This window comes from Schistocerca cancellata, unplaced genomic scaffold (assembly GCF_023864275.1).
Source record: "Schistocerca cancellata isolate TAMUIC-IGC-003103 unplaced genomic scaffold, iqSchCanc2.1 HiC_scaffold_1104, whole genome shotgun sequence".
NCBI classification, from domain to species: Eukaryota; Metazoa; Arthropoda; class Insecta; order Orthoptera; family Acrididae; genus Schistocerca; species Schistocerca cancellata.
Genome location: NW_026047103.1, coordinates 3,624,108 through 3,768,286, shown reverse-complemented (window position 1 = coordinate 3,768,286; position 144,179 = coordinate 3,624,108). Strand labels below are relative to the sequence as shown.

Sequence of the window (144,179 nt, the reverse complement as noted above, 5' to 3'; positions counted from 1 at the left end):
TTGGGCGCAAAACAATTGTAAAAAGAGTATTGAATGTGCAGCGGCGCGAACTTGGAACAGATGAGGCAAAATAATTAACAGAAAACTTTATGGGTCTTTAAAGGATAAAATATAAAGTATTAACAAACTCAAAATGGATACAAAGGCGACAGTAGGTCAGAATGGGAGAGACGAAAAAGTACCTTGTGTACTAGGTGGCAGGAGTTCAGTAGACGAGAGCGCAGATGACGCCATAGGATGGAAACAGGCTTACGTGGAGTACCATACGCACATCACTGATCAAAATCGGACGGTGAACTCGTCGCAAATAAAACAAGGTAGGAAAGACGACACGACTAAAGGCAGTGGTTATGTGAAAGACTCGATGGATGTGGTCAATTCATCGAAAGTCAAAAGTGAACCGAGCGATACACGAGAAGTAGATTCTGAATATAAGGACACCTTAGAACATGAAAGCGAAAAACCACTGAATATGACCGATTTGTTAAAAATATTGTCTGTACAGATTGCCTCACAAGGTAGTAATATAAACAAACAAAGTAAAGCGCGATCTCATCAAATTGTAATGCAAGGTGTGAAAATCAGTAAACAGATCGAAGAAGTAGAGTCAAAAGTAAGGGTTGTGAGTAATGCAATCAAAGACTTAACAACTAAGATAGATACTATCAATAACAATGTCGACAGTCTGTAGGGACAGATTAATGACGTCAACGATAGGTTCAATAGCGAAATAATGAAAATTCAATACACTATAAAACCTTTGCTTGTATTAAAAGTGGATGAAAAAGTTTTCGGTCTCAAAACTGGATTAGTAAACAGATGTAAAACCGAAATTTCTCAGTTGAGACAAACGGTGAATGATTCCGAAAAGGAACTGAACAAACAAGTATCAATATGAGAAAAGAAGTGTGAACGAAACACTTCCCAAATTCAAGGTAAAGTGAGCGACCTTGAACGGAAAATAAGAGAAAAAACGAATTATCTCACTGACAGAATAATTTGTAGCAAATTGCTGCACTGCAAAGAACGATTCGAACTGGCAAAAAGGCATAATGGATGGCACCCACTAAATATTTTGAAAAACTGTGAAAGGCATTTTCCTAATAATGTAATGGACCAGGAAAAGAGAAATGTGCTTATTAGCGCTTTAGCTGGCTTTGCGAAAAGATGTGGCCTAAATTTGGATACAGAACAAATGTCATTTGGCGAATTTAAACAAAAATATAAAGAGGAATACTAATCGGAGCAAAAACAGAACTGCCTATTGTGGAAATTTATTATGGATAGGTTATATGACAACAGAGGCAGAAACTCAATGACAGAGTTTTTGCGAAATGTAGTGTCGAATATCGACTCAATTGAGAAACAAGCAAACGGAATTCAAAATAGTATGGGAACTATAGAAAGAGCTTCCGGAGGATTCAAAACGTTATGTGGCAAGTAATCACAAAAATTCTCGTCGTTTTTGGAAAGGGTCGAAGACGAGGACCACTGGAGAGAGTACTGTGGTTATTATCAAAAGAATAACAACAGGAGTAGGGAGAATAGTGAACAAAATGAAAACGAATGTAACCACGTAAATACACTCCTGGAAATGGAAAGAAGAACACATTGACACCGGTGTGTCAGACCCACCATACTTGCTCCGGACACTGCGAGAGGGCTGTACAAGCAATGATCACACGCACGGCACAGCGGACACACCAGGAACCGCGGTGTTGGCCCTCGAATGGCGCTAGCTGCGCAGCATTTGTGCACCGCCGCCGTCAGTGTCAGCCAGTTTGCCGTGGCATACGGAGCTCCATCGCAGTCTTTAACACTGGTAGCATGCCGCGACAGCGTGGACGTGAACCGTATGTGCAGTTGACGGACTTTGAGCGAGGGCGTATAGTGGGCATGCGGGAGGCCGGGTGGACGTACCGCCGAATTGCTCAACACGTGGGGCGTGAGGTCTCCACAGTACATCGATGTTGTCGCCAGTGGTCGGCGGAAGGTGCACGTGCCCGTCGACCTGGGACCGGACCGCAGCGACGCACGGATGCACGCCGAGACCGTAGGATCCTACGCAGTGCCGTAGGGGACCGCACCGCCACTTCCCAGCAAATTAGGGACACAGTTGCTCCTGGGGTATCGGCGAGGACCATTCGCAACCGTCTCCATGAAGCTGGGCTACGGTCCCGCACACCGTTAGGCCGTCTTCCGCTCACGCCCCAACATCGTGCAGCCCGCCTCCAGTGGTGTCGCGACAGGCGTGAATGGAGGGACGAACGGAGACGTGTCGTCTTCAGCGATGAGAGTCGCTTCTGCCTTGGTGCCAATGATGGTCGTACGCGTGTTTGGCGCCGTGCAGGTGAGCGCCACAATCAGGACTGCATACGACCGAGGCACACAGGGCCAACACCCGGCATCATGGTGTGGGGAGCGATCTCCTACACTGGCCGTACACCACTGGTGATCGTCGAGGGGACACTGAATAGTGCACGGTACATCCAAACCGTCATCGAACCCATCGTTCTACCATTCCTAGACCGGCAAGGGAACTTGCTGTTCCAACAGGACAATGCACGTCCGCATGTATCCCGTGCCACCCAACGTGCTCTAGAAGGTGTAAGTCAACTACCCTGGCCAGCAAGATCTCCGGATCTGTCCCCCATTGAGCATGTTTGGGACTAGATGAAGCGTCGTCTCACGCGGTCTGCACGTCCAGCACGAACGCTGGTCCAACTGAGGCGCCAGGTGGAAATGGCATGGCAAGCCGTTCCACAGGACTACATCCAGCATCTCTACGATCGTCTCCATGGGAGAATAGCAGCCTGCATTGCTGCGAAAGGTGGATACACACTGTACTAGTGCCGACATTGTGCATGCTCTGTTGCCTGTGTCTATGTGCCTGTGGTTCTGTCAGTGTGATCATGTGATGTATCTGACCCCAGGAATGTGTCAATAAAGTTTCCCCTTCCTGGGACAATGAATTCACGGTGTTCTTATTTCAATTTCCAGGAGTGTATGTTGTAAAGATGTAGAGGCAGTGGTCATGGTAACATGTGATTTCGTGGTAGAGGATTTGTACCACGAAACTATCAAAACTGGAATGACGCGGAAAACTAAGGCCCGTGTCTTTTCCGGTCCAGATTTTCGTGGACGAATATTACCGGCCCAAACTAAAGAAATCACAGTGACTAAGGCAAAGTGAATTTACGAGACAAGCAATCGGCAGAACTGCCCCACCAGATGGGGCACGCAGAACAACAGGTGCGGGCATGAATGAGTCACGAGCAACAGATAATGCTGCAGGCGATAGCATGCGAACTAAGCAACTGTGTAAATCGAACTTGGTGAAGCGTTTAGCTGTTGGTAGCGTGGCTGCAGTAACGGCAGTAGGAAGATATGACGTCATAAGGGAATTCAGTGGACCTGTTTCGGTGGCAAATATTACCGAAATGAAAAAGAAGTCGGACACGTTATTATGCAATAGCGAAAAGACAGACAATTTGTGCGAAAAGGAATCTTCAGGATCACAGAATGGCGTCACGATTTGTCTTATGGTTCAAAGCAATATCAATGGGACAACTTTGAAAAGGATTATACGGGCAGAGATTTTATAAAGTGGAGAAACGAAGTGGAAAAGTCGGAAAGAAGGTGTTATCCGAAAACGAAAAGGAGATGAAAGTACTTAGTTCGCACATGGTACATGAGCAGCGATTTCGGGGGAAGTGGTTGGTAAGGGAAACGAAGGCGCCACGAAAAGCACGTGAGCTGCCGGTTTTGAAGAAACTGGTGCTACAAACAGAAAAAGGGTCGGTGTAAATAGGTATCTGGAGAAGGATGAAATCCTCGATAGTGTGGATGAACCAATCCTGAATGACGAAGGACTCGTACAACTATATGTAGTTGATATGTAGTTGATGGTTATGAGAATACAGATTCAGAGGAGTATATGCAAACCACTGAAATCGGACACGATTATACTAAATATGAAGTTAAAGTTAACGTCATCAAAAGTGACGTTTAAGAAACACCTGTGACTGAAAATGAAACAGAAATTTTAGGAAAGAATCGAAATGTTGAAAATAAGAAACGAAACAAAGATTAAAAGAAGAGCTGAATCGTTGTCTAAGAGTAGATTTATGCTAGAATCAGACAGCGAATATGAAATAAGTGAGTGCAGATGAAGAAAATATAGAAATAGGGGAAAGAGAACAAAGTGTAATGGAAGATGCATATGAAAAGCAAAATTAAGTCTCATCCAAACAAAATCCGGCAGTAAATTCCGAACAAAAACAGAAAGAGCCACCGGACAATGCAATACTGGGGCATGATTTGGTTTGAGTCGTGAAAGACTTCGAAATCAGACAACTGAAGAACCCCCCACATATGGGTGTTTGCCCTGTAGATAACAAATCCGGTGGAGCGTTACATGCGTGCACTAGGTAGATTGTGTTGTACTTACTGCCACCACAATCATAAGGCATGGGGCAGGTACATTACAGACTTTGAAACTGTAATGAATACCCTCCACCACGAAACTACGAAATTTAACCCAAGGAAATTCAACTTAACCGTAAGAGCAAAAGTACTGTTGAAGAAACCATACAATTTCTACCCTATGCAAAATTAGATCTGAGGGAGAAAAAAGACGTAGTAAGAAAAATAATGAAAGAAAAAGCGGAAGCCAGATCTAAAAGGCACGATAAGGGGCTTGAAGTGACCAATTTGATTGGTGATTTTCTTCTCGTGAAAACTCATGAAAAATCTAGTGATATAAACCAAAAAATTTCTAAGTTCAAATATATTTATAATGGTCCCTGTGAAGTGCAAGGAACTCCGCACACTGACGCCTATTATATTGTTTATCCTAAGTCAATTCATAATATTGTACATTGAAAATCTTATGTCTACAGAAATTAGCAATAAGAGGCAAAATGAAAAAGTGTACATGGAATTTATCAAATATTATGCTATTCTCTGTGTCCTATTGTTAAAAGGTGTCATTACAATGACTCCAACAATGGCTTCCTTGAAAGCTACCTGGTTTTTTGTCACTTATGTCTATGTAAATATAGAGAACTGTATCTTGGCGCACAACTTTGAAATTAATTTCTGGATTCATGAGAATTGTATTCTCATGCTATTGAATGGATGTAATATAACCGGACCACAGTTCCAATTTATACTGCTTGGCACTTATTCTGGCAACTGCATCAAGGGAGTTCTGCTCCACTAATTGCAGCTTGAGCGACTTCAAACATGTTCACATGAAACGCTAAAAAAGTGGAGGTAATGATAGTCTCCTAAGGCTAAGTCCCCCCCAAAAACTTGATATGAATTTGTATTTTGGCTCCATCCGATTTCTTCTCTGAAGTCAACTCCACAACTGCATTTGAATCTGGAGATGATGTGCTTGATGTGAACATCACTGTGCCATCAAATACGAAACCTTCAAGTCTATTCTTGTGGACTCTTAACAACGATTTCCTCACAAATGTGTTGTCTTATTCAGGTTCAAAATCAACTCTATAATGGAAAAATCTTCATAATCTGTCCGAATAGTTGCTCTAAAACCGGATGTACCTTTCTTTGTTGGCAGATGCTTTGCTCTTAGTTTAAGAGCTCGTATGTTCCTGTTCATGATGTGTTGTCAAGTGTTGTTATGTTGGAAAAAAACTTTTCTGTTATAAGACTACTTGTACATGTCCATAAGTTTTAGATTCGATGTAACCTAATGTAATATACATTACATGTAATGTCCAGGCTGTGCCGTACATAAGGACTGCATCGACTGAATATTGCAGCATGATCAGGAGAACTTTCAAATTGAAACGTCCCCTTTGAAAAATTTATACACGACTGTGCTTAAACTGACACACAATATTATTTAGCGCAACGCAATCTGACTATCAAAGATCCCTGCAAAAGAATGGCCCTGAGTAACATTAAACTATACTTATTACAAATAACTTACCTCACAACAATCTTCGTTACTCGAACTACTGCAATACAGCGAGCGCCACTACTGCCAGCTAAATAAAAGATTCAAACTACTGAAGGCACTAACTACTGATAGGGATAGTTATCAAATGAAAGATTTTAATAGAGAACAAACACTGTATTTACCTTAATATCATCAAAAGTCATAATATATATAGCAGTTCATGACAAATTACAAAACTCCGCCATCTCTCTCCCCACATCCACCACTGCTGGCAGCTCACCTCCTACTGCGCAACGCTACGCGCTGTTCACATCCAGCTGCCGCTGCCCAACACTACAATGGCAGACAACAATGCAAACTAGCACACAGAGCGCTACGTAACTTTGCCAATAAGAAAACATAAACAGCCTACTTACATAGCCCCCATGCTCCCCGCAAAAAAATTTACAAATTTTTTTGGCCAGTGGCCAATAATGATTTGATAAAATTTTTCATAATTACAGTAACAAAGATATCCAATGCACACACTTATTGATACAAAATTTTCTCACAGTCCATAAAGACAGTCCTGATCATTCATCAAATAGTAATTACAGTTTTTTTCCACAAAGTCTCATCAGTAAAAAAAATTGCACACAGAAGTAGTGGATTTCCATGCAGTCTTGAAGAAGTAGTGGTGTCCTTCCAACGGAAAGACAGTGCTGACTCTTGACATGCTGACAGGTAATGAGCCACAATGGAGCATACCCACAGCAGAGTCAGTCGAAGTTGATGAATATTGGTAGGTCATCACAGAGCAGACCCACTGTAGTCCTGGTAGAGAGTATGGTATTGGTGGGCCACCAGAGGTGCAGACCCACTGTAGTCCTTGTAGAGATGGCTAGCAGCCATCCGTTGTGACTGTGCAGGTGCACAATCACCATCGAAGAGTCTTGCAGAGAAGATAGCAAGTTCATATACCACCACTTGTGCACTCACAAAGTTTGTGGAATTGTCCTTAGAACCAGCAATACTGTTATCCAGTCCCTTGCTGAATTATTAACACACATGCAAACACTAACAGTCCCTACTTCTCACATATTGTCCATATACTATGACCAACAGAAATGTGTGCAGTGAAATGGAACTTACAAGTTACTTAATTTGATGAACTGGTGTCAATTACAATATTATAACATGAGAATACAATTACAAAGGTACAAAATACATCATTAAAGAACATAACAATACAGATAACATTTGTAGTACAAGCATTACAAAAGAATCGAAATAACATATACATCAGTGTTACAGGAATTATAACATGACTAAATATATAAAAGATCAGAATAACTTTCGAAACATCACCTTCACATGTGAGCAACAAAACAGAATTAATAATGTCTAAACATATTTACAAGGTAAATAACATATTATTAATGCAAATTATATTTGAGGATTACAGTATTCCTCATCATAGTGAATGTAGCTTAGTGTTAGAGGAAGAAAAAATTCTATGAAACTACACAGAGACAGGAAGAAAACAAATACACAAGGGTACACTAACACATAGTGGGATAACACAAAAGGAAAGGGTGGGGTTTGTTTTACTGCAGTATTTTGCGTGGAGATCTCCCTTCGTTCATCATTATTCCAAAAAGTCCTATCTAAGCCTGCTTTCTGTATTCTGTTCACATCCTCTGTCAAAAAATAGTTTTTCTCCACTGTACAGTATCCTTTTTTTTTTTTTTGCCCAAACCATTTTCATGTAGCTTCTCAATACATTTCTTCCAAGTCATCATAGTTCATTTCTTATATAGTCTACCCCTCTTAAGCTAACTTAAATCTACTGAGCTCAGATATATATTCCAAGGGGCGAGGCAATGCAGCATCACATAAAACAATTAATATAAACAGCAATGACAAAAAAAACGCAGATTTGCGAAGCAAGCAGCATTAAGAAATTAGCAAAGCAATTGTAATATTACAACTAATATAAGGCAATGTGCAGCAAACAATAAAAATAAATCATCAGTAAAACTGGCTTAACAGCGTAATACAAAGTCAAATTATGTAACATTATGAATGGCAAACAGCAGCTGCAAATATAAAAAATATAAAAAATATAAAACTTATATCTATACATGACAAACCTCAAGCAGAAAAAATATTACAGTAAAAACAACAATGCAGAAAAGGGAAATGTCTGTTCACATCTTAATGTCTATGTAATTAACGTGGTGCACCACAACAACTTATTGTAAAAAAATATTACCATGTACTTGAAAAGAAAATTATGTGTCCAGTTACTGTTACTAGTCCCTTCTTATTGTTCTTTCCTTTCCAAGTGCTCCTTTTTTATAGAATGTGGATTACAAAATTATTATTTAATAGATCTGTTGACAGAAAGTGTTCACATTAGCAAATGCATCTAAGTTTATTTTATAAAACTAATGCTGCAACACAGCTGAAAACCAGATATTAAATGAAATAAGCAATTACGGAAACCAAAGCATAAAAATATCATTCAATAGTCATGTGACATTTCATAAGTTAGTAGAAATACTCTCAACACTCGTAGAAAGACGCTTGTCATAATCAGGTGTGCAGATGTACGAATATTTCCCATCAATTCATAAGCATTTCAGTAATTAGCACAAAGTACGAGTAATCATATGTTTTCAAGTAACGAGTGTGTCGCATTAGCGATGCCCTCTACAAAGGAATGTCAACAGCGAGGTTAATGGCCTCCCTTTTTTTTTCTACCTGTGCCTCTGGAAAGGCACACGCTAATGGCTTGTTCTCCAGGTGTCTGACACAGCTGTGTGCCCACGACGCATGTGCAGGTGGTCACTTAACTTTCTTACGGAAATATTTACGACAGCAGTTTCTGCTACAGTGACAGTCTCATATAAAAATTTCACAGGTCGAGAATTTACATTGCAAATGTGTAGAAACAAAATCCTATGAATATAACAGTGCTCAAGAAATTTTCGCCAGCATTGTGATACAGACACGCATTTACACACATTTCATAACTCTTAAAGTACAATTCCTGGTTTCCAACATCCTTTTTCACAAGTCAAGAGTCCCTAACTTCTATTCATTATTCATATACATATAAACACGTAATCACATTTCTCATATATGGTAGCATCATCTTATTGACATAAACATACCTCAACAGCATAATACACATCGTTGTCGTAAAAATAACATCATAACACCTTAGTCAAATCTCAAAAAAGTCGTAGCTTTCTGCAATAATTTCAAACCATAAAAAATATTCTTTGCTCATTTCAATAGTGTCATCTGCCTCAAACGTACTTTAAAAATCATGATCTCATACCAAATACATCATTCAAAGCTCTCATAGTATCACAATGGTTCCAAAAAAACATGAACAGTTCACAAAGTACAGACAAAATACAATTTCGTAAGTGTGAAGTAATCCAACTCTGTAATTGCATAAACATGTGTCACTGACATAATAAAAAAGTTTGTCTCTCTCAGTTAAATGATCAGATAGCTGTGTAATTATGTGTTAGAGGAATATGGTACCGATGTGTAAAGTTGTATAAGCAAATACCATATTGGCTAGAGCTCCTTGTGCTTGCCAGACACATGGTACACGAAGTATGCGTGTACCCCCCTGAGGATTAATGTAATTATACCCTCAGGTGTTACAGATTACAGCAATGGAATGAAATGTATCACAGAAAACCTTTGTATCATTGTACCTCAAATATCTTTAAAAATAAATGTTTTAAGTACAAAATTAATCACTCAAATACATGTCCTGTAGCGCTAAATGTGCATCTTGCTGTAAGATAATCTCTGTGGGAGTGTTGTAGTTATCGTCCTCCGAAAGCTAAGTTCAGCAGAAGCCAATGTACTTACCTCATGATAAACAAAAGTGAAATGCTTGGCGTATAGATATCTTAGTTATTATGCTTATTGCCGTGATGAGGAAAGTCCTGTGCTGTAACGTATTGTTGTCCTACGGAAATGGCTGTCTCCTTGTAGCCATACCACAAAAGTCACCACTAAAACATGTCTCACTTTATAGAAGAATTCAGAAAAAACTGTGCAGATATAAAACAGATACACCGCAAAAGCAACAATGTAAATTGTGTCACACATTAGTAGTGTCGTAATATAACCGTGTAGCAGTCAAAGAAACCAAATACTAAGTCATCTTTAATCTCACAGAAAGTACTTTAAATCCAGAACGTATTTTCAAGTAAACCAAAATATTGCATTAGAATCTCATTAGCATTACCAGATATAATGTTATTTTTCTCGGAGCCAGCCGGTGCACATGTATGCCTGCGGTGCGAGTCATTGTCTGTCTCTTTGTTGCCGCGCGTCGTTACTGGGATTAGGAGGCCTAACTTCCACAAATTCGCCCTGCCGAGAGGGCCCAGCTCTGTTTAAAGCTCGCCAGTTCTGATGGAATTCAGGTCTGTCGTTTTGTCGATAGTTTACACAGTTTCTTTTGTGTCGGTCACGTGGTGGAGAATTTCTCCCTGAATCGTAACTGCGTGCTGAACTGTTGCGTCTGAAATTATTCTGTCTCCCTTGATAATAATAGTTCTGATTACCATATTGTCTGTTTCTATGGTTATCTCTGTCATATTCATTTCTACAGAAATGCGAACTTTCTCTGTAACTATTACACTGCCAGTGGTTGTCATACGGGTGGTGTCTGTTTTGCTCACGATTTACGTTATAAGAATAGAATTGTCGTGTTCAGTTATTGTTTCTGTCATCACGGAATTGTGACGGATGTGATCTGTAGTGATTGTTTTCCTGTTTTCGCATCCCGCGACTGTCTGTGTCAATTTCTAATTCTTGTAAGAGTCCCTGAAAAGCTTCAATGTCGTCTTTGCAACGTCCTGCCAAAATAATATGCCGTAAATGTTCAGGTAATTTGATTAAACAAATGCGGATTAGTTCTGAGGGGCTGCATGGATTTGACAGGTACTGATTCTTGTGCAACATGTCTTCAAAATATTTGACAAGACTGGAAAATTCAGATTGTTCAAAGTGTTTCATCATCATGATGCTATGTTTTACTCGGTCTTGTGTAGCTTGTGACCAATATGCTGAGAGGAACGCATGGTAAAATTCTCCTTCACTATGACAATCGTGAATGACCGATCGCATTCTTACAGCTGGTTCATTCTCCAAGTAGCCACACATAAATTCTAACCTGTGCTCCAATGACCAGTTGGGAGGAAAACTATGAGAGAACTGATGGAGCCACGCTTGTGGATGAATGTCGTTGGCAGAATTCTTAAACGTTTTGAATTTACGTGTAGTAATGAACAGCTTATAGTCAAAATCATCGTGTCGGCGAGCAGCATGTCGGTCATTGTTACGTCGTGTCGGCGGTTCGATCTCAAAATTCGGTGCACATTGCCAATTTCTTTCATAACTTCCGAAATGCCCTGTGTTATTATTTTGTGGCTGTTCTGTATTTCTATGTCCCTCTCCCCGTGTTGGAGCGCGAGTGTCCTCTGAAATACATAATTCTTGTATTACCTGTGTCACCTGATCTTGTACTTCCCGGATTTCTCTTTGGTGTTGCGTATTAATTTGATTCAGATTTTGTTTCAGTTTCCTAATTTGTTCGCACTCTTCTGTGTCATTAAAGACTACCGGTTTTGTGTCATTCAGATTATCATCTACCTTTGTAGATAAGTTAGTGACCTGATCCGAAAGTTCGGCTACTTTCTCTGATAATGAACTTATTTCCTCCATGTGTCTTTCTGAACCAATTTTCAGAGTATCTACTGTGTCCTTTAAGTTTTCCTGTGTTTTTGCAAGTTGCGTAACCGAATCGGTAGATGCAACTGAGTCCATTTTAGCTTGCAAGGTCTCATGATTTTCATGAACAATAGTTTGCAGTTCTTTTATGGCTGCTTCGTGATTCTGTAATGCATTTTCATGACGCGAAAAAATAGGTTGTAAATGCTCACAAATTTGTGTTTTTACGTCATTACACACTTTCTGACATTTCGATTCAATGTTATGTAACTCAGCAGTTAAATCTTCACGTGTTTGTTCGAGAGTTTGTTCCAATGAGTCTAACTTTTGAAGCTGTTGCTGTGTTTGTCTCTGGTGTTGTTCCATTGTGTCTAACTTTTGAAGCTTTTGCTGTGTTTGTCTCTGATTTTGTTCCATTGTGTCTAACTTTAGAAGATTCTGTCCGATTTGTCTCTGATTTTGTTCCATTTGTTGCATTAATTGCAGTAATAATGTATTAGTGTCTGGAATCTGTTTCTCTATGCTTTTTGGCAGTGCATTTTCACCGGCAACATTCTCATTTCGACAAGCAGAAAATGTGTCTTGACTCATTTGAGAAAACGGTGAGGACGCAAAACCTGAATCTACAGTATTTGCAAAATTGTGTCCTATCATTTCGGATTCCTGAGGCGAGCTGTTGCCGACCGATCGATCGATAATGCTTCCCTGTTAACTACCGGTTTAACTGTCTACACCATTATTTGCCGCCCGCTCCATCTCCCTATGCACAATTACCAAATTACTACTTAGAATGTCTGTTAATTCACTACACAGTGGTGCTGATAAGCTATGCTCGTCTTCACTATTATTTCTCAGTTTACTTTGGAGCTTAGTGTTACGTTTTTCACACGCCATTATTGTGACAATATTTCACACGATAACACAGAAAAACACAATTTGAAGAGCAAAAATAAGAGAACACATTAACATAGTACTGAAAATAATATCTAGTTAATTGCAAGCGCAGCTGCGAAATACTTGGTGCAAATCTACATGCGTGCCACAACTGTTTTACTGTACAACAATGAAAGGCTGCAACTACAAAGGAGATTCTCAATACAATTACGCACTAGCAATAATCAAAATCTACACTAATTACACAAACTACAAGAAAAAATCAGAAGATTCCAGTGAGATATCCTAGGCTAAGGGTCGACATATGAAACGTCCCCTTAGAAAATTTTTACAAGACAGTGCTTAAACTGACACACAATATTATTTAGCGCAACGCAATCTGACTTTCAAAAATCCCTACAAAAGAATGGCCCTGACTAACATTAACCTATACGTTTCACAATTCACTTACCTCACCAAAAATCTTCCTTACTCGAACTACTGCAATACAGCGAGCGCCACTACTGCCAGCTAAATAAAAGATTCAAACTACGGAAGGCACTAACTACTGATAGGGATAGTTAGCAAATGAAAGATTTTAATAGAGAACAAACAATGTATTTACCTTAATATCATCAAGAGTCATAATATATGTAATTTCAAAACTCCGCCATTTCCTTCCACACATCCACCACTGCTGGCGGCTCACCTCTAACTGCGCAACGCTACGCGCTGATCACATGCAGCTGCCGCTGCCCAACACTACAATGGCAGACAACAATGCAAACTAGCACACAGAGCGCTACGTAACGTTGCCAATAAGAAAACATAAACAGCCTACTTACAAAGTGTGTTAATTTTCCAGAGAAATGTCTGAATAACGAGGTAGAAATGGCTGTATGGGGCAATATTTTGTTCCGTGTTACTCTGTTCGGAAATGTCTGAATACGAAATGGATGGAAGAGGGCTATAATCCAATTATAATTTCTTGCAAGTTAGCTTGAAAGGCTGTTAAAAGAGGTTGCATTTTATTATTTAATAACAGTTACGAATTAGGTTGTGGCGGGGTACAACATAAAGTGCGGAAGAAGTTTAATTTTCCCGCTAGTGAAAGGTTCCTGGAGATGAAGCCATTTGTATCTGCTATCGATAGAAAACATCCAGAAAAGGAAAATATAGCTGAGTTAGTCAAAATTGAGAAAGACGGAAATAAAAAATATTTATTTTTTCCCCATGAAATGTCTCGTCTTGAATGTTGTTGCTCTGCTCCTACATCTTCATTCATACTCCGCAAGCCACACCACTGTGCGTAACGGAGATACCCTGTACCATATCCTTCCCTGTTCCACTCGCAAACATAACGAGGGGAAAACGGCTATAGGGTGAGTCAAACGTCGAAGTACACTCTGTTATTTCAACTACCTTGTTGGAATGAGAAATCTGAATATTCCAGTAAGGTATAGGTGAGGGGTCTATCTTTAACAGTACGTACCCAGCATGGGAGCCATCTTGAAATCGACCATCTTGAAACTAATTCAATTATTTTTTAAATGGAAATGGAGTCGTGTGATATATTAAATAACACCACCATTTTCCTGTAAACAGATTCGAAGCAGCAGTTATGGTTCAACATTTGAAGTCATTTTGATGTCTGGAGAACGGAGTTTCCGTCTTAGCGGCATATTTTAACAAACGGCATCCACAAAGACCTCCAGTTTCACGTAACACCGTCAGGTGTTGAATTTCCAAATGCCGAGAAACTGAAACTGTGTCTGACAAGGTACGGTGTGGTCGACCAAAAGGTACTACACACGAGACTGCTCTAGCAATTGTTTTGGCACCCTTAGTGAAAAGTACACACCTCAGCACAGGAAGTTTGTCAGCCAAATGTGGAATCAGGCAGTCAACGATAGCACGGGTCCTCCGTGCTTGTCAATGGCATCCATTCAGGATTCAGCTACTACAGCATGTATCACAGGATGATCCAGACAGGCCTATGCAATCTCGCACGTGGGCCCCAGAGTAAGTAAAACAAGATCCCTCTTTTGGACAAGATACATTGTTAAGTGATGAGGCAAACTTTTTGTCAATGGTGAAGTCAACTTTCACAGTCACATATACTGGAGAGACCACAATCCACACTGGATGCAGCCTTCCAAGGTAGTTGGTGAGGTAGAGGTTATGGTGTGGTGTGCAGTATGGGTTACCCATGTAACTGGACTCATTTTCATTCACCATGTTCAACACTACATGGAAACACTGCAAGAAGTGGTGTTTACCTCAGTTCTGAATGAATATGGCAGCTTTCCCTCTTACTTTCACCACACTCCAGAGCAGTTGTTCATCAGTGGTTAGATGGTCAGCTCCTTGTTATTGGGTGCTCCGCGTGGTCTTTGCAGTGGCCACCCAGATCACCTGATCTCACATCACCTGGCTTTTACCTCTGGGGTCATTTAATGCAACTCGTGTGTGCAGAGAAATTAAGAAACAAACACCATCTTGAGCAAGGCAATGAAGAAGCTTGTGCCAGAATTTCTGCTGAAATCCTTCTGCAAGTGCATGACGACTGGATTCAGTATATTCAAATGTGCATTAACAGAAAGAGATACAGCGCTGAACGGATTAAATGACTGTCCCACATGGAGATCAGTCCAGCCTGTAATTCCAATCAAAATGTTTTGTAATTATTGAACCATAACTGCTACTTCAAATCTGTTTACAGGAGTGGATTTGTCAGAAAACGCTGCTGTTATTTAATAGGTCACAGCCCCCAGTTCCATTAAAACAAATTGACTTAGATTCAAGATGTTCGGTACATAACGTAAAAGATAGACCACCTCATCAATACCTTACTGGAATATTCAGGTTTCCCCATTCTTGCAGAGTGTTTGACAAAACATGAAGTACTGCGACTTTTGCCTCGCTCTGTATCTATAAGCCTCCACATGAGCACTAATTTCTCGTGTTTTATCTTTGTTGTTCTTACGCTAAATGTATGTTGGCTGTAGTACAATGGTTGTGTATTCGGTTTCAAATGCCGGTTCTCTAAGTTTTCTCGATAGTGTTCCTCGAAAAGAAAATCGTATTCTTTCCAGGATTCCCATTTGAGTTCCCGAAGCATCTCCGTAACGCTAAAGTGTTGTTCGAACCTAAAGTTAGCAAGACTAGCAGCCCGTCTCTGAATTGATTCGATGTCTTCTTAAAACCATCCAGTACGGATCCCAAACATTCAAGCAGTATTCTAGAATAGATCGCGCTAGCTTCCGGTATGCGGTGTCCTTTACAGATGAACCACACTTTCCCCAAATTTTCCAAATAAACCGAAGTCGACCAAATGGCTTTTCTGCCACAGTCCTCAAATGCTCGTTCCATTTCGTATCGCTTGGCAGTGTTAAGCCCATCTATTTAAACAACATGACTACGCTAAGCAGGACACTACTAATGGTGTATTCGAACAGTAAGCGTTTGATTTTCCTACTCATCCGCATGAATTTACATTCATCTACATTTGGCAGTTGCTGTCGTTCATTACGCCAACTATCAATTTTGTTTGTCATCCTGTAGCCTCCTGCAGTCACTCAACTTCCACACATTACCGTACACAACAGCGTCATCAGCAAGCAACCACAGACGGCTGCCCATACTGTCCGCCAGATCATTTATGTATACAGATAACAATAGCGGTCCTATTACACTTTCATGGGCACTTCTGACGATACCTTTGTCTTCAGGGAAAACATACTGGGTTCTGTTATTTAATGTGTCAATGAACAACTTCATAATAAGTCTTCCAGCCACTCACATATCTCGGAACATGTTCCGAATGCTCGTACCATCGTTAACAATCTGCAATAGGGCATTGTGTTTAATGCTTTCCGCAATTCTAGAAATATGGAACCAGCCTATTGCCCTTCATCCAAAGTTTGTGTATCATGTGACAAAACTGCACGTTGAGATTCGCATGTGCGATGCTTTCTAAAACCGTGCTGATTCATGGACATTAGGTTCTCGGTGTCAAGCAAATTTTTTACATTCGAACTGAGAATATGTTCAAGGATTCTACAGCAAACCTATCTTAGGGATATTGGTCTGTAATTTTGAGGTTTTGTTCATTGACCCTTATATACGCTTGAGTCACCTGCTCTTTATTTCAGCCGTTTTGAACTTTGCGCATGGCGATAGATCCGCGGAAAATGCAAGCTAAATAAGGGGCCAATACTGTACTCTACATAAAACCGAACTGGTGCTGCGATTGGACCTATTGAATTATTGGTTTTCAACTCTTTCAGTTCTTTTTCTCAACCAGGGCTGCTTATCGCTATGTCACCCACACAAAAGTCTGTTCTAAGCTAAAACGACTGAATTCTTGTACGACTCTCATGAGTGAACGATATCTTAAACACGAGATTTAAAACTTTATCTTATAAAATTTCTGCTTCCGCTATGCCGTCTCCAGCTGCCACATTAGACTTGTCAACGAGTGACTAGATGGAAGCCTTTGACCGTTAAGCCGTTTTACATAGGGCTAGAATTTTCTCTTGTTCTCGGACAGACCTTTTCCTAAGGTACTGAAACGTAACAACTTATTCTTCACATGATTCCAAGAATTAGTTTATCTTTCGCACAACATTGAAGCTAATTCAGATTGTTTAATTAACTGTTGTATCATTAGGTAGGTCCCATGTAACTAATTTCACGTTTTGAACACCGAAGCCGGCCGTTGTGACCGAGCGGTTCTAGGCGCTTCAGTCTGGAACCGCGCGACCGCTACGGTCGCAGGTTCGAATCCTGCCTCGGGCATGGATGTGTGTGATGTCCTTAGATTAGGTTTAAGTAGTTCTAAGTTCTAGGGGACTGTTGACCTCAGATGTTAAGTCTCATAGTTCTCAGAGCCATTTGAACCATTTTGATCACCGAAATGTAATTTTCAATAACATCATGTCAAAGTACTCGTCAATATTACATCCATGTATCGCTAGGAACAAGTATAAACAATTCGTTTGGTTACAATTAGAATCTTTCAATTACGAACAAATAAATAATGAAAGTGACACCCAAAATACTGCTTTTATAATGTCTGAATCTGTAACAACTCTGATTAACATGCTGTTAGCTTACTATGCAATTGATAATCATAACAACACCTAAATATATACTAGTTACTGGAACTCATAGAAAGAAATCTTATTGACGACGTAAGCAAAAGGAATATTGCGAAATTCTTTTCACACCAATAAATAACGCACACATATTTGAAACCAGAAACTTGTTAGGAAGATTTTGGAAGCGGTAGTTTCTGTGTAATTAACAAAAATGTAATCAGTATTGTTTAGTCAAAACATTTCAGTGATATTTCCTTAAAAACAGAAGACTTTCGGATGAGTTTGTATCACAATTCTTGCATTTCATTTGAAACTACATGATGATGTTATTTTTTGTAGTTGCCAATAAATTTTGTAATTGACGAGTTTGCTGTATGCAGTATGGAACTGTCGTAAAAGAGGAAGAACAGTGGCGGACCGTACTGCGTAAGATTTCGATGAAGACTCTGCGACGTAATAACAGTACACGTGAAACAACAATTGCCTTTACACGACAACTGAGAGCCATGCAATTCTCCAGCCTGTTTTAACTAACTTCCAGGAAACAGCAGCTGCAGCGAAGCTTCAAGAGCACCAAGAGCAAGAATAGTTCACGACATTCATTATTATTCTGAAGATACTGAGCTGTATCCACCAAATTACAAGAACTTTATTTATAGCTACCATTAACGTGGAGAAAAGACAAATAACTTCTAGTTCATTTTCTTTTTGCGACAACATTCTTTCGTCTACACCGTTGTAGGTACACTGCAACATGGTGATTGAGCTGGGACAGTGATATAATTCGAGTCAAAGTGATAAAGTTAATTTGTGAGTTTTAGGTGCGTAATTTTGACATAAAAACTGGAAAACGACTTTATTTGGAAAGTAAGATATTGGACTGGACGCTGGAATCTTTGGAACCCAAAATTATGTGTACGACGAATCTAGACTGTGGAATTGTGAGTACCACCAGCTACAGTCAGCTTCGTCATCGCAACAGCTACAGTTATACCAACTTTTCTTCAAAATTGTGAAGTCGATAGGTCATGTGAAAAACTTTTTATGTAGGTGGTGTTTCTTTCTTTTTGTTTGTTTTGTATGTCTTGTGAGAAAAATATTTTCATGATCTGTGAGGAAAATGGGGCTAACATGAAAGAGGTCGAGGATGTAGAAAATTCGAGGCAAGATAATGAAGAGCAAGTGCAGACAGTCAGAAGGGGAATGAACAAGCGGAGTTTCTGCAATATTAGTTCATCTCATCGTTTTTAATCAAGAGGAGGTAGCTGGCGATTGTAGCAAACTTTTTAATATGCTTACGAGACTCATTGGGGAGAAATTAGACAATGAAAGTCAGAAGCTATACAGCCAGATTGGAAAAAAAACTTGAAAACAGAGTGAGAAAATAAACTTGGAATGCTTGGATAAAAACGTGTGTAAACAAGAGCATAGTAAATCTGAAACTCGTATTACCTCTGTAGAAAACAAAACTGTGAATATTGAAGACAAACTGGTTAAAGAAGAAGAGAACACTGACAGTAACCTAAACATCTTACATTCCATGATTAAAAATGAAAGCGACCGCTTTAATTTAAAACTGAGTGAAACTAGCAGACAGTTAACAAAGAATTATTAGACGTAAAATGTGATGTTGGTTTATGCGTTGGCGATATTTCAAATGTTATGGCAAAAGTGGATGAAATTGAGGAAAATGTTGGAACTAGAAATTTTTTTGTATCAAGGGAAGTACTTGGAACAGCATAAACATAAAGAATTTTCCAGGGGAAAACAATCCATTCGATGGATGTAAGGATAATTTAACGAATAATATGTCCGACAATTTGAAAATTAAGTTTGTAAAGAACTGTTGCAGGCAAATCAGAACATACATACAGATATGACTTTTATAGAGTTTGTAAAATGTTTTCGGAACAAATTTTGGTCAGAAACCAAATAAGCTAGGATCAAATCAGAATGTTTGAATGGACGGCGTTTCAGAGAAGTAACATCCAAATGAAAGACTTTTGTGAGTAACGACATAAACTAATTACTTTTGAATAAATTGTGGGAGTATACAGTGATCAACGTTATTACAATATATATACTATCAAAAACAGTCTTGATCGCAAATTATTTATTCCTGTGACTGGTTTCGACCACTCTCTGTGGTCATCTTCAAACCAATGAGTAAGAACCTCCTTCTGGTGGTAGACCACTACTAGTGATGAGTGAGTGAATAATAAGGAAGTACATGATGATCTACTTACAATAGTGAATGTCAGTGACGTAGTGTCCACTTGTTCTGATGTCAGTAAGCAAAGTCAATCGAGTAGGGATGAGATTTTCAAAGTTTCCTACCATTATTTTGATAACGTCGGTAACGGTAGTGGGGGTAATTGCCTGGTCGACACTGGAAGTCCTATTTGTGAAATATCGAAAAAGCTTAGGGACAGAATAAAAGATGGGAAGAATTTTGCTAAGTTTTCGGTAACGGGAGTTATGATTAAAGGTGCCACTGGAAAAAGTAGTATGGTGATTACAAGACGAGTTTTATTGTTCTTTAAAATAAACGATGTTTCTCTTCTAGAGGGATGTTTAATTAATGAAGATATAAATGAAAGTTTAATATTGACAATGAACTGGATTGTCAAGGCTAAAGCTAGTTTTAACTGGAATGAGATGAAATTAACATTTACTGATCCTAAGAGGTGAGTATCTGTGGAGACAGATATTGTGATGATAAATAACAGTAAAAGCGATCAGGTAAATGGGGTTGAAGAATCTGATGACAAAGGATACTACGAGAAGGATGAAGAATTTTGTGATCGGGAAATAAGTAATGAGATTTACAGTGAACGTGTAGCGAAAAAGATAGGGAACGCTGAAGTTCTGAATACAGAGGATAAAGGGGAAGTAGAAGCTTTTTTATGGGAATATAATGATATTTTTGATGAGAGGCAAAGTAAGTGATGAATTATAAATATAAACTAAAGTTGAAACTTCATGATCCGTTTTTCAGTACCTCACTGTGCACCATTTTGTAAACGAAAAGCAGTTGAAAGGGAGTTTGAGAAAATGAAAAAGTGGAGGGTAACGGAATGGAGTTGTAGCCAGTAAAAACATTATGGTGTTCCCATTTGTAAAAGAAGCGTGGTTGAAAGTAAACTACAATTGACGAAGAAGTGGAAAATTAGTAGTGTTCCTCAGGCGAATGTACAATTACTGGGTCATGTACATGAGAAATGTAATGGCTCCAGCCACATGACGTTTGCTTCTACAGTAATATACTTCTGATGTTACATATTTTCTTGGACTATTCTTTACCTCTAACCTAGGTACATGTGTATATATTCGTTTATGATTGATTTGTACACTTTAATGTTTGGATATGCCTAAAAGTGGGAGAGAATGAAGTTCTGATTATGAAGATGTACTTGGGTTTTCACGACAAGTATTTACTGCTTTTATAATATTTGTAAATGGGAATAATTCTGCAAGCTATGATGACATTATTTTGCCTATACTATGTAATACACACTTACATATTTATATCTTTTGTGTACTGAAAGTTCTTGATTGGTGGAACAACTGTACACTGCTATGTGTCTGATAAACTACTTGGTTCGTCTTTTACCCAGCATTGGTCCAATGACCACAAATAGAGTCTTTTGTATTTACTTAAAGTTCAAAATCTGTGGAGTGGTTTCTACATACAGTTATTTACGAATGAAAAATAAATTTAGCTATGTCGAGTACAATGATACGCTAATGACTATGCATATTGCTTATTACAGTACACCATGACTCACTGATTATGTGAAAAGATGCCATGTCTGTGTCTTCAGATTACTATTGCATTCAGCATTTGCATGGTCATGGATAATGAGAACTGAAAATAATTTTTGACAAGGTTTCGTTCTGATATGACCATCTGCTATCATATGATATGCTGTAATTATTGTATTTACTATCACAAATATAAATTCTAGTTACTGTGCTTTGTTTGCTGTTTCGTGGATTACCTGCAAAAGTTTTGTCTAGCCTGTGATTGTAAAGTAATTTTGGAAGTGGGGTATTGAAACGTAACAGCTCATTCTTCATATGATGCCAAGAATTAATTTAGCATATCTTTCGCACAACAGTAAAGCTAATTCAGGTCGTTTAATTGACTGTTGTATCGTCAGGCATGGCCCATGTAAGTAATTTCACGTTTTGACCACCGAACTGTAATTTTCAGTAACATCTTGTCGAAGTACTCGTCAGTATTACAGCCATCTACTGCTAGGAACATGTATAATCAATTAGCTTAGTTACAAGTAACAACAGTTGCAGGGAAGCCTCCAGAGCACCAAGAGCAAGATAAGTTAATGACATTCATTATTATTCTGAAGATACTTAGTTACACCTACCAGATTACAAGAACTTTATTTACTGCTACCATTAACGTTACGAAATTAATTTCACTTTATTATCTTTCTCAGGACAACATTCTTTTATCCCCAAAGTTCCAGTTACCACACAGTATAGTAGTTGTAGCTGTTGTATTCTTCGCAAATAGATCTCTTCGCAGATGTACGAATCTCTGCTAGCCTTTTCCTGTCGTCATTTGCGTTTTCTCTTTTGAACTGAGAGTGCAACAGCCTCTGCTTCCGCTGCATTTACCGAATTTCGTTTCCCGTCCTTAACCCACTTACTAGGCGTGTACTTCTACTGACTACGACTTACATTATGTTCAAACTTTGTCCAAAATTCCTCTGTGACCATCTTACTAGAACTAAGAGATGTCGTTTCAGTGTCTATCAACTGCTTATCTTCTCTTCTTTTCTTTCTAGCGAAAACACTCTCCTAGCCTTCTTGACGGATTTATTAACTTCCATAACAGTAGTTGTTATAATGACATGATCACTAACCCTCATCTTAATACTGATGCTGTCGATAAGGCCCAGCCTGTTTGTAGCATGGATGTCCGCCGTTACGAAATACATTAAATGTGCTCGCAGTTGCAGATATGGACAACCATCATCTGTATAAGAGAATGATGGCAATGAGGATTTGTGTCGGATCACAATAAGAGGGGAACCAGGCTTCGAGTCTCTGTACGGCATAAATTTTCATTGTCGTCATTCCATGATGGTTGTCCACATTCGCAACTGTGAATACATTTCAAGTTTTCAGAAAATACGTTCAAAAATACTTCGCAAGGCTGTGTGTACCTCCCCTGCCCCTCCCCCTCCCCAATGAATGTGTAGACATCTGAGTCTGTATTCAGTTGGTTGAAGTCGCCTCCAACTAGTGTTGCATGATCCGGGTGTTTCGACGTTGCCCACCGTAGACTTTCTTTGAATGACCATTGAACTGTCACAGCAGAATCGGGTGGCCGGTAAAAACATCAAACAATAAACTTGGTTCCACCTACACCCGTTACACGTGACCACATGACTTCACTGTCACACTCAGCGTCGACCTCAATAGAGACAATTTTTTTGTCAACTGCAACGAACACTACTCCTTCTATGGCGTCTAATCTATCTTTCCGATTTACATTCCATGACTCGCTAAATACCTCAGAACTTTCTACTTCGGGTTTCAGCCAATTGGTGGTCCGAAAAATAATTTGAGCTGGAGAACTTTCCTGGAGGGCAGTTAATTAGGGAACTTTGTTACGAATACTTTGACAATTTAGTGATAAAATTTTGGCTGTCGAAGTGTCTTTACGCTGAACGTGGTCTTACTTCACCTTAGCTGCTGTGTGTTCATCAGAGGACCACAGACTACCGCCTTGCCTAAAGAACCTCATGTGCACTCCACAAGTACTCTGCTACCCAAGTAGCTGCTTCCTTTGTGTAGTACACCCCTGACCCATCAAAGGGAGTCCTACAGATCCATACCAATCTAGAAATCCGCATCCAAGACTGTCACAGAGCTGACGAAACTTTTGGTTGAGACCCTCTACTCTGCTCAAAACAAAGGACCCAGATCAAGTCTGGGACCACTGCTGCAAACTGCGAGCTTTCTTGCAACCCATCCATGAGGTCAGCAGCCTTCACCACCTCTGCCACCCAAATGTATGAACTGGCGATGGCCTCAGAACACATGTGACGGGCGTCGATGACGCCGACGTTAGCTATAACTTGCAGTCGACTGCGCCATGCGTGCACGACAGCCACTGGCAGCGCCACCTCTACATCTCGGATAAGGCCACCCCCAGCAGAGATGCTGAGTGCACCTTGGCTTTCTTTGCAGCCGTCATTATGGGATCTTTGTAAGGGACTCTATAACTTATCTAGCGGTGGACCTCCTGAGAACTAGCAAACCTTCGGCCATGTATGCCGTCTCGGAAGTTGCTGAAGGAACAACCACCTGCTCACTCACAGGATGAATGGGCGAGGTGAGACAGCCAGTCTCCACAATGGCCATTCGCCTCGAGTGGTGCGACGCGTCACCGCTCGCCAGTCATTCTGCTGTGAATGTAGATCCACCGCGTCAGGTACACTAGGAGGTCCCTCGACAGAAGAGCCCGTTGGCGAAACGAACAACACCTGAGGTGCTCCACGTGACACGCCAGATTTTCCGTCACTGCTACGCCCTTGTCAGTTAGAGGTGTAATGTTTCAGATTTCGAGGCAGAATGGGATAGGAATGATGATGGAAATAGGATCACATTTGAGGAAGTGGAAAAAATGGTCAATAGATTGCAGTGCAATAAAGCGGCTGGGGTGGATGAAATTAAGTCAGAACTCATCAAATACAGTGGAATGTCAGGTCTTAAATGGCTACACAGGATAATTGAAATGGCTTAGGAGTCGGGACAGGTTCCATCAGACTGCACAAAAGCAGTAATCACACCAATCTTTAAACATGGAAACAGAAAAGATTGTAACAACTACAGAGGTATCTCTTTAATCAGCGTTGTGGGTAAAATCGTCTCAGGTATTGTTGAAAGGAAAGTGCGAGTATTAGTTGAAGACCAATTGGATGAAAATCAGTGTGGGTTTAGGCCTCTTAGAGGTTGTCAGGACCAGATCTTTAGCTTACGGCAAATAATGGAAAAGTGTTATGAGTGGAACAGGGAATTGTATCTATGCTTTATAGACCTAGAAAAGGCATATGACCGGGTTCTTAGGAGGAAGTTATTGTCTGTTCTACAAGATTATGGAATAGGAGGCAAACTTTTGCAAGCAATTGAAGGTCTTTACATGGATAGTCAGGCAGCAGTTAGAGTTGACGGTAAATTGAGTTCATGGTTCAGAGTAGTTTCAGGGGTAAGACAAGGCTGCAACCTGTCTCCACTGTTGTTCATATTATTTATGGATCATATGTTGAAAACAATAGAGTGGCTGGGTGAGATTAAGATATGTGAACACAAAATAAGCAGTCTTGCATATGCGGATGACTTAGTTGTGATGGCAGATTCGATTGAAAGTCTGCAAAGTAATATTTCAGAGCTAGATCAGAAATGTAAGGACTATGATATGAAGATTAGCATCTCCAAAACGAAAGTAATGTCAGTGGGAAAGAAATGTAAACGGATTGAATGCCAAATAGGAGGAACAAAGTTAGAACAGGTGGACGGTTTCAAGTACTTAGGATGCATATTTTCACAGGATGGCAACATATGAAAGAACTGGAAGCGAGGTGTAGCAAAGCTAATGCAGTGAGCGCTCAGCTACGATCTACTCTCTTCTGCAAGAAGGAAGTCAGTACAAAGACTAAGTTATCTGTGCACCGTTCAATCTTTCGACCAACCTTGTTGTATGGGAGCGAAAGCTGGGTGGATTCAGGTTACCTTATCAACAAGGTTGAGGTTACGGATATGTAAGTAGCTAGGATGATTGCAGGTACTAGTAGATGGGAACAATGGCAGGAGGGTGTCCACAATGAGGAAATCAAAGAAAAACTGGGAATGAACTCTATAGATGTAGCAGTCAGGGCGAACAGGCTTAGATGGTGGGGTCATGTTACACGCATGGGAGAAGCAAGGTTACCCAAGAGACTCATGGATTCAGCAGTAGAGGGTAGGAGGAGTCGGGGCAGACTGAGGAGAAGGTACCTGGATTCGGTTAAGAATGATTTTGAAGTAATAGGTTTAACATCAGAAGAGGCACCAATGTTAGCACTGAATAGGGGATCATGGAGGAACTGTATAAGGGGGGCTATGCTCCAGACTGAACGCTGAAAGGCATAATCATTCTTAAATGATGATGATGTTGATGATGATGATGCTACACCCTTAGGCAGCAGAGCATCCTAAACGTAGCTGACCATAGGGAAAGGGGTGTCAGCTGTTTGCGAACTGCGGCCTTCTCCTCCTGCTTCCACATAAAGCTTGCACACTTCCTACTTGCGCTAACAAGACTAACTGTATAAGTAAACTATAAAGGTAGAGAGAAACCTAGACCTGCAACTTTCTACCCTCCTGACTTGTTAGCAATGGACGCTGATACTTTAACGAGCTGTGTAGCTGATTGTTCACAAAAAATGAAAACTGCGCTGCAGACTGCCTGTATTTACATATATAATTAAAAACGCGAGATTAAACCTCTTAAAAAGAAAACACACGAGAAATTTAAGCAGTATGCTGTTACTAAAATATAGCAAAAGCTAAATACGAAACTTGCCACGCTGGAGATGTGAACAGACGACAGCAAAGTGCCTGACTTAGAGACAAAGTGTATGCAGAAGAGAAAAAATGATGGAGAGTTATGCCAGTCACTGCCTGCTGCAGGTTTATTCTATACCACTCAAAAACTGAACGGATAAATGTGCTAAGACCATGCCAAAAGCATTGTGGAAGTTTGTTGTAAAAAAACAAAAAATGGGACAATGTACATTTGCTTCAATATTAAAGGTGATGAATATTAAAATTTTGCAGCACAAATATTACTCGACTAGGATTCCGGCATATACTTAATGTAAATTCTTCAGCATAGTTATAAAACTTTTGTGGACTTCTCTTTATAATTCCCTCAGCTTCCAAATACACAACCTTAGTCTGCCCAGTCACCCTGCTAGCGCTGATGTTAAATGATATTGAATAGTCTCCGACTGAGATTGGCAGACACATAATTCAAATAAGGAATTGAGATTGCCAAGTTTGTGTCGTCCATCTGACTACCCCAACTACTCAACTCCAATCCATGAATCATAAAATCGTCTTAGCTGTTGGTGAACTCACAGAATAAAGCTGGTGGCAACCATGCTTGAACTTCCCACAACGAACTGGCACAGAGATGAACAGATATTTCTGCAAACTTACAGCTGTTTGTAGGCAGTAGTAGTCAGTCGGGGATCAGAAACGAAGCGAGTATGAGTCTACTTCAAATGGTTCAAATGGCTCTGAGCACTGTGGGACAACATCTGAGGTCATCAGTCCCCTAGAACTTAGAACTATTTAAACCTAACTAACCTAAGGACTTCACACACATCCATGCTCGAGGCAGGATTCGAACCTGCGACCGTAGCGGTCGCGCGGTTCCACACTGAAGCGCCTAGAACCGCTCGGCCACACAGGCCGGCTATGAGTCTACCGCTACGGGTTGCATACATGAGAAGTGCAACTGCCGCCGTCACTTCAGTGCTGCAACAGCTTCCCGCCTTCACACCGTAGCTCTGTGAGCTTGACGACGCTGAGGACAGTCGCCTTCTGCTCCTCCACTCGTTCCGTCTTCATGAAGTGTGCTTGAATGTAAGGATAGTCTTAACGTAGTATGATCAGATGGCATCTATCTAACAAAGTTGAAATGTTAAGGTAAATTTACAGCGGTCTTTAAAAAAGTTCTACACAGATGAATACACAAAAGCATGTACATACACACATGCATAATACACACATAAATATATATACAGAGAATTGACAAAAGTCGTGCGATATCCCCTAATATCGTGTCAGGCCTATTACTGCCTCTTTTGCACATTACCTGTGGTCGAGGGGAAGCGTATTTGGTTAGTAATCAAAACAGTTCCTCTCCAACACTTAAATACGAGGTGCATTCAAGTTCTAAGGCCTCCGATTTTTTTTCTAATTAACTACTCATCCGAAATAGATGAAACTGGCGTTACTTCTCGACGTAATCGCCCTGCAGACGTACACATTTTTCACAACGCTGACGCCATGATTCCATGGCAGCGGCGAAGGCTTCTTTAGGAGTCTGTTTTGACCACTAGAAAATCGCTGAGGCAATAGCAGCACGGCTGGTGAATGTGCGGCCACGGAGAGTGTCTTTCATTGTTGGAAAAAGCCAAAAGTCACTAGGAGCCAGGTGAGGTGAGTAGGGAGCATGAGGAATCACTTCAATCACGAAGAAACTGTTGCGAAACGTTAGCTCGATGTGTGGGTGCGTTGTTTCGGTGAAACAGCACACGCGCAGCCCTTCCCGGACGTTTTTGTTGCAGTGCAGGAAGGAATATGTTCTGCAAAACATTTTCGTAGGATGCACCTGTTACCGTAGTGCCCTTTGGAACGCAATGGGGTAAGGATTACGCCCTCGCTGTCCCAGAACATGGACACCATCATTTTTTCAGCAATGGCGGTTACCCGAGATTTTTTTGGTGCCGGCGAATCTGTGTGCTTCCATTGAGCTGACTGGCGCTTTGTTTCTGGATTGGAAAATGGCATCCACGTCTCATCCATTGTCACAACCGACGAAAAGAAAGTCCCATTCATGCTGTCGTTGCGCCGTCAACATTGCTTGGCAACATGCCACACGGGCAGCCCTGTTGTCATCCGTCAGCATTCGTGGCACGCACCTGGATGACACTTTTCGCATTTTCAGGTCGTCATGCAGGATTGTGTGCACAGAACCCACAGAAATGCCAACTCTGGAGGCGATCTGTTCAACAGTCATTCGGCGATCCCCCAAAACAATTCTCTCCACTTTCTCGATCATGTCGCCAGACCGGCTTGTGCGAGCCCGAGGTTGTTTAGGTTTGTTGTCACACGATGTTCTGCCTTCATTAAACTGTCGCACCCACGAACGCACTTTCGACACATCCATAACTCCATCACCACATGTCTCCTTCAACTGTCGATGAATTTCAATTGGTTTCACACCACGCAAATTCAGAAAACGAATGATTGCACACTGTTCAAGTAAGGAAAACGTCGTCATTTTAAGTATTTAAAACAGTTCTCATTCTCGCCGCTGGCGGTAAAATTCCATCTACCATACGGTGCTGCCATCTCTGGGACGTATTGACAATGAACGCGGCCTCATTTTAAAACAATGCGCATGTTTCTATCTCTTTCCAGTCCGGAGAAAAAAAATCGGAGGCCTTAGAACTTGAATGCACCTCGTATTGAATAACAATAATCAGCAATGGTAGCCGAAGACTTCCAGCATAAGAAGTCACCCTCATTCAGCCAATGGCCTTGTCAAGGAGTACGAAGGCGCGACAGAGGTTTGGAGCACTCTCTTGTCCTTGATGTGGGTAACTGTCCCTAAAAGCGGAAGAATCAGCGATGATCTGAGAATCTATTTTAAACCCCTTTCGACTGTTGAACGCCAGTCAGACACATCTCCTACGTCTTCATTGAAGCCGAGAGCTAAATTGCCATGGTACACGCTATATGGTTGGAATAGCATGTACATCGTTGCCATCAAATCGCTGTCAATGACTTTGTAGTCTAACTCCTTACCAGATAAGACCATACTGATGAACAAGTGTTCAAATAATGACTTTCGTAATCGTCTCAGCGCGGCGCTAATCGCCTTGCTCAAACACTCGACGATGTTCTGCAAGAGAAGAAGCGAATTTCTCTGTTTGTAATTTGCCTGTACCGACGCTGGTGGCCACTCGTTTTCTTTCTGCCCAATCAGAGAGTTAATACTTGTTGTAACCCCACCCACTAGAGTTTTTGTAGCCGATCACAGGCGTCGTTTCTTTCGCATCGCAGAGTTTAAATTCTGCTACGTAATACTGAGATAAACAGCTTTTTCTTTTCAAATGGTTCAAATGGCTCTGAGCACTATGGGACTTAACGTCTATGGTCATCAGTCCCCTAGAACTTAGAACTACTTAAACCTAACTAACCTAAGGACATCACGCAACACCCAGTCATCACGAGGCAGAGAAAATCCCTGACCCCGCCGGGAATCGAACCCGGGCGCGGGAAGCGAGAACGCTACCGCACGACCACGAGCTGCGAACGCTTTTTCTTTCATGTGAGTTTTAATACAGGTGGCTACAGTGAGTTATCAATGTTTTCATATCGTTTCTCTTTACGTTTATCTGCGATCTCTGCCCGTGTTCCTGTAGAAAACCTTTCCAAAGGGTTGTCGTTAAAAGCAGGGACAAGGCCTGCTTTTGCCGGCTGCCCTCGCAGTGGCTCCGGCGTCTCATTGTGTCTGCCGTATGCCTCGCTGTCCAGGTTCTAGCCGAACGCTGGATGGACGTCATAAAATTCTCTTTCACTCAGAACTGCGTCTCGTAGCTCAGGTCGGGGAAATTACTTGCGTGCAGTTACTACTGTGGGTGTTAGTGGTTTATATTCATGAAACGCTAGCTTATTAACTACATCTACAACTTCAAGGATAGTCTGCAAATCACATTTAAGTGCCTGGCAGAGGGTTCATCGAACCACCTTCACAATTCTCTATTATTCCAATCGCGTATAACGCGCGGTAAGAACGAACATCTATATCTTTCAGTACGAGCTGGGATTTCCCTTATTTTATTGTGGTGATCGTTCGTCCCTATGTAGGTCGGTGTCAACAAAATATTTTCGCATTCGGAGAAGGAAGTTGGTGATTGGAATTTCGTGAGAAGATTCCGTCACAACGACAAAACGCCTTTCTTTTAATGATGTCAAGCCCAAATTCTGTATCATTTCTGTGACACTCTCTCCCATATTTCGCGATAATACAAAACGTGCTGCCCTTCTTTGAACTTTTCGATGTACTCCGTCAGGCCCATCTGGTAAGAATCCCACACCGCGCAGAAGTATTCCAAAAGAGAACGGACAAGTGTAGTCTATGCAGTCTCCTTAGTAGATCTCTTACATTTTCTAACTGTCCTGCCAATAAAACGTAGTCTTTGGTTAGCCTTCCCTATAATATTTTCTATGTGTTGCTTCCAATGTAAGTTATTCGTAATTGTAATTCCTATGTATTTACTTGAACTTACGGCCTTCAGATTTGACTGATTAATCGTGTAACCGAAGTTTAGCACTCATGTGGATGACCTCACACTTTTCGTTATTTAGGGTCAACTGCCAGTTTTCCCACCATTCAGATATATTTCCTAAATCATTTTTCATTTTGTTTTGATCTTCTGATGATTTTATTAGTCTATGAACAACAACGTCATATGCAAACAACATAAGACAGCTGCTCAGATTGTCTTCCAAATCGTTTAGCCTATATACACTCCTGGAAATGGAAAAAAGAACGCATTGACACCGGTGTGTCAGACCCACCATACTTGCTCCGGACACTGCGAGAGGGCTGTACAAGCAATGATCACACGCACGGCACAGCGGACACACCAGGAACAGCGGTGTTGGCCGTCGAATGGCGCTAGCTGCGCAGCATTTGTGCACCGCCGCCGTCAGTGTCAGCCAGTTTGCCGTGGCATACGGAGTTCCATCGCAGTCTTTAACACTGGTAGCATGCCGCGACAGCGAGGACGTGAACCGTATGTGCAGTTGACGGACTTTGAGCGAGGGCGTATAGTGGGCATGCGGGAGGCCGGGTGGACGTACCGCCGAATTGCTCAACATGTGGGGCGTGAGGTCTCCACAGTACATCGATGTTGCCGCCAGTGGTCGGCGGAAGGTGCACGTGCCCGTCGACCTGGGACTGGAACGCAGCGACGCACGGATGCACGCCAAGATCGTAGGATCCTACGCAGTGCCGTAGGGGACCGCACCGCCACTTCCCAGCAAATTAGGGACACTGTTGCTCCTGGGGTATCGGCGAGGACCATTCGCAACCGTCTCCATGAAGCTGGGCTACGGTCCCGCACACCGTTAGGCCGTCTTCCGCTCACGCCCCAACATCGTGCAGCCCGCCTCCAGTGGTGTCGCGACAGGCGTGAATGGAGGGACGAATGGAGACGTGTCGTCTTCAGCGATGAGAGTTGCTTCTGCCTTGGTGCCAATGATGGTCGTATGCGTGTTTGGCGCCGTGCAGGTGAGCGCCACAATCAGGACTGCATACGACTGAGGCACACAGGGCCAACACCCGGCATCATGGTGTGTGGAGCGATCTCCTACACTGGCCGTACACCACTGGTGATCGTCGAGGGGACACTGAATAGTGCACGGTACATCCAAACCGTCATCGAACCCATCGTTCTACCATTCCTAGACCGGCAAGGGAACTTGCTGTTCCAACAGGACAATGCACGTCCGCATGTATCCCGTGCCACCCAACGTGCTCTAGAAGGTGTAAGTCAACTACCCTGGCCAGCAAGATCTCCGGATCTGTCCCCCATTGAGCATGTTTGGGACTGGATGAAGCGTCGTCTCACGCGGTCTGCACGTCCAGCACGAACGCTAGTCCAACTGAGGCGCCAGGTGGAAATGGCATGGCAAGCCGTTCCACAGGACTACATCCAGCATCTCTACGTTCGTCTCCATGGGAGAATAGCAGCCTGCATTGCTGCGAAAGGTGGATATACACTGTACTAGTGGCGACATTGTGCATGCTCTGTTGCCTGTGTCTATGTGCCTGTGGTTCTGTCAGTGTGATCATGTGATGTATCTGACCCCAGGAATGTGTCAATAAAGTTGCCCCTTCCTGGGACAATGAATTCACGGTGTTCTTATTTCAATTTCAGGAGTGTAGATAAGGAAAGACCTGTAACACTACCTTGTAGAACTCCAGAAATCAATTCTGTTTTACTCGATGACTTTCCGGCAACTACTACGAACTGTGACCTCTCTGACAGGAAGTCACAAATCCTGTCGCATAACTGAGACGATATTCCATAAGCACGCAATTTTACTGCGAGCCTCTTGTGTGATAAAGTGCCAAAAGCCTTCCGGTAACACAGTGGTCGTCGTACTTTGCGCCCTCGTCGGTGGCCAACAGTTCCACACGGAACAGTGCCCTGTCCTCCCAGCAAGAGACTGCGAACGCACTGGTAGCTGCTTACAGGTGCAGCCAGGTGGCAGCACTAATGCTCCCCGCACAGAATTCTGAGGTCGGAACTTGCGGGTCGGGTCACCCTTGACTGACCCACAATGGGTCGCCTTTCGAAGGCGCTCAGGTCCTCACATCGGTGGCAGCAAAGATGAGACCAACGGCAGTGGAGTTGATCAGGATGAGTGACTGCTGTCTTGTTGCTGAAATAATCAGGCGCACATTATGGAACAGCTTTAACGCTGATTCACTGTCACTTAGAAGACTGTCATACCGACTGATCCTGTGCCTCACAAGCCCAAGTAAAAAGAGAGAGAGAGCGAGGGGGGCGGGGGGGGGGGGTAGAGATCACACACTTAGAAGGAATTACCCAAATCGGACGTACAAACAAACGACTACAGTTTCAGAAAAACAGAATGACTTATTCAAGACAAAGAGCTTCAGAATTTGAGGACCTTTCGCCCTTACACAAACAGTTGCCCGGTTTGTCACTGACTGACGGAGTTGTTGGATGTCCTCATGAGGGATATCGTGATAGATTCTCCCCGACTAGCGCGTAAGAGATTTGAAGTCGCAAGCTACTTCGAGGGATCCAAACGTTCTCTGTTGCGGAGACATCTGGCGACCTTCCTGGCCACGGTAGGGTTTGGCAAGGGCGAAGACAAGCAGCAGAAACTCTTGCTGTTGCGGGCGGTCATTTATGGCTGAAAAGTAAGCCTAGGATGACTTGCCGTGATGGGCAACGAAACGGCGTGTAGAATACCTTCGACCTACCGTCTGTCGCGAATGACAACCAAAGAGGTCCTGCTACGAAATGAAACCCTACCAGAGACCGTCACTCCATGCTGTCGGGCCATATTGCTGACGATAGTCTGACTGTGCCCAACAGCTGTCTCAGGTATCTCCAGACCAGTCTTTCTTGTTCATTGGGGCTCACTTCGAAGCGAGACTCATCTCTGAACACAATTCTACTCCACAAACTTCCAGCATGCTGCAGTAACTTGCGTCAGACACTTCTGTTAATCAATAGAACGAAAAACCAGTTCATTTCAGATCAACATAAAGTCGAAAATGGTGTTTCTAAAGACGTCAAAGAAAAGTCTAATATACAGGGTGGCGCACGAACTGTGTTACCAATTGTTTCTTTCACAATTTACGACGCACATTACATATCCCGCTCGGATCTATAGAGTAGTACCAGCAGAGCTTGGAAAAACAAATGAGTTACGAAATGACGTGTAATTCACGATACTGCCGCTAGGAGACTAGTAAGCAGCAGTGGCTGACAATGGAAGACTGACGACACAGCAACGATCGGCAATTGTGTTACTTTTTCATCAAACGAAAAGCCTTGTTGTGACTCAGAGGCGTTTTCGACAACAGTTTAACACACGATGGGTCCCTTGCAAGAAGACCATCCACAGGTTGTACGATAAATTTGTATAGGAAGGAACAGTATTGGAAGCGAAGCGACCTCGGCCTAAGCCTGTTTATTCGCCGGACAATATTAAAGCGGTACGAGTTGCTGTACAGGGAAGTTCCGGGAAATCGTGTAGAAAGGCAGCAGTGCAACTGGGAATATCCAGATGCCCCGTTCAACGCATTCTTAAAAGTGACCTCCATATTTACCCATACAAGATGACCTGTACACAAAAGCTCACTGAAGAACACAAGTAGCAGAGACTACTGTTTGCTCAGTGGGCGGAGGATAGGGAAGAAACTCTCAACAACATTTGATTTTCAGACGAGGCGCATTTTCATTTAGACGGTGTGGTTAACAAACAAAATTTACGCTTTTGGGCCACTGAAAACCCACAAGTGCTTCATGAACGACAACATTATGCTCCGAGGATTACAGCGTGGGCAGCAATTTCCGGTCACGGACTTATTGGACTCTTTTTCTTTGAAGAAACTGTGAACAGCGAGCGTTATTTGAGCATGCTTCGCAGTAGCTTCATTCCACTGCTTCTTGCTACTGCCTTGCCCTTCAACACGCAGTGGTTCATGCAAGATGGAGCAAGGCCACATACTGCAAACACTGTTTTGGAGTTTTCACACCAGCATTGCGACATGCGGATCATTTCACTCAGGTTTCCAGGTCGCTTCAATGACGGACAAAATTGGCCCCCCTAATAATCCAGAACTCAACCCATATGACTTTTTTTCTTTGGGAGGGTACCTAAAGGAAAAAATTTTCCCGAAACGTCCACGCGATTTAATGGAGCTCAGAAGACTTATTCTTCAAGCTTGCAGTGAAATTACGGAAGACATGTGCCGTAGGGTAATCACTAACTTCAGTGTTCGTTTGAAGGAAGCTAGGAAACGAAATGGAGGACATATTGAGCAAGTGCTGAGTTAGAACAAATCTCCGTGGACGGCTCTTCATTGTAGTATATGTTCCTTTCACATTGTATTGACAATAAAGTTTACATTCAAGAACAAAATGATAACACATTTCGTGCGTCACCCTGTACATTCACAGAGCATACAGGTAAGTTACTGTACACTTTCTTTTGTCGTCTTCGGAAATGCTATTTTTAGACTTTATGTTAAATTGAAAATGGGTCTCGGCCTGAAACTAGTCGTAGAATGAAAAATAAAATATTTGCAACTTGAACTGGTTTTTCGTTCTCTTATTTCTGCTCCAGTCATTGCAATTCCAGGCGGAAGACGTGTCTGGAGGCGCCCTGGACTTCAGTGGGATTCCAGGCTGACTGTGGTCTGCCACGCGGCCTGACAGTCAGCAGTGATGGTCATGGTCAGAGAAGGACACCTTTAGTTGTCATCCACCGCTTCATTACTGCACAGCGTTACATCGAAAATGTTCTACGCCACGTTTTGTTGCCTTAGTGTCATGCCATCCTGGGTTTAAATTTTACCAAGATAATGCCCTTCCGGCCCCATGAACGTCTACGGAAGTAATTCCACTGGAATAGAAGGAATGGTGGAGGGAAAAAGAGGAAGAGCAGAAAGAAGATGTCAGATGCTAGACAATATGAAAGGAGGCAAATATTCAGAAATGAAAAGACTGGCTATGGATAGACTAAAGTGGAAGGGGCTTAACCCATGACAAGACCTGCCGTAACGCAGAATACCATACATGCACACGATGCCCTTCCGCTCATGGCGAGAGTTTACATTGCTTGCCTTCGTGCTCTCCAAACCATGTCTTTTCCAGCGAGGCCGTCGAATCTCTCCCGAGCCGAGAACGTGTGGACCTTTATGGGCAGCGCCCTCCTACCAGTTCGGGATTTTGACAGTCTGATGCCCTAACTGGACAGAATTTGGCACGATATTCCTCCTGTGGACGAACAACAACTCTTCAATTATCGCCAAATCGAATAACTAGATGCATAGGGGTCCCAGATGGACTTGCTGAATTCGATATGCTCTTTTCCTTGAATAAATCATCCAATTTTTCTGAGACTGCAATCGTTTGTTTGTGTATGTACGTCACAACTAAGGATTTCCTTTCCATTTGGATAATTCCTGGCAATGAGTCGTGTTCTTTGTCTTAGAGTGTATTTATATTCGTTCTCTCGTGTCTAAGATGTTACTGAGCCACAATGATGAGAGAATTTGAGCTTGTTTCGTAGGTTTGTTACAATGTATAACGCACCGAGTTGTCACAGTTTTTACTGTCAAATCTTCAGCGTAGCACTTTCTGCAACGTGTGGATGTTGAACAGGCGCTTTTACGTGTATGTTACCTGTCTCATCCCACCTTGCGGTGATCTCAGAATGACGTTATAGAGTGGTTATTCTGGTGTGATCACATTCTGTGTTAATAAACCTCTCAGTGCCAGGATTTGTTGGGAGTAGTGTAAGTAGGCTGTTTATGTTTTCTTATTGGCAACGTTACGTAGCGCTCTGTATGAAAATCACTGGCTGTGCTGGGTGCAGTCTCTGGCTAGATTGCATTGTTGTCTGCCATTGTAGTGTTGGGCAGCTGGACGTGAACAGCGCGTAGCGTTGCGCAGTTGGAGGTGAGCCGCCAGCAGTGGTGGATGTGGGGAGAGAGATGGCGGAGTTTTGTAATTTGTCATGAACTGCTATATATATTATGACCTTTAAGGTAAATACATTGTTTGTTCTCTATTAAAATTTTTCATTTGCTAACTATCCCTATCAGTAGTTAGTGACTTCCGTAGTTTGAATCTTTTATTTAGCTGGCAGTAGTGGCGCTTGCTGTATTGCTGTAGCTTGAGTAACGAAGATTTTTGTGAGGTAAGTGATTTGTGAAAGGTATAGGTTAATGTTAGTGAGGGCCATTCTTTTGTAGGTATTTTTGAAAGTCAGATTGCGTTGCGCTAAAAAATATTGTGTGTCAGTTTAAGCTCAGTCCTGTACAATTCTTCTAAGGGGACGTTTCAGTAGTTCTGCCAGCATCAGATTTCCACAATTCACGTCTTTCTGAGTGCTTCATTTCTCCGTAGGTCTAGCATCCCACATCTTACCTAACTTTTTTCTTCGTTCAGTTTCTTTGCATTAACGTGTCCCTGTGTTATTGTGTTGACGAATACCTGATGCTTGACTAAACTACCAACAAATGCCACTCTTTTTTCATTACCTTCATCATGGCAGCGACAACAACAACGGTTACGAAATAGTCTCGAAAGAAAAACAGCCCACAGTTGCACTAAATTATGTTTATTTTAAACCACAAACCATGGTCAGGATTTAAAATAAACATTATTTAGTGCAACTGTGGGCTGTTTTTCATTCGAGGCACTCTTTTTTGACGACTGGTTTCCACAGACTTTTCTTCTACTCTTCTAAGAACCCCTTCTTTTGTAACTGTGCATTCACATTATTTTGAGCATGCATCTACAAACCCAACGAACATATAAATTTTGAATTCTGAGAAACTGAATGTAGTGAACGATTTTGAAAACGTGAAGTGTTGTCAAGTGGACCATGCGGCTTAACAAATTAATATATAATAATTTATAGCTTCAAGACCTCCTAATTGCTACAAGTATTAACGTTACTTGTTTCGGCAATCTTCTGTTGGGATAGTTAATCCACAAGGAATTTCGTCCTTATTTGCATATTCAAGTTTTATGCGTTCTAAACCTCACGAAATGATGTAAAGCAAGCCAACGGAATATGTTTTGCATCGTCACATGTTAAAATCCTCTTGCCTGGGTGGATTAATTACAACATCTGACGATGGCAAAAAACTGCCGAAGCCGGTAATGTGAATATTTGTAGTCATAATGCGATGGTCACGTCGTAAATTGTTATATAAATACTGGGCGATGTGAAAATTCTCACTGCAGTAGCTTACCTCACACAACAGATCAATACTCAACGTGAATATTACGTAATGTTTGACCTTGGTTTGTAAACGAAGACTGTGAAATGAGTGGTTAATGGCTCAAAATTCTTTTGATGTCATACTGTACTTGGAAGTGTCCACGCAACTAATGTTAGCTACTTGTCAAAAGAAGTTAGCTATTTGGCAGAAGAACATGGTTCGGCGGACACAGTAATCACGTTGTCATATTGCATTAGATTTACCCTAACAAGCTGTGAAGTTCTACTCAAATAATGTTTTATTAATTATTGTTGATTCTTTAGTCAGAATACTTGATGCAGCTCCCCATGGTAATCTATCTTGTGCAAGCCTCCTACCTCTGCATAACTAATACAACTTACTGCCATTTGAAACTGGTTACTGTACACATTAAATTGTGTCTCTTTACAATTTTTACCCCATACACTCGTTTCTGCATGCTTCAGATGTGTCCTATCAAAATAGCCCTTCTTCTAGTTACAGTGTTCAATAGATATCTTATTCCTCGAATCGACACACTAGCTGTTCTACCTAGCCATCTAATCTTCAGTACTGTTCTTTAGTAGCTTAGGTTCAATTCTTTTCCTCCATGAACTGCTGTTCGCCACGTTTCGTTTCCAAGCATGCTACGCTCTAGACCATTGGCATTGGACTTCCAAAGAATAGGATACACATGTCGTCCCACGCTAAGAGCATTGCGCAACAAGAATGGTCCGCGGACAGATGACAGTACGTGTTCATTGTTTGCTGCAGACAAAGTTCTGCGCGGTCCAGTTACCAGGTGTGTCACAATGTGCGAATAAATTGGCGCGTCGACTAGAAGCATACTCCAAATTTCAAACACACTGGATTGTGCTATTCTTGTGGACAAAGCGGACAAATTGACCACAGATGGTAATGTCTAGGAAAAGAGTAACTTAGAAGCAGATGTCCTCGGATTAGTAAAGCAACTTAAATCACTTAATTATAGCAAGTCTTCCCATCCATACTGTATGTCATTTAGATTCCTTTCGAAGAATACACGTGCAATAGCTTCATACTTAAAAATCATATACAACCACTCGCTCGACGTAAGATCCGTTCCCAGAGACTGGAAAGTTGCACGGGTCTTGCTCAGCTAAGCCAATAGCAATAATCCACCAGGTTATACGCCCTTATCATTAACGGAGATATGCAGCAGGAATTACGTTCGAACTTTATGAATGACCTCCAAGAGAACAGTGTATTGATACACAGTCAACGCGGCTTTAGAAAACATCGTTCTTGTCAAGCACACGATGTGTTGAATGCTATCGACAAGGGATTTCAAACTAATTTGGTATTTATAGGTTTCCAAAAGGTTTTTGACACTGTACCTCACAAACAGCTTGTAGTGAAACTGCGTGCTTATGGAATATCGTCTCAGTTATGTTACTGGATTCGTGATTTCCTGTAAATTTAGTAGTAATCGACGAAAATTCGTCGAGGAGAATACAAGTGATTTCTGGCGTTCCCCAAGGTAGTTTTATAGGCCCTCTGCTGTCCATCATCTATAGAAACGATTTAGGAGGCAATCTGAGCAGACGTTTTAGGTTGTCTGCAGATTATACTGTCGTTTATTATCAGAAGATCAAAACAAATTGCAAAACGATTTATAAAAGATGTCTCTATGGTACGAATATTGGCTATTGACTCTAAATAATGAAAATTGTGAGATGATTCAAATGAGTGCTAAAAGGAATCCGTTAAACTTCGTTTACACGATAAATCAGTAAAATATAAAAGCCGTAAATTCAACTAAATACCTGGGAATTACAGTTACGATCAACCGAAATTGGAAAGAATACATAGAAAATCTTGTGGAGAAGGCTCCCCAAGGACTGCAATTTACTGTCAGAACACTTAGGAGATGCTACAGATCTACTAATGAGACTCCTTAAGCCGCGAGAGATTAGCCGAGCGGTCTAACGCGCTGCAGTCTGGGACTGTGCGGCTGGTCCCGGAGGAGGTTCGAGTCCTCCCTCGGGCATGGGTGTGTGTGTGTGTGTGTGTTTGTCCGCAGGATAATTCAGTTTAAGTAGTGTGTAAGCTTAGGTGAAAGGATATCAATGATAAGATTCGCTGATGACATTTCTATCCTGAGTGAAAGTGAAGAAGAATTAAATGATCTGCTGAACGGAATGAACAGTCTAATGAGTACACAGTATGGTTTGAGAGTAAATCGGAGAAAGACGAAGGTAATGAGAAGTAGTAGAAATGAGAACAGCGAGAAACTTAACATCAGGATTGAAGTTAAGGAATTCTGCTACCTAGGCAGTAAAATAACCAATGACGGACGGAGCAAGGAGGACATCAAAAGCAGACTCGCTATGGCAAAAAAGGAATTTCTAGCCAAGAGAAGTCTACTAATATCAAATACCGACCTTAATTTGAGGAAGAAATTTCTGAGGATGTACGTCTGGAGTACAGCATTGTATGGTAGTGAAACATGGACTGTGAGAAAACCGGAACAGAAGAGAATCAAAGCATTTGAGATGTGGTGCTATAGACGAATGTTGAAAATTAGGTGGACTGATAAGGTAAGGAGTGAGGAGGTTCTACGTAGAATCGGAGAGGAAAGGAATATGTGGAAAACACTGATAAGGAGAAGGGACAGGATGATAGGACATCTGCTAAGACATGAGGAAATGACTTCCATGGTACTAGAGGGAGCTGTAGAGGGCAAAAACTGTAGAGGAAGACACAGATTGGAATACGTCAAGCAAATAATTGAGGACGTAGGTTGCAAGTGCTACTCTGAGATGAAGAGGTTAGCACAGGAAAGGAATTCGTGGCGGGCCGCATCAAACCAGTCAGTAAATAAATAAATAAATAAATAAAAAAGCTTAGGGACTGATGACCTTAGCAGTTAGGTGCCATAAGATTTCACCCACATTTTAACATTTTTGAGACTCCTTACACTCGGCTTCCTTTGAAGTGCTGGTGCGTGGTTTTCGATCCATATCAGATAAGATTAACGGAGTACATCGAGAAAGTTCAAAGAAGGGCAGCATGTTTTGCACTATCGAGAAATAGGGAAGAGGGTGTCACGGACATGATACAGGTTTTGCGATAGACATCATTAAAACAAAGGCGTTTCTCGCTGCGGGGTATATTCTCACGAAATTTCAATCATCTACTCCCTCCTCTGGACGCGAAAATATTTTGTTGACACCGACCTACAAAAGGAGAAACGCCCATCGCAATAACATAAGGGGAAACAGAGCTCGCCCGGAAAGATATTGGTGTTCGTTTTTTCTGCACGCTTTTCGAGATTGGAATACATGTAATAGAGAACTGTGTGAAGGTGAAACTTCCTGGCAGATTAAAACTGTGTGCCCGACCGAGACTCGAACTTGAGACCCTTGCCTTTCGCGGGCAAGTGCTCTACCATCTTTTTTTTTTTTTTTTTTTTTTTTTTTTTTTTTTTTTTTTTTTTTTTTTTTTTGGGTCTCCTTCCTCCCCTTCAACCCATCCTTTACGCTCGCCAAGTGTTGCCTTCTCGGCCCGGCTTCTCCGCCTTTAAGAATGAATGTAACTTGATGATGTGGAAACGCGCTTCTTCTGAACGACGAACGAAGTATGCCCCTTCTGTTGCCATTGTTTGCAACATGGCCTGAATAAAAATAAATGTAAATTCCATTGAGAAGGCAGTCTCATAATTGTTGTGGAAATTTAACTGCATCTGTAAATTTCGTTCACCGTGCGTGGAAAAACGGAAAGAAGCAAACTCATTATTGCTGATAAGTATAATTTCCTTTTTCAGAAAGGTAATGAAGTAAAATAGGCTTCTTCTGCTTGATTTTACACTTAGTTAACATAAATGTGTCTTCTTGGGAAAATAAAAGGAAAGAAAAACAGAAACTAAATAAATGGCGTATACCAGTTTCATCACTGTGTTTCACCGAAACCAAAGTAATAGATACACATAGGCTTAATTGTTCTATACTGATGATCTTCTCTGACTACTTTCTGTTGGAAATCCTCCTCCTGCTACGTGAAGAACAAACTTTAACCAAAAATCAGTCGTCTAATATACGAAATGCTTGGATGTGCATGTAAATTACGCATTTCTAATGGTTACAGAATTGTTTTAGTTAAAAAGTTTGCGTAATTTTCTTTGTATTTTTTAGTACACATCAACTTGTGGTGCTCAGTTGTAAGGTATACCCAGAAGTCCTCCCTATTGCTGGATTCTTTTGTTAGGACGTAATGCATCGTTTGGCCTTTCAACCAGTTAATTGCATTTCGTTTTGTTTTAGGGTAAGGTATACCGTCAGGGTTTAAAAATTCAGCAGTCGTAACGGCATTGGGCGTAGTTCTGCTGACGCTCGCTATCTTTTGTCTGATGTAGAGCCATATTTCTTTTACCCTGTCACACAGCAATCTATGCTCTTCGGTATCTGGTATTTTGCATAATGGACACAGCGGTGACTCGGCCAATCGAATCGAGTGAAGTTTAGAGTTCGTCGTAATTTTTCTGTTTACAGCAAAGTACCAGGTCGATTTAACATACGTTGGCAAGTTCCGGCAGTGAATATTTTCCCATATTGTTTCCCAGTTATAACACGGAAACTTTTGTTCTACGTCGTTTCTGGGTTTGTCTTTCATCAAGTTATTATAAAGTTCTTTTACTTTCATGATGTCTTTTCCAGGAATCCTTGCCTGTATGTAGCTGTATTCTACGAAAAAGTATTTCAAGTGGTATAGTCCGGTGGGTATGTGTTGGACATTTACAGGTGCACTGACGTCAGAAGGAGCTATTTCGTTTAACAAATGTGCAGCAAGGGTACCACTTGGCTCTTTCCATTGTTTGTATGTGGTAGCAAGGTATAAGGCTTGCGCTTTTTTGCTGACATCGGTAAGATTTAACCCACCACATTTCGTAGGGAGCATCAGAATGTCATATTTGACTTTGAAAATACGTCCGCGGCTCACAAAGTGTCCTAGTGCAGATGCGATGCTTTTCAACAAAGTCGCAGGTGGTGGCAGAACTTGTGCTACATAATTAACTTTGGATGTGATGTAGACATTTGCCACTGTTACTTTTTGAAGTTCATCGAGTTTCCTAATACTATGTGCTTGTACAGAGGCGCGTATGCTGTTAAGTAATTTTCGATAATTCGCAGCAATAGTGTGCTTGATATTTCTTTTAAAATCTATGCCGAGACATTTCATGGTTACAAGCTCGCGTAACAGATCCTGCGTTTGCGTCCCAATTCCACGGCCGATGTTGAAAATCCCCGACTTTGTTCTATTAAGTTTTGCACCAGATGCCTGTTCATATTTTGTTACTATTCGTAGTGCGCTCTGTACTTCAGCGCCATTCACGACTAGGAAGCCAACATCATCAGCGTATGCCTTGCACACGATCTTTTCTCCATGTATTTGTAGCCCTTGTAGATGTTTCATAAGGGAGGCAAGCAGGGGCTCGATGGCGATGGCGAAGAGTGCCATTGACATTGGACACCCTTGCCTAATGGAGCTGGTGACGTCAATCGGGCGGCTAATGTGTCCATTGATGACAAATCTGGCTGAGTTGTTTGTTAATGTATTTCTTACTACCGCAATGAATAGAGGTGGGAAGCCCATTGCGCCCATGGTGCGAAGGAGAAAACTATGATTAACTCTGTCGAAGGCTTTGTCAAAGTCGAGTGAGATGAGTGCACATTTTATTTTGCAGACGTCGGCCGTTGAGATTAGGTCCCTGTAATCACAGAGGGTCTGGAGAATTCTTCTGTCTTTGCCCACACTTGTTTGATAAGGGCCAGTGACGCTGGTCATTGTGGTTTTCAGCCTGCGAGCGAGGATGCGGCCAAAGATTTTGTAATCGCTGTTTAAAAGCGTAATTGGCCTCAGAGCGCTTACAGATTTCGTATTGGTAGTTTTGGGCACTAGCACTACGAGTCCCTCACGAAATTCCTTCGGGATGTCATTCTCAGGGTTTAGCAGTTCGTTGCAGATGAGAGTAAACTTGCCTTTTACGAGGCCACTGAATCTGCGATAAAATTCTGCCGGAATTCCATCTGCCCCCGGAGCCTTATTTTTCGTGCTTCCATATATAGCTTCTTCGACGTCTTCTTCAGTCACTTCTGAGATGAGAGTTTGTGCTTCCGCGTGGCATACTTTGCCCTGGAGGTTAATCATTAACTCGTCTTGAAGCTGTTCGTCAACCGGCTGACGAGACATTAAGGATTCAAAATGCTGTACGATTGCCTCTTTAATCTCTCTTTGCTTCGTCAGCTTCCTTCCATCATCAGTTGTTATTTCAGATAATATCTTGCGAGCCGCCCTTTTGCTTTCACGAATGACATGATAAACGGAAGTGACCTCGTGCTGGGCTATGTTCTGGGCACGCGACCTTATTTGGTAGCCTTCCAGTTGTTTACGCCGTAGTGCTAAGATTTTTGCTTTAATTTTGTTAATTCTTTCGTAGTTGTCCACAACTGTTGCATCGCACTTGTACAAATCCCTTAGACACTGAAAGTAAAATTCTATAGTTGATTTGTACCAAAAGTTTTTGTCTTTGGAGTAGTTTATGAAAAACCTCCGTATTTTAGGTTTGGCATGTTTCAGCCACCAGTCAGTGCCAGAGTTGTATGAGCTAAATTTGCTTTCACACTCTCTCCATACCTTGTGAAATGCCTCCTGACAAGCATGGTCTTCCAGATGTGACACATTGAGCTTCCATGTGCCTCGACCTCTGAATGTCCCTTGTTTTATCAGATTGATTGTGCATATGTATGCAGCATGATCTGAAAAAACGGTAGGCCATACTTCGGACTGCAAAATGAGGTGTTTCAAATTGTGCGTTACATATATCCTGTCGAGACGGCTCGCCGAGTGACTTGTGGCGTGGGTGAAGCCAGGGGCTGCACCGTGCATATGTTCCCATGAGTCTATTAGTCTTAAGTCATTAACTATACGTTCCAGTTCAGTACACTTGTTAAAATTGGGAGTTTGGTCTTTGGCATGCAAAACACAATTAAAATCTCCTCCTAGGATAAGGTGACCATATCGAGTTCCAAATAGTGGGACAATTTCTTCTTTAAAGAACTCCGTTCTGCGGTGCCTGTTACTGGATCCTGAAGGGGCATACACGTTAATGAGCCGTATGTTGTTGATTGTGGCCGCTATGCCTTTACTGTTTGGTAGTTTTACTACATCTTGGACTACGATGCCCTCCTTTGTGAGCAGAGCCGTGCCCATTTCCGCTCCATGCCCTGGGTTTGTAATGGCGTTGAAGCCAGGTACGTTACCAAGCTCAATGTCTGTCACTTCTTGTAAAAGTATAATGTCACTGTCAGAAGCATATATAAAATCTTTTAAGGTCTGTAGTTTAAAGGAACTGTGAATCTTATTAAGGTTTACTGTCGCGATTTTGTATGCTTGTATGTCAGACATTCTTCGTTCTACTTGATCTAACTGTAAAAAACATTCTTCTGTTTTGCCTCGCAAACGTCAGCTTTAAAACGCATCTTAATAATATTCACCGGTAGCAAATGTTTCAGCGGTGTGTCCTCGTTCTTTAGAATGTGCGTTCGCGGAGACGTCGTCGTTGAAGAAATCAGCCACCTGTGGGGCTAGCTTACAGTCTGTCTGAGTTTCTGAAACTTCTGTCATTTCAGCGTCGGCATTGTTATGGTCGCTTTCGTCTGCCCAGCTGGTTGAGGTTGTCGTCGTGGGTGGGACGAGTGAAGCTTCATGAGAGTGACTCGTTTCCTGAGGGTCGTTGGATGCTTTCTTTGTTGGCTTGCCTTGGACGTCTCGTTTTTCCAGCGCAGAAGGGGAACGCTCCACAGAAACTGGTGTCACTTTCGTGTTGCTACAGATCTGTTGGCTTAAGCTACTACCTATTTCCTTCGCTTTTTGTCGGAGTGCGGGAGCTGTCTCCTCCGCACCTTTGCGCGCCAGCCGGCGTTTCTTATTTTTCTTCGGAGAATTGCCTCTCGACGGACTTTCTTCAGTATCCACGTTAGTGTCGCTTTCCTGCAAGGTGTGTCGGTCGGCAGCTTCCGGCGGATCTGCTGCCTTTACAATTGCAGGTGCCTGTGTCGGTGGAACGTCAACTGTTTCCGTAGATTGGCGGGGCTCTTGTAGGTCGTCAGCTATGACGGCCCTGACGTCCATCGGAATTTCAGTGTTTGGAGAATTTGTATTTGCACACGATTCAGGGGCTGAGGAGACAGTCGGTCGGTCGCGTGCCACGGCGGCGTAGGTTCCTGGCAGTGTTGTCATCGCTGGTGGCCTGGCGGCCTCGCCGGCCGGCAGCTGTGCAACGCGCCGCTGTATACATTCTGCGCGAACGTGCCCAGGCTTGTTACAGGCGGCACAGGTTCGCGGTTGGTCGTCATAAATTACAATCCCTCTATATCCGCAGACATTGATGTACGACGGGATGTGCTTTTGTAACTCTACACGAAGCTGACGTACGCCATTTAGTACTGGGAATTTATGCGCGCTTGACCATTTCTCGGCAAAGTTGCTGAGCACTTTCCCGAAGGGTGAAATTACAGCATTAATTTGGTCTGTTGTAATCTCAAAAGGTAACTCGAAGATTCGAATTGTGCGAATGCCAAAACCAGCATGTGCAACGGTGACTTCACCAACGTTTCCATCTGAGTGCTTAAATTTCATGACACCTCCGGAAGACTCAACTATTTTCTCGCACAACTCGGAACTGCGCATTTTAACAAACACGACACAAGTTACAATCGACAGGTGGATCCCAATTACATCATTAAAGGAGAGCTTCACATCTTCTTCTAACCAATTTTCTACTTCAAACGACTTGGGTCTGGCATATCGAGGATCAAAGGTAAGTTTCAACGTATCTTTTCGACTTGGTTGAGCCATCACTGCATGCTACTCATTACTTCTCGAAGCGTTCTATAAAAAGAGTTTTAAGCCGCAGCAAGCGCAAGACTTACCACGCGGAAGCACAGACGGCGCAGCGCACACCACACTACGTCCTACCTCCACGCCGTCCGCCGGCGAACTGACCATCTGAGCTACCGAAGCTCGACTCACGCCCCCTCCTCACAGCTTTACTTCTGCCAGTACCTCGTCTCCTACCTTCCAAACTTTACAGAAGCTCTCCTGCGAGCTCTGTGTCAGGCTCTTAAGTGTGACTTGCAGAGTATCCACGTAGATGTAGACAGATATGGAAGTGGATCTGACTCGGAGCAATCGCAGAGTGGCTAGTGGACAGCGCCCAGTGGGTATTCATCACAGGGAGTCCTCATTCCATCGTCCAAGACCGTCTGTGCCATCGGATATTGTGTTCGGTCAGGGTTCTGCCATCGCTGTCGGCCGCTCACAGAGGCGCTACGTTTGTGGTGTATCTGGACTTCGTTGAGAATCACTCCGTGGAAAGCCATCTATATTACTACACCGTTATACCAGAGCCCCATATCAGTTTCTGGTACACCATCTAGCGGCTTCCAGGGGCAACAAAAATTTGATTTTCAATATTTCGCGTAAATATTGTCAGAATAAAACAATTCATCTTACTGTCATAGTCTAATGATCTTGTGTTAACAGCCTAACTTAGCAAGGCGTGTCTTACAGTTTAGGGTCTGTGTGTGTCTCGTAGCAGTGTAGTTGACAGCACGCAAATACCCGCACTATATTCGTCCAGTATTTGAAAATGTGATCACTTGAGATATGATTTCAAACTTTCACGAAACAGTTTTTTGTTTGACAAACTTCACAAAATGACGAAAGAAAAATTGTTGACTTCCCACTGCTCTTTTCACTGTTCATACAGCCAAACGTCAGCACCACACATGACGTTTAAATTCATTCCTTCTTTACTACCGCCTGTATTCGAAATGCACTTTGCAGGCAGTTACCACATATAACAATGAATGTACCTGAGAAATTATATCATCGTAAGAGATATAGTTCAGCAGATATGACGTCACAAACATTTAGAAGAGTGAAAAACTAGTTTTCGCTTGAACTGGACCTCAAATTACACGAAGAATGTTAGTCCAGAGTTTCATAATGAGAGCACTTAGCGACTTCGAAAATACATCAAGAATTATTTCAAACCTTTCCTAAATTTTTCCTCGGTACAAGCATTAAGTCAAACATCTGACCCATTACCTGATTTGTAGATTAATGAGTCGTTTGATCCTCTTTTATTGAGAAAAGTACGCTTCCTTAGAGAACCGGGGGTTTAGTGTCGATTTCCTGAGTTGCATCATAAGGAACATAAGTGGGTCCGTTATTTGACGTGTGCAGCAAAGGGAGCGTGTATCGAATGGATACGCATCACCTTGCCTCCACGCACGAAATCCTAAATTGCGCCGTCGGTAGGGAATGTCATGGTCGCCGTTTTCTCCGACTGTAAAGGTGTGATGCAGTTGTGCGCACAGTACTCATGGCAGAGGGCGCCACCATTAGATTAGTACTAACAAGGGAACCTCCCCATCGCACCCCCCTCAGATTTAGTTATAAGTTGGCACAGTGGATAGGCCTTGAAAAACTGAACACAGATCGATCGAGAAAACAGGAAGAAGTTGTGTGGAACTATGAAAAAATAAGCAAAATGTACAAACTGAGTAGGCCATGCGTAAGATAGGCAATATTAAGGACAAATTAGTTCGGGAGCGCCGTGGTCTCGTGGTTAGCGTGAGCAGCCGCAGAACGAGAGGTCCTCGGTTCAAGTCTTCCCTTGAGTGAAACGTTTAACTTTTTATTTTCAGTTTATGTGACATCACTTTCTTGGGAGTGATTACCACATCCACAAGAAAAGCTAAATCGGGCAAGGTAGAAGAATCTTTTTACCCATTCGCCAAGTGTACTAGGTAGGTGGGTCGACACCATATTCAACGCATATGCTGTCACGAGTGTCGTACAGAATATATCAGACTTGTTTTCCTGTGGAGGAATCGGTTGACCTATGACCTTGCGGTCAAATGTTTTCGGTTCCCATTGGAGAGGCACGTCCTTTCGTCAACTAATCGCACGGTTTTGCGGTGCGGTCGCAAAACACAGACACTAAACTTATTACAGTGAATAGAGACGTCAATGAACGAACGGACAGATCATAACTTTGCGAAAGTAAAGAAAGTAAAATTTTCAGTCGAGGGCAGATTTGAACTGAAGACCTCTCGTTTCGCAGCTGCCCACGCTAACCACGGGACCACGGCGTTCCTGAGCTCATAATGTCCTTAATATTGCATATCTTACACATGGACTACTCAGTTTGTATATTTTGTTTATTTTTTTCATAGTTCCACACAACTTCTTCCTGTTTTCTCGATCGATCTGTGTTCAGTTTTTCAAGGCCTATCCACTGTGCCAACTTATAACTAAATCTGAAGGGGGTGCGATGGGGATGTTCCCTTGTATCAACACTGACATAGCTGCGCAACGCCGTAAACAACAAGACGCGGGGAAAATGAAGTACAGGCGTTAACCTCCTGCAAGACAATACGACGCTTGAAACATCGCACACTACACAAGCCTTGTCTCAACTTTGTCGACAGGAAGTTTGGAAGCATCCGCCATACAGTGTAATTCTTTCCTGTGCGATTTCCATCTTTTCAGCAAACTGAAAGAATATTTGGCTGAAGGAGGTTTCCCAACGATTCTTTTTCTCGAAAGACTCAGTCAGCAAGGAGCGCATTTCTACTGTCAACGAACAGGACTGGTAGAGCGTTTCGACCGTTGTTGATACAGATTTTATTCTGACTATTGGAAAATATTGCCATATATCTGTGTCACTATGACGTATAGTGAACCTTTCAGTAAAAGTAGCTTGGTCTGCTATTCAAATGTGTAACTTAATTTTTAATGTCCCTTCGTAACCCAAGCAAATTTCTCTTCTTTGTCATTATGTCGATAATAACGAGGAACGTTCAGTAGACATAAGTGTATCAATAAGGGATGTCGCTCTGGCAAAACAAAAACATCAAAGTCACATCGAATGATTGTCAATTTTATTTCGTAATAAACTAGAAAATTATTATTACACAATATAGAAACATATGTTTGCCATTTAGAAGTTGTACAAATACAGGGTACGAAGAGGCACAGACGTTTGCCACACTGGGTCGTACAAGGCCGAAGAACGAGGACATGTTCACTGATTCTGTGTGTGAGTGTAACAGTGCACATCAACATTCGATCTCAGTGATACAGTGCTTTACATCTAACAGATATGTAAAAATCTTTCCATCTGAACATACAGTTAATAAGATACAATTTAAAATGACAAAAAAACGTGATTGTTTCCGAACTTCCTTCACGTTGCTGCCCACTCGTGGGACGAGAGGGCATAATGCGACGACAATATCGACTTCAACCTTCGCTTTACTGCGAAAAGTCCCTCTCGGTCGGCACTGGTCCAAACTGTTCCAAGTAATGTGTCGGAGATGTTTCAGAAGTTGGTTTCACACCACTGAAGCGTTCAGCGGTGGTTAAATGTGCGGCAAGTTGTCGCAGACTATGAAGTCGGTCACGGCGTACTTGGTGAAACTGTCCCTCTCGCTCTGGCCCACGTTCACGATGTCCGTGGCTGCGTAGTAGTTCCCCCTCTTGCCGGGAGAGGCAGCACCGTTCTTGTGGTGGTGCGGAGTCACGGGACGCGAAACGCTGCCCACGAAGTGCAGGTCGTCGTGGAAGCTGCTCACGCTCACGATCGAGAAGTCTGAAACCAGAGAGGGCGCAAATTAGCGTTCAGTTTTCGGTGCAACAGTGCTTTGAGTGCTGCTGAAGTGTGAAATTAACAGAGGTAACTCAGAGGGCAACGTCTTTCACCATGCGCCATTCTACGCTGTTCAAGAAACTCAAATATCGTTACGTTAAAATCAACAGTCGAGATCGACTGCTCATGGTGAAGGCATCCTCAGAATTTTTGTAATCCGCATGACTGGTGCAGGTGGCTGCTAAGTTTCTCACGTGATACTGCGATCGTGTACGATCGTGATATCACCTAAAAACAGGAGGAGCCAGGTCCCAAACATTCTAAGGTTAGCTTTGCCATTAGCCGAAACCGGTCAATAAACAAATGTTATTCCTATCTCGATTGTTGATTTTAACCTAAGGATAGCACCAGATTGCTCTACTCTATAGACCAGGCTGTTCCAGCTCGTCGGCTCCGGTGTGAGCCGCGGAGCGCTCCCTGCTCCAGGGAGCCGCGTCGCTCGCTGCGACCATTCAAGTGGGCCGGTACGCCGGCTCGTGGCACGGCTGGCTGAGGCAGGCGGCAAGGCAAGCGTTTTGATGTGCCAGCTGCGTCTTACAAGATCGACAACCTCATACTCTTAGCTGCTAAGACGTGGTGACATGCTACACCAGGAAATACGATGTTCAGGAAATAAATAGGAAACAACTGTTTTACAAGAAATTGCATACTAAATTTATTGGGCCTCTGTAGCTTGACATTTTATTTTCATTACAAGATCGCAAATATCAGGCATCAAAGTGTCCGCAGCGTTAATGCGGAGGATGGCCTTCATTGCTCATTCCTGAAGAAACGATCGTTCCTTACTTTTTACTTTTTTCGTTGCTGAGAAAAGCTGCTCACAGCAATACGTAAATCAAAACATGCACATGATCTGAGCGGCATTGTTGTGAAGCTTGGGAAATGTTTTTTGCTGTAATGAACGATATCATCGTGACAAATCCAACGTGTTGTAGTATCTCTCTTCCAACGAAGTTGAATTTTGCAAATCAATAATCTCCAATTGAAGTGACGATGACAAGTCATCGGAGGAAAAGGAGTGCTGAACACCTTAAGTTCCATTTCCAAACTAGTGAGGCCGCGGAATCGTGTTTCAAACGACGTGATGAGCTGCTTTAACTTTGCTTGGTAATCGCCGAAAGCAGTACCTTCAGGTAGTTTTAAAGAAGCAAGACGATTGAAGAACGTTAAATGTCCATTACTCATCTGTCTCTCAAAAAAACCTAACTTTTCCATGAACGCTTTGATATGGCCGTGCATGTCAACGATTAGCTGCCCTTTGCCCTGCAATGACAGATTTAAATTATTCAGATGCATAGGTATGTCAGCTAGGAGCGCCAGGTCTGATATCCATTTTATATCTTTCAGACAACGCATTTCTTCCCGTTTCCTCACGAATGGAAAAAAAAAAAACATTAAGAACTTTTCCCCGACTCATCCAACGAACTATACTGTGGTAAGGTATATCCCCATACTCCGCATCCATATCTTTCAGGAATCCTTTTAATTAACGATGATTCATACCGTGACGCCGCACAAAATTCACACACTTCACGACATCTTTCATTACGCCACGTAGCTCTACTGTTTCAGCACACAGTGCCTCTTGGTGAATAAAACAATGAAGAGTCAAAATGTCTTTCCCGAATTCGTCCCTTAGTTTATTTTTCAAACGAGAACCAAAACGTTTGTGACTCCCGATCATTTGTGATGCACCGTCTGTCGCTACAGAATGGAGCTTATCCCACTGCAAATTCATATTGTCCACTGATTCACAAACAGCTTTAAAAATGTCACGTACCGTTGCTGTGTAATCGAGTGGTACCACATCCGAGAGTTCTTCAGTTACTTGCAGCTCCAAGTCGACACCACGCACAAAGACTGCAAGCTGAGCACAGCCCGATATGTCGGTGCTTTCGTCAGGCGCTAGTGACAATGCAATAAAGCTCTCCACCTTTTTCCTGAGCTGTGTCTCTAAATCCGCTGGCATGTCCAGGATTCGACGAGACATTGTTTGCTTCGACAGGCAAACCCCTTCAATTCCCTGCACCTCCCTTGGAAACAAACATTCTGCAACTGCTACCATGCACGATTTTACGAGTGGTCCCACCGAAAACGGCTTGCCACTCGTTGCAATTATGTGAGCGACCCTGCAGCTTGCTCGAATTGCAGATTCAGTAGTGTTTTCTCCGCTCCCATGCACCTGAAAATTATAAACGCATTACAGAACACGAACTATGTTGCATGTTTTGATACCCTCCATATTACGAAACCACTTTTAAAATTACTTCTTCTGGTATGTCGTTCTCAAGCCTGGCTGCCAGTTCTCTGCGTGCAACACCTTCTACCTGATCGTAGTGCGCTGCGTGAAGACGTGTATAATGTCGTTGTATATTGTACCTCTTCGCAGAATTAAATACTTTGTGACATACAAGATGACATGGAGGACGACCATCCCTTTCGATGAATAGAAAGGTATCCTCCAATAGAGGTACAGGGCTCCCGCGGCTAGTCGCAACTGTCATTGAACACGGATTATTGCGACAGTTGCGGCTGCATGCGGCCAGGGGGCAGTGAGTTCGCTTTCCCCCTCCACGCGGGCTCCGAGCTGCCACAGTGAGCGCTCCGGAGCGCTCCGGCTCCCTGGAGCTCGGTTGGAACAGCCTGCTATAGACAATGTTGTCTAAATCTTTTAAGTCAAATATCAATTTTCGTCCGGATTTTCAGCTGCAATCTCACAACTGTCCCAGAAGCTGGTTCTTCGATTGCCGACTCAAAAGAATGATATCAGCGAAAGAGCTGTTCTTGACTCAAGTTCCACTCACACCTGACTCCACTAGCTACAGGGGATAGGCAAAATAATGTCAACATTGGTAGTAATGAGATGGTTGTGTTTGACGGTCAACAACGCAGGTAAGGCACATATCGTTCTGTACTGTGACTGTTCAGTACGGACTAGGCATCAGTGCAGGTTGTTTATGAGAAGTTCACACTTCGTATTTGCATTCAGATGCTGAGGTCGACGTGCAATGAAAGACCTTACAGCGTTCAAAGAGGGCAGATTGTGGGGGCCGATTAGCTGGAGCATCAGTAACGAAGACAGCCAACTTATTGAAAGTTTCAAGAGCAGCTGTTTCAACAGTTATGACAGCCTACACAAAACAAGGAAAGACATAATTTTGGAAACGTAGTAGTCGGCGCAAATAAAAACTAAATGGCTGAGATCGTGTGACGCATAAACGAGTTGTGTCAAAACAACGCAAAATTACGGCAGGTGAAGTAACTGCAGAGCTCAGTAGCCATCTTCGTGACCTCTTATCTATCGACACTGTCCGCCGAAAACTCCGTAAAGCGAATATTCGTGAACGAACTGCTGTACCGAAACCATTGATGACGACAACCAACACAAAGAAGCGTAAAAAATGGTGTCAGGAGAATAAATCGTCGACTGCTGAGCAGTGGAAACACGTCATATGGTCCGATTAAACATAGTGCAGACGAGAGGAGGAAATTGAAATGGATTAGTACCTCTAATAATGTGGCGGTATTGTGTTTTCAGATAATATATACATTGTCTTCCATCTCGATTGGTTCTTCCCCTCTTTGGTATTCGGTATACTGACTGCCATAGCTTTAGAGAAAAGACATTCCAACAGCAGACTGATTACTGAACAGAGAGATCCTTTTGAAAGATTTTTTTTTCCAAATAATATACACTCCTGGAAATGGAAAAAAGAACACATTGACACCGGTGTGTCAGACCCACCATACTTGCTCCGGACACTGCGAGAGGGCTGTACAAGCAATGATCACACGCACGGCACAGCGGACACACCAGGAACCGCGGTGTTGGCCGTCGAATGGCGCTAGCTGCGCAGCATTTGTGCACCGCCGCCGTCAGTGTCAGCCAGTTTGCCGTGGCATACGGAGCTCCATCGGAGTCTTTAACACTGGTAGCATGCCGCGACAGCGTGGACGTGAACCGTATGTGCAGTTGACGGACTTTGAGCGAGGGCGTATAGTGGGCATGCGGGAGGCCGGGTGGACGTACCGCCGAATTGCTCAACACGTGGGGCGTGAGGTCTCCACAGTACATCGATGTTGTCGCCAGTGGTCGGCGGAAAGTGCACGTGCCCGTCGACCTGGGACCGGACCGCATCGACGCACGGATGCACGCCAAGACCGTAGGATCCTACGCAGTGCCGTAGGGGACCACACCGCCACTTCCCAGCAAATTAGGGACACTGTTGCTCCTGGGGTATCGGCGAGGACCATTCGCAACCGTCTCCATGAAGCTGGGCTACGGTCCCGCACACCGTTAGGCCGTCTTCCGCTCACGCCCCAACATCGTGCAGCCCGCCTCCAGTGGTGTCGCGACAGGCGTGAATGGAGGGACCAATGGAGACGTGTCGTCTTCAGCGATGAGTCGCTTCTGCCTTGGTGCCAATGATGGTCGTATGCGTGTTTGGCGCCGTGCAGGTGAGCGCCACAATCAGGACTGCATACGACCGAGGCACACAGGGCCAACACCCGGCATCATGGTGTGGGGAGCGATCTCCTACACTGGCCGTACACCACTGGTGATCGTCGAGGGGACACTGAATAGTGCACGGTACATCCAAACCGTCATCGAACCCATCGTTCTACCATTCCTAGACCGGCAAGGGAACTTGCTGTTCCAACAGGACAATGCACGTCCGCATGTATCCAGTGCCACCCAACGTGCTCTAGAAGGTGTAAGTCAACTACCCTGGCCAGCAAGATCTCCGGATCTGTCCCCCATTGAGCATGTTTGGGACTGGATGAAGCGTCGTCTCACGCGGTCTGCACGTCCAGCACGAACGCTGGTCCAACTGAGGCGCCAGGTGGAAATGGCATGGCAAGCCGTTCCACAGGACTACATCCAGCATCTCTACGATCGTCTCCATGCGAGAATAGCAGCCTGCATTGCTGCGAAAGGTGGATATACACTGTACTAGTGCCGACATTGTGCATGCTCTGTTGCCTGTGTCGATGTGCCTGTGGTTCTGTCAGTGTGATCATGTGATGTATCTGACCCCAGGAATGTGTCAATAAAGTTTCCCCTTCCTGGGACAATGAATTCACGGTGTTCTTATTTCAATTTCCAGGAGTGTATTTTCCATTTACACGTCAAAATAATGAATGGACATATTCATTATTTAGAATGAATTCGTGATCCAGAACGAGGGCAACATAAATGACCTAGCAGCAAAGCTACTGCCAAAGTGAAGAAGAATGCATAAAAAACGAAAGCTGAGTCTCTTGAGCAAGGCTACAGTAGAGACACGGTGTTAGTTACGTATTGTGGAGATTCTCACGGAGGACCGATATTTTAGAGACACCACTCAACGTAGGCAACATTATGAATGAATCCATCAACAAAAGATGAAAGTGTAACACAATATTAGAGTGTAGTCTATACACACACCCACACACGCACCCACCCACCCACCCACACACACACACACACACACACACACACACACACACACACACACACACACACTGATGGGCCAAAGCATTATGACCACTGCCCACAGCAACACTGGATGAAACCTGGCGGCGTTAAGGGCAAGTGGTGAGGTAAAAAAACTGTGTAAGCGGAGCAGACACGGATGGGGCATCACACCAGCAAAGATGTGCGTTGCAAATGAGGAAATCCATTGAGATAAACGAGTTTATCAATGAGCAGATCGTTAGTACGCAAGGTCTGTGAACGAGTATTTCGAAAACAACGAAACTGGTCGAATGTTCACGTTCTACTGTAGTGACCACTACGGAAAGAGGCAGAAGTAAATTGAAACTACCAGTAGGCGGGACGTCCATGCCTCTTCACAGAACGTGGGGACTGGAGGCTAGCCTGCTCTGTAAAATAGGAGAGATGGTGATCTCTGGCACCTCTGCCGAAAGAGCACGATGCCTGTGCTCGCAGAGCGCACTGCTCATTGTTGAACTAGGTTGATGGTCGTCTACACAAACGCCTTCATCGAGGTCAACGGTGGCTCGAAACGTGCAGCGCACCACAGACACCGGCTGGAGGGAGCAGTATTGCGCTGTCTGGATATATTCTGCTACGCTTAGATGGGACCTTTGGTAGTAATCGAAGACACGATGACAGCTAGGAACCACCTGTATCCCTTCATGCTTGGTATCTTCCGCGACGACAATGTCATCTTCTAGGAGTATAACTGTCCGTGTTCCGGAGCCAGAACCGTGCTACAGTGGTTTCAGGAGCACTACAGCGAACTCACTCTGGTATCTCGGCGACCCATATGGGTCTCTATCGGGTGCCATCTCTATGTGTGCAAATCAGCGGCCCGTTATTTACGGGAATTAGATGACCTGTGCCTAGACATCTAATGCCATATAGTACCTGAAACCTACCTGTGGCAACAAAGTTTCGGATCTAACAAGCAGAATCGTTGATGTTGTTGTTGTTGTTGTGGTCTTCAGTCCTGAGACTGGTTTGATGCAGATCTCCATGCTAGCCTATCCTGTGCAAGCTTCTTCATCTTCCAGTACCTACTGCAAATTACATCCTTCTGAATCTGCTTAGTGCATTCATCTCTTGGTCTCCCCCTACGATTTTTACCCTCCACGCTGCCCTCCAATACTAAATTGCTGATCCCTTGATGCCTCAGAACATGTCCTACCAACCGATCCCTTCTTCTGGTCAAGTTGTGCCACAAACTTCTCTTCTCCCCAATCCTATTCAATTCTTCCTCATTAGTTATGTGATCTGCTGAGCGGTTAAAGGCGCTACAGTCTGGAACCGCACGACCGCTACGGTCGCAGGTTCGAATCCTGCCTCGAGCATGGATGTGTGTGATGTCCTTAGGTTAGTTAGGTTTAAGTAGTTTTAAGTTCTAGGGGACTTATGACCACAGCAATTGAGTCCCATAGTGCTCAGAGGCATTTGAACCATTTAGTTATGTGATCTACCCATCTAATCTTCAGCATTCTTCTGTAGCATCACATTTCTAAAGCTTCTATTCTCTTCTTGTCCAAACTACTTACCGTCCATTTTTCACTTCCATACATGGCTACACTCCATACAAATACTTTCAGAAATGACTTCCTGACACTTAAATCTATACTCGATGTTAACAAATTTCTCTTCTTCAGAAACGCTTTCCTTGCCATTGCCAGTCTACATTTTATATCCTCTCTACTTCGACCATCATCAGTTATTTTGCTCCCCAAATAGCAAAACTCGTTTACTACTTTAAGTGTCTCATTTCCTAATCTAATTCCCTCCGCATCACCCGACCTAATTCGACTACATTCCATTATCCTCGTTTTGCTTTTGTTGATGTTCATCTTATATCTTCCCTTCAAGACACCATCCATTCCGTTCAACTGCTCTTTCAAGTCCTTTGTCGTCTCTGACAGAATTACAATGTCATCGGCGAACCTCAAAGTTTTTATTTCTTCTCAATGGATTTTAATACCTACGCCGAATTTTTCTTTTGTTTCCTTTACTGCTTGCTCAATATACAGATTGAATAACATCGGGGAGAGGCTACAATCCTGTCTTACTCCCTTCCCAACCGCTGCTTCGCTTTGATGTCCCTCGACTCTTATAACGGCCATCTGGTTTCAGTACAAATTGTAAATAGCCTTTCGCTCCCTGTATTTTATCCCTGCCACCTTTAGGATTTGAAAGAGAGTATTCCAGTCAACATTGTCAAAAGCTTTCACCAAGTCTACAAATGCTAGAAACGTAGGTTTGCCTTTCCTTAATCTTTCTTCTAAGATAAGTCGTAAGGTCAGTATTGCCTCACGTGTTCCAGTATTTCTACGGAATCCAAACTAATCTTCCCCGAGGTCGGCTTCTACTAGTTTTTCCATTTCTCTGTAAAGAATTTGTGTTAGTATTTTGCAGCTGTGGCTTATTAAACTGATTGTTCAGTAATTTTCACATCTGTCAACACCTGCTTTCTTTGGGATTGGAATTATTATATTCTTCTTGAAGTCTGAGCGTATTTCACCTGTTTCATACATCTTGCTCACCAGATGGTAGAGTTTTTTCAGGTCTGGCTCTCCCAAGGTCGTCAGTAGTTCCAATGGAATGTTGTCTGCTCCCGGGGCCTTGTTTCGACTCAGGTCTTTCAGTGCTCTGTCAAACTCTTCACGCATTATCGTATCTCCCATTTCATCTATATCCTCTTCCATTTCCATAATATTGTCCTCAAGTACATCGCCCTTGTATAGACCCTCTATATACTCCTTCCACCTTTCTGCTTTCCCTTCTTTGCATAGAACTGGGTTTCCATCTGAGCTCTTGATGTTCATACAAGTGGTTCTCTTATCTCCAAAGGTCTCTTTAATTTTCCTGTAGGCAGTATATATCTTACCCCTAGTGAGATAAGTCTCTACATCCTTACATTTGTCCTCTAGCCATCCCTGCTTAGCCATTTTGCACTTCCTGTCGATCTCATTTTTGAGACGTTTGTGTTCCTCTTTGCCTGCTTCATTTACTGCACTTTTATAATTTCTCCTTTCATCAATTAAGTTCAATCTTTCTTCTCTTACCCAAGGATTTCTACTAGCCCTCGTCTTTTTACCTACTTGATCCTCTGCTGCCTTCAATATTTCGTCCCTCAAAGCTACCCATTCCTCTTCTACTACATTTCTTTCCCCCATTCCTGTTGTAAGTAGGTTGTTTATGTTTTCTTATTAGCAACGTTACGTAGCGCTCTGTACGAAAATCACTGGCTGTGCTGTGTGCAGTCTGTGGCTAGTTTGCATTGTTGTCTGCCATTGTAGTGTTTGGCAGCGGCAGCCGGATGTGAACAGCGCGTAGCGTTGCGCAGTCGGAGGTAAGCCGCCAGCAGTGGTGGATGTGGGGAGAAAAATGGCGGAGGTTTGATATTTGTAAAAATGTATCTCATGAACTGCTGGTAGGCTGTTTATGTTTTCTTATTGGCAACGTTACGTAGCCCTCTGTACGAAAATCACTGGCTGTGCTGTGTGCAGTCTGTGGCTAGTTTGCATTGTTGTCTGCCATTGTAGTGTTTGGCAGCGGCAGCCGGATATGAACAGCGCGTAGCGTTGCGCAGTTGGAGGTGAGCCACCAGCAGTGGTGGATGTGGGGAGAAAAATGGCGGAGGTTTGATATTTGTAAAAATGGATCTCATGAACTGCTGTATACATTATGACTATTAAGGTAAATACATTATTTGTTCTCTATTAAAAACTTTTATTTGCTAACTATCCCTATCAGTAGTTAGTGCCTTCAGTAGTTTGAATCTTTTATTTAGCTGGCAGTAGTGGCGCTCGCTGTATTGCAGTAGTTCCAGTAACGAAGATTTTTGTGAGGTAAGTGATTTCTGAAAGGTATAGATTAAAGTTAGTCAGGGTCATTCTTTTGCAGGGATCTTTGATAGTCAGATTGCGTTGCGCTAAAAACATTGTGTGTCAGTTTAAGCACAGTCTTGTATAAGTTGCTCAAAGGGGACGTTTCACTGTCAATTGTTCCCTTATGCTCTCCCTGAAACTCTGTACAACCTCTGGTTCTTTCAGTTTATCCAGGTCCCATCTCCTTAAATTCCCACCTTTTTGCAGTTTCTTCAGTTTTAATTTACAGGTCATAACCAATAGATTGTGGTCAGAGTCCACATCTGCCCCTGGAAATGTCTTACAATTTAAAACCTGGTTCCTAAATCTCTGTCTTACCATTATATAATCTATCTGATACCTTTTAGTATCTCCAGGGTTCTTCCATGTATACAACCTTCTATCATGACTCTTAAACCAAGTGTTAGCTATGATTAAGTTGTGCTCTGTGCAAAACCCTACCAGGCGGCTTCCTCTTTCATTTCTTACCCCCAATTCATATTCACCTACTACGTTTCCTTCTCTCCCTTTTCCTACACTCGAATTCCAATCACCCATGACTATTAAATTTTCGTCTTCCTTCACTATCTGAATAATTTCTTTTATTTCATCATACATTTCTTCAATTTCTTCGTCATCTGCAGAGCTAGTTGGCATATAAACTTGTACTTCTGTAGTAGGTGTGGGCTTCGTATCTATCTTGACCACAATAAAGCGTTCACTATGCTGTTTGTACTAGCTTACCCGCATTTCTATTTTCCTATTCATTATTAAACCCACTCCTGCATTACCCCTATTTGACTTTGTGTTTATAACCCTGTAGTCACCTGACCAAAAGTCTTGTTCCTCCTGCCACCGAACTTCACTAATTGCCACTATATCTAACTTTAACCTATCCATTTCCCTTTTTAAATTTTCTAACCTAACTGCCCGATTAAGTGATCTGACATTCCACGCTCCGATTCGTACAACGCCAGTTTTGTTTCTCCTGATAACGACATCCTCTTCAGTAGTCCCCGCCCGGAGATCCGAATGGGGGACTATTTTACCTCCGGAATATTTTACCCAAGAGGACGCCATCATCATTTAATCATACAGTAAAGCTGCATGCCCTCGGGAAAAATTACGGCCGTAGTTTCCCCTTGCTTTCAGCCATTCGCAGTACCAGCATAGCAAGGCCGTTTTGGTTATTGTTACAAGGCCAGATCAGTCAATCATCCAGACTGTTGCCCTTGCAACTACTGAAAAGGCTGCTGCCCCTCTTCAGGAACCACACGTTTGTCTGGCCTCTCAAACAGATACCCCTCTGTTGTGGTTGTACCTACGGTACGGCTATCTGTATCGCTGAGGCACGCAAGCCTCGCCACCAACGGCAAGGTCCATGGTTCATGGGGGGGGGGGGGGGAGGGGGATCGTTGATGTATTTCTTTCCAAAGACGGACAAACAAGCTATTAAGCAAACGGGTTCCCAGCTAGAGAGTGTGTTTCTTGACTTCCGCAACGCCTTTTATACATTTCCTCACAGTCGTTTAATGAACAAAGTAAGAGCACATGGGCTATCAGACCAATTGTGTGATTGGATTGAAAAGTTCCTAGGTAACAGAACGCAGCATGTCATTCTCAATGGAGAGAAGTCTTCCGAAGTAAGAGTGATTTCAGGTGTGCCGCAGGGGAGTGTCGTAGGACCGTTGCTATTCACAGTATGTATAAATGACCTTGTGGATAACGTCGGAAGTTCGCTGAGACTTCTTGCGGATGATGCTGTAGTATATCGAGAGGTAACAATGGAAAATTGTACGGAAATGCAGGAGGATCTGCAACGAACTGACGCATGGTGCAGGGAATGGTAACTGAATCTCCATGTGGACAAGTGTAATGTGCTGCTAATACATAGAAAGAAAGATCCTTTATCATTTAGCTACAATATGGAAGGTCAGTAACTGGAAGCAGTTAATTCCATAAATTATCAGAGATTAGGCATTAGTGGTGATTTAAAATGGAATGACCATATAAAATTAATCGTCAGTAAAGCATATACCAGACTGAGATTCATTGGAAGAATCCTAAGTAAATGCAATCCGAAAACAAAGGAAGTAGCTTGTTCGCTCACTGCTTGAATACTGCTCAATGGTGTGGGATCCGTACCAGATAGGGTTGACAGAAGAGGTAGAGAAGAACCAACGGAGAGCGGAGCGCTTCGTTACAGGATCATTTAGTAATCGCGAAAGTGTTACGGAAATGATAGGTAGACTCCAGTGCAAGACTCTGCAAGAGAGACGCTCAGTAGCTCGGTATGGGCTTTTGTGGAAGTTTCGGGAACATACCTTCACCGAGGAGTCAAACAGTGTATTGCTCCCTCCTACGTATATCTCGCGAAGAGACCATGAGGATAAATTAGACAGACTAGAGCCCACACAGAGGCATACTGGCAATCTTTCTTTCCACAAACAATACGAGACTGGAAGAGAAGGGAGAACCGATCGAGGTGCTCAAGGTACCCTGCGCCACACACCGTCAGGTGGCTTGCGGAGTATGGATGTAGATGTAGAAGTCCTATCAACCGATCCCTTCTTTTAGTCAACAAGTGGCACAAATTTTTCTCTCCCCAGTTGCTAATTAGTTTCATGGCCTACCCATCTAATCTTCAGCATTTTCTGTAGCAAGACATTTCAAAAGCTTCTACTCATTTCACTTCTAAACTGTTTATCATCCATGTTACAATTTCATACATGGCTGCGCTCCAGATAAATACGTTCATAAAAGACTTTCTAACACCTAAGTCTGTATTCGACATTACATGCCATTGCCAGTCTACACTCATTTTTCCTCTCTGTTTCGCTCAACACTACATATTTTGCTGCCTAAATAGCAAAACTCATCTATCACTTCTATTGTTTCGTTTTCTACTCTAATTCCCCCAGCAGCGCGTGATATAATTCGACTTTATTTCATTATCCTTATTTTGCTTTTGTTGACGTTGATTTTACATCCTTCTTTCAAGACACTGTCCACTCTTTTCAACTGTTGTTCCAAGTCCTTTGCTATCTATGCCAGAATGAAATAATTAGAGTAAACGTTGTGGGACTGACCGGCGAAGTCGTGGCTCTTGGAGGGCGCGAGCAGGCAGCCGTACTCGTGCTGTGCGGAGAGCAGCTTGTAGGGCTCGTGGTAGACGCTCGAGTTCTCGCTGTCGTCGCCGTTGCTTCCGCTGGCACTGGCGCTGTCGTCGCCGCGGCCGCCGTACAGGCTGCAGACGGCGGCGTGCGGCGCGGGGGAGGCGCGCCTGGGGGCGGCGGGGGCGGTGGGGGCGGCGGCCACCCTGGCGTGACCGGCCACCCCCAGCACGCGCGCCAGCACCGGCGGCGTCGACAGCTGCAGGCCGCGCATCGAGACGCCGCCCCCGGCCGCCGCGCGCGGCAGTCCGCCGCCGGACGCCGCCCCCGCCGCCGCCGTGAAGCCGCCGCACGGCTTGCCCGCCAGGAGCGCCACCTTCTGGCGGCCGCGGCGCACCACCACCACGGCGGCCCCCGCCAGCGCCAGCAGCATCAGCGACGCCAGCCCGCCCGCCACCAGGCCCACGTACGCCTGCTGCGAGCCCGTCGCGTTTGTCGCTGCCAACCATGGGTACAGTCAGAAAATAGAATATACTACAAGAAACTTCCTGGCAGATTAAAACTGTGTGCCCGACCGAGACTCGAACTCGGGACCTTTGCCTTTCGAGTCTCGGTCGGGCACACAGTTTTAATCTGCCAGGAAGTTTCATGTCAGCGCACACTCCGCTGCAGAGTGAAAATCTCATTCTAGAATATAGTACAGTTGTCAAAAAATGTCTAAGAGAGCAAAGAAGAATCGGTTGGAAGGACATATTGTGAGCCACAAAGGACTTGTAGGTTTGATAATGTTACAAGTTCGAGGGGAGAGGGGTAAAATTGAGGAGGGACAAAAAGGATGGTTACAATAAGCAGGTGAAGTGGATGGAGAGTTGAGGAGGTATGCAATGTATAGACTAGCTTGGAGAGGGGCGTCAAAGCAAGCTTCTTTCAAAATGGTTCAAATGGCTCTGAGCACTATGGGACTTAACTTCTGAGGTCATCAGTCCCCTAGAACGTAGAACTACTTAAACCTATCTAACCTAAGGACATCACACACATCCATGCCTGAGGCAGGATTCGAACCTGCGACCGCAGCGGTCGCGCGGTTACCAAGCTTCTTTACTCCAGTACGAAATTCGAATGATTAGGTCGACTCTCTCGGCACAACCTACTATTGTGTCACTACGAACAACAAATTATGAAGAACTGTGCAACTCTTATTACTGTTCTCACACACTGTTGCGCGAAGATGGAGAATGAGTGACACAAACAGTCATGCACTTGCTGTAGGTAAGCTAACTATTAATTTAACCTCAACGGTATCTCAGAGTTTGCAGCCTTATCGGTTATCTGTTACTGATCTCATGGTATTCAGTCCGAAGATTGCTTTGATGCCCCTTTCCACGCTAGTCTATCCGTTGCAAGCCTCCACAACTCTCCATCCACTTCACCTGCATACTGTAACCATCCTTTGTTCTCCCTCCTCAATTTATCCAGTAAAAGAAAGTCCTGTAGAAAATGATACAAATAAGGCCTTTGGAACAGTTACTAATTGGTTTTCTATGAATGTCTTGCTCTGAACTTTGAAAAAACACAGTACATCCAATTTTATGCTGCAAAAAGTATAATTCCTTCAGTAAACATAACACATCAAAAGAAGTCAGTAGCCAGGGTAGAGCATACTAAGTTTTTGGGTGTACGGATAGATGAGAATCTTAATTGGAAAATTCATATTTTGGATCTCCTAAAGCGACTAGGTTCAGCAACTTTTGCAATCAGAATAATTGACAATTTTGAGGATGTAGAAATTAGTAAGCTAACATACTTTGCATACTTCGACTCCCTGATGTCATACGGAATCATATTCTGGAGCAACTCAACACTTAGGCAAAAGAAAGTAGTTACAATAACGTGTGGGGTTCATAGTCGCACATCTTGTAGGCATCTCTTTAAAAGGTTAGGAATTCTTACAACTGCTTCACAGTACATTTACTCAGTAATGAAATTTTTTCTTAACAACATGGACCTGTTTAAAATCAACAGCGACATTCACGATTACAATACCAGAAAAAAGAATGACCTACTATCCTTTACTTATCTTTGGCACAGAAAGGGGTAAAATATGCTGCTATGAAACTTTTTCATAAATTACCAGATGAAATAAAATATCTGACTGACAGCAGTAATAGTTCGAAAAACAAATTGAAATCATAGCTTCTTGACAACTCCTATACCATATATGAATTTTTGAATATGAGTAAATAAATGTGGAGATATAATATATCCATTTTGTGCCATTTAAGGGAATGGGATGGACAATAGAAGTATCTGGGTATAACACTACAATGAAAAAAAACTTGTTTCGTGTGCGCAGTTCTTCTGCATTTCACACGTTCCACATGATAACGGTTTCTCCATGCTATTGATCAATGGAACACGTCACTAACTAACTAACTAACTAACTTTACCCCCCTCCTCTCACACTTACCTACATTATCAAATTTACGACTCATTTGTGGCTCACAATATCTCCTGCCAACCGATTCCTCTTTACTCAACTTCTGACATAAATTTGAATTCTCAACCATTCTTTTCAGTATCTATTCTCTTCTTAGTCCTTCGGCCTATTTTTTCCACAGTCGGAGCGATTCAATGCACATAGTGTAAGTAAATTCGTACTACATATAACATATACTGTGTTTTGCGACTGTAACAGTGTCTAATTAAAACCAAACGTGTTTCGTTTCATTTTAAAGCGTCTTCAGTGGTCAGGTTTTTTTGTATCTTACGCCGTCCTTTCCCTTCTTCTACAGTTATGAGTTAAAGTTTAGCACACAGATTTTTCATTAACACAAAAGCGTGTATATATTTTGTGTCAGTGAAGCACTCCGTGCTAAAATCTACCATGTATGTACGGAACGAATGGCAGAAGAAACAAAAAACAAAACAAAAAAAAACCTTGAACGCAGAGGATGCTGTAAAATAAAGCGTTACGCTTTTACTCTTAATTACAAAAGAAGGCATTTAATCAAAATATCTGCTCAGTACTACTGCATCTCTTACTAGATTTACCTATCTAACCTTCAGCATTGTTCCGTAGAACCACATTCATTCTCTCAATGTCTGAACTGTTTACCGCCCACGTATCACCTTCGCCCAAGGTAACACTGTAAAAAAAAAAATTTGAGACGAGGATCCGTAACACTCAAATTTACAAGAGATGTTAAAAAATCTCTTTTTTTTCGAAACGCATTCCTTGCTACAGTCAATCTGCATTTTATATCCGCTATTTTTCTACCTTTGCTCTACTGCCCAAATAGCATAAACAGTCTACTATGATCAGCGTCTCGTTTCCTAATCTAATGTCTTCACCACCGCCTAATTTAATTTGACCACATTCCATACCCCATTTTACTTTGGTTCTTTTTCATCTCTTATCCTGTTTTGGAAACATTATACTTCATCCAACTCCTGTACTACGTTCTTTGCTGTCTCTCATAGAATTACATTAAAGTTTTTATTTTCGCTCATTCAACTTTAATGCCCTTTCTACGTTTCTGCTTGCTTTCTTTTATTGTAATCTGACTTCTGTACAAGGTGTAAACAACTTTTTCCTCCCTATATTTTATCCCTGATACCTTCATAATTGCAAAGAGTGTGATCCAAAATCATTGTCAGAACCTTCGTCAAAATCTAGACATGTAACAAATTAAGATTTCCCTCTCTTTAACCTATCTTCTAAGATAAGCCCCAGGGTGAGTATTGGCTCGCAGGGTCCTACATTTCCCCGAAATCCAAGCTGATCTTCCGGAGGTCGGCTTCTGCCTGATTTTCCATTCTAGTTACAGATTAGTCTGGTCTCTGAAGCCATACGCGTCATTATGATTGTGCCTTCGGTACGACTACCTGAATCGCTGAGGCTCTCAAATCACCCTATCTCTGCAATGTTCGTGCTTCATGGGGGCAACGATATCTGCAGCGCGAATAATGTAAGTCTGTGGTTGCCAGAGTGTATCTGCAGGAGGCAGTGTTAGCAGCTTCCTACCAGACACCCTTCACAGTGTTCTGCGTGTACCTGTACAACAGGCACCACTGCCAGTTTGTGCAGATCGTGGTGAAACTGCTATGACAGGTAGTTGGCCTCTACCACTAGAGTCGTTGAAACATCGATCACAAAGTCATTTTCTCCGACGTGTGGTGAATCCGGGGGCCAACAAAGTCTGCCGGAAATCATCATAGTCATAATACACACAAAAATTTGATACACTGTGGCTAATGTACGATATAGAACTTTCTACGCTGAACTACAACATAGATAGATAGATAGATATTATTGACTGCATTATGTGAATCAAAATCTTTCGGTCCACCATCAGCACACCTTTCTTATATCTCCCAATTGTCATTTACACCGTAGGAGATCGTAGTAATGTACACCATGCACAATTTATGCTACACTAGACCACAAAAGGTACGTTTCGTATCTTTGGCGATCTTTGATCACATTTTAAGTACCGTACTATGGTATCCAGATATCTAACGCTCTTAAATAAAAGTTTTGTTTGCCTACTCAAAGCCGACTACTTTAATTAAATTCCTAGTCGCTATACCGTCATTTCAGCAGTATCCAGATAATATTTAACGGATCTCACACGTCTGTACATGCATACTACTGTGAAACTGCAGGCATTCACTTCTTACCTAGAATCAGTGCGGCCTCTTGACTTAAATTATATGAATGGGGTTTTTATAACTTAATTCATATGGTATTACACATTTAAGTGATCATTAGAAACAGATACTTCGTTCCAAATTATTCTCTTATAAATTACAGTATTAATTAACTGTGATATTGTGGGAATTTAAACTGTTATGGGATTTCAGTTACTAGAGATTTTACAACAAATGGTACATACGTAGCGTGCAGAAACTGCAATACTGAAAATAAATACTTACTCGCTGTGATGAACACACAGCTATTCTCAAAGCTATCTTTATGAGAAAGGGATGGTACAGAAATATTTTTCAAACTGGCTTCGTAACGGGTCGCATTGAAGTTGTTGAGTTACTCACCAGGTGCTATCTCCTTGCGCTTCTGAGCTGGCTTCTCCGTCGGTATTTCAGAATCTAGGCTGTTTATCTCTTCTAGAGCGCTGTCCTGTTGATAAAACATCTGTTCCAGGTAGAGCTGCGAAACGTTGCGAGGTACAGGCACTGAAAGAGAAAAGACGAAGAAAAAGTACTTTTTAGTGACACTTGTCCAAGAAGTTAGCACCTTGTGATTCGCCTCTCATCTTAGAAGTGGGATCATAATTTTGAACTCTAATCTCCACAAAGTACGGCTGCCTATGGGGTGCTAGATCCTCAGATAACCGAAACTGCGTGTAATTAAAACACTTAGGCCGGTTCTTTTACGTAAAGAGATGGCCTACCTCCCTCTCTCTGGTTTGTTTAGTCGATTCCAACCTCCCGTGATCCCATGAACTAAAGCACCTGGCTTACTTCTGTCCTGCACTCTCTCCCGCAGACTTCTTGAGTTGGAATCCATTACTTCTGTGACGCAATCGATCCATATCATTCTTTACCGCCTTCTTCTCCTTGTCCTTTTGTTCTTACCCAGCATTAACATCTTTACCAGAGAATCATTTCTTATCATAATACATCCAAGTAGATCAGTTTCTCTTTCAGTATCAGACCTTGTAAGGAGCAATGTGGTTCTATTTGTTGTAATTCTGACCAATTAGCTCTCTTTGTAGTCCATAGAACAAAGGAGTTTCGTCCAACACAGAAAGTTGAATGGAGCCTATATTTAAGGCCTAGGTCTCATATCTGTACCCCACAAATGGAAATACAAGGAATAGCCGTTATTATAAGGGTCTTGCTGTTAAAGTTGTATTTCTACCCTTTAAAATACCGTAAAGTTGTAAATGAAAAGTATTAAAAATAATCGAGTAATTCTTTGTTCCACAAGAGCCCGCCTACTCTTCAACAACGAGTGAAAGATGAGGATGAAGTAAGTCGACTCAGACGGAGGGCAGGAGCGAGGCAAGCTGTCTGGAAGTGTCGTTTTTATCGTCCAGCTGCGACGAGCGTGTGCGGTGAAGCTCTCCAAACCGGTATTAATCTCTGGCCTTTCCTAAGACTCATACGTAGTCTAAACCAAAATTTCGCTTGAAATGCGACATGGTAGGATATTTGCACTATTACCTGTTGTGTAAATAGGAACTGAATCTTAGCTACTACATGGACTGTTATTTTAAGTTGCCATATTTACACTGTATACGACCTCTGCAATATAGAAACGAAATGGGCAAATTCAGCCAGTAGATTTCATTGTTCCTTACAGGATGATGTCGAATTCGATAGCTGGCATAACAAAAAATTGGCATCTCCAGCTCGAATTCGAATACTGTAGGATAAACTTAATTTCGAGGAGGCAAGAGGCTCTCTTTCGGTGACAGGCTTTCACTGTCGTCTAATTCTACGTCTGTAATATTTACAAAATAGGAGGTAAAGAAAAGGATTCGGTTTTCTTTACGCATTGCTTAAAATATTTAGGACAGCTCTATCCTTCACTTGCTCTGTTTTAACCCTGAACAAATTCACATTCACACAGATGAAGCTCCATATTTTATTTGTGGAAAATATTATCCCAGATTTTAAATAAAAATACTTCTCATCCTCCGATCCTGACCAACGTTATCGGGCGGTTTTCTTGGCTGTGACGCATATGCCACAAGTGGAAATCGCTTCACAAAAATTTCCCATTGGAGGCCCACCCATGAGGACTACTAAGCCTCCTGGTACTTCAGGTACTTGGTGATTCTTTGGTGCGTCACTATGCCAAGAGTCAACCTCTACTTTCTGAAGGTTGCGAATGAAAAGTATTAAAAATAATCGTGTAATTCTTTGTTCCACAAGACCCCAACCACTCTTCAGCAGGGAATGAAAGAGGAGGAAAAATTAAATGTTAAGAATGACATTCTGTTGTGAAATTTTCATGAAACTAGTTAAAATTTTTCAGCTGTATTCGTGCGTAAATATTTTGATAGTAAATTTCATAGAAGGTGGAACTTACTGGGGGATTAAAACTAGTGGAGCTGGACTCGAACCTGGGTCCTCTGCCTTTAGAGGAAAAATGCTCTGCCGACCGATCCATCCAAGCACCACCCCCGATCCGCCGTCACAGACCTTAATCTCCTGCCTTCCACACTTCACAGAAGTCCTCTTGCATACCTTGCAGGACTAGCACTCATGCACGAAACGAGATTGCTGGTACAAGCCTTAGCCACTGGCAAGGGAACTGTTTCCCAGAATGAGTTTTCGCTCTTCAGCGGAGTATGCGTTGATCTGAAATTTCCTGGCAGATTAAAAGTGTGTGCCGGAAGGGGACTGGAATCTTCGATCTTCGTATTTTGCGGCAAGTCTTGTAATGACTGAGCTATCCAAACACGACTAAAAGGTCCCAGGTTGAATTTCCAGTCCAGGACACAGTTTTAAGGTATTTGTAATAACTACATAACTATCTCCTTCATTTATTGGTGGCGGCTTAGGGTGCCGCATAGAAATTACATGAAACACATTAGGTTAAAAGCAGTAACAGAAGTCCTTTGCAAAGTGCAGTAGTGGAAATCGGCATACAGGCATGGGTATCTGCACGAAAACTAATGATATCGGTCGGAATAGTTGCGTATAATGTCTGTGCAATAGTACTGAATCCAATACACCGACAAATGAGGTCAAATGGTATCGAATTTGTTGTCAGTATGCAAGAAGCCTGTTAATGTGTTTATACACTCCTGGAAATGGAAAAAAGAACACATTGACACCGGTGTGTCATACCCACCATACTTGCTCCGGACACTGCGAGAGGGCTGTACAAGCAATGATCACACGCACGGCACAGCGGACACACCAGGAACCGCGGAGTTGGCCGTCGAATGGCGCTAGCTGCGCAGCATTTGTGCACCGCCGCTGTCAGTGTCAGACAGTTTGCCGTGGCATACGGAGCTCCATCGCAGTCTATAACACTGGTACCATGACGCGACAGCGTGGACGTGAACCGTATGTGCAGTTGACGGACTTCGAGCGAGGGCGTATAGTGGGCATGCGGGAGGCCGGGTGGACGTACCGCCGAATTGCTCAACACGTGGGGCGTGAGGTCTCCACAGTACATCGATGTTGTCGCCAGTGGTCGGCGGAAGGTGCACGTGCCCGTCGACCTGGGACCGGACCGCAGCGACGCACGGATGAACGCCAAGACCGTAGGATCCTACGCAGTGCCGTAGGAGACCGCACCGCCACTTCCCAGCAAATTAGGGACACTGTTGCTCCTGGGGTATCGGCGAGGACCATTCGCAACCGTCTCCATGAAGCTGCGCTACGGTCCCGCACACCGTTAGGCCGTCTTCCGCTCACGCACCAACATCGTGCAGCCCGCCTCCAGTGGTGTCGCGACAGGCGTGAATGGAGGGACGAATGGAGACGTGTCGTCTTCAGCGATGAGACTCGCTTCTGCCTTGGTGCCAATGATGGTCGTATGCGTGTTTGGCGCCGTGCAGGTGAGCGCTACAATCAGGACTGCATACGACCGAGGCACACAGGGCCAACACCCGGCATCATGGTGTGGGGAGCGATCTCCTACACTGGCCGTACACCACTGGTGATCGTCGAGGGGACACTGAATAGTGCACGGTACATCAAAACCGATCGTTCTACAATTCCTAGACCGGCAAGGGAACTTGCTGTTCCAACAGGACAATGCACGTCCGCATGTATCCCGTGCCACCCAACGTGCTCTAGAAGGTGTAAGTCAACTACCCTGGCCAGCAAGATCTCCGGATCTGTCCCCCATTGAGCATGTTTGGGACTGGATGAAGCGTCGTCTCACGTGGTCTGCACGTCCAGCACGAACGCTGGTCCAACTGAGGCGCCAGGTGGAAATGGCATGGCAAGCCGTTCCACAGGACTACATCCAGCATCTCTACGATCGTCTCCAGGGGAGAATAGCAGCCTGCATTGCTGCGAAAGGTGGATATACACTGTACTAGTGCCGACATTGTGCATGCTCTGTTGCCTGTGTCTATGTGCCTGTGGTTCTGTCAGTGTGATCATGTGATGTATCTGACCCCAGGAATGTGTCAATAAAGTTTCCCCTTCCTGGGATAATGAATTCACGGTGTTCTTATTTCAATGTCGAGGAGTGTATGTTGGCAGCGCTACGCAGTGCTCTGTATTGATGCCACTGACAGCGCTGTGCGCCCTCTGTAGGGGAGACTGTGTGGCTGGTCGGAGTCGCAGTTAGAGGTTAATAGCCAGCTGTGATGGAGGTTGGATGTTAATAGTTAGCAGTGATGGAGGCTAGAGGTCTGAAGTGTTACCGCAAGCCGGCCGAAGTGGCCGTGCGGTTAAAGGCGCTGCAGTCTGGAACCGCAAGACCGCTACGGTCGCAGGTTCGAATCCTGCCTCGGGCATGGATGTTTGTGATGTTCTTAGGTTAGTTAGGTTTAACTAGTTCTAAGTTCTAGGGTACTAATGACCTCAGCAGTTGAGGCCCATAGTGCTCAGAGCCATTTTGTTACCGCAAGCAGATGATCTGGATGTGTGTCCGTCATGGAGATGCAATCTTGTAGACGATTATATAATGTTTGAAACTGGATGTCACGGAAGATTATATATTTTTTTGAACTGGATGTAACATTATTAAAGTATTTTGCTAAATAGATTGTTTGCTGTGCAAAAAAGTCTTTCTATTGCTAACCACATGCCTGTTAGTAGTTAGAGCCAACAGTAGTTAGAATCTTTTATTTAGCTGTCTGTATTGGTGCTTGCTATATCTCTGTTTTTCGTGTAATGATTTTCTCTGAGGTAAATGACTTACAAATTGTAAGGGTTATTGTTAGGATTTCTTCTTATTCAGGGCAATTCTTTTGTGTTAGGTAATAGTGAGATCGCGTTTCCTTGTATATTATGGATAATAAATGAATATGTTTGAGTTTTATTTGTCAGAAATAATTCTGTAGGTCAGAAATGAAACGAAAAAATCAAGTGAAGGGACAGTACATCAATTTCAGTCAGCAATTTCAGAATTAAATTTCACATGCTTCGTTATTCCAGTCCAAGTAAATACATATTAAAAAGTTTCACCTGGCGACCCTGCCAGGATACGCACCTGGAATGTCGCAGGTGCAACTGTGTGAATGATTGATTCGGCCCTGCTGTGCGGGTACTGGGAATGCTTTAATTTTGGACACCAGTGTATGTTTGTGGAACCCTACCTTTACACCAGTATCCTCTACCATACAATCTTCCGTACAACAGTTACCGTTATCTACAAGATTAACCTATGGGAAGAGCGCCGGTGTGGCGCCGCTGTACAACTCACTCGAGTCCAGAGCGAGCTCGCTGACGAGCAGCCAGGCGTCGGCGAAGTGCAGCTGGAGGCGGACGAAGCGCGCGACGCGCTGCTGGAGCGGCACGCTCACGTTGACGGTGGCCTCGGCGGGCGCCGGCGTGGGCCGCCGCAGCGCCGGCTGGAAGTGGCGCCCGTCCAGGCTCAGCTGCACCGACACCTCGCAGAACACCTGCGCAGCCGAGCGGCGGGCCGAGCGTCACGACTCGCGGGCACAGAGTACCGCGGCTTCCAGCCTGACCAACGACTCACCTGGCTGGTCGCCGCTTACATGGGATGCGAGACCGACAACCAAATGGTCAAATCAAGGAGGGAGTACGCTTACTGCAAGGAATGCAAGACCAACAACCAAGTGCTCATATCAAGGAGGGTGTACGCTTACAGCGAGGAATACAAGACCAACAACGATGTGCCCAAATCGAGGAGGGTGTTTGCTTACAGCAAGGAATACAAAACCAACAACCAAGTGCTCAAATGAAGGAGGGTGTACACTTACTATGAGGAATACAAGACCAACAACCAAGTGCTCATATCAAGGAGGGTGTACGCTTACAGCAAGGAATATAAGACCAACAACGATGTGTCCAAATCAAGGAGGGTGTATGTTTACTACAAGGAATACAAAACCAGCAACCAAGTGCTCAAATGAAGGAGGGTGTACACTTACTATGAGGAATACAAGACCAACAACCAAATCCTTGGATCAAGGAGGATGTACGCTTACAGCAAGGAATACAAGACCAACAACCAAGTGCACATATCAAAGCAGGTGTACACTTACCATAAGGAATAAAACACCAAAATCCAAATTCCTAAATCAGGGAGGGTGTACACTTACTATGAGGAATACAAGACCAACAACCAAGTGCTCAAATCAAGGACGGTGCAGCACAGGTACGTAGTCTTTCGCTTCTGTTGTTCAATCTATACCTTGAAAAGGCAATCAGGAAACTAACAGAAAGGTTGACGATTGGGATTAAAAGATGTTCATGATAAGATTCGCTGATGACATAGCTGTCCTCACTGAAAGTGGAGAGTAATTACAGGATCATTTGAATGGAATGAACAGACTAATATGAGCAGAGGTTGGATTGATAGTAAACAGAAGCAATATCAAAGTGATGAAAAGTTGTAGAAATTAGAAGAGGAACATCAAATTGGGTACCACAAAGTAAGGTTTTCTGCCAGCTTGGAAGCAAAATAACACATGACGGTCGAAGCAAGGAGGACTGCTAAAGAAAACCCTTGCATACAGAATGGGTTCCCAGATACGTCGGTGGCTAGATGGGTTCTTTATATTTTACTCCAAGTGTTCATTAGCGAGACAGACATCGTCAGGAGCTCTCTAGGGAGGTCTGTATGACCGCACCTTTTCTGTACGTACCTAAATGATCTGACACACTGGGCGAGCAGGAATCTGCAGCTATTTGTTCATGACACAGTAGTATACTAATTGTAGAAGAATACGGCGACTCAGATACGCTTACTGTTTGGTGAGATGAGTTGGAGTTTGCTGTAAATGTGTAGAGATGTAAGTTAATGCAGTTGAGTAGGAAAAACAATCCTGTAAATTTTGACTACAGTTATTAGTGATGTAAAATCTGGCACAGCTACGTCTATTATATACACTCCTGGAAATTGAAATAAGAACACCGTGAATTCATTGTCCCAGGAAGGGGAAACTTTACTGACACATTCCTGGGGTCAGATACATCACATGATCACACTGACAGAACCACAGGCACATAGACACAGGCAACAGAGCATGCACAATGTCGGCACTAGTACAGTGTATATCCACCTTTCGCAGCAATGCAGGCTGCTATTCTCCCCTGGAGACGATCGTAGAGATGCTGGATGTAGTCCTGTGGAACGGCTTGCCATGCCATTTCCACCTGGCGCCTCAGTTGGACCAGCGTTCGTGCTGGACGTGCAGACCGCGTGAGACGACGCTTCATCCAGTCCCAAACATGCTCAATGGGGGACAGATCCGGAGATCTTGCTGGCCAGGGTAGTTGACTTACACCTTCTAGAGCACGTTGGGTGGCACGGGATACATGCGGACGTGCATTGTCCTGTTGGAACAGCAAGTTCCCTTGCCGGTCTAGGAATGGTAGAACGATGGGTTCGATGACGGTTTTGATGTACGGTGCACTATTCAGTGTCCCCTCGACGATCACCAGTGGTGTACGGCCAGTGTAGGAGATCGCTCCCCACACCATGATGCCGGGTGTTGGCACTGTGTGCCTCGGTCGTATGCAGTCCTGATTGTGGCGCTCACCTGCACGGCGCCAAACACGCATACGACCATCATTGGCACCAAGGCAGAAGCGACTCTCATCGCTGAAGACGACATGTCTCCATTCGTCCCTCCATTCACGCCTGTCGCGATACCACTGGAGGCGGGCTGCACGATGTTGGGGCGTGAGCGGAAGACGGCCTAACGGTGTGCGGGACCGTAGCCCAGCTTCATGGAGACGGTTGCGAATGGTCCTCGCCGATACCCCAGGAGCAACAGTGTCCCTAATTTGCTGGGAAGTGGCGGTGCGGTCCCCTACGGCACTGCGTAGGATCCTACGGTCTTGGCGTGCATCCGTGCGTCGCTGCGGTCCGGTCCCAGGTCGACGGGCACGTGCACCTTCCGCCGACCACTGGCGACAACATCGATGTACTGTGGAGACCTCACGCCCCACGTGTTGAGCAATTCGGCGGTACGTCCACCCGGCCTGCCGCATGCCCACTATACGCCCTCGCTCAAAGTCCGTCAACTGCACATACGGTTCACGTCTACGCTGTCGCGGCATGCTACGAGTGTTAAAGACTGCGATGGAGCTCAGTATGCCACGGCAAACTGGCTGACACTGACGGCGGCGGTGCACAAATGCTGCGCAGCTAGCGCCATTCGACGGCCAACACCGCGGTTCCTGGTGTGTCCGCTGTGCCGTGCGTGTGATCATTGCTTGTACAGCCCTCTCGCAGTGTCCGGAGCAAGTATGGTGGGTCTGACACACCGTTGTCAATGTGTTCTTTTTTCCATTTCCAGGAGTGTATTTAGGCGAACGTAGGAAGTCGATAGCAAGTGGAAAAAGCATATAATGATTGTATGGGGCAAGGCGAATGGTCCACTTTGGTTTATTGAGAGAGTTTTAGGAAACTGTAGCTCATCTATAAAGAAGACCATGTATAGAGCACCAGTGCGGCCATTCTGGAATACTGCTCGGATCAATAGGAGACATAGAATCACTTCAGGTGTGTGCTCCTACGTTGTTATTAGCAGGTTCCATCAACGCGAGATTATTACCGAGATGCTTCGTGGACACAAATGCGAGTATCTGCACGGAAGACGAAGTTCTTGTCTGGAAATACAATTGAGAAAATTTAGAGAACTGCCATTTTCAGCTTACTAAAGAACGATTCGACAGCTGCCAACGTAAATTTTGCGTAAATACCATGGAGACAAGATAAGAGCAATTGGAGCTGGTACAGAGGCATATAAATAGTCGTACGTTCCTCGGTGCAGTGGTGGATGGAATAGAAAAGGAAATGACAAGCTGTGCTACAAGATATCCTCTGCCATGCACCACACGGTGGATTGCGGATTATGTATGTAGGTGAAGACCGTTCAATTTGACTTTTTAAATCTGTTTCGAAGATGCTTAGAACATGTAATCTTGCTACGTATTTGCCTTTCTCTTTATTCAACTTCCTTATCTTCAGTTTTATTTAATAGTATAGTTCAAATTTAAGTAATTAAATACGTTCATAGCAGTTTTATAGTACGAATAGTATTTCTCTTACACAAGGAAACTGCTTACAATGTTGCTTGCATGTAGCGTTTCAGAGCTGAACGTCCTTACCTGGATGCCGTGCTCGGGCTTGTGCAGGGCGTGTATCTGGATGGCGGTCAGTTCCCGCGGCCCGTCCAGCTCCAGGTCCACATCAACGGGCTGGCCCTGGTGTGTCGCGTTGTGCCAGCCGACCCACCGCCAGTCTGAGCAGACAGAGAAGGGGGTTTGGTTTTTAATGAGCTTCCCACTCAGTGTCACAACCGCTGTGAAATCTGCACGTGTACGTCAGGAGACACTTCCCAAAAAAGAAAAATAATGAACAGTCGATCATATGTTATAGACGACAGGAACTCCACAATAATAATTAATGAATAAATTGATAAAGCTCATCCCATTCATCCCTCCTCCCCACACTCTCCGCCTGTCTCTACCTCCCACATGTCTCTGTCTATCGTCCCCTACTTCCTTTCTTTGCCCTCTGCTCCTTCCCCCACTGTCTGACCATTTCCCCATCCCCTTCTGTCCGTACACCTCTTCCCCCATCCCCCCCCCCCCGCCTACTCCCTGCCCATCTCCCTCTTCCTCCTCTCTTTCCATCTCCTCCTCCCAACATTTCTCGCTACATTATCAGCCCCATACAAACAGGAACTCGCGGTTCTTAATCCCACGGCATTTCTTTCCAGATCGTAATTAATATTGTGTATTAATTTGGGCTAAAATCGTTCCAAGAGTTTAGGATGAGCTTTTTACCCGTGGGTTTGTGCACATACGTAAATCAAATATATTTTACTATACACTAATCAGCCAGGACATTATGACCGTCTGCCTGCTTTCGATATACGAGGGCAGTTCAATAAGTAATGCAACACATTTTTTTTCTGAAACAGGGGTTGTTTTATTCAGCATTGAAATACACCAGGTTATTCCCCAATCGTTTAGCTACACAACACTATTTTTCAACGTAATCTCCATTCAATGCTACGGCCTTACGCCACCTTGAAATGAGGGCCTGTATGCCTGCACGGTACCATTCCACTGGTCGATGTCGGAGCCAACGTAGTACTGCATCGATAACTTCTTCATCATCCGCGTAGTGCGTCCCACGGATTGCGTCCTTCATTGAGCCAAACGTATGGAAATCCGACGGTGCGAGATCGGGGCTGTAGGGTGCATGACGAAGAACAGTCCACTGAAGTTTTGTGAGCTCCTCTCGGGTGCGAAGACTTGTGTGAGGTCTTCCGTTGTCATGAAGCAGGAGAAGTTCGTTCAGGTTTTTGTGCCTACGAACACGCTGAAGTCGTTTCTTCAATTTCTGAAGAGTAGCACAATACACTTCAGAGTTGATCGTTTGACCATGGGGAAGGACATCGAACAGAATAACCCCTTCAGCGTCCCAGAAGACTGTAACCATGACTTTACCGGCTGAGGGTATGGCTTTAAACTTTTTCTTGGTAGGGGAGTGGGTGTGGCCCCACTCCATTGATTGCCGTTTTGTTTCAGGTTCGAAGTGATGAACCCATGTTTCATCGCCTGTAACAATCTTTGACAAGAAATTGTCACCCTCAGCCACATGACGAGCAAGCAATTCCGCACAGATGGTTCTCCTTTGCTCCTTATGGTGTTCGGTTAGACAACGAGGGACCCAGCGGGAACAAACCTTTGAATATCCCAACTGGTGAACAATTGTGACAGCACTACCAACAGAGATGTCAAGTTGAGCACTGAGTTGTTTGACGGTAAACCGTCGATCATCTCGAACGAGTGTGTTCGCACGCTCTGCCATTGCAGAATCACAGCTGTGCACGGCCGGCCCGCACGCGGGAGATCAGACAGTCTCGCTTGACCTTGCGGCGATGATGACACACGCTTTGCCCAACGACTCACCGTGCTTTTGTCCACTGCCAGATCACCGTAGACATTCTGCAAGCACCTATGAATATCTGAGATGCCCTGGTTTTCCGCCAAAAGAAACTCGATCACTGCCCGTTGTTTGCAACGCACATCCGTTACAGACGCCATTTTAACAGCTCCGTACAGCGCTGCCACCTGTCGGAAGTCAATGAAACTATACGAGACGAAGCGGGAATGTTTGAAAATATTCCACGAGAAATTTCCCGTTTTTTCAACCAAAATCGGCCGAGAAAAAAAATGTGTTGCATTACTTATTGAACTGCCCTCGTAAATCCGTCCAGGCGACAGCAGCGTCACCTGGCGAGGAATGACTGCTAGTCAGACACACGCACGCTGCGTGTAGTATCGGTGAGCATGCTGTCAGTGTGTAGAATGGGGAAGGCGCACGATCCATCTGAGTTTTACCGAGGGCATATTGTGATGGCCCAGAGGCTCGGCACGAGCATTTAGGAAAGTTCACAACTTGTCGGGTGTTCGAGGAGACCCTCGGTATCATCAAGACATGGTGAAACCAAGGTGAAGCCAGTTCCAGATGTGGGGTTGGGAAGTCACCCCTCATTACAGAGGGGCATAGTAGGCTGGACAGACTAATAAAACAGGACAGGCGGTAAACTAAGGTGGAACTAACGTCAGACATTTATGCTGGGCAGAGTAGAAGTGCATCTGAACACACAGAGCACTGACCATCTCCGAACCATGGTCCTCCGCAGCCGACGATCCATGCAGGTGAGCATGTTAATAGCACGATATCAGGAACTACTACTGAAATGGGCGCGTGACCATCGGCACTGGACGTTGGCGCAGTGACAGAGAGCTGCGTGGTCTGATGAATCGCGATACCTTGTTCATCACGCCGATGGGAGGGCGTGAATCGGTCGTCTTCCAAGGGAACTGCTGCTGGACACGCCTGTTCTGTGGGACGGAGACAAGTCGGTGGCGGCTGCTTCACCCTCTGGGGAACATCCACGTGGGAATCCACGGGTCCAGTGGAGCTCGTGGAAGGCGCCTGACGACCAAGAAATATCGTACACTGGTTGCAGATCACGTACCCCCGTTCATGACGAACATGTTTCCCGACGGCAGTGGCATTTTTCATCAAGATAATGTGCCATCTCACAAGGCCAGGAGTGTGATGGAGAGATTCGAGGAACACAGTGGGGAGTTGGAATTGATGTGGTGGCCCCCCAACTCGCCAGATCTGAACCCGACTGAACACATCCGGGATGTGGCTGGACGTGGCGTCAGAGCTCATCGCTGCTTACCCGGATTTCGCCGCAATTAGGTGACTTGTGGGTGGAGATGTGGTGCCAACTCCCTCCAGCGACGTACAGAGACATCGCCGCTTCCATGCGAAGACGTGTCGCCGTTGTTATCCGCGCTGAGGGTGGGTTAGGTTGGCGATCGTGACATTCTCGCTCATCAGTGTATATTTTAATATCTTTGACACGTATTTGTGTAGATACTTCACCTGTACACCTAGTGAATTTGACCCTGCATATCATTTTCACGCCCCTCAGTGTGTCGGCAATGATGTTGCTGGTAGATCTAGTGGTAAGTGTGGCTACTGTCTGCGAAATGTGTTGTTCTTAGAGTTATTATTAAAGAAGAGATAAGTTAAAAAGTCATGCGTGATGTGACAGTTTATCACTCATCTCTTTACCTGTCGTTGTATCTCCTGAACCATGAGTTGTACAGTGATATATTTCTGCAGGTACACTCAGCGACATACAGAGTGATTCAAAATTCATGTTACGCACCTCTGGACTTCGCAGACGGGAGTCAGTAGTCCACGTTTTACACAGGAACCCACGTCAGGAAACGTCATCCAACAACGCTACAGTGCGACAAAGTTATTGGCGCTGGCACTTGTAAATTATGTATATATAGGGTGATTCCGTGATGATGTTACAAACTTTCTAGGATGGTGGAGAAGAATAAATCTATCAATCTGAGATAAAAGTCGCTTTACCGGAAATGAACGAGCCGAAAGTTAGAGGCTAATACCGTTCTGATGATACCTCGACAGCGAAATACATATACTGGTACTGTTGTAGCTAAGATCGTAGGGTAGGCAACTTTCAGTGACGGCTATGAAAATGTCCAGTAAACATGCTCCTTAAAATGCATTCCTGGACCGCTGTGAGGGCTTTTTCATCTTCGCTACTATGAATCACATGCCCTCTATTGACCAATGCTCCTAGCCCTAAAGGTATGATTTTTAGAACCCATGTTTACATTTTTCTTGCTTTGTTACATACTACCACCTCTGAAAGTTGTCTGCCCTACAATCTCAGCAACAAGAATAACAGTACGTGTGTTCCACTATCAGAGGTTTCAGATCAGTATTCACGTGTTACTTTCGACTCTTTTGTTTCCAGTAGAGGGACTCTTATCTCAAATTATTACCTTTATCCGTGTCCATCATCTCCCAAAGTTTGTAATGTCATCCAGAATTACAATGTGTATAAATACATTTACAGGCGCAGGCGCCTACAAATTTGACGCTCTGTAGTGTCGTTGGATGACGTTTCCGGACATGGGTTCCTGTGTAAAACTTGATCTACTAACTCCCCTTTACAAACTCTATAATCTCAAGTGTGAATTATGAAACACCCTGTATGTGCATAATGTCTGTGAAATGTGTTGCTAGTAGAGTTAGCAGTAAAGAAGAAATAAATTAAAACGTCATGCTTTATGTGACAGTTTTACTGCATGAGTAACGAAAATGTAGCAAGCGATAAACTTTTTTCCCGTTCATCACTTTCTGGGGGTCGTAAGCGAGGATAAGTTTGGTAAAAGTTTGAAATTATGTTCAAGTCCTCTCATTTTGAAATAGTGGATGCATCAAATATGGGCATTAGCGCGTTGTAGGCAATAATGCCCTCACCCCTTTGACAGACAGGTAGTCCATACACCAAGAGCAATTCTTTCCAGATGGCAAGTCATGTATGTGACAAGTTTGATGGTTCAAATGGCTTTGAGCACTTTGAGACTTAACATCTGAGGTCATCAGTCACCGAGAACTTACAACTAAGTAAACCTAAGTAACCTAAGGACATCACGCACATCAATGCCCGAGGCAGGATTCGAACCTGCGACCGTAGCAGTCGCGCGGTTCCAGACTGGCCAAGTCTGACTGAAATCGGTCCAGTAGCTTAGGAGAAGATATGGAAGATACACACATACTTAGGTACATACTCGTACATAGAGATACGTACATACAGGTTTATTTTTTGTTGAGAGGTTGTTATTGTTGTTGTTGGGGAAGGCTCTGAGCACTATGGGACTTAACATCCGTGGTCATCAGTCCCCTAGAACTTAGAACTACTTAAACCTAACTAACCTAAGGACAGCACACAACACCCAGCCATCACGAGGCAGAGAAAATCCCTGAACCCGCCGGGAATCGAACCCGGGAACCCGGGCGTGGGAAGCGAGAACGCTACCGCACGACCACGAGATGCGGGCTTTTGGGGAAGGAGACCAGACAGCGAGGTCATCGGTCTCATCGGATTAGGGAAGGATGGGGAAGGAAGACGGCCGTGCCCTTTCAGAGGAACCATACCGGCATTTGCCTGGAGTGATTTATGGAAATCACGGTAAACCTAAATCAGGATGGCCGGACGCGGGATTGAACCGTCGTCCTCCCGAATGCGAGTCCAGTGTCTAACCACTGCGCCACCACGCTCGGTTTTTGTTGAGAGTCGGAAGTCTTCTGGCTCGAGCATGGCATTTCTGATCTTATTAAATCTATTGATTTTGGACATGAATTTCTAACACTATATCACGACCGCTTCCATTCATTTTTTCTGGGTTTCATTACAGACAGTAATTCACTTATGTACAATGGTGCACTCCATGCGTACATTTTCAAAAACTTATTTTCTGTACTGAGTCATTAGTAGACTTCTGTTAACTAGGAATGTTCTGTTACCCTGTGCTACTCTGCTATATGTGTCCTCCTTGCTTCGTCGACCAAGTGTAATTTTGCTTGCAAGGTGGGAGAATTTCCTCGCTGTTGTATTGCTTGACTCCGAATTTTTATGCTATTTCGTTAATCTCATTAATGTTGTTCATTAGTGGTTTCGCTTTCTTTTGACTTATTTTCAACACATATTCTATACTCAGTAGATAGTGTTATTTTTGTTTTCTGTTTGCTTTTTATTTTTTTTACAAGTCCATTGGTATTTCGTGAGTTCCTGTGAGGATAGTAAAGTCATCAGCGAATCTTATCATAGATTTTTTTTCAGCCGGAATTTTAATCATATCTTTGAAACATTCTTTTATTTCCGTCATTGTTTCTTTGATTTGCAGACTGGGAAATAAAAAGGACATATTGCATGCTTGCGTTAGGCTCCTTTTATAGAAGCACTATGCAACTTATTTGCAGTTCTTATTGATCTGTGTTGATTCTTGTACGTACTATATATTACACCTCTGTCATTACAGCTTAAACCTGTTCCACGGCTCTTGCGCCATTTTCCGTGGCCTTTATCTAGGTCGACAAGTCCTACGACAGGGTCTTCATTTGTCTTAAGTCTTGCTTCCATTATCAAATATTGTTTTTACTTTTCGTGAAGCCAAAGGATCGTCTCTTACAGATCCTCAGCTTTCCTTTCCAGTATTCTGCATACTATTCCAGTCAGCAACTCGGATGTATGAGCTGTTAAACTGACTGTGCGATTGCTCTCGTATTTATCTGTGTTTGATATCTTCAGTACTGGACGATATTGTTCAGGAAGTCCAATTGTACGTGCCCATTCTCGTAGATTCTGTACCGTAACTAGATAATTGTTTGGTTGCCAATATCCGTAGTGGTTTTAGAAATTCCGAAGCAGTGTTGTTCAAAAAATGGTTCAAATGGCTCTGAGTACTATGGGACTTAACATCTGTGGTCATCAGTCCCCTAGAACTTAGAACTACTTAAACCTAACTAACCTAAGGACATGACACAGATCCATGCCCGAGGCAGGATTCGAATCTGCGACCGTAGCGGTCACGCGGTTCCAGACTGTAGCGCCCAGAACCGCACGGCCACACCGGCCGGCAGTGTTGTCCATGCCTCTTGCCTCTATGCAAAATTGCAGGTTTTCCAAAGTCTTTCTTTTAGACAGTGACTGTATCATCTATCTCCCCCAAATCGACACCCATTCCTTCTCCATTAAGCCGCGCGGGATTAACCGAGCGGTGTAGGGCGCTGCAGTCATGGACTGTGCGTGTGGTCCCGGCGGAGGTTCGAGTCCTCCATCGGGCATGGGTGTGTGTGTTTGTCCTTAGGATAATTCACGTTAAGTAGTGTGTAAGCTTAGCGACAGATGACCTTAGCAGTTAAGTCCCACATTTGAACATTTTTTCCTCCATTAATGATTATCCTAAATTTAACACTTCCACCTATCCGTTCTCTTCACCGAACGAGGTTGTGCACTGGTCAGCACGCTGGACTCGCATTCAGGTGGAAGACGGTTGAAATCCTCGTCCGGCTATCCTGATTTAGGTTTTCCGTTATTTCACTAAAATCGCTCTTGGCTAATCTCGGGATAGTTCCTTTGAAGAGAGCGCGGCCGATTTCCTTCCCCACCCTCCCGTAATCCGAGCTACTGGTCAATATCTCTAATGGCCTCGCTGTCTACGGGATATTAAATACAAATCTCCCTCGTTACCCCCCCCCGCCCCCCCCCCCCCCGCCTCCCGTCCTGCTTTCTTCTCTGCGTTTAACACCTGATTTTCTTTTGCCTTTTCCATTTTGAGGCCCTTGCTTTTAATATTTTGACGGAAGTTATTTGAGTGTGATAGACGCCAACTTGCCCTTCCTTAGACTATTTCGTTGTCAATTTCTTCCCATTTTTCGTGCCACCACTTCTCTTCCGTTTACTAGCCAGTCAGTGAAGAGGACCGGGCTACTCACCGGGCCTCCAGGCGAGTCCTCTGCCGGCCCCGTCGTCCTCGGGGTTGGCGGGAGCGATGCGGCCGTCGACGAGCTGTCCCAGGCCGGCGGCGACGAAGCGGCCGTCCCTGACGCCGTCGTAGCTGAGGTCCTCCAGCTGCTGCCCGTCCGACCAGCGGTCGCCCTTCGGGGTCACGTAGCTGAAGATGCCCTCTGCGAAATCACAGGCCCCTCATGCTGGCGATGTACAGGGTGGCAATTATTGAAGTGCACGAAGACAAAGCGTAAATTACAAACTACGGAGTGCACACAGTTACTCAAATTTAAAAATCACTACAGGTATCCGTATTTACGTTATGACACCTACGGTATGCCTGTCATCATTGGCGACGATGTCGCGCAGACGAATAGCGAAATTCTACGTGACCCGCTGAAGTGTCGGAACATCGATGCTGTCGACGACCTCGTAAATGGCTGTCTTTGGCTCAGTAATTATTTCGGGATTATTGCTGTACACCTTGTCTTTAATACAGCCGCACAAAAAGAAGTCGCATGTGTTCAGATCTGGAGAATATGGCGGCCAATCGAGGCCCATGGCAGTGGCCTCTGGGCACCCCAGAGCCAGAATGCGGTCGCCAAAGTGTTCCTCCAAAATGTCAAATACTCCCCTGCTTCGATGGGATCCAGCTCCATCTTGTATACACAACATCTTGTCGAAACCGGGGTCACTTTGGCTAATGGGGGATGAAATCATCTTCCAAAGTCTTCACGTACCGTTCGGTAGTCACCATGCCATTAAGGGGCTCCGGAACGCCCTATACTTGCAATGTTAAAATAACGCTTATAAATTACATCTTTCCTCACAAAATATTTGAGGTAGGAAGTTGAACTTTTTACAGATTATTTATTGGAATATGGGCTACAACTTAACACAGGGATTTTACAAAATTTTATTTCAGTTATTAAAGATGATGTTTTTTCAATTGTAATGAAAATTCACAACATTTTTTGCAATTTTTTATTTATATATTCAAAAATATACAGTTTTTTGGAAAAAGGCTGTGTTAAGTTATGCAGGAGGTACTGTGTAACATTTACTGAAAGTTTGAAACAAATATGTTTGGAAGATCCTTAGAAAACATGTAATTAGTATGAGAAAATAAAAGTTTTGGGAATCGAGCGACAAAGATTGGATTAACTTTTTAGTGCATTCCAGGTCCATAGGATGAATTATCTTCATCCTCTGCAAACTCCTCCTCCAGTTTCCTCTCGTTCCTCCTCCTGTTTACTCTTGCTCGTATTTCTAGACTCTTTACAGCCCTGTCTGCAGCCCGAAGGCGTTCCTTGTCTAAAGCAAGCATCGCTCGTACCATGTTAGAACCTATCTTCATTCCCATATTTCTAAATACCTTGCACCTTACAATGTTGCCATCAATGAAAGTCGCAACAGCATCATACACACCAAAGTGAAGTGTTTCTATTCCAACAAATACAGTCTTGGGGATTCTCGACCATATAACACTATTTACACTTTCATTGGGATTTTGAGTTCTTCCGTGAATACACTTTTTCAACAGTTCAGGTGCTGCTAAGTCTCTGAAAATAGGTTTAGCCACAACACATACTTTATCTCACATCACTAAAATGTACCTCATGAACACGGACGTTAACAATAACACCATTTGACCGCAGTTTAACAGCGCCACAGTGGTTCACGCCCATGTAGAACACATTTCAAAAAAAAATTTAAAAATAGTTGTCGTCTTCGGAATTGAATAAATTATATATCTACTAAAAGTTAATAGTCTGCAGATTCAGAAAACGCAAAAAAGTAAAAATTGAACATTTCATGATTTTGAGCCTTTCCGGAGCCCCTTAAGGAATTTCGCACCGATCATTCCGTGACTGGAAATTGCAATTGCACACCACACAGTCACCCGTTGAGGATGAAGGGAGTTCTCGATCGCGGAATGCGTATTCTGAGTCCCTGAAATACGACGGTTTTGCTTATTGACGAATCCATCCCAATGAACAACTCCGGACATTGGATGGAGGTAAATTTATCGTCGAAATGAAAGTCGGTGTCCTCGCTAAACCAAACCATACTACGCATACTAATGTACACCATACCCCGCGGCCAATTGTGCAGTTTGAACGTCCTAACGCTAACCGTTCAGAAGTTATACGATTTTCTTTTATACAGTTCACAACTGCCATCCTGTATCTGGATGAAAATTGTACACGACTTTACCAGCTTTGGTCCAATTTCTTGCGGAATTTTCACTCAAAGATTTTTCTACATGTGTATCACTATTTGCACTAGATTTAATTTGCCCATATCCTTACGAAGAAACAAATAGGGATTTTCATACGTGAAATTTGCATTTGAAAGACCGTACTAGTTTAGGATATAGGATGTCTATAGCTTAATTCGAGTCAAGTTAACCAAAAAACGCCATCATCAGAATGAACGAGCAGGTATTTTGACGCTAAGTTTAAAGCAATTCGCTCCTAAGCTGCTGACTAGAAGATTGTATGAAGCTATAACTCCTACCACTCATCTTAGAATACAAATTAAAGAAAGGAAAATTCTTTGTTTATAGCATTCGTAGGGTTAGATGCAGCTTTTGACACTTTTGTCTGGAATGCACTCTTCGAAATTTTGAAGGTAGCGGCGATGCAATGCCCAGAGCGAAATATTAATTGCGACTTGTACAAACCCATTTAGATTTGTAAAAGTTAGACCATATGAAAGGAAAGCAGTGGCTGAGAAACGAGTGAGACAGTGTTGTACCTTAGCACCGATGTTGCTTAATCTGTGCGTTGAACAAGCGGTGAGGGAAACGAAGGAGAAACTTGGAAACGGAATTGAAGTTCAGGGGGAGGAAAGAAAAGATTTGAAGTTTACCAATGCCATGGTAATTCAGAGGCAGCAAAAGGCTTGGAACGGCAGCTGAACGGAATGAATAGTGTTTTGATAAGAGTGAGATGATACTGTCAGAAGAGATAATGAATGAAGACGCCGGATGTCCGTCACGTACCGTTGTGCAGTCAACAATTCTTTCAATTGCTACCACCTGTGTCCTGAAGTCAAACCCGATGGTTCCCCAAACACTGACGGCAGGAATAACAACGTTTTGCCGTCCAGAACATTGAAAGGCAGGGACCCCTCCCAAGGCCTCCGATTTTTTTTCTAATTAACTACTCACCCGAAATCGATGAAACTGGCGTTACTTCTCGACGTAATCATCCTGCAGACGTACACATTTTTCACAACGCTGACGCCATGATTCCATGGCAGCGGCGAAGGCTTCTTTAGGAGTCAGTTTTGACCACTGGAAAATCGCCGAGGCAATAGCAGCACGGCTGGTGAATGTGCGGCCACAGAGAGTGCCTTTCATTGTTGGAATAAGCCAAAAGTCACTAGGAGCCAGGTCAGGTGAGTAGGGAGCATGAGGAGTCACTTCAAAGTTCTTATCACGAAGAAACTGTTGCGTAACGTTAGCTCCATGTGCGGGTGCGTTGTCTTGGTGAAACAGCACACGCTCAGCCCTTCCCGGACGTTTTTGTAGCAGTGCGGGAAGGAATTTGTTCTTCAAAACATTTTCGTAGGATGCACCTGTTACCGTAGTGCCCTTTGGAACGCAATGGGTAAGGATTACGCCCTCGCTGTCCCAGAACATGGACACCATCATTTTTTCAGCACTGGCGGTTACCCGAAATTTTTTGGTGGCGGTGAATCTGTGTGCTTCCATTGAGCTGACTGGCGCTTTGTTTCTGGATTGAAAAATGGCATCCACGTCTCATCCATTGTCACAACCGACTAAAAGAAAGTCCCATTCATGCTGTCGTTGCGCGTCAACATTGCTCGGCAACATGCCACACGGGCAGCCATGTGGTCGTCCGTCAGCATTCGTGGCACCAACCTGGATGGCACTTTTCGCATTTTCAGGTCGTCATGCAGGACTGTGTGCACAGAACCCACAGAAATACCAACTCTTGAGGCGATCTGTTCAACAGTCATTCGGCGATCCCCCAAAACAATTCTCTCTCGATCATCTCTTCAGACCGGCTTGTGCGAGCCCGAGGTTGTTTCGGTTTGTTGTCACACGATGTTCTGCCTTCATTAACCTGTGGCACCCACGAACGCACTTTCGACACATCCATAACTCCATCACCACATGTCTCCTTCAACTGTCGATGAATTTCAATTGGTTTCACACCACGCAAATTCAGAAACCGAATGATGGCACGCTGTTCAAGTAAGGAAAACGTGGCCATTTTAAGTATTTAAAACAGTTGTCATTCTCGCCGCTGGCGGTAAAATTCCATCTACCGTACGGTGCTGCCATCTCTGGGACGTATTGATAATGAACGCGGCCTTATTTTAAAACAATGCGCATGTTTCTATCTCTTTCCAGTCCGGAGAAAAAAATCGGAGGCCTTAGAACTTGAATGCACCTCGTACTCACCGACCACGGTCATCTAGTGTAGGTCAGAACAGCAATTCAACACCCAAAACAATTCGGCGACATTCATCAGAAGTCTGTGCTTCCTCTTTGATCCACCACCGCAAACGCTGCCGTGGTGTGGTGTTAAAGGCAAGCTACGAGTGGGACGATACTTTTCTAATCTGGCTGGTACTAATCTCACACTAACGGTGCGGTGTGAGCGAGTGTGTTGCTGGGAGTACATTACTTGCTCTCGGATGGTTGGCGCCGATGTGAGGGGGTGCCGGAGCCCTTCGTGCATAATGTGGTGATTTCCCTTGCAGTGGCAGGACGTCGTGGACCTGAACCTTGGCGACCAGAATGCTGGTCAAATAGTTTCCATACAGTCCGGCATCAGTCCACTGCCACATCCGAATATCGCAAAAGTCTGAATATGGGACGATTCGACTAGCCGGCCAATCGGAGATCTACAATGGTCCCTTTCAAACTACCTCATCTCGTGGTAAGTTCATCACACTCTATAGGCTTCATCTCCGTCGCATTCACAGCGATCTTTCAAGATCTGACACTGTTCACCCCCCTTATATACCCCACCAGGCCTGGTGACAACACTGAAAAAAAGAACTCTGTGACAATTGCACCTCTCACAGAGAGGTGCGTACGTGTACAAAGTTATCCTGACATTTGACCATCAATTAAGGGTGCTTCACTTTTTTCGTCAGGCTGAGCAAGATGATGCAATATCAAGAGTAGAACTTCTGAAAGATAGGGCCTTGGCAACATCTATGTGTTACTCAGTCATTTCTGAAGGTATTTGTTGTGGAGTCATTTCACGGAAGTGAACTTAGACCGATACATACAACAAACAGAAAAATGAAAGGAGCTCTGTATGATGATCGGTTTGAGTTCCCAAAATGGAAATTTATATAACTTCACCTTTTCTTAATGCAAATAGGAACGTTATCCTTGAGAATCCTTTAATCCAATTCTTACTTTCCATTTATACTGTTCACAGACAAAGTCGTTTCTCGAGTATATTGAGGTTCAGGAAACTATTGTTTGCTTTTCAGAGTAATGTCGACGTAACAGCACAGAGACAGTGGTAGGGTGTACTCACGCGTCCAGGGACAGCCGTAGAGCTCGACCCGCATGCAGACGGTCCTGGTGTGCTGGGAGTAGGGCATGAAGCGCACGCGGCTCGCCACGAACGGCAGCTCCAGCTGCTGCCGCACCGCCAGGTAGGTGTTGCGGTTGCCCGACATCAACTGTAACGGGAAGAGGCGCGACACTGAACTAGACAGAAAGGTTAGTGCGCAGTACATGTTTAACCATCCTCCACAATTCATGCCTTACGGGTATGTATCAAGAGGAGAAATGTTTACCGTCTTGTGGAAGAAGGGCAAAATAGAATTGTCGCCGAAAATGCTTCACGTACGTTAAGATAGGCAACCCGGCTTACATAATGGTGGATGAAGTATTTTCCGCCCCACTTCTATTTTGTCCATCCAGTATTTGCGTAGCTAGGTCTGTAGCGAGAACTGTGAGCTTCACTGGACCCTTGCGACAGTCTGCCTTTTACTCACATTCCTGTTGTGACTAATACCGAAATCCGAAATGCTGACTAACTAATTATATGTGAACCAACAGCAACAAATAAAACTTTTTTTTTATTTCCTAAACTAAGACTGACAATCTACACACATCAAAAAAAGTTTTGCATCACCTCGGTTCCGAGAATTCCGGAACCTGTACAGAAAACTGGAATAGAGATAAAAATAAACATCATTTCCGCCCTTGTTATTGCTCATGAAAATCACACATTGCATGTGGTACCACCATAGAGCGATACCTTCAGAGGCGATGGTCTAGACTGCTGTACACACCAGTAGCAAATCGCCTTGCATTGATACATGCCTGTATTCGCCGTGGCAGACAACCCATCACTGGCACTGTTGGTCCAGATTGTTCTACTTCTAGACGGCAATTTGGCGTAGATCCCTCAGAGTAGTTGGTGAGTGACGTCGTCCATAGCCGGCCGGTGTGGCCGTGCGGTTCTAGGCGCGTCAGTCTGGAGCCGCGTGACCGCTACGGTCGCAGGTTCGAATCCTGCCTCGGGCATGGATGGGTGCGAGGTCCTTAGGTTAGTTAGGTTTAAGTAGTTCTAAGTTCTAGGGGACTGATGACCACAGATGTTGAGTCCCATAGTGCTCAGAGCCATTGGAACCATTTGAACGTCGTCCATAAACAGTCCTTTTCAATCTATCCCAGGCATGTTCGATAGGGTTCATGTCTGGAGAACATGCTGGCCAATGTAGTCGAGTGATGTAGTCATCCTGAAGGAAGTCATTCAAAAGATGTGCACGATGGGGGCGCGAATTTTCGTCCATGAAGGCGAATGCCTAGATAATATGCTGCCGGTATGGTTGTATTGTCGTTCGGAGGATGGCATTCATGTTTCATACAGCCGTTATGGCGCCTTCCATGACCGCCAGCGGTGTACAGTCTTAGACATAAAAACTAACAGCCGGCCAGCCGCCACAGTGACTAGGCCCGAGTCGTTCACTTAAGGTGGTCAATAAAACCGACCGCCCCTGACAACGCTAAGTCCGGCCATCTGCACAATCTGGCAAAACTCTGTGATATCCTACTAATTTGTGTTAAAATAGGCACAATCGTCTTACGGACACTTAATGCTTTATTAAGGTAGACTGTCTTCGTGATGTTTCTGTAATAAGTTGAGTTTAATTTGTATTAGTACAGTGAATACTTTAACTGCGTTTTCCATTAGTTTATTGAACACAAAAGTAATCATCAAAGATAAATTATTCATAAACAGTATATTCATTCGCAATATGTAAAACACTCTGACAATGTTTAGTAGGTTACAAATTCTACGCCTGTAGAAACCTACTGGTTCTAACGATGTTATTAAAACAGCGTAGTTTGTGGGCTGTTTTCGTCTAGGAATGAATTCCCTTGACAGTTGATCGATCAAGAGCGGGAAAGGTAAAATTTTACGAGTATACGATCAGAGGGACAAGTACCTGAGACATGAATTCCCTATCAACCTCCTGGATAGTGTTGTTTCTCAAATCAACAGAGTGCGTTATCATGTAGTAGCACATGTGATGTAGTTTTGTCGGTCGATTTTCTTATATTGGGACCGAAAGGTGTCTCAAGTGTTAGCAACAAATTCCAGCTGTGATGGACGCACCCTTGCGGAAGAATTCACAGTGCCGAACACACTTTTGGAGCTATCAGGTAGAAAATAATATGTTCACTTTACTCTTTGCTCGAGTTTACGTCTTTCGGTAGGGCTCATCCTTTCATTTCTTTTTAGGAAGTTAATGATAAAGGCATCATAGCTCATCACCATTAACAGTATTGCATAGGAATGCTCAATGAGCGACCTAATGACGTTCAAGCAAAACTAAAATAATAGTCACTCTGTTGATTTTAGTTGTTTAGAATTAGAGCATGCAGTACTCCTACGCCAGACTTCTGAACCTTGCCTGTTGATTGAAAATGTTGCATGATGGTTAAATGGTAATCCATCACTTATAACGGTAATCGAGACTTCCTTAACGTGGAAAATCATTCAAGCCAGAACGACCTTTATTCTGGCATATTTTCCCCAAAAGCACTCACTCCACACATAGTTCAAATCTTTCGAGCTGCCTCCTCTGCATTCGCCCCTCTATTATACCAAAATCAAATATTGTGTTGCAGATCTTCCACCTTTCTCCACTTCCGACCCAATTTTACAACAAAAAGAGAGAGAGAGAGATGCAGTTGGACACAAACACGCGACTACAAGTTCAGAATGCACGATGATCACCACTAGACCACGGGCTCACACAACAGAACAACATCTCAGAAATAGACAACACTTTCTGCTGACACTTCCGCATCTTACAGTGTTGCCAGATTGTGCAGATGGCCGGACAGGGTTGTCAGGAGCGGTCGGTTTTATTGGCCACCTTAAGTGAACGACTCGGACTTAGTCTCTGTGGCGGCCGACCGGCGGTCAGTTTTTATGTCTAAGACTGTACGTCAGCCCCACATAATGCCACCCCAAAACAGCAGGGAACGTCCACCTTACTGCACTCGCTAGACTCTAAGGCGTTCAGCCTGGCTGGGGTGCCTCCAGACACGTCTCCGACGATTGTCTGCTTGAAGGCATGTACGACACTTACCGGTGAAGAGAACCTGATGCCAATCTTGAGCTATCCATTCGGCATGTTGTTGGGCCAATCTGTACCGCGCTGCATAGTGTCGTGCTTGCAAACGTGGATCTCGTAATGGATGTAGGAAGTGAAGTTGCGCATCATGCAACCCACTGCACACACCTGGAGTAGTAACACGACGTCCTGTGGCTGCACGTAAAGCATTATTCAACAAGGTGACGTCGCTGTTAGGGTTCCTAAGAGCCCTAATCCGTAGGCAGCTGTCATCTACTGCAGCAATAACCCTTGGACGGCCTTAGCGAGGCAGTTCCTGTCTTTCTGTATCTCCTCCATGTCCGAACAGCATCGCTTTGGTTCACTCTGACACACCTGGACACTTCCCTTGTAGAGAGCCCTTCCTGGCACAAAGTAACAATGCGGACGCGATCGAACCGCGGTATTGACAGTCTAGGCGTGGTTGAACTACAGACAACGCCGTCTACCTCGTCTCTAGTGGAATGACTGGAACTGATCGGCTGTCGGACCCCTTCCGCCCAATAGGCGCTGCTAATGCGTGGTGGTTTGCATTTTTGTGCGGGTTTAGTGACATCTCTGAACAGTCAAAGAGACTGTGTCTGTGATACAATATCCACAGTCAACGTCTATGCTCAGGACTTCTGGGAACCGTGGTGATGAAAATTTTTTTTGTATGTGTATTTTACGTCGCATTCAGAGAGGATCAACAGCCTATAGCAGTTGTCTTCCTAACTGAATTAGGTCTTAGAAATATCTCGGCACGAGTTTCTGTCGAACAAATAATAAATTTTCATTATAATTTATAAACAATTACAGAATAGCGTGATATTCCTTGCTGTGGCAGCCAGCATTTTATTTGAAGCTCGGATTGATGCAGCTTGATACACGTTGAGCAGCATATGGTACAAAAATGGACTGTGGTACAAGCGACAGATGGTACAGAATGCACCAGTCCAGTGAGAGAGTCCGCCACTTGTACTGAACTTGCTTCTGATTGGTCGGCACGATCCGGTGCTAGGCACCAAAACGCCTAACTTTCCTTATTTTATTATTTACATAATTTTCATTGTATTTAATTCAGTTTTTAGTATGGCAATCTCTCATTGTTACCCTACGAGTCTATCGTTATCGTTTATTAGATTTCACTAGTTTTGAGAAACATAAGCGTAACGATATTGCAACAGAAGTGCCTCGGACACCTTCGGGTCACTCTGGCGCGCCTGGGAGACGACGTACTTCGGCTCTGCTGGTCACTCTGTTTCGGGCGTTCTGGAGGATCGGACAGGTATCTCAGTATCTCGTGATACTTACAAGCGAATACGTAACAGTCATTCCGTTTTGGGTGTTCTCCATAATCAAACATGTACTCCTTATCGGTCGTAACTTATTTGTGAACATGTAATACTCAGCCTGTCAAGTGCGCACAGGAGAGCCGGACACGTGTATCATATTCCGGAAGTTGGATGGAAAATTTACAATACAGCTAATAAAGCTGTGTCGTGTGTTGTGAAAGACAGTGTAAATGTGTGAATATTTGAATAATAACCGAACAGGATACATTAATGACAATCGTCACCTACCATCATTGCCAGTACTACAGATGCTGCCCTCTGCAGATACAGAGACTAACCTGAGCAAGTGGCATCCCGCAAAAGCACAGACACAGGTTCGAACTGACAGCGTAGGAGCCTCCGCCGAAGAAGATCCCACGACAGAAGAGTTGTCTTCCGCGCTGGAGACACAACTTTAGAAGATGGCAGGTTGGTGGAAAGAACTGTCAGAGACTCTTATTCAATCTCTCCAGATCTGATTTTCTGAGGGACACATAATTTATAATACGATTAGAATACAACCATGCACAGAATATGCTCTGCATGCTACGTATTTGGTTCCGTACTAGTTTTGCTCTTCGGTCGACATTATCTACTGATGTTCGTTATTGTGTAGCATTACGTTAAAGTAATACTGCAAGTATTCCGCCGCCTGCGGTGGTTTATCTGTACAACCTATCCATTGCTGTGTCTCCTCAGGACACAGACAGCTTCAAAATCTGTATGCCACAGGCGGAATTTCGATATACGCTGCCAGGAAAGGATTTAGTGCACCTGTAAGTAGGCTGTTTAGGTTTTTATGTTGGTTACACCATGTAGCGCTCTATATGAAAATCACTGAGTGTACTGTGTGCAGTCTGTGGCCGGTTTGCATTGTTGGAATTTGCTATTGTAGTGTTGGGCAGTTGGCTGTTAACAGCGCGTAGCGTTGCGCAGTTGGAGGTGAGCCACCAGCAGTGGTGGATGTGGGGGAGTAGTGAGATGGCGGAGTTTTGAGAGCGGATGATCTGGACGTGTGTCCATCAGAGAGAGTAAATTTGTAGGACTGGATGTCATGAACTGATATATATATATATATATATATATATATATATATATATATATATATATCTTTCATTTGCTAACTACGCCTATCAGTAGTTAGTGCCTTCAGTAGTTTGAATCTTTTATTTAGCTGGCAGTAGTGGCACTCGCTGTACTGCAGTATTTCGAGTAACGAAGATTTTTGTGAGGTAAGTGATTTGTGAAACGTATAGGTTAATGTTAGTCAGGGCCATTCTTTTGTAGGGATTTTTGAAAGTCAGATTGCGTTGCGCTAAAAAAAATTGTGTGTCAGTTAATTGACGATGTTACTTAAAATCCGTCTTAATTGCAAATTTTTTATTCATATGACCGGTTTCGGTTCATTCAGAACCATCTTCAGATCTGATATTTCAGTTACAGGAGTAACCCGGATTTGGACGGGTTACTCCTGTAACTGAAATATCAGATCTGATTATGGTTCTGAATGAATCGAAACCGGTCATACGAATAAAAAATTTGCAATCAAGACGGATTTTAAGTAACATTATAAAATCAATGATTGCTGTTATCCCATAAGACATTATGTCTGTTTTTGCAAAGTTTATTGATGATCTGAATAAGTAAAGAGAGAAATGTCTGTGCACGTTCAGTTTTGCTCAGCTGTTTGAAAATCAAATAACGTAAGAGCTTTATCAGCACAATCGTTCATAAATTTTTCTAAGGAGACGTTTCACACCCTTTTCGAAATTTACAGTTCTGTTAAGATGTATTGTTGCAACACTGCATAGGAAGTACGTGAAATGATTACATTTAAAGAGCAATAGCACAAGCTGTTCTCAGATACCAGGTACCGAACCATGCTGTAACACCCATATCAGTACGTGACGTTGCCTCCACGGGAAGCAATGCAGGCACCTACTCTCGCGTCCAGTCAATCGCACAGACGGCGGGACACATTACACCACGCGTGCTCGGCCTGCTCGTAACAGTTGTTGGCTGACGAGTCGTTCGAGTCACTTCTCGCTCCATCGTCTGAAACTCGTATTCGATTGGAGACCAGCCCGGAGATCGTGCTGGCCAGTGAAGTTGCCGTACGTCTTGCAGAGCGTGTTGACGTTTGAGGGAAGTTTGTGGACGAGCGTTATCCTGTTGAAACAAAACATCATCTTACCGTTGCAAGAGCGGCAAAAGAACGGGTCTAACAATATTCTGAACCTACCGAGCGCCGTTTAGCGTCCGTTCCACAGACCATTGTAGCTCACCACACCTCGGACCGTAAGGCCTGGGGTGAGGCTGGTATCTCAAATGGCCATCAGTTGAGTCCAGGCAGAATCTGCGTTCATCTTCCAAGTGATTTGTCTGTGCACGTCGATGTAGTTGTGTGAGTGAAAGACGGGCTAGAGGTTTCTGTGTCCGTAGTCCCAATGCTAATAACCGATTCGCGACAGTTCCAGTTGACACGTTTGGGCTCACAAGACCTCTGTGATGTGCTACCTGTACAAGGTGCATTCAAGTTCTAAGGCCTCCGATTTTTTTTCTCTGGACTGGAAATAGATAGAAACATGCGCATTGTTTTAAAATGAGGCCGCGTTCCTTGTCAATACGTCCCAGAGATGGCAGCACCATACGGCAGATGGAATTTTACCGCCAGCGGCGAGAATGAGAACTGTTTTAAATACTTAAAATGGCGACGTTTTCCTTACTTTAACAGCGTGCAATCATTCGTTTTCTGAATTTGCGTCGTGTGAAACCAATTGAAATTCATCGACAGTTGAAGGAGACATGTGGTGATGGACTTATGGATGTGTCGAAAGTGCGTTCGTGGGTGCGACAGTTTAATGAAGGCAGAACATCATGTGACAACAAACCGAAACAACCTCGGGCTTGCACAAGCCAGTCTGACGACATGATCGAGAAAGTGGAGAGAATTGTTTCGGGGGATCGCCGAATGACTGTTGAACAGATCGCCTCCAGAGTTGGCATTTCTCTAGGTTCTGTGCACACAATCCTGCATGACGACCTGAAAATGCGAAAAGTGTCATCCAGGTGGGTGCCACGAATGCTGACGGACGAACACATGGCTGCCCGTGTGGCATGTTGCCAAGCAATGTTGATGCGCAACGACAGCACGAATGGGACTTCCTTTTCGTCGGTTGTGACAATGGATGAGACGTGGATGCCATTTTTCAATCCAGAAACAAAGCGCCAGTCAGCTCAATGGAAGCACACAGATTCGCCGCCACCAAAAAAAATTCGGGTAACCGCCAGTGCAGAAAAAATGATGGTGTCCATGTTCTGGGACAGCGAGGGCGTAATCCTTACCCATTGCGTTCCAGAGGGCACTACGGTAACAGGTGCATCCTACGAAAATGTTTTGAAGAACAAATTCCTTCCTGGACTGCAACAAAAACGTCCGGGAAGTGCAGCGCGTGTGCTGTTTCACCAAGACAACGCACCCGCACGTCGAGCTAACGTTACGCAACAGTTTCTTCGTGATAACAACTTTGAAGTGATTCCTCATGCTCCCTACTCACCTGACCTGGCTCCTAGTGATTTTTGGCTTTTTCCAACAATGAAAGACACTCTCCGTGGCTGCAAATTCACTAGCCGTGCTGTTATTGCCTCAGCGATTTTCCAGTGGTCAAAACAGACTCCTAAAGAAGCCTTCGCCGCTGCCATGGAATCATGGCGTCAGCGTTGTGAAAAATGTGTATGTCTGCAGGGCGATTACGTCGAGAAGTAACGCCAGTTTCATCGATTTCGGGTGAGTAGTTAATTAGAAAAAAAATCGGAGGCCTTAGAACTTGAATGCACCTCGTACGATCTGCCACAGCCGCCCTTACAGTACGACGATCTCGGCGGGCGTTTACGCTGCGTGGATTTCTGGAACCTCGTCAACTGATGCAACACGTTCACCTTGAGCGGCAATTGTCCCTCCACTCGGAAGGCCGCAATGTGACCCCTTCGAAAATCCGTCAGATGGCTGTAGGAAGCACGTGTGCGTCTCTGTGGAGTGGTTGCCTGGTTACTTCACACGTTTGCACCACAATGAACTTTCTTGCTGTGGACATTCCTTATTGAAGGGAAGACACACGTGGTGCTTTGTTAGCTTTGTTAGCTATGCAACTTCGCTACCTGTTGGCTGACAACTTTGAAACCATTATCAATTGATCTGTTATTTCCCATGTGACACGTGCCACCATTGGATGAAAATCAACGTCGTCTTTCCAGGTACTAATTTTTTTATCTGGCAATGTAGTTAACGTATTTAAAATACGGCCTGAGCTGTTTACGGATGTAATCATGGCGCCCGAAAAAAATAATTATCACGCCAATCATGCATCTCCACACACAAAAATTTGTGCTCTTCTAATATTGGAAAACTACAGCACGATAACGAGAGGAGGAATGATGTCAAGATAAACGTAAATATGGAACCATGACGAAGTTGTACTGTTTTCACACTTTTAGAGCCTTCATTTGTGATATCATCTCACACACAAAGCGATCGTAAAAATAATCTTAGATTCTGTAAACGAAATGTGATTTTTGGGTGAGATACCTTAAAAAGTATAGATCCTTCCCTTCGTGAACAAATGTCTTCAGTGTATTTAACGGAAGGCTAGACTGTTATTGGTTCCTGATATACCTACTACTACTTTTCTCGATATGTATAAAATGTTCATTTATAGTTGGAAAATTTAGTAAAAACATCTCGAATGTATTTAGTTGGGCTAGAATAAGCTGCGTACAAGTGAACAATCTGTGGTTAAGAGTTGTTACCGTGTGCGTGTTACAAGCCCATGTTTCAACCCTTCTTATGTCGGACAGCATGTTTACGAGTAAAATTAATACCTAACATAATACCTTCGATGATATACTACACAGCAACTTCAATGTAGGAAAGTTCATTTCGTACTCACATTTGTAATCGTCTTAAACATTAATTTATTTCATGCTGACGTCAATCTCGTATATTTGCAACGAAATTTGGTGTGTATGTAATCTAATATCGTATCGAGCAAGTTCCATTTTTCATAATTCGTGAGCGATGTTCAATGTTGAGCATCTTTTCCTCAAACTTTCCGAAGCATTTCGTTCATAACTTCTCATTACATTAATTTCCCATAAATTCTTTAATATAGTTCAATGCAGTATTGAAACTTTTTAAATCAAACTGCTGTGACTGTACCAGAAAATAATTTATTTTGAAAGCAAGTAATAGGTTTAGTTTTGCCTCATTTCGCTTCTTACTTTCAGTCGACGCTTATATCACTTTACGAATCACCATATTCAATATAATTCGATACATTTCATGTTCTTATTACTTCGCATCGTGTCACGCTTCAGTGATCGACTTCAGCAGAAATTAGTCTAGTGATCGGTCGGAGGCGGAGAAAGACACTGTAAATATCATTTTTATACAGATGAGTTGGTCAGTTTCTGGAATTCATAGTACTGTCTCACTGGGCTCGTAATGCTGGAATTGGTTAAACGACAGATTCAGCGGTATCACGGCAAATGAATTCTAGAAGTGTGTGAGAATTCTGTAACAAGTAAAATCTCTGCATTCCAGATTCCTGGGGGATTCCTTGAGGACGTCGATGCTTAGCTCCTATCTTCTTACTCGTGCTGGAAACATTCGCAAGCCCATCTGGAAGAACTTGCATTGTCGAGATGACAATTCCACAATAACTTGGCACTCCAGCCATTACGGTGCCACTACAGCATGCAACGACGTAAGCTTGCAGGTTTTAAGGAATGACAATAGGAAGTGCCGCTGTTTCGAGTGGGCTGCAGACGGTACCTTGCGCCCACTGGAGTCCCTGTAGATGACCCAGCGCTGCAGCGCGTCCCTCCAGTAGAGCAGGTGGAAGGACTCGGCGTACTCCTGGCCCTGGCCGTTGCCGAAGCGGCCCTGCGTCTCGGTGGCGGTGATGAGGTGCGCCCGGCCCAGGTCCACCTCCAGGAACTCCTGCACCTCGCTGCTGATCTGCGCCTTCGGGCACCACGCGCCGCCGTTCTTCTCCTGCCGGATCCTGCCGCAAACCAGTTTCAAAGCGACTTGTCGACAGGCAGGAAGAGGGCTAAGCATCTGTACGCGATCAGTAAGACGTTTCATTTATATGTTACGTCTTTAGACTAACGTATCACTATGAACTACGAAAAATAGCGGCGTTTGGGCACGAAACACGAGAAAACAAAAGAGTAAATTACGACGACACCCCTTGTTATAAATAGTAAAACTCATCTCAGCACATGGGATATGTACTGTCTGCTCCTTATCCCCATAGATAGTTGACACACCACTGGAAAGTGGTAGGTTATGTGTTCCAATATATGGGACTTTCTACCCCTTCGCATACTAAACGAAAATCCGTCAGGCCAAAGACACTCTACAGTAGGGTCGATAGTCAAAAATATTCTACGACAGGGTTGTCAAGGCGTAAAAATGGAAAACATGACTCACTCTTATATTTAGCCCTAAATGTCGGACTACCAAATAAAAATAGGGACTCAGATGGAGATTTTCAATCGCTTATTAATAATACAGTTACTGTCAGTCTTTTGCGAGATCGAACTTAAACGTGCTGAAACTGGAAAACAATGACTAAGCAGCCTCATAATTCGGCAGTTATGATAGCAACTAACTCATTCAGTCTCCTTGAGTACTCAGTCTTCTTCCTAAGATAGTCAAATGACAAACAAACTTCTTCATTAACGAAAATAAACTATTATCTGTTCTTCTGGGACAGAAGACGAAAAAAAAATATTGAATGACTTTGGTCATTTCCATTAAACGTAAAACGAAATACCATCAAACTGTGGTCAAAAATAAATATTTCACATATGAACCCTCTTTATCAGGAACGTTATTTTTCTTGGAAATGATTATGTGAAACTCTTGAAATGACAATTTTAAATTACTCACTCAATAACAACAACATCATTTGTCAAGTCAGGCCCCGGAATTGAGAGGGGGTGCGGGGTGGTGCAAATCGGGGTACCTGCCCCGGACGGCAATTTCAGGGGGCGTCAATTTCATATTCTTGAAGATAAAACCTTTTTTTTAAAAAGCACCTATCATCCAGAGCACGTTGGTCTATCGATTATTCATAAGATATGATTCATATGATTTTGAAACGCATCGCTGTTGGTTTGAACATTTCTGAACACTTCCTAATTTGATTTCTGAACGAGTCGCAAGTTGGTTTTTGAATGCGTTCATAGTGTGCGCGACGCCTCTGCTAGGGGAATCCCCGTTACATCTAGAAATAAAAAAAACTTTTTCGCAGACAAAAGGGGACATAGCTGTACGAGCTGACCCGAATAAACCCAAAAGAGTGAATGCCAATCGCTGTTTGTTTATGTGGTTGATTGGGTGTGGGAATGATCAGCGTTCTTATAATTATTAACGAAATCCATAGATTAGTGCTATCACAGTGGTAATAAACGACTAACAGGAATAACAGGTAAGAAGCATTACATATTATCTTCTCAGTGTATCCAAGAAAATGAAAATTTGAGAGAAAATTTTTGCTACATTGCTACACTACTAAGAGCCAGTGGTACTGTCCCAGATTAGCAGCCGCGTAAGTTATGTTCTCGAAGTAGCGCAGAAAATGCGTTGTACGAACGCGTAATACCGCCTAACCGGAGAATAAACGCAGGACAACTAAATCGGTGATTCTGACAGGGTTAGTGAAGTTGACTGGAGAATAATTTTTGACAGTGGCAGGAATAGTACATAATTAGTGATGACAAGATTGTATGCTAGATCGAGCAAGGACAAGAAACGATGACATCACGCAAGTTATATGAAAGAAAATGACGATTCCAAATTTATATGAAAGTGTCATGTAACTACTTTTCGATCTCTTGCTAGAGAAACTGGAGCATATGAATGAAATGTGAAACTATTTCCTAACTTAAAACTTTTTGCTTGTAGTAGGCTTAATACACATTTGATATTGGTGCTTCGTGAATTGTATTCTGTTGTGCTAGTTACGTAAACGCAGTAGATAAAAGTGACAATTTGCTCACTTATTTGGCGAGTGTTACAGTTGCTGCGATATTAGAAAGGCCTATTAATTTTTGTCTAGCAGACAGAGACAAAATAAACGCAACCAAATAGAGAAACTACACCAGTCTTGAGTACTATGCTTATTAACAGTTTTTTAGTGTCAGACAACGAAATTTTGGTTTTTCATGCAGCAAAACGTTTGACAGACTTTGATGAAGTAATAGATTCTTTCGCGGAAAGGAAAGCACGCCATGTAAAGCTGTAGCAAGATTAGAGAGAGAAATACGCTGGCACCTAAGATTTGAAGAAATGTGCACCGTGCTGTCTTGCTTGGTCTCTTCTTCACTCGTTTAATATTTCGTTTATTTAGTTCTATGTCACACAGAAAAGGAAGTTACTAGCTAACAGGCAATAGAGAGTGCAAATTTTCTGGATAGTTCTCATTCCCCAGTCACAAATAATCCTACCAAGTATTAGTTGTGAATTTTTTAAGGTGGTAGGATTTCAAACCGGCCGACTGGGAGCAGGAGGGGTACCATTGGACATTTTAGTTTCCGCTGTCCTGATTGTAGGTTCGAATTTCACAGAGCGAAGTACACTGCACTTTGGAACACTTAAGACCAAATAAAATGTTTTCCATTTGCTTGAACATGTATGTTTTGTACATAAAGCTCGCCAGAAATATGTGCGCTACGAAATAAACATAGTTTTGAAAAATCAATTTTTAAAAATTTTTGACGTCCTATCTCAAACACTCGAAGGGGCGGGAGGGAAGGGGGATTGGCGGGGAGAGAAGGGGTCGTCACGATGAAGTTTTTGCCCCGGTTCGGAAATATCGTAGAACCAGGACTGGTCGTTGTTTCGATTTATAATTTATTGCGCTGCTAAGTCGATTGCGAGTTTATGAAAGGGGACATCCCTTCCACTTTGGCATAATGGTCTAGAATCTAAAAATTCAGTGATTTTAAATAAACTGTCCACATTTCTTTTGGACATGCGTGCTGACATCAGCTGATCAGCACATTCCACTTTGCTTCGGCAACCCGGTGCATGGCTTGGTTGTGAGAGAGAGCGAGAGAGAGAGAGAGAGAGAGAGAGAGAGAGAGAGAGAAAGAGAGAGACAGAGAGGCGGACAGAGTGTTTTAAGATTGCGTGGCCTACGGAGTAAAACACAGACATAAGAACAGCGCTGGTTACTGAATCTATGCAGAATGACAGAGATAAAAGTGCAAATACTTCTGTTGACGACTGAGGTCATTGTACTAAACATTACATCAATATTTACTTTAGTTTCAGACTTATAGTCATTGTTATATTTTTATGATGACTACTAACCTCCAGTTATGTGTCGCACGACCAAGCCACTAATGTTTCTTTTCCTCAGAGAGCATGTGTTGCGCTGGACTTTGGACACCTGGATGCAAAACAGTAATCTATACTGACAGGCACAGCCAACTTAGTGGCGCAGTTACGATCGTGGGGGAAACATCAGATAAAGCAACGAATGCACTTTTAGCAAACAGCTGTACTAATACCCCAGACTCCCTCTATATCCTTATAGTATACCTCCTTATTCCTTCTTATATTCCGTGTGCTTATGCCATTAGCTTGTAAGTGGTCTCGGTTTTGCGTTCTCCACCTCATCGCTAAAAAGGCTTGTGGGAGCTGACAAGACAGTCAAAAGAGAGACATGTCTGGCTAACGCAGGACCCCTGTCAGCCCTGCCTGTGACTCACCTGGCGTTCTGCGGCCCCACGGACTTGGGCTCGTACGAGGAACTGGCGGACACCGCAGAGTCCGGGATGCGGCCCTCCTCCATGCCGAGCGCCACGTGGCAGCTGGCCGGCGGCCCTGCAAGCACAGAGCGTCGCTAGCGGTCTCACGCACGGTGGGCGCGCGCCTGCCAGCTAGGCAGCCAGCCACTCACCCTGGTGACGCAGGGCTGCCGCAGCCACGGCGCCAGTCAGCAGCAGCAGGACGCCCGGCTGCCGCCTGCGGCTCATGCCTGCCTGCCTGCCTGCCTACTCAGTGCCGGCGGCGGGCTGCCATGTCGCGGGGCGGGGCCGTCTCTCTCACCGCTTCACCTGTCGTGCACTGCAACGGAAGCAAACAAGTGTTAATAAGCGTTCTGAGCCATCCATTCTGTCAAAACAGTGGTACTCCAAAACTCTAGACACCCTTACATTTCTTGTGACTCTCATTTCTTGCAATAGTCGACCTAATCTATCCTCGGCACATTTTATTCAAGTTTTTGTTATCTTTTGAATAGAATATGTATGTTTTGTTACTACAGAATCTGTATTTTTATCGTGTGTTTATTAGGTCACGTTCTTCTCCATCTGGTCAGTACAAGTTTTGAAACTGTGACTTGAAAGTTTGAAAGTAGCTCAGAACTGGATGGCAATGCTATATCAACTTGCTATCTTGTCTGTTGCATGGCGGAGGGTACTTTAGGTACCGCTGAAATTTCCCCCTTTTTCTGTTCCATTCACAAATCGTTTGTGCAAAGAGTGAATGATTATATATTGGTCAAATCAGGTGAAGGGAAACTGAAAGAAGCCTCAACTTTACCACATGCCTCTATTATAACCTCATTAAATGTTTCAAACCAAATTAACACTTTCATATGCACCAGACTAAAAGGGGCGATAATGTTTAATTTATGTATATATAAAGCGGTATGTGTGCATGTATGTTTCTGTCTCCAGGATCTCCTCCTCAATTTCACCAAAATAGACACAACCTTCACAGGTATCAGTACTTCGACATCTATAATCGCCTAGCTTCAAAAGGAACACAGATACAGAAAACAAACATGTTCTTTTTCCAGCCCCTGACATATAGGCTTTCCTGCACAACATGTGTGTTGTGCAGCAAATGTATCAGCCTGCCTTATTGCCCTCCTCTGCAGAGCAGTCTACACTTCAGGTGCAAGAAACAGTTTTCCAGCACCTGACATTTAGGCAGCACTGCTCTACAGACCTGTTGCATTGGAATAGTACTGGCCTGCTTTATCATGCTGCTTTCTAAACCAGCCTATAGACCATAGGCTAAAGTCGTTGTTTATGCCCCTGACATGTAGCTGTCCTGGGAGTGGAATCAGCCTGTTATATTGACCTGTTCAGCAGGACTACATGTGCAAATGGGTGGGAGAAGGATAAGATCGACAGAGGAGTGGCTAGACAAAAGGACAGAGGGGGGGGCATGAATAGAAAGAGAGAGGTACTAGAGGATGGATATTGATGGATGGGGTAGGACGGGATGGGCAGAGACAGAAACAGTCAACAGAAAGAAGGAGGAACAGAGAGATCAGGAGGAGAAGATGGATAGGGAGAGGGGGAGGAGATGGTCAGAAAGAGTGGAGTTGGTGGTGTACATAGAGGGGAGGATAAAAGACAGAGAGGGTGAGACTGGGCTAGACAAAGAGAGGAACAGGATGATATGAACAGAGGGAGAGGAGAGGAAGATGTGGTCTGAGAGACAGATGGATAAAACTTACAAAGAGGCAGGATGGGAGAGTGTGGGGATGAGGCGTTAGATGGATAGAGGTGCTAGCATCAGGTGGACAGAGAGATGAAGGGATGGTGAAGTGTACACAGAGAAGGGGGAGGAGAAACTGTGTGCAATATATGTGTCAAATGCATACATGGGCAAAGCCTCAGGGGATCAGCTAGTCATTTAAATAAAAACGAGTTCTTAATGTACCTCGTTTTTAAATTGGACTAAAAAGTATTTAATATTATCTCTTAGCCCCTAAGAGACTACCAAATCCATACTTATCATGCTGAAAATTAGTAATTGTCGATTTCAATGACTACGAAAATAGTTTAATGATTAGAAAAGAAAAACGTGGATGCATCCAGTACATAACTGATGAATGAATCGTTCATCTCCTCACTGTTGTACTACTTGTTTATTGATGCAACAGTGGTTCACCTCGTTACTACTTTCTATTCCCAGTGTTTCGTTTTAAATCACACATGTATTTCCACAACGGTTGCAAATTCTCAAGCAGAAATTTTCAATTGAAAAATGAGATGTATTAAAAATTCATTTTTACTTAAGTAATTATTATATGCTTTTTAGTCTAGTGAGTGTGAAAGTTTTCAGTCGATGTCAAACACTTTGATAAGATTACAACAGATACATGTGGTTAATTTCAGGTTTATTTCAGTTTCTCGACATATAACACAACCGATATATTACTTCCTTCTGACATTTATCTCGTGGAAAGACAGTGAAGGTAAAAGCTAGAGAGATTCGAGCTGACGTGGTCGCTTATCGCGAATCATTCTTCCCACAAACTATTTGTAACCGGAAAAGTGGGGGAAATGTCACTCACAAAGTATCCTTCATCACGCACCTGACAAGACAGCGAGTTAATAATACTTTGTCTTCCCATTCCGAGCTATGTGGAAAGTTTAAAGTCTCTAGCTCATCAGGAAACGATAATGGCAAACGTAATTCCATACCTCTGCCACAGTTCACAGAGGAAAGCAACCAAACAAAAACGTGGTAAAATGGTCTTGTCTGCAGCGAGACAAGTGCCCTTCAGATACTGTGATGAAATCTGCAGGACCATGGTATTGCTAATGGGTAAACAATAAGATAAATTCAGTTGCTCATTGCTGCTTAGTTCAGACAACATTTGTGACACGTTATTACCAGTGAATTTGCTCTGTCTTCGATATCTCAGTAACGTTATCTTTCAACAAGGTAGCGCAAGGCAGTATATTCGCCGCGATGTTGTGACTTACATTGATCAGACGGTGTTCGGCTGTTCTCCAGATGTTTCAACCTCTGGAGGAACCAGTCATCAGTTTTTGGGATAATAGCACAACTACCTTCGCGACCCACTATTACTAACGAACTCTGGTAAAGAGTTTAAGCAATATGGAATATACCCGTTTCTATCATCCACGCTGTTAGAATCGAGGGGCTGTCAGATCAGAGGGTGTACTGCTGCCAGATGTGGCAGCACTGTGTACAAAATTGCACACCATTTATATCCCTAAATCATATAGAAATATAATGAGGTATTATCCCTCCTCAATTGGCAGCTAACGAATTTGGCTCGATAACCATAGCGCTCATAGACGCTGCACACGTCCTCCACCGCCACGCCACGCTGTCTGTGAACAAGGAGCGGAAGAGGGTGAAACGTGCAGAATTTAAGTAGCAGGGCAGTCGCTCTGCATGCGACTTGGTTTTATACTTCACATAGATCATAAACGAAACAAATTTTAAGAATTATTTAATTTTTTTGCCACACAGAAGACATACTTTTTGACTGATACAAACTGTCGCCATTTGGACAGATGCAGACAATTTTACCGATGTCGCCACTCAAGTTGCCACATAATCGTGATTTATTTAGTTTCACAGTCCTAAAAAGAAATGTCTTTGACACAAATATGTCGATTGAAATATTATAGCACTTTTATGATCTTATTATGGAGACGTGGAAACTCTACCCGAGGAGGACAATGTAGACATTCTGAACACTTTTAACGCAAAGGATTTGTCGTTAAAACGGAAGTACCTTTCAGGTCAGTCGGTTACATCTGCACAAGGACAATTACGCTTTCAGCTGAAACGGCAAACGGTCTCGAAAGCAAATGTACGTTTAACAGTGTCCTCAGAACGTTCAGAAATTTATCCTTGTAATTCTTTCAAGGCCACAGTGACTTCGTCAAGCCTCGCGTTTCATTAATGGCAATGAGCTAAGGGAACTAGACTGTGAATGTCAAAATGTGTCATTTCCCTGAAGTGTTTTTCTTTTTAAATGCATCACTATCAAATCAGAATGAAGTTGTTTCTCACCTTGCAATGTCTTTCTGTGGGCAGTGTACAGTCTACTCCATATAAAGTGCTACATCTACAATTCGTTCTGGGTTTTTAATTTCCGTTCCGGCGCTCCATTTTCCTCCATAAAATCCACAATAGCAAGTTTTAATTGGAAAAATCGTTCCAAACATGACCCCTGACTTAGCATACGTTCTTTCCAGTAATACGTATGTGAAATATTCATACGCTTCGTTCAGTTCCACCGAATACTGTTCCAGCTGACTGTGGGAAAATGCGAGTTACTTCAGGAACTTCACTACTTATACCACCAATTTCTTCACGTGCTGCATGCTTGCAAATTTCTTGAGTAGAGAACAATGAATGCCGTCTGTCGATCGTAATTTGTCGCTCTTTCATTGTCAACTAAATCTTTAAATTGTTTCTGCACAGTATTGTAATATTGTTTCACAGAAAATTTGTAGTTCCCATCGATTATGCGGCAGTATAATATCGATTGAGAATTATCATCCATCTATTCTGTCATTCCCATTCATTTTCAAAGGCTCGTGACGACAGACGGTTAGACTGCCTGTTTTTGTGCCAACAGTCGATAGACCTGTTAGCACCCTTCACACCTCGGACCAATGGTGAAGTGTAAACAGCGATGACACGACGATTCGCCCGATCGCAGAATACTTGTAGCGGCCGAAAACTTCCACACTGGAATACTAAATGAAAAGCCACACATTGCCGAATACTTTCGGGAAGGAAAGAGCATCGCAGAGACAGGACGAGCCCCACACTAATATAGACGGACGAAGAGTAAAATTTGGTTGTTTTCTATACTTCCCATGTTGCAGTTTTGACGGCTAGCAGTGCAATTTTCGAATTTCCAAATCACTATATTCTGGTACGACTGAATGGGCAGTAAAGAGAACATTAAAAATCGCCTGGAGCGCTTTCGATAAAGTAAACAAGGTTTCCAAACGGAGCTATGAATTTGTGTGAAACCGAATACTTTGAAAGATGTGCGTGCTACCAACCTTGAGGCTGGTCGCGGTGGCCGAGCGGTTCCAGGCGCTTCAGTCCGGAACCGCGCAACTCCTACGGTCGCAGGTTCGAATCATGCCTCGGGCATGGATGTGTGTGATGTCCTTAGGTTAGTTAGGTTTAAGTAGTTCTAAGTTCTAGGGGACTGATGACCTCAGATGCTAAGCCCCATAGTGCTCAGAGCCATTTGAACCATTTGAACCAACCTTGACATGTCAGAGAAACATGATTTTTTTATACGGAAATGACTGTAAAACCGAGGGTCACCAGGTGAGAAATTGATAGGAGGGAGACGGAAGACAAACCGGTGGAGAAGGTTACATAATGGGGTGGAAGACGTAATTAGGCCTGCTATGGAAATGAAAGGGATGTTCAAAATGGTTCAAATGGCTCTGAGCACTACGGGACTTAACATCTGTGGTCATCAGTCCCCTAGAACTGAGAACTACTTAAACCTAACTAACCTAAGGACATCACACACATCGATGGGCGAGGCAGGATTCGAACCTGCGACCGTAGCAGTCCCGTGGTTCCGCACTGAGTGCCTAAAACCGCTAGACCACCGCGGCCGGCTGAAAGGGATGTGTCAGAGGCAAATGCCCTACCAAATGGGCGGTAGGTGGGCAAAGGAAGGTCTTTGACGGATTACAACACATGGGGAAAGACTGAGACGATGACCTAATGAAAGACAGGTGATGACAGAGGATGACAGTCGGGACCGCGGTAGATGTGCGCACGGGAAAACACGGTAGTGCGTTTGTGACTTTAGAGCATTCCATTATTCAGCAGCAGGTGTCAACAGGCTGATTCTGATGATTTAATAAATCTCAAAGAAATAGTGATGACAGAGTTCCTTTAAAAAAATTATTTGTTCATGTTACTGAATTTTAATCGAAGTGCTCTTCTTTCATCCTGCAGGAAAATTCATTTTACCGCTGAATGTGCTATTACCGAAGGCTAAGAACTACTGTACTGAAACAAAATACAGTACACTTCGTGAAACAACAAATTAGTCCTATGCGAAGAAAGCACAGCCCCTTAGAGTCCTACTGGAATACAACGAGAAACGAAGGGAGAAAATGGTAATTTTTACTTCTCCAGTGCAATCGGCTGTTCGAGTATTATCAGTTTAATGTAACGTTTGTCCTAATATGTAAAGCGTAAGTTATTATCTCTCTCCAGCCAATACATCTTTTTCGGAAAATGAAACTGTTATTTTCATCCTGGTGAAATGGTACATGATATACATTTCATATCAGGAACAGATGTGCGTCATTATAGTTCTCAAGTAACACGGCTTAGAGATCGAAAATCTCATTCGAACACCAGTTGCCGTGGACACATGCTCTGTACCTGTATGACATTACACGTATGATATTGATTTACAGTCTAATTTTGGGGTAATACTGGGACTGTCGTAATTTCAATAACGCCACTTTGCCGGCAGTTCTCAGTTCTGAGGCTTATTTTCGCCCTCGTTGCTGCCGTCATACCTACAACACTCCCACAGTTACTGGTTACTTTGAAAATGATATTTAGTCTGTAAAATTTACGCGGAATTGCGCCCAAAAGTGATCGTCGAAGACAGCTGATATTTTAGCAGGCAAACCCCCCGCTGTTTCGAAGGTACACTACCCAACTGACGCTGTCATATTTTAAATACCACTTAATTCTACTTTCTAAGCTCTTGTTGGATTGTTTCGTAAGTACTGTTCATTAGTATGGGGTTCTTACCATGTTCGATTAATAGATAAGATAGAGAAGATCAAACGAAGAGCGGTGCGTTTAGTCTACATCTACATCTACATCTACATCCAGACTCCGCAAGCCACCTGACGGTGTGTGGCGGAGGGTACCTTGAGTACCTCTATCGGTTCTCCCTTCTATTCCAGTCTCGTCTTGTTCGTGGAAAGAAGGATTGTCGGTATGCCTCTGTGTGGGCTCTAATCTCTCTGATTTTATCCTCATGGTCTCTTCGCGAGATATACGTAGGAGGGAGCAATATACTGCTTGACTCTTCGGTGAAGGTATGTTCTCGAAACTTTGACAAAAGCCCGTACCGAGCTACTGAGCGTCTCTCCTGCAGAGTCTTCCACTGGAGTTTATCTATCATCTCCGTAACGCTTTCGCGATTACTAAATGATCCTGTAACGAAGCGCGCTGCTCTCCGTTGGATCTTCTCTATATCTTCTATCAACCCTATCTGGTACGGATCCCACACTGCTGAGCAGTATTCAAGCAGTGGGCGAACAAGCGTACTGTAACCTACTTCCTTTGTTTCCGGATTGCATCACGTGATCGTTTAGTCGACGTAAGATCATTATGGTGGTACCCAACAAACACCAACGGTAGACAATACAGGAAGGCCACTGGACGTCACAGACAGGTTTGCTATTGAAATTCTTAAGGCGTACGTTCTAGGAGGAGTCGATAACATATTAGTTCCTCCCACATATGTCTCGCAAAATGAGTGCAGCGAGAAAATCAGAGAAATCCGTCAATAATGTTTACCGACTGCCAGTGTAATAGGTAAAGTGGGAAAATATATTTATTTATCCTGATCAGATAAGGGCCTAAAGGCCCTCTTTTACAGCTGACCAGGAACAACACATATCAAACATTTCACAAAAACGTTCACAGTATTAAATATCATAATAATATTAACAATGACAATAGTAATAATAGTAATGGATGAAACTAATAATAATAATAATAATAATAATAATAATTCTTTATAGAACGAGCAGAAACTAGCAAAATACACAAAGCAATCACTCATATAAATACATCGGCTACACCATTGCAATTTTATAACCACTTATACAACCCTTTAGATTACATAACATCAACAGATACGAAGAAAGTAAACTGTAAAAAGAAAACACTACATGGCAAGCACCCCTATCATCTAACAGAGCCACACATCGATCAAGACGCATCCAACACATGGCTAACAAAAGGCAATATATACAGTGAGATGGAAGGATTCATGATTGCAATACAGGATCAAACAATAAACACCAGATATTACAGCAAGCATATTATTAAAGATCCCAGTACCACAACAGATAAATGCAGACTTTGCAAACAACAAATAGAAACAGTAGATCACATCATAAGCGGATGTACAATACTAGCAAATACAGAATACCCCAGAAGACACGACAACGTAGCAAAAATAATACATCAACAAATTGCCATACAACATAAACTAATAAAACAACACGTTCCCACATACAAGTATGCACCACAAAATGTACTGGAGAATGATGAATACAAATTATACTGCAACAGAACCATTATAACTGATAAAACAAACCACATAATAAACCTGACATCATACTCACCAATAAAAAGGAGAAATTAACACAAGTAATCGAAATATCCATACCCAAGACAACAAATATACAGAAGAAAACAGGAGAAAGAACTGAAAAATCCATCCAACTGGCTGAGGAAGTCAAAGACATGTGGCATCAGGATAAAGTTGACATCATACGAATTATACTATCAACTACAGGAGTCACACCACACAATATCCACCAGTACATGAACGCAATACAGCTACATCGAAACGTATATATACAACTACAGAAATCTGTAATTATTGATACATGTTCAATTACCTAAAAGTTCCTAAATGCAATGTAACATATACCGTACAGTTAAAAGGAAGCCACGCTTGATCAAGGTCCGCGTCACTTTCCATTTTTAACCAAGCATAACCTCTGAGACAGGAAAGAGGAGTAATGATACTAATAATAATAGTAGTAATAGTAACAGATGATACTAATAATAATAATAACAATAGTAATGACAATAACAATAATAATAATAATGAATGGCATAATAATTAAATTATTCTAATACATTTGAATCTATGATTAGAGTTATCAGGAGTGAAAAGAATATAGATGAACGAAAAGACTTAAATGATAATGACAGTAGAAGATAGGAACTAATAAAGTACAAAGAGAGAACTCTGCTGACAAAAGGGGGTGTGGGGGGGGGGGGAGGAAGTTGTGGCTTAGAGGGTATTTGGAGACAAAGCTGCGGATCTGAGTGTGGCATAGATGGCTATTGTCATAGCAGATGGGCCATCAGCTGTCTTTTGAAATTTGGAAAGGATTTGGTTTCTCTGGTATTTTGTAGAAGATTGTTCTAGCGTCTGGTTCCTGATTTGGAGAATGATTCAGAGAATATGACAGTGTTATGTACTGGTACAGAGAGGATTTTACTCTGTTGAGGGCGGGTGTTTCTGCTGTGCTGTTCAGGTATTAGTGCAAAAGTTGACAATAAATAAGAGGGAGTTCAGTGATTTCGAAGGCGATAAAGCAGACATAGGGTATGATACTCTCTAGGTTTATTGACACGTATGCATGAGTGATATGGTAGGAACAGCGAATGCTATAAATGTATCGTGCACAAGCATTCATCGTCAGTTCCAATCTGCATGAGCTGTCCTATGAAAGTCCTTGGAGAATATTATCACCATAGTCGACTAGAGGCAGGATATGTGATTCTAAATTCTTCTTTTTAAGCTCTAAACGCAACAATTTTTTATATTTCTGTAGTGAGTGAAGCAACTTTGACACCTTCTTACAGACTGCAACTTTGTGTTCAGACCAGACTGTATGATGGTTCAGAATTAATCACAAGATCTTCGCAGAAGAAAAAAGGTTATTTCTGTGCCGTTTAGGATTAATATAAGATTAATGTAAGACATAAGAAAAGTTATGAAAACTTAGCTGTAAGGCTTCATGTCACCATTCACCAAACGTACCCTAATGGAGAGACGCTTAAAATGAGAACTTAGGTCAATCTCTGATTGAGTTGCTCGAATATTTTTACTTCTCTCGTTCCTTTTTACTTTACGAAAAATAAAGTATCATACACCGACCAGATCGTTCCTGCATCTTCTACTCATCCACAATCGTATAAAAAAAGCCTTCTTTCATTCTGCTGTTCACCGAGCCATTTCCCTCCCACTTTCTAAAGAAAAGTTCAACGACGAAATCAATTTACTTAATAGCACTTAACAACGAGTATAAACCTAACATAGTAGATGACGTCCTTAAAAAGAAAACAGCTAAAATAATTACTAAGCTAGGCCCTTCTGTCATTGAGTCTAACTCAAAAAAAATATTTCCCTATTCCTTTCTTGGAGCCTATCTCTTATCAGATCCAACGCATTCTTCAAAAGAAATACGATTGCAACGTCGCTTTTTCTACTAATAACAGTTTGAAAAAAAAATTCATTCATAATTTACATTCTATTCGTTACCCTTTAGAAAATTCTGGTGTTTACAAAATTGTCTGCGATACTTGCTCCTCTTACTATATAGGACAAACTGGACGTGCCTTCACTACCAGATATAAAGAACACTTGCTAAGAAAAAATGGCACTAGTCCCCAAAATTCGTCTTTTGCCGACCATCTTCTAATTACAGGTCATTCACGTAAAGCCATCTGTTATAGCAACATTTTGCACGCCGAAAAGAGAGGGCGTAGACTAGATATTCTTGAAGAATTAGAGATTTTCAAGCATTTTGCTCGAAAGGGTAGCCTCATGCTTAACGAACAGCTACAGCTACGTAACAAAAATTTTCTCAACGGTGTAAAGCCGTTACTCGATAAGTGACTTCGGGTCTCCTTGTCAAGTTGCCGAAATGTTTTTTTCCTTCTAAGGTAGTCCTACGTTTTTTTAATTATCAAATGTTTCTGGGCTGTATTTCACGTCAATATTGCTTTCTACAAGTTGTCATTCAGTTCTATCTACATTTTCATAATGATGTTTTCATAATTTATCTCACTGTTATAAGCTTTGATGTAGACGAGAAATTATGTTGTATGCTAATATCAAACGAACATTGGTTTCCATTATGTACCAAATACTGCTTATTTATAATCATTTCTGCCTATATTTCAATGTGAAGTAGCCTAATTGTGCTGCCGTGAAATGTGTGATATCGTTCCATTCTGTTGAAACCAGGCTTTTTGAACGTTTGGAAAGTTGTTCAGTGTAGGAGTGACGGAAGTTTGTAACATCTCCACGTGACGATCGGCATTGACAGTTATTGTTTTTCCCTGTTCATTTACGGTCCGATAATCCCATGTGATGTAACACCACACCATACTGTCATTTTACTAGTGTGTAAAGGCCGCTTACGAACGTCATAAAGTAAGAGTGTTTGCCCAGTAACGGTAGTTCTGTTTATTCACATCTGTGAGATGAAAATGTACCTAATATGACATCCACATCTTGTTTAGAAATTCATAGTCATTGTTTATTTTTGTTTTCATTTGTTGACGGAATCCCAATCGTAGCCGGTAATCGTTGTCCCTCAATTGTTGTACCTTCTGTAGTTTGTACGGATGATATTTTAAATCAAGATGAAGAATTCTGTGAACACTCTCCCGGGACATTCCAACCACTGCTGCTTGCTTACGAACTGAACGCCGTTGGATCCGTAAGACAGACGCGCACATAGCATCAATGTTCGCTGGAGAAACCACACTGCTTGGCCGTCCTGTTGGTCCCTTCTTGTGGTCTGATCCAGTTTCTTCAAAGGTATTAATACAACATTTTAACGCGTGTTTCGACGGAATTGCATAATGATATCGTAAATTATAAAAACGTCGAAACTCCCTCTGTGCCGCCACCAATAAAACATTTTTATAAAACATTTTTATGGCTAACGCACGCTGCTGCCCGTTTCACTGATCCATGATTACTGAAATGGCGGACTGTTTACTCACCGACTGTCACGAACCCGCAGTGATGCCATCTACCCACGGCTGTCACTAATCATTTCAAACAGTCTCCTTATTCTGTGTCACCCTGTACAAATAAATGAAATGGGATGCCCACTTGAATGGTGTTGACATTCATTGGAGAATTCATCCATGAAAGAGATAGTTTACGTGGCACTCTTTGGACCGATTCTTGAGTACTGCTCGTGGTAGGAGACCCTTAAGAGCTGAAATTAATAGAAATACAGGAGACCTAAGGAAGAGCGACGTCTTTAATTACTGGTTCATTTGGTAAACGCTACAACATTGTGAGGGCGCTCAACTGCTCATGAAACACTACTGGCAGAAATTACGAGGGAAACGTTTCCCATCACCCACAGATTGACTATAAAAATTCCGAGAGAGTACCTCCCAAGAGCAGTCAGCCAACATACTACATTATAAAACAATCATCTCGCGAAATGAGATGACGGGATAAACAGAGAAATCAGAGTTCATACGTGGGTTTACGGCAATCGTTCTTCACTAATGAGACAAGAAAGTGGTGATATGATTGTTAAAGTCCTGCCGGCTATTCGCCACTCAAATCGTAAGGTGGCGTTTGGAGTACAGATGTAGATATACATGTAGATGTTGAATCATCTGTGACCCTTATCGCTGGAGGTGAACTTCATCGACAGTATATCGATCCACCTTACACACTGGCCCCCTACAGGGTATCGAATAGTCAGAAGAGAACGAGAAAACGGAATTGCGCTGGTAGATGCTCCTAAAATGGAAAATGTTGGCCTGCGTGTGTTAATCAGTACATAGACAAAGCTCCAAATGAAGCCTGCAAGGTGCAATAAAGGAAGAGTGGGAAAAAAGTGAGAAAGATAAGGGTTCCAATATGAGACAGAAGCACAACACGACCAAGTGTAAGGAAACGGAACGAAAACCAGGCGAATATATTTCAATATGCAGCACGCATTTGCCTTAATCTATTTACGGAAATGACGGAAAGTTTACAAGACTCGCGTCTCCCGAAGAGAATTCCACTGCAACCAAACATCTGGTGACGAATCCGTAGTTTATTCATCACTTCAAGAAGGGACTGGTTGGTAGGCGTGCTGTCAGTCGAGAAACAATAATTTGTCGACGGAAGGAGCTGTGAGAAAGAATATTTTGCTTTTGGAGAGAAGAAACATAACATTTTAAGGCGCTGCAGTCATGGACTGTGCAGCTGGTCCCGGCGGAGGTTCGAGTCCTCCCTCGGGCATGGGTGTGTGTGTTTGTCCTTAGGATAATTTAGGTTAAGTAGTGTGTAAGCTTAGGGACTGATGACCTTAGCAGTTAAGTCCCATAAGATTTCACACATATTTGAACATTTTTTGAACATAACATTTAGCTCACATTGTGGAGCAATTTATGTGCAGTAAATAGGATTACAAGGTTGATAAAGCACGGAAAGAACTGGAAAATGAAAGAGAAACAATATAATGAATGCTTTCCGAAAGCTACGATTTGACTTAGTGGCTTCGAAAAGGGATTGGGATTTCAAGCGAAATTTAAAATAAGTCAACAAATATCTAAACATTATTTTTAGTTTTAGCAAATCTACAGGTCTTTACTAATCAATTGTACAGTTCATTAGAATAAATAATTTGATGAAAGACGAAATATTATTTGCTAATATTGCTATCGGTATGTGGACTGTGCTGCGAAACCATTCCTTTTTTCAGGAAACTAGTTACAGTCTAGCATTTATCTGGAGTCAATAATCCGATCTTTGTCGGGAAGGTGGTCTTTGTTCTGCAGAAGCTGCGTATCATTCTTCAGCTGAATCGTTAGCATACTTCTCTTCCAATTTAAACATTGGCAAAGAGTAGTATACAGAGAACAAGGGAAAATTAAATAGAAATGAAATGTAAAGGCACAACACGTTAGGTTATAGAAACAAGACTTAAGGAACTAGGTAATGCGGAATTATGAGTCGTGCTTGGGTAGCTCAGTTGGTGGAGCACTTGCCAGCGAAAGGGAACGGTCCAGAGTTCGAGTGTCCGTTCGGTACACAGATTCGATCGGCCAGGAAGTATAAAGACTTAAGAAAATTCAAGACATTTGCTTAGGATATGTCTACATAGAAAAAGCATTCGAGAGTGAAAAGAGATGAAAGTTATTTGAAATCCTCAGAACACATTGCAGTAGAAGACAGGTACTCTTCTGTGAGTACTGGAATCAAGAGGGAACAACAAGAATGGAAGACGAAGGAAGTTCTGCTCGAATTAAAAAGGTCTGTAAGGCCAGAATGTAGTCCTACTCTCCTGTGAAACATGAAAGAAAAAAAAAGGAAGGAATAACAGCGCGTTTAAAATTCCCAGTGAAGTCATGTAATTGATAAGATCCGCCGATGACATTATTGTCCTCAATGAAAGTGACAAAAATTTAGAGGAGCTGTTGAATAGAACGAAAAGTTAAGCACAGTGTAGGGAGTTGGAGGAAATAAAAGAATGTTGAGGATTAAGGCCCATCGGAAATGAAATAAGTAACAAACTTAACAAAAAATTGGGAGAAAATGAAGGAGGACACCATTCGATGGGAAAGAGTCATCCACTGGGAGAAAAAGGGAGAGGTAGAGACTCGAAGCATTTGGGTTTTGGCGCTGCAGAATAATGCTAGAAGTTTAGTGGGCTAATAATATAAGAAATGTGATTCTCCGTAGAATTTGAGGGGGAAGAAATATACGGAAACGCTAACTAGGAGGAGGGATACGATCATAGACCACCAATTAAGACGAGAGGGAATAACTTTCATTGAAGTAAGACGAGGCATGGCAAAATGTGTAGCGGAAGACATATATTAGATTATGGTGCATTAATAAATGATACCACATAAAGCCAGCCGGATGACTGATGATAAAAAATAATAAATTAAATAAATAACGTCTTGCAGTTTGCATTGGCAAGAAGAGCGTGGCATACACCAATAAATAGTTAGTGTAATGAGGCAAAACTTTCTTCATTTCCTTCACCATTTCAAGCAATGGATCACTAGTGCTTTTGGGAGGAAAGAGGTTTATGCTACCGATAGTGGTTTCACATGGATGTACGCTGCAGCAGTATGCAGAGAAGAAGACTCCTGTACAGAATAGACTATAGCGGCAAGTTGCCTCAAACTGATCTTCGGACTGAAGACCACAACATGAAGAAGTCACTGATTTTATACAACACATACAATATGCTCTGTTCAAAGTGATTTGACGGTATAGCTAGTGCGAAACAATCGTTCTCTTCTGACAATAGACATCAGATTTTAAATTTTGCTTCCTAGTAATGTTGTTATTCAGTACTGTGATTGAGAGGTATAAAGTAATACACCTTCATTGTCTCCTAATTTTGATCTAATGTGACGTACATGAATTAGAGCACTTCTGCACATCCTACCAGACTTATTTGTGTTATGAAGTGTGATAAATTGAAAACATTTCGTGTTTGGTAGGCATAAACGAAAAAGGACTATAATATTGTTTGGCACTGGTATCATGATTTCACTCTAGATCCACTCTTGGCTCCGGTACCGCAGTTAGATCTGTTCTCTAAATCATTGTCTCTAGCGATACAATGGGCTTGGTTGTAGGTTCCTTTTCTTGACAGACAGAAAAATATAAAGAGCAAAACCATTCAAAAACTGATCACAATGAAAGAAAATACTGTATCGAATGAAATAGTAAGTTTTCTTACTCTAACAAAACATTACATACTTAGAGACTGTTACCGTTCCTGGTATTGTACCTAACGAAATTCTACATAATTAGAAACCAACAGAAGAATTAGATTTTAACAAGCAGCAAGACGATCTTTTAAACGAATGTTCTAGGAATCACTGCAGAATAACACTGGCCTTCGGAAAAAGCCAAATATTTCCTTGTAAAGAGGTACCTGAATGTTTCACGAAGAAAAGCGTAGTTAGCACATAAATATGTCATCACGATAATGTGCTGAGTGAACGCATTAGTAGCACCCTTTATTGAAACTGGTACCAGAAACGAGAACACTGATGTTGCCAGCGAGTGAAAATAAGAATGGTCCAAGACAGTGCTAGTTTATGACACAATCTGTCAAGAAACGTTGCGATGTTATCTTAGTTGTCGTATTGTAGAGCACGAGTAATTAAATAACGATTCATCTTCAAAAGAAACGACGTTTTAGAGTTAGTCATGGAGAATGTTACTGTATGGAAGTCAAAACCTAGACAACCGAAATGTATTGCAGGTTGTCAACTTGGGACAGCAAAGAAAAAGGACAAAACTTAGTAAGTGGACTAGAAGAGTCACAGCACGGTGTGCAGAGGTATCACTCGGGGTTCGAAGAAATGAAGTAAATTTATGGGTCTCGTCCTAGTGTATAATAACTTGTTGCTTCCATAATGCTGCATACTGGAGACCTAATCTGTGAATTAATTTTTGTTGTGAAGCCCAAAGCTTTCTTCGTGCAAATTATAATCTTAGCTGTGTTTGTTCCCTACTTTCAATCGATTTAGAAGCCATTTATGGGTTCATCTTCAGGTAATTGGGCAGAGTTATTGAAATGATGTACACCCAGAGGTATAAGCTGCTGTTCAATAGCAACGTGCAGTGTGGTAAAGATGACTTTAAAGGCTTCGAACTTATTTGCAAATAAACAAGGAACACAGGTGAGTGGAAAATAAGTACGAAAATAACCTTTGATCTCCAAAAGAATATGGCGCATAAATAACGAGTAAAACAGTGAAAAGACAGGAAGATTAAGTTAAGGGAAATTAAGAGGAAGGCAAGGGTAAAGGAGTAGAGGAATACCTACAAAAATATTGCCTTTCGTGACACACAAAAGCGTTAAGAGAGTGGCATTATGAATGTGTCTCCACACAGCTTTCATGAAAAACGGGCTGTAGCTCCAACAACAACAGATGATAATTATTATACTTTAACATGTGGCATGATGTATCGTATACTACAGCAGAGTGTGTTTCAAAACGTTCCTTCAAATGCAAACCGTTTTCTGTCGTTCTCCAGTTCATATAAAGCACACATGGAAATAAGACCTGAAACGTTAGAATACGTAGTTAGAAATGCGGTACTTCCGGTTTATGTAAATCCACAAAGCAGAAAAAAATCCTTTCTGTCGCATTAATCGTTCAGCCACTTTCTCGCACACTCTCCCCCTCTGTAGCAGGAACCGGACTCTCGAATAACCTCCAGCGCAAGACAGTAAATGACACATCTGTTAAAGCAACAATAAAAATTACCACTGTCCACGAACTCACTCGTTACCTTTGCACATTTTCATTTCCAACCATATCTTCCTCTTTTCCCAGTATTCTCAACTAGGGTAGTCTCCTTAAATTTCATTTCCCCAGAACTCGCTACATCAGAAAACGATTATCTTGTACTCCTGCAACTTCTTTTAATATCTGCCATTATTTTAATTTTTGTCATTAGTATTACTATTCCTGTTATTATTATTACTGTTATCACAATTAGTGGCAGCAGGTGGAGTAGTACAAGTACTTCCAGTTTTAACTTTATTAGTTCACAGTCAGTATTATTGACTCATATTACCACTTCACACTCTCAAATTGTTTGAATGCTGTTAGTCATACTAAAACTGTTATTTATTAGAAAACACTGATGGATAAAGGGTACTGTATCTGTGAACCCCTGGTCCAACGAATGAGAGGCCTTGCCTCTGGACACCAATCTGATCAAGTTAATTGAATAAATAAGTAGATAAGTAGATGCGAAGTGAGTGTGTTGAGAACCAGATTTACGGACTGCGTCTTGCTGAATCGCTTAACTCGAACGTGCATGATAAAATAAAGAAAAACGTTGTAAACACTGACTTGACGACAGTATGACACATTTCCTAGTTTCCCTTATAGATTTGTGCACGCTAGAATACTTCACTTAAAGAACCATTAAAGAGACACTTTTGTAATCAGCCCATACGTTCCTGTCTTGAGTTAATCTCCCCATTTCGAACATTATAGTACCTAATATTATAATGCGTTACTGAATATCAGGAGCAACCGTATCGTATCGGCCAACTTTTAAATACCATTTTATGACTTGAAACGGGATATCACAGAAAAAAATATTTAATGTGACAAAAATGATAAAGTGAAACTAGCAGCCATCGTTTGTGCATAAATAATCAAGTCGCACTCAATATCATTCATAACATTTCATGAGTCCAACATCTACATCTACATAATTACTCTGCAAGCCACAGCTAAGTGAGTGGCAGAAGGTTCATGGAACCAATTTCAAACTGCTGGTCTACTATTCCACTTTCGAACAGCGAGTGGTAAAAACGAACCCTTAAATCTTTCCGTGCGAGCTCTGGTTTGTCTTATTTTCTTACGATGATCATTTGTCCCTGTGTAGGTGGCTGCCAACAAACAATTTTGACACTCTGAGAAGGAAGCTGGTGACTGAAACTTCATGAGAAGATCGTGCCGCAGTAAAAAATTAACTTGTCTCGAAAAACTTCATTAAATAAATGAAATAAATAAAATCTTTAAACCAATAAAGAAAATAAAAAAATTCTAAGAGAAAGGTAAAAATCTCTTTCAAGCCAAATATACCAAACGCCTTTGTTTTAATGACTGAGACCCCAATTCGGGTGTCACATCCATGCCGCTCTCTCCTCTATTTCACGATAATAAAAAAACGAGCTGCCTTCTTTGAACTTTTTCGATGTTCACCGCCAGTCCTATCTGTTGCGGATCGCACACCGCACTGCAGTCCTCCAGAAGAGGGCGGACAATCGTAGTGTTAACTGTGTCTTTAGTAGACCTGTTGCATTTCCTATGTGTCCTGCCGATAAATTGCAGTATTTGGTTTGCTTTCTCCACAACATTATCTATTGTGTATCTGAAATTCTCAGGAAATCTTATTTACCTTACGGTATGCATTTAGCTCTACGGATGGAGGAAGCTCGTCGAGGAAATTACCAACAGATGTCATGAAACTTCCTGGCAGATTAAAACTGTGTGCCGGACCGAGACTCGAACTCGGGACCTTTGCTGTAAAGACTGGGCGTGAGTCGTGCTTGGGTAGCTCAGTGGTAGAGCACTTGCCCGCGAAAGGCAAACGTCCCGAGTTCGAGTCTCGTTCCGGCACACAATTTTAATCTGCCAGGAAGTTTCATATCAGAGCACACTCCGCTGCTGAGTGAAAATCTCATTATGGGAGCAGATCTCATGAAATGCAGATGTTTCCAGGAATATGATGATGTTCGGTTAGCGGGGCGCTCAGTTGCGGGGTCATCAGCACCTGTACAAAGTCCCAGTTTGTACACAATCCAATCTAGCCACTGTCACGAATGATGATGATGGTGATGAAGTGATAAGGACAACAGAAACACCCAGTCCCCGGGCAGAGAAAATCCCCAACATATCCGGAAATCGAACCCGGGACCCCGTCATCCAGAGGCAGCAACGCTGGCCTCTAGACCAAGAGCTGCGGACTGTTCCTACGAACAAAAAGCTTTAAGAGTTTAGCTCAGATATTTTTGAGCTTGTCCATGCTCCTTATAAAGTGACGTACGTCTGTATTGGTGGATCAGAGTTAAGATATGAGCATATGTATCTCGAACCGTTGTTCGCGAAGTGTGACAGAATAACTTTTCATTGATTGACTATTCGCCCTATGGACATTATGGTTTTAGCTAAGGAGATTGGGAATTCTGTATTTTTCAGCATGATGTTTACCATGTTTTAATGTTTGTATGCATCTGATGATGTAGCATAGGCAACGAAACCCGTAGTGTCATACAAAATTAGCCAAAAATACAGCTACTTTTGGAATTCTTGCAACAAAAAGAAAATGAAGAAAGATTCTCTCTGTGTGCTGCAAGTGATAGAGGTAAATTTTCTTGTTCAAAGGATTCTAGGTGTACATGGATAGGGCTAATGTTACGACAGTCATTTACGAATAACTCATTGGGGATGCGGCGGCGGCGACAGGCAGTAATCTTTAAGCATTCAGTCCATGCGGAAACATTCCGGACGACCGGCTAGCGCCGGTTTTTCGCTCGTCGTCCACGTGCGTAAGGCGGTCGCCCTGCGCTGGACAACTTGTCCGGCCGGCTTTTTTGTCACCGTCTGCGGTACCTGGCGGCATCCTGACCCCACGCAAGATCCTCCAGTAGGAAGGACAGAGGCACGGGCGCGGCGTGCGCGCAGAATTCTCGGCTAGTCACATATATACATTATAAAGTCCAAGGGCTTTTACAATTTAATCAAAGAAAAGTACGATGAAATTGGTGCTGTTACAAAACTACGCACTTTTCGTTGGTGATCATCAGCCTAAGTTCATCAGGTACAAAATTTTTGAAGTTTTATGTAATCGGCAAGAAAGAGCTAAGTAGCTAACAAGGAAAATGTGGTCTGAGAAGCTATCATCGGGCTAGTTTCCTTATTTCCCTTTTGATGTTGTAGAGGCATGTTCACTGTCGAGACTCCAACTGTTGTCGGGTATAATACATGATACTTGTATTTATCAGCTGATAACTTGTACTTATCAGACCTTTAGGAAAGGGCTAACATTTCCCTTACTGATTCAGACATCTTATTGTAACGAAACCCATGTAGATCCGATGTTTTGAAGAAACTACTATATATTTCCATTACTTTAATGACAAAAAAAAATTGGGTACAAGTCTCTGGTCTTGAAGGTTTACGTCACTAATGTTTTTTCCATATCGACAAACGTTCGAAACCGATGTTGACGTATCACCGTCAGGGACTTTCTAATAGCTGGAATCAATTTCTATGCAATTCTTCTGCCTTTAACGGGAGTGTGAAGACCTCGGACGAATTACAAGCGGCATTGTCCGAGTGATATAATCCATAACTGATTTCCTACATTATTTTAGGAAATGTAGTAGTTTTTGGGAAGCAATATTGAGAAGATGTAGAGAACCGGCACATGAAGCTGAGTGGTGAACGATTCTACTGCCGCCAAATACATTGCGCGTAAGGTCCATGAAGATAAGAGCCGAGAAATTAGAGCTCATACGGAGGCGTTTGTCCCTCGCTCTATTGGCGAGTGGAACAGGAAAGGAAATGATGGTTCAGATGGCTCTGAGCACTATGCGACTTAACATCTGAGGTCATCAGTCCCCTAGAACTTAGAACTACTTAAACCTAACTAACCTAAGGATATCACATACATCCATGCCCGAGGCAGGATTCGAACCTGCGACCATAGCGATCCCGCGGTTCCTGACTGAAGCGCCTAGAACCTCTCGGCCACAAAGCCGGCAAAGGAAATGACAAGAAGTGTTACAAGATACCCTCCGCCACACGCCGTACGGTGACATGGGGAGTATCTATGTAGGTATAGATGTAGGTGTACAATTCACAGAGCGCAATTTTCATTTTATAACATGTTTTAAATTCTTCTCCAGTCACCTGTTACTGTCTAGATAAAGAGCTTGACTCAGAACACTTGAAACCAAATATGGTCTTTGCGTACGTATTGCTTTTCATTGTTTCTCCGGTTTCCTACGGAAAAAAGTAAACGTTCTTTTTGTTCAATTAACGAGGGTCAGAGAAAGGAAAGTGAAAACGAACATCAATAAAAATTAAATTTTTGAGAGAATTCAAAACAACGTCCTGTGTGTCAAAATTTGATTTTAACCAAAAGTTTCTTTCACTTCGATATTCAGCAGTGACACGGCATCTGCAAAACGAATAAACAGATACAAACAATACCTTTCACCATCATTTGTATTCCGGCAGTTCTCAGACAATTTTTCTAGATGCGAACCATTGACTGAATATATAACAACAGGCAGCGATAAGATGGACGTGGAGATTTTAGGCATGAGGCAAATGGCTCTATTTCAGATAGACTAAATAGCAAATTTATAGGAACTCGAGCAAAGCAAGAAACAACGATTTGTCGTACTAAGCCAAGTTGAGCGCTTTACCGCAGGGGTCGCATCGTTCATAGCGGATATAATTCCTGCGGCTGAATTTTCCAGATCCCAACAGGTCCGCACGCGGTGGTGCCTGGCGGGACAAACGACAAACTCCGTCAGAATGCCGACTTGTGGCTGTCGGGATCACGCGCGAAGCATCGGCGTTGCGCACTTGTTGCGTGGCCCGCGCAGGCCAACTCGCACGTCCGCACTCGCAGGTTCCGTAGAGGTTTGCAGCCCAGAGCGAGTACCTAGATCGCAGAACTGAACACGCAGTACGCTAATCCAGTCGCTGCCCAGCTCCTGGGGGTTGGAAATAAGCTCTCCAACGATGACGACGTTGCTATATCAATTGAAAAACGACGAATGTTGAATTTACAGTTTTTACAAAGAATTAACATGATACTGATACGATATTTATCATCCTACGAAGAAATGAAATCTGGCATGTTGTTCCTCGCCTAAGGTGGTTACGTAAAAATCATCACTCCCTGCTTATTTTCCGTACCTGTTTCGTCGTTAACCGCGTGCTTAGATAACACTACACTGCTGCAAGTGAAACTGTAGTTCTTTCAATAGTTTTGAAATAGACTCTACAGAGCAGAGGAGCTACTGTCTGTTAATATAGTTACCGACGACGTAAGAAACGGTAAGCAGTCAATGGACAGCAGCGTAGGGGGTGCTGTGACGTACAAGATATTTTACCCTAAGTTCTATTATGCAGTGAGTTTACGTGAACACATTTTCGACATACATTACAGTCGCCTTGACTACCGACAAAGTAGCCATTCTTGCCTGTTTTCAGCGTACTTGTTGATCGCAGTCATTTCATTTGGAGAATATAGGAATTCTTTTCTTAGCTAATAGTAGCAATCACTTCTAAGATTGCACCATTGTTGCATAACATAAATTTTCCCCACCGAGTTCTGATGTTACATAAGAGTTCGAGCTCAACTTATCAAGATTACCTTCTAACAGGAGATGTGGCGCATAAGAAATAAAATATCTTGCTTTACTCTGATATTCCTGTTGATTGAATCGTATTTGTATCTCCGAATCAAACTGAACGATATTTACTGCGATTGCATATCCTGAAATGCATTATCTGTTCACATCTTCCTTAACGTATTGCATGAGCCCATTAACAGCAGACAAGAAGATAGGAATGCCGCAGTGGTCGTCCAGTACTCCAGTAAGAGGGCGTCCTCATGCATTTCAGTACAACGCGTACACTAATCATATGTGGAGTAGTGATACGTCGTTTGGAACTGTTACTTGGATATCTCGTTGAAATGAGTTCCCACAACAAGTTTCTGAATAGAATAACTCACAGGCGACGGTACATGAGCTATCCGTGACCTCAGAAAGTGGTGAAGAAGATCCCAATACAGGAGTCGATACGTCGACCGTGTGGAGGAATATGGAAAGACACTTGTCTCGGCCTAACAGCGTAAAAGATTTCAGCTTCAAGGACGTACTAGCTCGAGCATCACTACGCTTAGCGGAAGGCAAGCGCTCAGGCCGCCTTCTCCTCGATGTCAGAGGCTGCCTAATTTTCCTCACGGAGTTTCATTTTCCTAAGTTACGTAACTCTAGCAGCGTTTCACATCAAGTTGTTGACCACATACGTAAACGATTCGTGTAAAGCTTCGGTAACTTGTACAGTTTGTTCTGCTCTAAGTCTTACAGTGGTATTAAATGTATTACTTCATAAAATGCCCATTGGCTCGCCATGCCCACACATTTTGGGCATTTGCCGTCCAACATCTCGTAAATATTTGAAATGAAAGCATATTTCAAAAACCAGCCGCGAGCTCCCGTCAAGCTAATTCTTTATTTCCTGTTGGTTTACATCTTCTTATCACCCCACGTATCATGATATTAGTTTCAACAGCGTACAAGGCAACGGTTTTACTGTGGAATCAAACAAAATACAAGTCGTGAAGCAGTGTGGCTTTTACTTTGTATGACGTCACAGTAAAGAACTCTCCATCTAGCTTCTCCTAAATAATTTTTTGATACCTGCAGATAATCCGAGGATAGATTCCCATAGTAAACACGAGCTCGTTCACTGTGGCGTCGAGACATCAAACTCGAATTGATAAAAAAATTAGGCAAAGTACCTCGCAAGTCACAGTTACTGGATTTGAAATTCGGTCTCAGTTAAGCTACGGACGACGCATTTCTGAGTGGGTTAAAGTTTGAAAACTTTACATATATTCCTATCTAATTTCGGTGAATGTTGTTACGGACAATGTTCCGGAGGTTTTTAGTTGTCCCGGTAGATTAAACCGTAGTGTACAGGTACCAACCGTTCGAAGGTCGGTTATTAAATTATTGGACTGCGCGGCACTTGACAAGTGAGGCAATTTTTAACTCTCAATCAGACACAACGGCCGCGGAGAACGCCACGGCTGGTGGAGACCACGTACCGCTTACAGGGTCACACTCTCGGAGGTGCTGCAGCAGGAGCGCGAGCACGTGGGCAGCACACATGTAGCGACGCGCGGCAGCCACTCGACAACAGCGCGACACTGGGGGCAGCCGACACGTGCGCGCACACGTGCTCACCGCGTGGACGCCCGGCGAGTACTGGCAGGCGGGAGCGCGCGGCGCAGCCTCCCTCGCTCCCTGCGCTACCTCGCCCCCCCTCCACCCCCCAGGCCACAACGATGCCGGCGCGTGGCGCTGCCTGGCGGCTCCCTGCGTACTCACCGTCCGCAGACTTGGGGGAAGCCCCGCGCACAGTGGCGGCCGCCGCTATGCCCGAAGACCCGCGGGTCTGTGCCGCTGGGGCAGCGAGCTGACAAGTGGAGATGATCCGTGTAGCGAAGCAGCTTAAATTACTCGCTAAAGGCAAGGCCTGCGCTACAGACTGCATACATTTCAGGGTATGCTTCTACAACAGCTCGGTACTTACAAGGGAACCGCCGGCCGGAGTGGCCGAGCGGTTAAAGGCGCTACAGTCTGGAACCGCACGACGGCTACGGTTGCAGGTTCGAATCCTGCCTCGGGCATGGATGTGTGTGATGTCCTTAGGTTACTTAGGTTTAAGTAGTTCTAAGTTCTAGGGGACTTATGACCACAGCAGTTGAGTCCCATTGTGCTCAGAGCCATTTGAACCATTTTTGAACAAGGGAACCTCCCCATCGCACCTCCCTCACATTTAGTGGTCAGGTGGTCCGGCAGATAGCCCCTGAAGAATTGAACATGAGGAGAGGAACAAGGTGTACTGAACTATGAAAAATAAAAGCAAAGTACACCAGTGAACAGTCCAAGCTCATCAAGTTCAACATCGTATAGACTGTAATAGTCATGGTATTGTGGTTAAGTGGTCACGATGTTGGATTGAGACGTGGCCGAGCCGGGTTCTACATCTCCTCGTGCCATTTATTTATTTACTTACTTTTTCACAACCTTTATCAACCGTCCGTCCGGTCATCGGAACGTTTGTTCTCTTTCTGTAGTCTTGGCAGCTGTCACACTACACACTGGTTATAGAATTATATGTCATGTGGCAAGTCGCAAGTAAATCTGATGATGAGAGCAGGTGAGATACCACATAGACATCCCACAGAAATCAAAACAACAGTAAAGAGGTGTGAATTATGTTAGAACAAAGGAAGTCAAGAGTCAAAACTTCCAAAAGAGAACGCAACTTCAGGAACGTAAAAACGGTTTGTTTTCACAGATCACAGAGAACGCCGAGCAAAGTAGCCTCCTGGCCTGAGGCGCCTTGCCCGTTCGCTCGGCTCCCCCCGTCGGTTCGAGTCCTGCTTCGGGCATGGGTGTGTGTGTATTGTCCTTAGCGTAAATTAGTTCAAGTTGGATTAAGTAGTGTATAACTTTAGAGACCGATGACCTGAGTAGTTTTGTCCCATATTACTTGCCACAGGCGCGCGGGATTAGCCGAGCGGTCTGTTGCGCTGCAGTTATGGACTGTGCGGCTGGTTCTGGCGGAGGTTTGAGTCCTCCGTCGGGCATGGGTGTGTGTGTTTGTCCTTAGGATAGTTTAGGTTCAGTAGTGTGTAAGCTTAAGGACTGGTGACCTTGGCAGTTAAGTCCCATAAGATTTCACACACATTCGAACATTTTTGAACTTGTCACAAATTTCCAAATTTCCATAGAGAAACTGCGTGATTGTGGAACTGTTTCGTTCAATTGCTGCAACTTATGTGACAAACTATTATGTTGTCATCATTTCCTTGGGAGCGATCACATTCACATTCACATGAACACCTAAATCGGGCAAAGAGGCTGTAACACTACCGCCCTGCCGGACGTGCGTTAGCTCAATAAAGCCTGTACTGTAATAAGTTCACGGGCTTCACCTTGTAAACAAGGATTTAGTACCTAAGTTGACCGCGTGTACCTAATGGAAGCAATTCGGACTTATATTCAGTCAGTAACTACAGTGATGCGTCAAGTAAATGTAAAGTACAATTACGCGTTCGCATGGACAAGAAGTACACACAGCAGATACTACCAATAATTAATAGTACGGTCGCCAGCCTAATTAGGCATTGAGTGAGTTTTTCCCTGTACAAGTAATAGCATATTCAAGCATAGTGAAACGTAGTAATGTTGCGTTTTATAGCAAAATTTAGAACCAGAAAGAATCTACTGAACTAAGGTTTTCTTCTTTTGTACTAATTTGAATGAGCTAAACTTACACAACACCACACAGCAATGATTACTACGAGCTGCACTTTGTATATTGATCAGAATGAAATCGGGCATAGATTACCCTAGAATCAGCAATTTTGAAAACACACATACAATGTCACTATTAAAATTGGAAAAAACACTAATATACTTAGGTTTAATATAGAAATTAATTTTACTGTTCAATTCTGATCAGTACACTTCAAAATGCGCAAGAATAAACAAGAGAATGGGGGGCCCTGAAACTGTTACGGTCGTTATGCTGAAACTAGTAAGTCCTGAAGGCACATTAACACTCAAAATTATCAACCTATGGATTACTATTCTTTTGTCACGCTTCTGGAGTAATTGACTAACATTCTTTCAGTCTCAAATGAATTCAATAACATTGCTAGCTCAATTCAAAATTTATCTTTCAATTTAATCACACTGATATTCTTTACTAACATTTACATTGGCACTCCTATCCTTGAACGTCTTTATAACATAAATTGGTCTGCAGATAATTTAGTACTAACTGTAACTTTCAATTCAGGATACTCGGGTTGCACAATATAAGGTAAGGACCCTGTCTAGGTCAATGATAAGGATAAGTGATGTCTAAGGCAATTCTGGTAAAAGTCACGTTATTATTGAACAGTTAGAACAGTTTCAACACTGGTCCACACAGATACACTTCTAAAGATGAAATAAACGTTTGACCTGTGCACGTCGGTACGGCGGATGGCGGGCAGCGAGATAGCGGGCAGCACAGCACACATACAAGCACGGCTAAGGCTCTCACAGTATCGGCACTTTCATTCTTCTTAGCGTCGTAATCTTTCCAGTTTTGTGCCTGAGAATATAGCCATGCCAAGTAGTCGTCGGTATCGGACCATCCGAGGCTCAATGGAATCCACTTTTCCTAGATAGCCTCCTCGGTACAGTACTTGTTCCTCTGACCGATGCCCAACTCCGACTGACTTTTACTGAGCCCGTTGTGCCGATCCGCGCCAGTGTGCGTTTTCCCGCGCTCGCCTGCATCCACCTTTTCCCGCGCCCCTACAGGTAGGGTATTCACCACAGGTTTTCTACTACACATATTCTAATGCATTACCTACGTATGGACCAAGTGTTTAAATTACAATTTTCACATCATACAATAGATTTAACATTAAATACTCTTTCCTTTGGTTACCAAATCGCTTAAAATTCTAACATAAGTAATGACATTCATTTCAAAAGTTGTGTACAGTTTCTTTAACATGACACGAAAAGAAAAAAATCTAAAAGAATATTTACATTGTTTCACATAAATTCAGAAAGAAACATTTATCTAATTGCATAAAGAAAAAGATTATTATAGGTACATTATTGTTACATATGCCCCTGTTTCCAGAAAATTTTCTTAAGTCCAAATTTTATGGGAACATTAAATTTAACAATGATACACTGGTTCTGAATCTTTACGTAAAAGTTCAAGAAGATTTACACTACATATTTCCTTCCACTCACTGTATATAGGTTCACACTATTTTAATATATTAAGACCAATTTCTTATTATTTACTTAAGTGCCTTTTTCACAGTCCAGCTTCCCATTTAAATATTACTAAAATAGCAATTTAATCATTTTTTCCCAAATTTCTTAACGAAATAATTTAAAATTCTGGAATACACACATTTAACTACAAAAACAAATGCATATTTCGTATACACTATAGGATAATTTGTCGCTGCTTGCTTTGAATAGCAGTCCAGTTCTTAATTTACTAAACAAAACACACACACAAAATTTTCATAAAATTAACTACACATATTTGCTGCCTATTATGTGAATTTGGGCAGTCCATTTCACTTCATATTGTCACATCCTCCGGATTACATTTACTATTTTCCATCGACTATTTATCTGCCCTCATTGGTATTTGGCAGTCCTTCCTATTCTGGTTCATACTCTGCCCATTTTCATTTTAGACAGTTCCATCTTTTATCTGGCAGATAGCATTTATCCTTTCTTTTCAGTCCTTTCCTCCATACATTTTTACAGTTACAGTACAATTGGTAATCTGAAACTCACATAACTACATTAGTACACTTTCAATGGAATACAGGCATTTACAAAGATTAGTTACATTTCAAACAATTTGTGTTCAGCATAAGATACAGCACAATTACTCGTTTCTGGGAACATACAGTTTCAGATCCACTATATTTCTTACACCTAACGGTCTTTTGGATTTTGGGTAGATTAGGTAGTAAGCATTTTCGTGTGGAATGTTCTGTATTATATATGGTCCATTATAGATATATTTAAATTTTGAAATTTCATGGTTTAGTTCACTAGACTTTTCGTGGGTTTTTAGAAGAACATGATCTCCAATTTTAAATTTAGAAACCTTTAGATTTTTATCGTGTCTTCTAGATCTAGATTCGGCTCTTTGCTTTGCCCTTTTTATTACCAATTCTTTCTTTTGATTTAATCCCAAACTTGTACAAGGTGGAAACTCTAATTTTTCTTCAATTAAACTTTTACTACTTCTGTCTAACAAAATTTCTTCCGGTGGGAATCCTGTAGTTTCATGATGTAATGTGTTCATGACATTCTCAAAATCCGATATGAATCTGCCCCAGGCTCTATGATTGTGACTGCAGTATGTTCTACACAATCTCCCGACTTCGCGCATGTACCTTTCAACCGGATTGCTTGCAGGATGGCAGGCTGCAATATATTTAACCTCCACACCATTTTTCTCCATTCCCTCTTTCCAAATTTTGGATATGAACTGGGGTCCATTGTCCGATAGTACTGCCTTGGGTTTCCCGATGGTCCTGAAGTATTCGACCATCCTACTAAACACAGCTTTCGCTGTGGCTTTTTTCAAGGGGTATAGTTTCACAAATTTAGAAAATACTTCCAAAATCACCAAAACATATGCACAATTTCCCGAAGTCTTTGGGAGGGGACCATATAAATCTACCGATAATAAGTCTAGGGTGTCTTCAGGCAATGTACTTTGCATTGGTCCCCTACTAGTTTTGTTCGGTACTTTGGTCTTTTGACAGACATCACATGACTTAATCCGTTCCTTTACCTTCTTACTTACACTACCGGTAATCACTACGACATTATTCAGTTTATCCAAACATTTTTTCGGTCCACTATGCCCCAATGCCAAATGAAAATAATCTATGACATCAGTATCAAACTGGTTTGGCCAACATACCCTCCATTCCTCAGTAACTAAATCTTTCCTCCTATATAAAATGCCTTTATAAATTTTGTAATATTTCTTAATTTGAGGGTACTGCACACTGTCAAAATTTACTTTCACTGATTTCCAGGTTGAATCCTCATTCTGATGGTACCTCATATTTTTACATATCTGCTCAATTTTCCTATTTCCTGAAATCTCTTTCATATACCTTATCTGAAAAGTACCCTCTTCCCCATTTTCATTGGGCACTTCACTCATACCATTAGGCAATCGAGATAAGGCATCTGCCACATAATTCTCAGTACCTTTAACATAGCAAATCTCGTAATCAAATTGTTGCAGGTACAAAGCCCAACGAGTCAGCCTACCATTAAGTAAACGGCAATCTTTAAGAAAAGTCAAAGCTTTGTGGTCGGTATGTATAATGAGCTTATGGCCCCACAGATAATTTCTAAATTTCTTTAGCCCCCATATAATGGCTAAAGCTTCCTTTTCCGAAATAGTGTAGTTTCTCTCGTATCTTGTTAGGGTTCTACTGGCAAATGTCCGGTGTTCAATTTCTTTGCCCTCACAGATTTCTTGGAACACTTCTATGCCAATTCCATAAGCACTGCTGTCAGTACTCATATGGAAAGGTTTTGACAGTATGGGGTGATGCAAAATATTGTCATTCAAAAGTTCCCTTTTTAAGTTTTCAAAATCTCTCATGCATTCTTCAGTCCACACAAAAGCACTATTTTTCTTAAGTAAATTATTCAAATGAGGACTATTAAAAACTTGGCCCTTGACGAACTTTCTATAGAACCCACACAAACCTAGAAAGGCTTTCAACTGTTTTCTATTTCTAGGAGCTGGACACCCCGATATTGCACTTAACTTTTCCGGATCCTTGCCAATACCGTTGGTAGTAATAATGTGCCCCAGAAACTTTATTTCCGATTTCACAAATTCACACTTCTTCCATTTAAGTGTCATGCCCCCTGCTTGTAGAGCAACAAAAACTTTCCGTAATAACTCGCAATGCTCCTGCCATGTTTCTGTAGCAATCAGTAAGTCGTCTACATAAATGGTTAACCGGGAACTCAGTTCTCTACCTAACACAAAGTCCAGTGCCCTAATAAATACTGCCACAGATGTGCTAAGCCCAAACGGCACTACTTTATACTGATAGCATTTCCCGGCGAATAGAAAAGCGGTATATTTACGGGATTCTTTACTCAACGGGATTTGCCAGTATCCGGCGGTCATATCCAGACTGGTTAAATATTTTACGTTATAAAATTTTTGGAGCATTTCGTCCAGATTCTCAGGTCTATCTATTTCCTTTTTTACAATTTTGTTCTAAGTCCTAGCGTCGATAACTACTCTCACTCCCCCATCCCTTTTGTTCACTATGATAAGGGGACTATTATACTCGCTGCTACTTCGTTCGATTACCCCCCACTCTATCATCTTATCTATTTCCACTTGAACAGCCTCCCTCTTTGATATGGGTATCGAAAACGGTCTTACGAAGAAAGGTTTATGCTCTATTGTCTCAATCTGGTATTCAAAATTCTTAACTAGTCCAGGTTTGTCCGAAAATACGGGGCTGTTATTATCTAAAATTTCAAGCAACTCTGCTTTCTGTTCGGGAGATATTCCCTCTAAATTTTCCACCATTCCCTTAAATTCATGCCCCTGCTTGTCACTTTCATTTAATAATTTCTGGACATGGTACACCTCGTACTTGTTTGTCAACCCATCATTCCCTTGGTCGATCTCCAACAACAACGAATCAATTCCTGAATCAAACACTTCCCCAATTCCCTCAAAATTCAATTCCAAATTCCTAAATTTACTATTAATTTTGATCACTCCCTGGCTACAATCAATAATAACCTTTTCTTTATCCAACCAATCTATCCCCAAAATCATTTCAGTACTCAGGTCTGGCACAACCAAAAAATCGTGTTCAAAGTTTTGTCCTTTTATTCTAAATTCACCCAAAATCTGGTTCTTTACCGGCTTGCTAGCCTTGCCAGTAGCCCCAACAATTTTTACACCTGTTACTGACATAATTACTAGCCCAGGCTTATCACAAATGTGTTCGAAAAACGATTGGGAAATTGCACTTATCTGAGACCCAGTATCAAGAAGTACCTGCAATTCCATGTTATAAATTTCAACTGGTATTATTGTTTGTTTAACCGTCGAATGTTTTTCATTATCGTGGTCTTCCTTGAGAAAATCCGGGTCGACGATAACATCGTCCCAAGATATGCTTTTAACATTCACTTCACATATATCAGGCGGTTTCTTTGGTTCCGGGAGTTCAAAGTCATTAATTACCTGAACCCTTTGCGAAATAAACTCTGAGTCGTCCGGCGGCTCTTTCTTTCTTTGTTCGGTCTCAACATCTGGATTTTGTTTTGATATCTCGTCATCGTTAGGTACAATATCGTACTTAACTGCATCCCCGTTTATTTCACTAATTTTTTCATATCCTCTTTCAGTAAAAGTATATTCATTTTCTTTTACACCTAAAAATACATCTTCACTCGAGTCATCACTACTCTCTTCCTCCACATCAGATTCGCTTAAGTACGCTACTTTTGCACAATGGGGAAAGTTAGTATATTCAGTTTTGTCTATATTAGCGTATCTTTCATCTTCTGAACTATCGTCGGAATCCGACCATTCCGGATCGCTATCAGGTTCTAACATAAAGGCTTTTCTGAGACAGGCACTAAGTTCCTCCTCGGTATTGTCATCAGGCTTAGATTTTAATCCAATCTCCTCTTTCGGCGAAACGGCCTCATCATCAGCTTTATTTACATCTACTGTGACTTCATATTCGGTGTAATCCTCGTGGACTTTAATTACTTTCATGTAATCATCTACCCCTTCTCCACGGTGCCTCTCGGTAGCAGCTCGCACTATTGGCGGATTGTTAGCAGAAGTTATTTCTTCGTCAATGCTGAGGATTTCATCCTCCAAATCCTTCCTATCATTAACCTTCCCCTTATCGGCAGCACGCGTACTTTGCGCGGCGCTATTTATTTTCCCCTCTTCAAATTTGGGCCACGTCAATTTATTGACGCCCCTATCATTTCCCTTTCTACTAACTAATTTCCTCGCCCCATACTCCTTCTTAAAATCCTCCCACTCACATTGCTTTAGGCCCTTGTACAGATCGTCGATCTGCACACGCCAATCAATTACTTCTGCTAATTCATTATCGCCCTTTTCCTCACTGCAAACACTGCTAATCGCAGTACACACAGTCTCATTTATTGTTTCCTTTGCCACGGAATTATCACTCGTAAAATTTTCATTATCTCTTACGGCTACGTTCGCACCTACTGCTGCCGTATTGCTAGCGGCTTCTCTCTGAACAGATATTCCGCTAGGCTGAGCCGTTGCCCTCTGATGCTCCACTCGCCCGTTAACCTGGAGTATGCTCTGCGGCATAGATGACTCATGCTGGCTCGCACCTGACGCTTGTCTCGCCACAACACGTTGCGTCGTTTCACGCCTGTCTCTAACCTGTCTCATTACTTTGCGGTCGGTCCGGTATCTTTTCTTAAATCGGGGCCGGTATGTATTGTCCGCTTCCGTTTGGCCCGCAACGTTCGCGGAAATTAGTTTCCCGCGTCGTTATTATTTTGCGCTGCATACCCTCTACCGCGACCTGGATAATTTCCTCTGCCTCTTCCTCTGCCTCTTCCGCTCTGTATTACATTGACGCGAAATCCATCGCCGTCATTTCTTTCGTCATTGTGTCGGGTATTACGGTTGCCAAAATTTTGATAATTGGCACGACTTTCGCGCCAATGGTCTTCGTCTTCGACCCTTTCTAGAAATGCTTGGAAGCTACGATGGTTGCTTCCTACATACCTCTTAGAATCTTCTGGAAGCTTTTTATATAGCTCCCAGATAATTTCTGAATCCGATCTTCTACCTCTTAAATGCGTCAATTTTCGGTACCAATACTCGCAGAAATCTTTCAAAGAATTCCTGCCCCTGTTATCATGCTGTTTGGCCATGATAAATTCGCGCCATAAATGGTCCTGTTTTTGTTCAGACCAATATTCTTTCGTAAATCTTTGCCTGAATTCTTCGAACGTCATTCGTTCGGTATCTAAATTTATTCCCCAGCGCTTAGCGTCACCTGCTAAGGCGCTAATTACTACATTTATCTTTTCCTGATCAGACAAGTGCTCAGGAAATATTCTCTCGCAATTTTTGATAAAATCTAACGGATGCCACCCGTTATGTTTCTTGGCTGGATCGAAGCGTTCCTCGCCTTCTAACAGCTTCGTAATTGGTGTGCCATTACAGACCACACCAGGCCTATCTTTAATTTTGCTCTCCAGATCGAAAATTTTGCCTTGAATTTTCGTACAATTTTGTTCACAATTTTGAACACATCCGGTTACTTTTTCATCTAATTCTTTTTCAGTGTCTACAACTACCTTTTTCAACTGAGATATTCCGTATTGACATTCGTTTACGATCTCAGTTTTTAGACCGAAAACTTTTTCGTCTACCTTAGTTTCAACCAGAGGTTCTACTTTCTCTTGGATGTTGAGAATTTCAACATCGAATCTACTGTTAATGTTACCAATTTCCTCCTGCATAGTATCCATATTTTTGTTAATGGCGTCAATTTCAAATTTCATATTATTTACCACAAAACCTAAATTTCCCACTTTTTGTTCTACCTGCTCTATTTGTTTACTAATTCTAATTCCTTGATCTTTGACCTGTGCTTTAATCTGATCACTTTGGGTTTTTAGCTGCTCATTTTGTGTTTTGAGCTGCTCATCAACATGTGTTTTGAGCTGCTCATTTTGTGTTTTGAGTTGATGGCTCTGTGTTTTGAGCTGCTCATCAACATGTATTTTAAGTTGCTCATTCTGTGTTTTAAGTTGCACAGTCTGTCCTGCAATTTGTTTGGTTAATTGTTCTAATAGATCGTTTATGCTCAAAACTTTTACACTGTTTTGTTCTATGGAATTTGTGTTTTCCGATCCTACTTCAAAAGTCTCTTTCGGTTCTTTCTTTATTTGTGGTGAATCAAATATGTCAGTGGATTCGTTCACGTACCCACTATCATCTACAAAGTCACCCTCTACTTCCTGTTTTGTCCCTTGCTGTGTTCGAGGCGATCGCGACATTTCAATCTGTTCGTTGACGTGTTCATGGTATTGTATGTACGCCAATTGTCTTCCGCTAACGCCATCTGTTATCTGGCCGCGTAAACTCCTGCTACTGCCAGCCGCATTCTCCATTTCGCTTGGCACATCTATCCTGTCCCCGTTCCTGTCCATATTGAATGCCAACTACACCTCACTACTATACTTGATGCACACTGCAGTTTACTTTGCTAAACTTTATTACTGTTCGTGCCACTGAACATCCACTGTTCGGTCTTTACGTTAGTTTATAACCGACAACAACTGGATGTCCTGTCACCGGGAAGCCACTTGTAACACTACCGCCCTGCCGGACGTGCGTTAGCTCAATAAAGCCTGTACTGTAATAAGTTCACGGGCTTCACCTTGTAAACAAGGATTTAGTACCTAAGTTGACCGCGTGTACCTAATGGAAGCAATTCGGACTTATATTCAGTCAGTAACTACAGTGATGCGTCAAGTAAATGTAAAGTACAATTACGCGTTCGCATGGACAAGAAGTACACACAGCAGATACTACCAATAATTAATAGTACGGTCGCCAGCCTAATTAGGCATTGAGTGAGTTTTTCCCTGTACAAGTAATAGCATATTCAAGCATAGTGAAACGTAGTAATGTTGCGTTTTATAGCAAAATTTAGAACCAGAAAGAATCTACTGAACTAAGGTTTTCTTCTTTTGTACTAATTTGAATGAGCTAAACTTACACAACACCACACAGCAATGATTACTACGAGCTGCACTTTGTATATTGATCAGAATGAAATCGGGCATAGATTACCCTAGAATCAGCAATTTTGAAAACACACATACAATGTCACTATTAAAATTGGAAAAAACACTAATATACTTAGGTTTAATATAGAAATTAATTTTACTGTTCAATTCTGATCAGTACACTTCAAAATGCGCAAGAATAAACAAGAGAATGGGGGGCCCTGAAACTGTTACGGTCGTTATGCTGAAACTAGTAAGTCCTGAAGGCACATTAACACTCAAAATTATCAACCTATGGATTACTATTCTTTTGTCACGCTTCTGGAGTAATTGACTAACATTCTTTCAGTCTCAAATGAATTCAATAACATTGCTAGCTCAATTCAAAATTTATCTTTCAATTTAATCACACTGATATTCTTTACTAACATTTACATTGGCACTCCTATCCTTGAACGTCTTTATAACATAAATTGGTCTGCAGATAATTTAGTACTAACTGTAACTTTCAATTCAGGATACTCGGGTTGCACAATATAAGGTAAGGACCCTGTCTAGGTCAATGATAAGGATAAGTGATGTCTAAGGCAATTCTGGTAAAAGTCACGTTATTATTGAACAGTTAGAACAGTTTCAACACTGGTCCACACAGATACACTTCTAAAGATGAAATAAACGTTTGACCTGTGCACGTCGGTACGGCGGATGGCGGGCAGCGAGATAGCGGGCAGCACAGCACACATACAAGCACGGCTAAGGCTCTCACAGTATCGGCACTTTCATTCTTCTTAGCGTCGTAATCTTTCCAGTTTTGTGCCTGAGAATATAGCCATGCCAAGTAGTCGTCGGTATCGGACCATCCGAGGCTCAATGGAATCCACTTTTCCTAGATAGCCTCCTCGGTACAGTACTTGTTCCTCTGACCGATGCCCAACTCCGACTGACTTTTACTGAGCCCGTTGTGCCGATCCGCGCCAGTGTGCGTTTTCCCGCGCTCGCCTGCATCCACCTTTTCCCGCGCCCCTACAGGTAGGGTATTCACCACAGGTTTTCTACTACACATATTCTAATGCATTACCTACGTATGGACCAAGTGTTTAAATTACAATTTTCACATCATACAATAGATTTAACATTAAATACTCTTTCCTTTGGTTACCAAATCGCTTAAAATTCTAACATAAGTAATGACATTCATTTCAAAAGTTGTGTACAGTTTCTTTAACATGACACGAAAAGAAAAAAATCTAAAAGAATATTTACATTGTTTCACATAAATTCAGAAAGAAACATTTATCTAATTGCATAAAGAAAAAGATTATTATAGGTACATTATTGTTACAAGGCATGTACACTACGTGATCAAAGGTATCGGGACACCTGCCTGGAAATGTCTTACAAGCTCGTGGGGTCTTGCATCGCTAATGCTGGAATTCAATATGGTGTTGGTCCACCCTTAGCCCTGATGACAGCTTCCATTCTCGCAGGCATACGTTCAATCAGGTGCTGGAAGCTTTCTTGGGGAATGGCAACCCATTCTTCGCAGAGTGATACACTGAGCAGAGGTATCGATGACGGCCGGTGACGCGTGGCACGAAATCGGCTTTCCGAAACATCCCAAACGTGTTCTGTAGGATTCAATTCAGGACTCTGTGCAGCCAGTCCGTTACAGGGATGTAATTGTCGTGCAACCACTCCGCCTCAGGCCGTGCATTACGAACAGGCGCTCGATAGTGTTGAAAGATGTAGTCGCAGTCCCCGAATTGCTCTTTAGCAGTGGGAAGCAAGAAGGTGCTTGAAACGTCAATGTAGGCCTGTGCTGTGATAGTGCCACGCAAAACAACAAGGGGTGCAAGCCCCCTCCATGAAAAATACGACCACACTATAACATCATCACATCCGAATTTTACTATTGGCACTACACACTCTGGCAGATGGCGTTCACCGGGCATTCGCCATTCTGACACCCTGCCATCAGATTACCAAACTGTGTACCGTGATTCGTCACTCCACACAACGTTTTCCCATTGTTAAATCGTCCAGTGTTTACGTTCCTCACACCGAGCGAGGTGTCGTTTGGCATTTACCGGCCTGATGTGTGACTTATGAGCAGCCGCTCGACCATCAAATCCAAGTTTTCGCACCTCCCTCCTAACTGTCGTAATACCTTCAGTGGATCCTGACGCAAATAATTATGAAAAATCCGCCTCGATTGCACAAACTACCTGGTGTTTACCTAGATTTCAGCGTGGTTAACCACGCTTTTTTCAGAACAAATATAAAACAGCATGCCTAAATAGGCATAGTCAAAGGCTAAAATCAACACCTACAGCGGCAAGATCCTATAAAATTTTTTTTACAAATACACGGTACATATGTACCACGTCAATAATAGTACATATCTCAACCCTGTGTGTGCTACCTCGCCCTATCCAACGTCCGATGGTCACAGGCTCTCCTATTTAGGCAAGCTGTTTTATATTTGTTCTGAAGAAGGTATGGTTACCCGCGCTGAAACCTACGTAAACACCAGGTAGTCTGTGCAATCTAGGCGGATTTTTCATAATTATTTCGATACTTACGATTGCTAACGCGCTTCAATCCTGAAAGTTCTTAGATCCTGATGCAATTTGGAATTCTTGTGCTATGGTCTGGATAGATGTCTGCCTATTACAAATTGCGACCCTCTTCAACTGTCGGCGATTTTTGTCAGTCAACAGGCGAGGTCGGCCTGCACTCTTTTGTGCTGTACGTGTCTCTTCACGTTTCTACTTGACTATCCCATCGGAAACTATGGGCCTAGGGATGTCTAGGAGGTTGGGAATCTCACGTACAGACGTATGAAACTAGTGACACCCAATCACCTGACCACGTTCGAAGTCCGTATGTTGCGCGGAGCGCCCCATTCTGCTCTCTCACAATGTCTAATGACTACTGAGGTCGTTGATATGGAGTACCTGGCAGTAGTTGGTAGCACAATACACGTAATATGATAAACGTATGTTTTTGCGGGTGTCCGGATACTTTCGATCACATAGTGTATCACTCGCTCACCATGCGTACAAATTATGTCCTATCATACGACACACGTACTGTCACTAACGCCGTGTATGCCACACCAGACCTGCTTTCCGGTGGAGGATTCGGTTGACTCGTCGCCTTGTCATCAAAGGTTTGCGGTTCCCTTTCGAAACCCGCTTCCTTTCCGCTGTTAATAGAGTGGTTGTGCAGAATCGACAATCATTACAGGTCCCTTCCTTACACTTCGCAGTGGCAAATGGACGTTACACAACGGCACAGATACAAATCTGAATACAGCGGAGAGCGAGAGGAGATTATAAGAAAAAGACAGAGGAAGCCCAAGGGAGCTCGTCTACCTGGCGGTCAAAAACCCTGACAACCCACCCACGGCAGCGTCGCCTGTCACTTGCTCCCAATCTTGCACTTGTTGAGATTGGACCGTTCCCTGTTTTATATTTCGCTTTTTTTTCATAGTTCAGTACACTTTCGTCCCATTTTCATAGTTCAGTACACTTTCGTCCCATTTTCATGCTTGATCTGTCATCAGTTTTTAACGGTCTGTCCACTGGGCCCTATTACCGCTACATTTGGGGGGGGGGGGGGTGCGATGAAGAGTTTTCCTCGTTAGCAGTCACATACAAAAACTAGCTTGTCGAA

General features: G+C 42.9%; 1 protein-coding gene across 1 annotated transcript; it reads right to left on the bottom strand.

Moving 5' to 3' along the window:
* Positions 1-63,539: 63,539 nt before the first annotated feature.
* Positions 63,540-129,317, bottom strand: LOC126156194 (discoidin domain-containing receptor tyrosine kinase B-like; the record flags this gene model as incomplete). The annotated part of the gene is made up of 10 exons (XM_049916286.1): positions 129,176-129,317; positions 105,137-105,303; positions 104,946-105,060; positions 100,993-101,224; positions 90,747-90,894; positions 85,200-85,391; positions 77,453-77,586; positions 73,569-73,767; positions 68,258-68,398; positions 63,540-63,703 (listed from the first exon to the last, which is right to left on the bottom strand). Coding segments are annotated over exons 2-10 (1,401 nt in total), but the record flags the coding sequence as incomplete, so codon positions are not given.
* Positions 129,318-144,179: the final 14,862 nt, after the last annotated feature.